Below are 120885 nucleotides of genomic sequence, written 5' to 3' on the forward strand. Positions count from 1 at the left end.
CTTAAATAGGACACTGATGTGCCTTGTGTCCTGTGCCACAGCTGTCAGACCCCAGCACAGGCAATGGATGTGCTGGGGATTTTAACTGGCGCTACAGAAACTATGAGCAACTCAACTGGCTCTTCAAATATTGTAGATTATGGTGAAAACTTAAATACCTAATTCTTATAAAGACATCTACATCTAGCTCTCCCATCCTGTCAGGTGAATTCCTCCCCATTTTCAAAGATGAAATATGCCATCATGTTTAAATGACTTTACAGCAACAAAAATAATCACACAAAGAATACCAAACCTACTTCAGATAAAAATAACAAAAACTAGAAGAGCAGAGTTCCAACTAGTCCTCCTCCTTAATTTTCAACCTTATCTAGATAAAAAGCCCAGTGCAACCTTTTGTCACATCCATTTTTTATACTTGTTTCTATTAGTTTTATTGTGTAAATAAAGCAAAAAAAGATTCTCTCCAGTTCATAAAAGTCACATCATTTATTTTCATCCTTTGTCGCTAATCACTTAAAAAGAAAAACACAAACAAATATAGAAAGTCAGTCTCTGTCTCTTTTAGGCATCTTTTTTTCTTTGATTAGCCACCATGTTTGAGTTTCTCCTCTCAAGAAATCATATCATCATGCGATGATTTTCTTCTCTCAGCTCCTCTTCTCTCTTAGCTCTATTACTTCAAACAGCTTGAGCTTGACAGATCAGATTTAGTGAATGTTAATAAGCTAAAGTCAATAAAACATCTGTCCAAATAATTTCTAACAAATGTAGCACTGGTTTATAGATTTAGATGTCATTGCAAGCCATCTGAAAAGTTAACTTGCAGGCAACTCACAACATTTTAAAATTTTCCAATAGTGCGTGTGACAGTGTTGAATGCTGCAATTTATACAAGATAATCAGATGTGGTGGTTTCATGGTGCTGTGCATATTCTTTCTCATTTCCTTTATAAATATCATTTGTTTTTCCTTCTCTCTAAACTGAGCAAACCCCTCTATGAAAACCTGTAAAAGAGAAGACTTTCCATCTTTTCCCGTCTTCAGCTTCCCCCTGGGAAGTGCATTATACTTTTTGTGAGCTGTGTACTCTTATCAGTATGTATATAGCTGTCTGTATTGGGTCACACTGAAGGTCTGAGAAGCCCAATATTTTGTCTCTACTGCTGGCCAATGTTTGAAATAAAGAAACCCAACAGAGTAAGCAACCTTTATATCCTCTTAGTTTACAGCCATCTCCTGCTCAGAGTTGTACAGAAACAGCCTTCTAGCCCTTTCACTAGTACCAGCTTATTCTAGGGTGGAATTTCAGACACTTGGGAAAGTGAACTATCAAGATTTCCAAACTCCAAGTGAAAACACAGTGTTTCTGCTCTATTTTTCCTTGTAGATTTACCAGTCTGTGTCTTGTAGGACCCAGGAGAAGCCTAAGGTACCTTCCTCAGTCTACTGTGTAAGTAAGGTAGTTAAGATGTGTGAAATTCCTTTTGTACACCACGTTTGCAGTCATTTAGTACTAGCATTGTGGTGAAAAGAGATGTCTTTCCTAAGAGTTCAGCCACATTATTTCACATAGACACACCTTCAAATCATGTGCATCTGATAGCTCATGACATCATTTGGAAAGCAGGTGTACACAGACAGAGAGAGCCGCACATCTCATATATCAGTACTGTTTAATTTTACAGCCAGCCAACAGCATATTCCCCAGAATCTCAGAAGGACTTTTCCCAGACTAGTCATGAGTATCCTTTTTTTGTAGCTGACAACTCAGATTCAGTTGGGAATTTGAAATGGAATCCTCTGAAGTTTCTAGCACTTGAACAACTGGCAACAGACTTCAACAGAGTTGATAATGACATTGAATGTGGTAGATAAAGCAGCTCCTGATATAACTTCAGTGAAGTTTTCTTGACCATGCCACAGGGGAGTTTAACTGCACGTGAATCAAATGGAAAGAGCAAACAATACACACACTGCATTCTTCACATTGAAAGTTGATTTATTGCTATTTGACAGAAGAATGACACTTTCTTTCATTAGGCTGAGAGTTAATGGTGGAGATTCTAGACTCCTTATCAACTTGTCATTTCCTAGTGATATTTCTACTAAGGCAAGCAAACAAGGCACCATCAGCTTTCCTTCATCTTAGCAGGAAAGTGCAACCTGCCATCCTGTTAAAAATCAAGAACAGAAAATAAGGCAAAGCTTTGCAGGGCCTTGGACCAATTTTGAGGGTAAGAAAACTCCAATTAGAGATTCATGGTCCTCTTTAATTTGGCTGTCATCTTTATGTGAACTGTTCAGTTCCCACAGGAGGAGAACAGGGAGTTGCAGAGTGTAAGAATATGTATTACACTGGACAGATCCAGATAATTGCTCTGTCCTAATAACCCCTGTGATTTGTTTCTTGTGATTTTCCAGTTCTTTTAGTTTACTTCAGAAAAGCACTTCTTATGTCAAAGTTTAAACTTTTTTCAGCTGAAATTAATGTTACTTCAACCAAAAGAAACATGTAGTAGGATGATTTCTTATACTTATTTAAACTTTGGTAGGTAACCTGCCTCTGAAGAGCTCTTTCTTGAAGCTTTTTTCTTTTTCCTCAGAGAAGTACTTCTGAAGGACATTCAGATAGTCTAAAAAGACCCAAAATATCTCTAAGCTCAGTTCATTCCACCTCTGTATGGGCTATGGAAAAACATAGATATGTCTAAAAAACTTACTGTACATAGAAGAAATAAAGGAAAACCTTGTTTGATTTTCATGTTGCTTTGCAAGAACCTCATTCATCAGTTTTGAAATAACTTCTCTAAGGCATTTCAGCTAAGCATCTCATTTCCCCTTTCCTGAACTTTGTAACATCCTCCTTTTTGAACATATTGAAAATAGATGGCAAACACAGCATTTGATAAGACCTGTCTCATTGCAAACCAAGAGCTGAAAAATCAATTTTTTGAACTATCAGACATTTTATCTTGATTATTTCTTTTCTGTCTCAAGCCACACTTTTCTGCACTTTACTTAATAGCCAAATTTCCAAACCAAAATCATTGATCTTTCAAATACTGGTATAAAAGTATGTTGACCTTTGTGAAAATACAAAATGCCAACTTGTAACAATTTCTGCAAAGCCACTGAATAGATGTAGCAAAGAAGAAACGTTGGAGTGTTGGGTTTTTTGGGCTAGGAACACCTTTTATGACTAAATATTTTACTGTCTGCTCTGATGACCAGTGGTTAGAGACTGTGAGGGATGTTTCATTTGATATTGCCTCATATTGGAAAGGACTTTCTTCATGGAATGTAAGATTATAACTGTGCTACAGGAAAATAATCCACCACAGCAGCATTAAGGTAAATACTAGGAAATGTCAGAAAAGTTGGGAGCTGTTTGGTAGTAGCAGGGAAGAAGCACATCTCTAAAATCAGGCAAAGTTCAAAGAACTGGGTAAACAGAAGAAGAAGCTGTATTGATCTAGCAAAAATATAATGGGTTGCAAGTAATAAAAATAGCATGCTACAAAGCAGTGGGATAAAATGGGTGTGATTATTGAAGAGAGATTAAGAAGAACTCAGAAATTCTCCAAACCAGAACACCTACAGATTTCCAGATGGGGTTGCAGTAGATTTGGCACTAGAGCAGATTGTTCTTATTGTAATTTTGGAAAACAGTTTAGGAAATCTACTGTAGTTGCAGCAAACTCCAGAGCTAAGAGACTGGCTCCTTTACCAGCTGTGTTCTGGCAACTTATTGTCATGACTAACACTAGAAAAGATCTTACTTGAACCCACAAGTTCCATATCGTGCCACAACACTGAGAAAATCAGTCTAAATCCTAATGAGTTACATCTCATACTTTCCACTGTAGTGGAAGGAAAAATTCTTTGTGATTGAGTGCCTAGAAAATTTACAACCTAAGTAAGACCTTGAAGCTTCAGAGGAAAATGTCTTACAGCAACTGATACCTCTAACTTGTTCAAGATGTTGTCACACTTGAATTACTTTACTTTAGACACTGCCTATTATAGTTGCACAAGGTCAGATATGTGGGTGGCAGAACACATAGTACTTATTAACTCAGTTGCTGAAATATTGTTGCAGATACTAACTAACATCAGAAACTTGACTGGTAGCATCTTCTGCATGATTTATCCTCTTAAGGGAAGTAATTGAAAAGCAGCAAAGAGCACAGAAGGGGACTGGCTGTTATTCAAACTCTTTTGTCCCTTTGTTTTCTTGCAGGCTGGGTGATGCAGCTGGTTTGTGTTAGGCCAGCTCTTCATGTCATTCTGGAGGAGCACACGCTTTAAGGCTGATGAAAGCAGGTGCCTCTTCTTTGACAGTGTTCAGTTTGACAGTAATGTCATGGAAGTGAAAGAAAATGCATCCTCATACAGTCTGATTTCAGGTGTGTCACCTGAATTCCCCAGAATTCTCTTGATACATTACGTTTCCTATGGAGATGTACCATTATGTCCAGTATAAAAAACCTGCCCCTCAGTATTTTCATTTTATTTAAGGAGGAGAGAAACTTCATAGCATTTGTTGAAGAAATTACTAGGTAGTTAATAATCTTGAACGTCTTTGTTTTCAGTTCAAGCATAACAAGACAAAAATCACTACCATTTGTACCTATCCCTTTTTTCCCAACATACATCCCTTTTTCCTCTTCCTGATTAGTATCCTGTATGTAAAGACAGGCTTAATTTTAAACCTTAGAAAATGATAGTGTTTATTTTCTTCCAAAGGATTATTAAGCTATTTTTATTAGCTGTCTCATTAGAAAGAGATCCTAGCTTTTGGTGTACTTCTGATAAAGCAGTAATACTGTTAGTTTGCTTTCCCTGTCTAGAACAATGAAACACATGTGCAAGGACATAATATGTAACTGTTGAAAACTTATAATTTGCAGTATAATTACTATTAGCTCAAGTGAAAATTTGAAAGAACAAGTAGTTTGAAGTGTGTGTCATTTTAAATAAGACACAGTATCCTGCTAGAATACCAAAATAATTCTACTGTCTGCAATGGGTTGTAGACTTAAATTCTGTGGAGTTAGGAAATTAATTATTATAGCAATTGGCTTGCATCAATATTGGCCATAAAGACTTACAAATTAGAATATGGCAGACTTTTAAACTTTAACATCTTACAATACTTTCATCACATTCAATTAAATATCATGTTCTTCTGTGATGTTTCATCAGTATGCATAACTTCATTATCTCCATCTTTTAGACACATCTAGTAATGTGCAATATTTTAAATCATGCTGCTGAGTGGAGTTTTCCTCATATAATGTATGAGTTTTCCCTCAATTCTGAGAACTTGAATTTCTCTGAACTTGGGTGATGACTTCTCTGTTCTAGCTGCATATATGGATTTCCAAGTCAATATGGACATGCTTATTTACCTGAAAAATCTGGCAGGTCTTCAGCGGGTCTTTCCAAACACGTGACTGTTGGTTTAAGTCATTATGGTGTGGCCTGTCTGCTGTGTATGTCTTTGGCTGATAACTTCACAGGTGTGAGTGGTAACATAAATAGATACTGTTTAAACTTGGAGGTTTCTGTAGAATGCACTGTTTAATTAAGTGATATTTTAAATGAAAGGATATTTTTATTTCTTCCAGATATCCCTAAGCAAAGTGGAAATTAAATAAATAAAAATTAAAAAAACCCCAAGCAAACAAACAACAACAACAACAACAAAAAACTCAGAGCAACTGAAAATTATTGCTACCTGCTGAAGAACTGAGGAGAACATAGACCTGGTACTCAGCATCATTAGCTGTAGAGAATTCTCACAAAAGTCAGCAGGAGTTTTGAATAAACACTGACAGCAGGGTAATGTCCTTAGAGGTTATTTCTGTTTCAGAGGAATCTTCCTGTTCTGCATTACCACCTGTGCTGTCCCTTGTTTGACAAATGAAAAAGAAGAATCACAGGTATTTTAATAAAAATTACAGAGTGCTGCCAATGTTTTAAAAGACAAAGCAGTGCCACAGATTTTTAAAGTCACAGTAACAACAACTGGGAAATATTTCAGTCTCTGGGCCTATTTAACAACATGACCCATTCTTCTAAAACCAAATTAATAAATGAAAAATGGAGTAAAATACTTTTTAAAGCCAGTAGCAAAACTAGGACACATTTATTGGAGAAAGGATCAAAGAGCAAATAGAATAGAATAATATATTTGGATGTTCACCCGTCACTTGTTATACTACCGAGAAGTACTCAAGCTGAGCAAGAATTGACAGAAAGTATCACAAACAAAACTCTGTTTAGTAGATATTTTGTTACTGGTTTACTGAAATACACCACTAATCCTGACCTCTGGGGACAATTGTTGACAGCTTTGTCATATTCCCATGAAGCACTGAGTGATGCGACTAAAAGGATTCAGGCATATTTTCACTATGCTTATGTGAGGCATATATTAGTAGTTTAGTGTGATAGCTTATAAAAAACCCACTTAAATATATAGAGAGACTTTTAGACTCATTCCCTTGCCGTACTATTAGAATCTCTTTAATGTGTGCAACTGGGTCTTTTGTTTTGGGAGATAAAAACAGTTTTCAATCATAGAAATCCTTTCTAAATACACCATTGACATCTGCTATCAACTCTCATCTGCTTCATAATTAATACTCCAGATTTTAACATAGTATTATCTGAAGACAATCAGTTTATTTTTTTGATGTTCCTAGTTGAAGCTCATGACTTCTCGACTAGTTTCTTATCTTTGGAAACCAACTTGTCAGCTTCCAGTGTTTGATGTGAATAGCATGGCTGATGTGTGATGGGTGTGTACTGACTTCTTAGCTACTCAAGTTTCACCCTTTCTTCTCACACTTCTTTTCCTTCTCTTACTACATATCCCTGCCCTCTCAGTCTGATTTACCATTAGCTCAGAACACCTGGAGGTGTTAGGTAGTGGGGTCTTCCTCTTCCTACCTGCACAGGTCAAAATATACAAATAATTTCCAAACTCCCTTTTATAATTATCTCTAACACCTGCTGTCCATCTCCCCTGAATTATTGTTGCTATCCCTGTTTGCCCCAGAATTTCAACCTCTGCTTGGCTCACCAGACACTTCCATGTGCTCTGATATGGACCTGGATATTTCTCCCTATGAATGTGATCCTTAAGTGAGTAAATATACATCACAAAGGAGTTTAATTTTTAAGATGTCTGTTTCATAGTGCATAGCACTTTCTGTGTTCCTGATATATAGTTGAAAAGGAGAATTTATAGTGGGAAATGTAATTAGAAGAGGCCTTCAAATCTATCTTGTCTATTGTCTTACTTTCAAAATGTCATTCCTTATATGTTGTTCTCCTTATGTCTTGACTTTTCTTATTACAGGCATATGTTTCAAGCCATATGTCTTTGCCCTTCCTGTAAATCTTATCTAGTAGTTTCCTGAATTGTTGACATTTTTTTTGAACAAATTATTTTGATTTTGTGGTATGATTTCCTGTCTTACCTAAACGTTGTCTATAAATTGTCAAAGTTACTAACTTATGGTGACTTCCACATAAGTTGCAAGCTTCCACTTCTCCAGAACAAGACAGAAAGATGCAAATCCCTGTGTCCTCAGTTGGACCCTATAATCAATATCAGTGACTGCAAACAACCAAACTTTGGTGCAATTCCACTAGTGAAAAACAAAGGACTATCTGATCTGGAATCACACAAACCAGAGGCTGGATTCGTATTTCTTTGAGTGCCTTGGCTCTATTTAAAATGCTTTGTGTGTTTTTTCTTATATACCACCCCACATCTAGACTGTTTGGTTCTTGTGATGTTTGTATTTATTTTGTGTTAATATAGAAGAATTTTAAATTGAAAAAGATTTGAGGATTTATTTATTTTTTTTACTGTAACATTGTTTATTTTCTGGCTATTCTGTGTCTTTTTTTTTCATAGGAAAGTTAGTAATAAAACCAGCTGTACAGCAGTCAACCAACTATCCACAGTGAGTATCATTGTGTACACCACAGAATATTATATTACTTAATAAATATATGCATTATTAAAATAGCTATGATAATTGTAGCTGCTGCAAGTTGCATCATGTAATTTGTCCTCTCAAGCAGAAAAATGACTGATTTGTCATTTTTGTAACTGTTTTCTTGGTAGATTCTTCATTTAAAGAAACTCAAAAAGTAATCCTGTGATTCTTCTCTTCATGGTGTAGACATCTGCCCAACAATAGTGAATTCAAATGAACAACTACTTTTTCATGGATTGCCCAACAGCCAACAGCTTGGCAATGATTAGCAGCTAACACAGTATTTAAATTTCCACTACAGCCAATGAATATTGATATAAAATTCAAAGTGCCCACAAATTTTCCTGGTACTTGGTATTAAATTTTCTGTGCCCTTATGAGCATGTATTTTTGATGTAGGTGCTAGAAGTCTTCTTTGATTATTTTCAAAACAGGAACTGGAAATATTTTCCAATTAAGAAATATGTCACAGTTTGAAATTCTTTGATTAGAATACATCATTTGGCAGTGTACAAGGTGGTGGCTTCTGGCTTGCAGAGGAAAATGATGTTTTGCTGTAAAAAGCTAGCTGTGGAGATGTCAGCAGACGTTGCTCATTGAACATGAATATGCAAATTGAGAGTTCAAAAACAAAAGAAATATTGTGCCTTGGGAATATTTCCTTTGTTGTTTTCTTTCCTCTTGTCTTTTGGGGAGAGAGACTAGGAGACTAGGAATATTAATTAGTATGATAAGTGTATAAAATATTCTGAGCCACATCTATTGTATAAAGTACATTTTCTTTAGATTATGAACTGGTGAACACGCTGCATGTAATGAAAAGGATAATTAAAAGTTGCATGAAATGTATACTTTTAACCATTTTTTTTAATTATTAGGACTGTCATTTCTTCTGATTTTTATAAAGGAATCTGATGTCTCCACTTTATAAAAGCAATTCTGAATAATTTATGTAAAGAACTGATGGAAATGAAAATGGAATTTATAACTCAGTGATATTTCCCAGCTTATTGTGTGAGAGGACGAGCAGAGTTACGTGATAAATTAACTGTAAAAAGAAATGGTAACTTGCTTCATAGTGAGCAATAAGTAAATCACAATGACACTCAATGTAAAATGTGTTCATGGAAAGTAATGATAGGAGCACAACTGGATCACATAGCAAATCCATTTAGCATTCAGTTTACATTCCCAGGTAGAACCTGGTGTATAGCAGAGTCATTTGCTAGTTTATTTGGAGCATCTGCTTCCTGCAACAGGCCTGACGCCCCCTGCCTGTAGCTGGAGTGGAACCCTCAGTTTGAAAATGATTTATTCTTCTAAATGTCTTGTACCTTTTGTCTAAGGTTTGGAGCTTTTTGTTGGCTTGTTGGGGTTTTTTCCCCCTATGTGCTCAAATGCAACCGTTCATTCTCTTTAAAAAAAGCCTGCTTTAAACCCAGCAAACTCTTAAAAGAATTAAGGGTTAAGGCACCAACTATGAGAATGGTGACTGCTCTGAGTCACAGAGTTCTACATCTGTCTAATGCAAGATGGTGAGATTTTCCCTGACATGTACACTAACTAGCAAACATTTCACTTTCAGGTTTATCTCTCTGCCCACTATACACCTCTAACTTTATCCCATTTGTCGCACAACATTTACTGGAGATAAACACAGTGTAAGCAGGCCTTGCATTTGCTTTTGATGATACAGTTCAGAACTGACCTTCAGTTCTCCTGTAATCTCATTGCAGCATGTTTCTTGGGCAGATGTTACTAAATTGTAGGGAATTATACTGAACTGCAGTGGTCTGGAGATAGCAAAAAACTAAATGAGTAAGTGCATCCTACATTCTTGTAATTTTCTAACCAAGACTCCCCCCGGACTATAGGAAACTCAGTTGAGAGTTCTGCAGATGTTCTGCTGCATGGCTGGCATTCATGTAAGACTGTGCATGACTTGTAAGAGGAAAAAACAGTTACCTACCAGGTCTCTCAACTTCTTGTAACTTTCTCTAGATACTAAGTTCTTATTTGTTTGTCCCTGGAGTTGGTTTAACTCCTGAAAGGAGTGCTGAGAGGTGCTAGGCACCATTTCCATCAGGCCTGTAATTTCAAACTAAGTTTTGTTATTGCTAATAGAAGGCAAGCTGGACCCATGTGTACAGCTGACTGTTTGTTGCAGTAAGGTTTGGACCGAAATGCTGGGTTCAGAATTAGTGGAAAATAAGGCTTTTCAGCAGTTCTTGAGATCTTCTCCACTGTGTTCTTATGTTGGCTTGAATTTTATACTAGAAATATGCATTAGCATAATTAATTATTGGCATAATCTAGCATCTACTGTTACAGTTTTATAGTAGATCCCATGGATGCTTGGAAGCCCTATGTCCTTTTTCAAACACATTCTACTGTATCGAGCTGTTGGGCTGTCATAGTTGTCTGGAGAAATAAACATACTCAAAACCATGAAACGTGCCAGAATTACAAATGCAGGAAACATCAGCATTTATCTTGATGTGATACTAAGAAATGTAATGCTAAATTATGATTAGAGGGGTTTGTATGCTCTGCCTAGCATCAGCCCATAGCATCAGAGACATGTAAGAATCATCTTCATTTTTTTTTTTGCTGCTCAGTCAGGTGCATTGAATCACACACAAACAGTACTGAAAGAAAAGGAGGAAAAACAGAAGAGGAAAAGACACACACTAGCAGAGGTTAGAACACCAGAGGTCTACTCCACAAGCACTCAGTCAACCTTGACAGCGACCATTAGGCAGGGCAATGGTCACAACTGGAGCTTAATAGCTTCCTAGTGAGATTTCTACTAAGGAAAAAATGAGAAATGTGCAGGATGGAGGGAAGTTGTTTATTTTGCACTGGTTTTATGTCATTAGAAAGCCCACTTAATACCCCACTTAATGAGTTAACCCATTTGTTTTAAGACAGTATTTCTGATTTCCCAGTACCTTATAATCAGACACTGGAACAGGCTGCCCAGGGAGGTTGTGGAGTCACCATCCCTGCAAGTGTTTAAAAGAAATATAGATACAATGCTTAGCAACATGATTTAAGCACTGAATGGGTAGATGAGGTTACAGTAGGTAGATTTAGGATAATCTTCAATGTCCTTTCCAACCAGGATGATTGTGTGATTCTATAAAGTAATTAATACTCTGTTTCTGATTGTGCTACTTCAGTTACATGGTACAGCACAAGTTCATTTCAGCTGGAAATAGCAAGGAATAAAGACTGAGAAAAAGTTTTATTACTGTGAATTTGCAAGTTGAAGTATATTTGTAGCTAATGTCCCTAACTGTGTCAATTTCACAGATTTTGAGGCAGTTAGGTTCTAAGACATACATGAGGTGCTTTAGTGGAAATTTCACTACCATATGCAGTATCATGAATGAAAATTTCTTGAAGTTCCTGGCACTGTGTCTTCAGATGATGTAAACCACTATATTTGTATTGTTTTAGTGGAGTTCTAGTGGCCACAGACCTACTGCATATCCCCCTAATTCTTTTCAGGAAGTCTGTGTTGAGATTAAGAAAGTATTTTGGTGTTCATGCAGTTATCAAATGGTTCTAGTTGTCACTTCATTAAGAGAATAAATATTTGGGCACAAATTTTATTATATTGGATTGTGCTGCAACTGCAAACACTCAGAAAAAGGCAATGGGTATAATATATCACTTTATTTTACACTTGATCTTGTGGTGCTGATGATTTTGTGTAAAATGAAGTTCTAAAGTTGCATCAGGATAGAAGATTCCAAATCTGAGCACATTCTGCTGGTTCAAAAGTCAAAAGGAGACAGAACTCTGATTTCTGCAGCATTTGCTCAGCCTGTAAAATTTCTGAAGGAGCCTTGAAACTCAGATATCATTGTGGTCTTTAAATGAAAGTCAGACCACTAGTAATTTTGTTCAGGCAAATTGGTGTGTACAGGACATGCACAATCAGGTCTCTTGCCTTGTTCTACTATCTGCATCACCACATGCTTCCATCACTGCATGAAACCATCACTGAACATGTGAGATTGTGGGCTTTTTGAAGTGCATATTACATTTTCCTTAATTCTCATTTCAGAGCCTTTATGGTGCCTGGGTTTTGTTTTTTATTTTCTCTTTTCAGAAACAGAGAATGGAGTTGCTGTAACCACTAATAAAAAGCTGTAAAAACAGCACATGAAGAATCTTTGAAGAAGTTGGCCACAGAATTAGAATCCAGATTCAAGGTGGGCATATTTAATACAAGAGTGTGCTAGTCAGGATTTCTGAGTCTCATTCCAACTGAAGGAAGTTTTCAAAAAAAGGAGGAATTCTCTTAATCTTCCAGTTAATCAGACAGGCTGACTTCCCTTTGTTTTCCTCCGTTAATCCATCTCTCATTTCCTTGCGATTTAGTGGTCATTAGTGCTGGTAAACAAAGTAATGAATGAAACAAATAAAAGAAACCCTAGACTGCTGATCTGGTTTACCTCAACATCCCCTTGGATAAGCCTTCTCATTATTAACAGATCCTTTGATGAATTGCTAGACCTTTTAAATGAAGTGCAGCATGCTCATCTCTGTTCATCTGGAAGGAATCATGCACGATTTAGTTATTTCACTTGGTGATGTATGTCAGCTGATGATTTTCCTTAGCTTTCACAGATTACACATTACCTCGCATTTGCATTTGATTTGCTGGCACATATCAACGTTCAGGAGTTTGTGGATTAAATATAAACAGAGTGTGCCTGCTTGCCAGCCCAATTCCAGTGAATTAATGGCTAAGGGTGAGCTGCAGCAATTGTGCTCTAAGAAAGCTACAAAATGTATGTATGACTGAGAAGCAGAAATTTTCACAGCTTGTGATCTTTTCACCCCCACAGGTCCCCACGCTTTTCAGGCAAGTTGGGACATACCTGAAGTCAAGTTTTCAAAAGCTTGTGAGGAGAAGTGATGATGCCTCCACTGCCATCCAGAAGCAGAGCTTCAAGCCAGCTATATGTAGTTCAACCAGCTCTAAATACAATGTAAGTATGTAGCAGTATGACAGTGACAGTATGTAGCTTTGATGCAGGCTGACTGAAAAACTAGAATGGATGCCAGAAAAATACCTGGGTAAATAGCCCAGAGGGAAAATGTGCATTCTGCCTGCTCTCAGAAGATGAGGTAGTCTAAAGCTAGGTTCTGTCGTTTGGTGTGCTCTCCAGGGAACCACTAAAAAGGTGTTAGACTTGTGCTTAGGTGAATTGAGCTCTAGGCAAGGATCCAGCTGCAGTAAATTGGCAGATGTTCGAAGAGGAGGGAAGGGCTATGGAGAGCTGCAGCCACTGAGGATCAAAGCTTGTGAACTATTCATGCAGCACTTGGACCTTCAGTCATTCCCAGTTAGTGAGCAGCAGTGTAGTTATAGGAGTGACTGATGCCTTGTGGGTAAGGAACCCGTGGCTTTGTTGCTAATGTTTGAAATGGTGGGGAATGGACAAATATTTGCTGAAGCAGGAAAGCTGGTGTGCTACTTGCCATGTACATACTCATCAAAGTCCATGAAAAGACTCTAGCTACTGTGTAAATGCTTATGTTCAGTCTACCAATCAGCAGTAAATTCATCACTGAAGTGTTTGTAGGCCAGTGGAGGACTCTGACCCCACCTTGAGACTGCAAGTACCTGTGGTAGCAAACAAACTGAACAGGAAAGTTACCCTTAATTTGATATTTTCATCTTACCTCCCAGAGCACTTTATGGTTAACAGTTTTTTCTGCCTTTTTTGTTATGAATTTTTTTTAATGAATGTGGTCAAAGCAGTTCTAAATGGACTCTTTAATTACAAGCAACACTATAGCTTTTGCATAAAATACCTTGGAACATTTGAATTCATTATTTGGAAGTATAAGACAAATGGCTGTGCACTTAAAGTGTCACTCACAAAGTCACCAATCACAAAAGCAACAAGTTAGAGCATGAACTGCCTGGGTGCCTGCACTAGCCATGCTCACCTTTGCCCCAAGAAAATGTTCCCCATTGACCTGCAGAGCCCCGTGAAGACAGAAATATTCATTCAGACAATTACTGTATAGTAGTTGATGAACTCTAAGTTCTAGAGATATTATAAAACAGAGTCAGCATCACAGGAAATTTTCTCATTTCCGTGCTGTAAATCTCACCAGGTTGTCTCCTGCCACCAAGTTTCATTTACTGTTGACAGATAATAGTGGATTCAGAGCTTTTAAAACTAAATTGTCTCTCCATCACAAGAATGATGCAAACAGAGGTTTCCTATCTCTGAAACCTCTGGTAAGGTCAGTCCTTTTTGAAGAGAACTCCTAACTGAGGAGGGAAGGAGAGGAGGGAGTGGGTGACAAGTAGACCTTCAGGATATGTCTGTGCTACAGAGCAGGTGGTTAATGCACCCTCTGATGAGTCATATCACCTCTTTCTGTCCCCTTGCTAATGCACAGACACTCTAGGAAAACTAACACAAGGCTCTTTTATTTTAGGAATAAATTTGCTAGGAAGCAGTTTCTTGGTTTCTTTTTCTGGTACTTTCCCTTTGTTACTTTTTGCTATCCTGTCCTGCAAATTTTTAAGGGTATAATGTATTGTTTTGTTGTGTCTCTTATTTTCAGTTTACACAAGGAAAAAAAATGTTCCTATGTTAAAACGAAGGTGTTGCAAATGTACTGAACACAAGCACTTTCAAAACTCTTCTAGGAAGAACTTCTCCCTGCTTGCAGTCCTGTGCACTTATAGTTTAAAGCTGTCAAAGCTGTGGTTTTTCTGAGCTGTTCTAAAGTTATCCTGGACTTTGGAACAGGGATGAGGTATTTTCAGTAGACAGGGGACACATCCTGTCAGAAATCATTAGGAAAAAAAGAGAAACAAACACAAAGTTACAGGAGGCCAGCATTATAACCAAATAAGTTGTTCTTGTAGCTGTTTTATTATTGCCCTTCTGCTTATTTTTCACAGCATCATATGAATCCCTGAGGCCAAGAATCTAAGGTCCTATTTAAATTGTATATATGTTATCATTTCAGGTTAGCTTAGGGTGCATCTTACATAATTCTAAGCCAAATACTTTTATTTTGTTTTTTTTTTTAATCATTATTTAGAAATGCTCCAGGCCACGTAGCATGTCCTTCTGAAAATTTAGCAGCTACCAAAGCAATGACTAAAATGACTGTAGTTTGCATAACGCCAGCAGCCAAAAACCTTAAAAGCTAAATAATAAAAAAGCATTAATGGCTGGACTTTTTCATGCATCTCAGCTACTGTAGCAGATGTAATAAGCTGCTTCTGTTCACAGTAAATTAGATATGCAATCAGGAGGGGAAAGAGATCTACAGAATATGAAAATGGCCTGTAAAAGATTATTCACAACCTCAATTAGCAAGGGCTGAAACTTGGGGCAGGCAAAGAATTTTGTAAACAGCAAGAACCAGGGTTTATTTCTAGAAGTTAATTCAAAGAACTTGATTTCTGAATGCTGATGTTGTTTTCCATTTTGTGGCTGGAATCACATCTTTTGGCAGGTGGTTGGTGGCAGTGGCTGCAACAGCTCAGTAAGAGTAGCCAAAGGAATTTTCCTTGTATTTCAAGTCCTGGGAATCTGTGTGGTGCATAGAATCATAAAATCACAGAATCATAGAATGGTGAAGGTTGGAAGGGACCTTAAAGATCATCAGGATCCAACCTCCCTGCATGAGCAGGGACACCTTCTGCCAGATCAGGCTGCACAAGCCTCATCCAACCTGCCCTTGAGCACCTCCAGGGATGGGGCTTCCACAACGTCCCTGGGCAACCTGTTCCAGTGCCTTCCTACCCTCATGGTGAAGAATTTCTTCCTGATGTCTGACCTAAATCTCCCCTCTTTCAGTTTAAAACCATCACCCCTTGTCCTGTAACTGCCCTCTTTGGTGAAAATAACTGGCAGGTTTTAAGAACAGTTGGGTGCAAACTGGTTCAGCAAGGCATGGCCTTGTTTGAGGCACAGTTCCAGCTGGCTGCAAACCATTATATTGCAGAAACATCACTTCAGGAAAGATACTGAGGTGCTGGAGCAGGTCCAGAGGAAAGCAGCAAGGCTGATGAAGGGACTAGTGGGAAAGTCTTATGAGGAGAGGCTAAGGGAGCTGGGGTTGTTTAGCCTGGAGAAGAGGACACTCAGGGGGGACCTTATCACTCTCTTCAACTACCTGAAGGAAGGTTGTAGTTAGGTGGGGTTGAGCTCTTCTCCCAGGCAACTAGTGACAGGATGAGAGGGCATGGCCTGAAGCTGCACCAGGGGAAGTTTAGGGGGTTTAGGAAGCACTTCCTAAGGGAAAGGGTGATCAGACATTGGAATGGACTGCCCAGGGAAGTGGTGGAATCACCATCCCTGGAGGTGCTTAAGGAAAGACTGGATGTGGAGCTTAGTGCCATGGTCTAGCTGATGTGATAGAGTTAGGTCATAGGTTGGACTTGATCTCAGAGGTCTTTCCAGCATTCATAATTCTGTGATTCTGTGAAATCTGGATTCATCCATTGAGGGGATCCCACAAGAGAACTCACTACCAGGGAAATTCTCATAATCACTTTTATAAATGTGTTTTTTCCTAATGTTTGAGCTACTGAAAGTATTCTGATTCCCAGGTTTATCTCAGCAAAGTGTAAATGTCTGAGTGTCCCTGTGTATGACAGCCTCCAGTTAGGAGAGGCAATTCTTCTGCAGGGGTTTACAAACCCCTTCTGGGTTACTTACCCATTTTGTTTCTTCCCAACTTGTCTTAAAAGGTAACTCTCACTTCATTCTCTCATTGCAGCTCAAGTCAGGCAAAGCTCCTGATAATGCTTATGAAGGGCAGTGCTTTGAATTTTTTCTGTGTAATTGTAGATGATATTCTGGCTTTGGATGAAAAATTGCAAGTATCTGAAAGACAGAAATTTTTGGATTTGCACTTAGCATCATGCCCTGTGACACAGGTTTCTTTCTGCTGGACACTTGTCTTTCAGGTATGGCGATTTTTTTCTGCAGTTAAACTGGGGCAGAGGCACAGACAGATTGTGATATATTCCCATTCTCCTGGTGTCTAACAAAGAGCCATCCAGTCCCTTTAATCAGATAACATGAGAGTAATAGATCAACTGACTTTTAAACCTCAAAAGTTGTCCAGGAGCATTTTTAATGGGAAAAATTATTTTTTTTGCTATCAGGAAGAGATGGGCCAGTGCTTGGGGAGCAGTATATGAAACAGCACATTCTTGGCATATAGAATGAAAGAATTAATAGACCCACCAAATATGTTCAGAGAAACAAATTCTTCTTATTTAATATGATTTTATTCATTTGTCATTACTTCTGCCTTTCCTGTGTGAGCTGTAGAAATCCAGAATCTCTGTGTAACCAATTAAAACAGGACGTTGTGAACAAATCTATCCCTTTGGGTTACTCTCCAGTAAAGGTTGCTTCTTTATTGAATAAGCACTAAAGTACTCCAGGAAAGTCAAGCATATATTTCAGCAAGATGAAAGCATGAAAGTATCAGGAGAGATATTTCTTTAAGATTTTAGTTAGGGCTTTAGAAATTGTGCTCCCCTAGCCACTCGGAGTCATGCTTGGCGCTACGCCTGTCGCTTGCTGTGCTTTTCACTACAGGAAATCCTGACTTGCAGCAGCACGGGGATTATTCTATTAAAAGGGTTCTTTAGCAACAGATTCAGGAATTATGCAGCCTGGGACTTCAGGTCATTCTAATTCTGCAAAGACCTCCTAAATGAAACTTTTTGATATAACTTTGTCATCCATGGTAAGCGATGAGTGGCTTTGGCATTGTTTCCTCCCAGTGTTTTGGTGCGTGCTCTCTGCTCAAGTTTTAACCAGCACATGTTTGGGAAAGAAAGAGACTATAAGGTTGGACTTGCTGTTCCCAGTAATTGGTAGTTTGCCTCTTTTTGATGCTTTTCAACACTTGCAGGCCACACACAGAGGTTACACAGCTGTCTTATTTTTTGCCATGGAGGAACTTGTTAAAGGCATATGTAAAAGAGTGCATTTGAAGTTCACTTTTGTTATGCAACATGGAGTGGGAGATCCACTGATGCAAGTGATTTATCAGCCTTTACTCCTTGAGGCTTAAGATGCAGATCTGAAGGACTGGCCCATTTCAGTGGTGTTTTGGGACTTGTGGTGCTTCCGTACCTGTAGTGCAAGAGGATATAAAAATGGGAGATCTCAGTAGGATAATATTCAGGATTTCTAACTTTCTTCTGAGGAACAAAAAGTTATTTTAGCAATGCTTCCTTGCCAAGGAAGGATCACGTGCATAGAAAATGGAGTGTCCACTTTTGTTGAACACCTCTGAAAAGCTGATGCCTACATGAAGGGAGCAGAGCCTTATAGATAGGGACTCTTTTTTATTCCAGTTTGAGGAAATAATTGTTTCACTTGCTAAGTACTTTGTACACTAGTAGAGAAGTCCAGTGGTACTGAACTGCAGTGAATCACACCAGGAATTTTGTAAACTGTAGCCTCTGTCAAATGAGAAACTTGGTACGTGTTGTAGCACTCGAAGTTTTCTCCAATGGCTGCTGTACTATTTCAGGTGAGTCTTCAGTGAAATAGAGTAACACCCTTTTGTTCAGAAAGTCATCAAAACCAGGGAGTTCAGGATCTTTATCAGCAAATTATCTGCATTTCTTTTTCTACAGTATCAGAGAGGGGGAAAAAGACAGAGAGATTGAAACACCTCCACAAAAAAGAAGTGTAGAGCTGTTTGGCAGAGGTTCTAAAGCAAAACCTGAAGTGTATCTATGGTTATAATTTTGCACAGATCACTTGGTGCTCTAGCAGCATGCTGCTGATCACAACATAAATCACACTTTAATTTTAACCTTTGCAATTCATCAATAGTTTCAATATCAAATATAATTCAGCACTGACACTATTGGTTTACATGTAAGTGGAATAAGAATGGAGGAGACTTAGTAATGGATTGGTTGGCCTGTCAACAATGGCAGAAAGATTCATGTTGTCTTCCCTATCTTTCTATCACATGCACAAAGCTATATATAATGGCAACAGCTAATCAGACACAAGAAAGATATATGCTGCCATTGAAGATCAGTTATTTGTAACCATCTTAGCTTTAAAAATTTAGCCACTAAAAGGGAATCCATTTAATAAGAGAGCATGGTGATGCTTGTTTTGCATAACTGTATACATTGAAAGAATTTTCTTCTAAACATACAAAATTATTTTCTTTGCTTGTGGTATAATAGTTCTGTTCCTGAATAAATGCTTATGCAACTCCAGAGAATTTGCACTGTTTTTAGGAAAACAGCATCTTATGTGGCCAAAGAATCATTATTTATTTCTTTGAACATGGTGAAATGGGAATTTGGCATTTTTTCTGCTACATGTAGAAATAAAAGGTTTGTCTCCGTGAGGTTTCTTAGCCTAAACTTGTTCATTCTAATACTGTAATTGTGAAAAATGTCTAACTTCAAGAGTTTTCTGTTTACAACCGTCCCCTGACTGCTGTCCTTGATTTACAACCCAACATTCAGTGAGTGAACAGGCAATGAAATCTGCATTGTGGCAGTTCTGGTGTTGGCTGTGATGGAGCAGGGGCCTGGCTGATGACTCTCTGTCTTTGCAGGTATTAAAAATGTTACTGGATGTGACCATGAGTAACCTGATTAAACAGTGAAGTCATCCCTGCTTCATGTAAGAGAGTGGATCATATGACCTGCAGAGGTTCCTTCCTACCTAAATTATTCCATGATTCTCCATGGCATCCTGTAGCTCTTGGTAAGATGTTTCCTACTTCTTTTTCCTCTCCTTTTATCCTAAACCTATTATTTTGGATCACATTCAACAGAAACACAAATGTCCTTGAAGATTCTGCTTGGGATGAAAAGCCCTAACTACTCAGAGTTTTATTCTTCCTTGTCTTTTTTAATTCTGTTGAATGAATTATTTCCATCACAGTAAATCTCTATATGGAGCTACAAATTCAGTGCTGATAATAATATTAATATCCTTTGTGCTAAACTTTATACTCAGAGTATTGACACATACATTCTATTAAGTTTATGGTTTGTGGTATCAGGTCAATATGCTGGAATGAAAAACACGGTGACAAATCATAGTGTATGGATGTGTCTGTGAGCAAGCTTTCTTCCCTCTCCTTCCTTGTTCCAGTTGTTACAGGGTTTCCTGGGTGAATGCTGCAACTGTTCAGTAGCATGTTTACGTGTGTCCTTCAGAGCAGTTTAAGATCTTCAAGAGAAATGGTTGGAAATCTGCCAGTGCTGAGCATAGGATACGTGTCTGCACTGGTGAGATTACAGGGCACTAGTGCTGTGAAACACACCAGGAGTTAGAATCTTCCTCTCATCAAAGTTATGCAAACACCACAATGTTTCTGGTTTGTGTGATTCATACAGATTATGTTTTATCTCCCAGGAAATACTGAGAGAACTTTCACTTTATGGGAGCATCATAATCTCTATGAGAAGTTTGTGGGTGTTTTGTTTTGGTTTTGGGGTTGGTTTTTTTTTGGAGGGAGGAGTGGTGGTACTGGGCTTGCTTTTTACAGTACTTCAAAATAGATTTTAGTGATGGACTAGGACTGTTGTATAAAATGTCAACATTGCCTTTTAGAAAAATTTCTTGTGTTACAAATGTTTAAATATGTATGCACTAAAGTTATATATCGACTAAGAAAGTGAAAGGACTCCTTTGATCTTGCAGGAGGACAGCACATGCCATTTAGTATATTCCATGAATTTTTATTTAAGCCAAATATTGCTTCTTCCTTCAACATGGCCTTTGCAGTTCCCAAAATTCATTGGCTTGTGTTAGTGCATGGAAATAAATTTAGATGTTAGCCATTTTTTCTCCTAAAGAACTTTGTCTGAGGAGTGAAGGTTGATATCTCTGGTGAAAAGCAGCATACAGTTTTGAAAGCAAAGTATGTTTTGAAGGCAAAGTAGAATAGTAATGTGGAACAAAAACAAGTAGCAGGACTAAAACTCTTCTTGTAATTTCAGTTGAAATGATGTACTATCAAATATTGCATTCTCATTCAGAGATTTAAATGTAAAAATATAAAGCATGCAGCAAGGATGGAAACAGTGATACTCCAACCACAGGTTTTTTTTTCCATAAAGAGATTCTGCTGACATCTGTAGGAGAGCTGAAATTGCAGGTACAGGACAGAGTCTTTGATGAATAAATGACAACAGTGCTAGGACATGTAGAGACTGCTGCCTCCCTGTGTTTATAGCAGGCCAATAGAATTGAAATGGACTTTCAGAGAGGAGCTAAGCCATGATGTTTGACATTCAGTCCTCTCTGAGTAAATTACTGCTTACTATAGGCTTCATTGCTTTCTCAAAACCTGGTCATAATCAGAAGTAGGTAAGGAAGAAATGCTTTTTATCATGTCTTTGGAGAAACACTGCATGTTCACCTCATAAAACAGTAATTGTACATCACTTTTCTCTGACATGCTATAGAAAAAAGAAAAGACATTAGAGAGTAAAGCCAAAGAGGCTGATCTTGTTGAAACATTAAATTCAAGCTAATGGCTTGTGTTAGAGGGAGACTGTACTTTATGCTCAAGAAAGCAGCTTGGTCAGTGACTTGTGTATGAGAGTTGGACCATGGAAATGTGAGTTCAGTATCTCCTGCAATAGTTTGTGTAGGTGTTTTAGCCTGTAGGTCATCAAGGACAGCCTCAGCCATATCCACTCATTAGGTACCACAGTGCCTATCGTGATAGATCTCGGGTGGGACCTACCAGCACAGTACAACTGACAAGACATCTCTGTTCCAGAACTTTTCATATACAGTAGTCTCTTATGTAAAAAGAGATCAAATATATCCCCAGAACCTATTCTGAATATTCATGGATTGGTACAGATACTGCAGTGTGACAAGGCTGCAGAGCTGGGACAGCTGTCAGTTGTATTGTAAGGTGGTTATTTTATATATTTATATATATATTTTTTAAAATCTTCACTGAGGAAGGGAAAAATGCTGATTCTTCTGGAACAGCTCCAGTGCCAGCCACTTCATACTGTTCAATAGCAAGATTACTAACTCCTACAGCTCTCTCTTTTTAAAAAGTCTCTGAAACCATCTCTGCTTCAAAAGAGCAGACCATAAATACCAATGTGTTAGATAAAGTCGATGCATCATTTCCCCTGTCATGTCCTACAGCACTCACAGGTTTGGTTGGAAGCAGTTTAGATGGCAATTTCAGACTCTCAGCTATAAAGCAGAGGTGCAGATCTTGTCAAGGCACTGCAAAGAAGGAATAAGTTGCTGAATGTACAAGAAAAGGATGGTTTATATTTGTGTTGCCTCTGTTCTGTTGTTTCTCTTCAACTTGCTCTTGTAGCTTTTAATTGATTATTTTTGTTCTTTGAATCTCCATTGTTATCTGGAACTGTAGTGTTTCTGCTCCATCTTGAGATCAGTCCAAAGAGCACAGCATTAATTTTTCCTTTCCTAGCCACGAGCCATGAGTTCACCATTGACTGGTCCTGCCATGGTGTGTGTCTCTCAAGAAACTTCACGCTAAAAAAGTATCATTGCACCTGAGCAATGACAGCAGATATTAACCACCTATAAAAAGGAAAATACTGATAGCTATCATTATTCTTTAGCTTATTTTGTTACTGTTCATTATTCAAAGAATATTTTGTTAAATGCAATAGGAAGGTCTGCTTTCACGTTCCCTAGCAAGTTATCAGCAATCACTAACCTAGCTTGTAAACCATTAAATCACTTGTGAAAAGTGGGAGATTAATAACAGGTATTTTAATCTCTTCTTCATTTATTGCAGCACAAACAGCATGATGTGCAAGTGTGAGGGAAGGGAGGAAACAGAAGCAATTTTGTTTTTCTTGAGGTGCTTGCTGAATCTATCACTCCCTGAAAAGAAACTTCATCAGAGTCAATGATAGTTAAGACCCTGACGGATTCAATAAGTCACAGGCCACATGTGCATCAATGTACCTCTCAGAAATCAGCCTCTCCAACAGCAACAACTTCGAAAGTTTTAATGAGTTCTCACTGAAAAGCACCCCCCAAAGTTCATTGCCTGCAGAAAGCCAAGGTGGTCAAAGAGCAGGGTGCCAGAAGCCTGCACTGCACGGCGGGTGCTGCTGCATCTTCATAGCTCACACAGAAGTGTTAACACCATCTCTTTCACCTTCTGCTCTGTACAGAATGTATTTATGTTGGATCTTGACTCAACATACTTTTGTTTAAAACTTTGCTTGGGCTATGGAAGGACGGATTTATTTTTTTTTAAAATATTTTTTATTTATAAGGCTTCTGGCTGTTAAAAGCCTGTTTGGGACAATCCCACTAGTCATTCTAGACCCTCATATTTTGAATTTTTAATTTCCCATAGAGAAAGAGCAGCTTTGCTGCAGACTTGCTTGAAGGTGGAGGGGCTATTAATACAATTACAATAAGCAGCTCAGAGCCCTGAAGCTGAGTCCTTTAAAGCACTGTCTAAAGCTAAGCTGAAGCCCTCTGGCCCATTTGTTTGCAGGAAGCTTCAGTCAGGCTGCCAGCTTTCCCCTGTTTGGGTACTCATCATCACAGTGGTACCATCCGTGTCTTGGGACTGGTGCTTTTACAAGGCCCTGCAGCAGCAGGAGAACTCATTTGTCTTCCAGAAGGGGATGGTTATTTAACAGCCCTTACATCATCATCTGTCATCATAGCAGGGAGCCTTTGCTACTTTTAAAAGTAGTAAAACTTCCTTCTCTACCTCTCTCCATCTGCCAGCCATCTTCAGTTTTCTGTCCTGCCAGGTCTTTCCATAGCAGACAATCACTGCCATTAAGACAAAGTACTCTCTTTCCCTAGATGGTGGAGTTTGTGAAGAGAAAAAAACCAAGAACAACAACAAAAAAAAGAGAGGAATATTTCTCTGCAAAGGGCACCTGTCTTTTAGAGAGGATAAAATGTTGCCAGATGAGCTTAGCAACATTATTAATCTATCTGTGGAGACATCTTTCTTATTTTTTCCCTTTGTAGGAGAAATCTTTAGAAGAAAACAACCCAAGCAGAGGAAGGCACATAAACCTCTGTAAGCTCAGATGACGGGGTTACTTCTCCTCCTTGTTAAGTTACCCCTGCTGTCTCACCTAGAAATTTTTTAGGGACATTATATACCTTCAGTTCCAGTTCAGACCAAAATGTAGGCTTTGCGTGTTTGTGTGTTTTTATTGTTCATCAGTAGTTCCTTATTTCTTTGAGAGGCTTCATCAGCATTGGAATAATTATCACATTTAATTGTCTGTTTACATCTTTCCACATCTTTGATCGAGGAGCATCCCCTTTATAGCAATTGTTTACAAATGGCAGCAGTTTACATGCAAAAAGACCCCCCCCAAAAAAAAAAAAAGAAAAAACAAAACCCAGGCAAGTCTCTGTTCTAACAATTTATTCTTTGCAGAGATCTACTTAGCAATTGGGAATTGCAGAGAAGTGCATGCTAGTATATCAAAGCATTTTACAAACTCTGTAAAGTAGGGAACTAACACTTTATTGATGCTTATTTTGGGCTGACAGGAAAACTGAGTGATTCACCCAGATTCCCATAGCAAGGTCTGCCCTTCCTCCCCTGCACTGTCACTGTTTGGCTCCTATACATGTGTCCTCAGAAGGCATCTAACTATAAAGCTCCTCAGTATGAATAGAAAATGCTTTCACTGGTGTGGGATTTTTCACTTCCTTTGTGTTGCATTGATGAAAACTCCCTCTGCTGCAGGGTATTAGGATGATTGGAGGCAGGATGCCATGGCAAAGCATACCCTTTATGGTGACAGACATAGGATTTTATATCTAAGAGCCCCTTCCCAAGGTAGTTAGCATACCTGAATAAACAGAGTGAAAAATTCAGAGTGAAAGCTAAAAAAAAAACCCTTTAGAAATGGAATCCGAGGTGGGGAGGAAATGCCTCCTTTTGAAACAAACCAAAACTAAATAGGTTTTTCCAGAGGAAGATTCTCCCATAAGAGGGTAATTTGTCCACACTTCTATATTCTGTGTCACTCAATAGAATAGATGTCACTCAAAAAAACCCAATGCCACTTAACATCAAACGAAACTATAGCACAGGCAGTAAGGAAAAAAAAAAAAAAGGGCAAATTAATTTGAAAATCTTGAGGGAGATGGTGAAGAAAGAAATTTGTGTACTGCAAAGACTGCTGATTTCTATCAGAACTGCTACTGAAATGTCCCACTGATCCTGGTAAAAAATTATATGTTTTGTATTCTTTTTAATTTTTTTTAATTGTTTACTAATTTTACCAATATAATCACGGATTCTATTCCTTTTCTCTAGTTTGTCTGACCATGTCACCTCAGAGTTAAGAGCTGTATGGGAAGGGTCTTGTTGACATTATGATCATGGGGAGCAATGAATAACAAAGTATCTGAATGTGTTAATTTCCTTTGTCTCCCCCCTGTCGTGCTTACTGGTATAAGCAGCTTTTTCATAGTGGTTTCTAAAAGTCTGGCTTCATATAATCTCTAGATGGGCAACGAGGGAGCAATAATTAATTTTCAAACTGTGCAAGAGGGAAGATAGAATCTGATACTTAGAAATTTCTGTCTAAACCTTCTTTTACTTTTTGACTTTTCCTCTTCTTTCGATAGGCTGCTAGAGAATGGTCAGGAAAATCTTGGTGTTTCTTGTGGTCCTGCTGCTCTCAGAAATCCTTGGCCAGTCCCTACTTCTTGCCCTGTTTGTCACTGCCCTTGGCCACCAGAGAGCAAAGACTTCCAGAACATAAAGCAAAATCAATAGGAAGTTTATCTGATTTTTGGGCAGAGGTGTCTGATACTGAGTACACACTCACTGTCTGCCCATCCTCCTTTCTGATCAGGTAAATGAGTCGTTGAGGAGCTGAACTAAAGAAAAACCAAACAAGTTTCATAGTGGAAAAGATATTATGAAGCATATTGCTGGCAAAGGGTAGAAAAAGGGAGGGTGTATAGAAAGATCTGGAGAGTTCAGAACATTGGATTAATTCCAGAGATTTGTGGCTGGAAGTGGATAAATGGCATTTCTCTCAAGGGGCAGAAAAGAAGAATAACAAGCAGAAATAAAATACGGGCGAGCAGGACAGAGAGCAGCAATGCAGAAAAGATTCTGAGAGAGACAGCAGGTAACAAATTAAATATAAGTGAAATGTGAGGCTGTTAGGGGAAAGTGCCACAGCTATTTTGGAGTGCATTCCTCATGAGGAGAGAAAAGTGATCATGCCCATTCCCAGAGCCTGGCTGTGATTATAACTAGACTATTGTGTTCATTGGGGGAGAACCACAATGAATTAATGATGCTGACAAACTGGAGGTGTCCAAGCAAGAGGTACCTGTACACTTTCTCTGTTAACAGAGTCCTTGGAAGTCACTGTGGTTTACCAGTGATCTATGATGGCCAGAAGAGACTTCAAAGGATGCTGTGATGCCAGGGAGAGCTTGAGAGGGAAGATTCATTTAGCATCTGGACAGGTCTATGATAAAGGCCTTTTGCATGGCTGTATTGTGGCAGTAATTGACTCTTAAACTTGAGAGGCTATGGAACAGCTGTCCTCCTTGCTGATGAAGAAGTATGTGACCAAAAGAACCACCAGAAGAGCTGTGCAAATATGTGATAGTTTTTCACTGCCCCAAATTTTCTCTCCTCCTCCACAATTCACAGTTTCGTGGCATCGTCGTCATATCCAGTGAAGGGATGAAAAGAAATTTGTGCTAATCAGGAGTCTACAAGAAATATTTCATTTTCAGTGTGAATTTTGTCCTCATTTGCTAATACACATGGAAGCTTTCAAGTTAAGGAAGTGGAAGATAATTTTATGACTTTCCATAATCCCTTGGTGTGCGGCAGAGATGAGTCAGTCTGTCAGACAGATCTGTGCCATAAAATCTGCACTATTTTCATGGCACTTCAGATTATTTTCTAGTGTGATTAATATTTTCATCTCAAATACTTTGAAAAATTTCATAGATAGTTAATGGATGTCAGCAAAGTGTTAATTGGTGCAGAGACCAGTAGTGGGTTATTCAGGTTAACAAGTAAGATACAGTCTCTGGCTTAAAATAACATGTTCTTTAAAAAGCTGAATCATTTGCTGTTGTAATCTGTAACAAATGTGTTAAAAACATTCTTGTTCTCAGTTAAGCAATTAGAAAGGGTAATCATAGATCCTCTAAAAACCATGAATTTCAAATCCCCCTTGTAAAGGCCAGACTCTTCTTACATCTTCTGTTTTACCTTTCCATACTCTTTGGGACTGGCTTCCCTTCTCTTACTTGATGGTGCTTCATCTCTCATCAATATTATTAAAAAATCTCAAACTGCAAGAGGTAGAAAGGGGGAAAAACTTTGGAAAAAAAATCTTTGTATCAGTAAAAAGTGAAGGGTTCTGATTCTTCCAGTTTTAAACTCATATTCTAGGCAAGCCATGAAAATCTTTTTATTAGGAACTGTAATATTTGAAGATACTTTGCTGATGGAAGCAGTGACTCCAGTTTGCTCGGATATCTCAATATATTTGAGGTTTCAAGTTAATTATTATACTAGAAAATGCAATAACACTCAGTTGTGTGATAGATTATACTGTTCTGTGTTACAAATTCAATATTCTTGAATAGCATTCATTGTTTACAGTCCTTTGAAAAGGCAGAGAAGGATGAAATCTACAATACCCTGCTTTCTTTCAGCCTTCTTAGTCCTGGAGACAATATATTTTTTCAATTACCTTGCAGATACTTTCTAAAATCCTCTCTCGCGTTTGTTTTCCACTGGAATGATACTTAGATTACCATGAAATAAATAAATACATTAAGCTTTTCAGCTCTTTTCTGTTTTTTCTGATCAATGCCTAATTTCACTGTTCACCTACTTGCCTGTGAAGCCTCAGTCCATCAGTCCTGGGAATTATTTGCTAGCAGTTGTCCCTCCTCTGGAAGCCCTAGAAACTATCCCAATGTGAAGTGGGGGCCCTTTCCCCAGAGGTGCACAACAGAGCTCAGCTCTTGTTACCATCACTGCAGTGAGAACAAGACAAGGACAGCAATATCTGAGCAGGGTGCTCAGATCAGACTGCAAAATCTGCAAAAGTAGAATAGTTTCTCCTGAGCTAAACTCGAGATTGCCACCACCACTGCCTGGGTAGTTGAAAGCAGCTTTGAATAACTCTACATTATATTGTAGTAGTCCGTCCACTGGTATTTTCTATCTTTTTCTCCAGGATTTCCACTGGGTTTGATAAGCATTGAATCAGCTTCTTGCTGTTTGGCTTTCTGTGCTGACTCTTTAAAGGTGTTCAGTCAGGATCAGGGGGCTGGTCTTGGTGGAGCCTGACATCCCACTGGCATCATCTTCACCTTTTGCTTCATGTCTTCCCCACAGCTTGTTTCTCAAACGTTTTCTCTCAGACAATCATTTAAAAATAAAAATAAATAATAGAGAGCCCCAAGATGTCCCTGATGGAAGAAATTTCTGATTAATGCTTGTTATTCAGGAGATGTTTGCTTCACGAAGTTGGTTGACACTGAAAAATCAATCCATTATAAGCTCACCTCGAATTTGTGGTGGCAGAATCAAGCACAACCAGTGTGCCAACAGTTAAACCATAAAACAATTAGGGATAATAGCTCCTTTAGGTAATAGTGCTGTTAAAGAAATCAAGCTTTGCATTAATTGTTTCAGGAGTTTCTAACTGACAACTATTTGAAGCCGTATTTCAACACTTTCAGCTCAAATGTTGCATGTGGGGAAGAGGCTGTTTAATGTACAGTGGACAGTTAGTTTCTAATCTCTGGGTGTTTTATCCATGTGGTTCACTTGGCTGTTTGGCATTTTTTTGTGTGGAAGAAATATGATGACTGAAAATGTCAGGAAAGACTAGGCATAATATTAAATACCTAATAAATAAATAATGAAGGAAATTGAGAAGTCAATGCTTAGATGTTAAATTTTGAACCTGAGTGTGCACTTGTGAATAGGCAGGGAACTGTGACAGTCTGGTGTATAAGTGAACTGTGAGACCTCTGTGACAGGAACTTTGCTTGATCAACTTTGGGATTTCTTTCATTTTATTCAGTAGCCAGTGCACACAAAGCAAATTGGGTATTTCATGAAATGCTGCATCTGGAAAAAGTAGTAGTAGTGCATTAAAACCATCTTGAATGTTTCCCCAACCATCTATTGTGAGCAAAGAGCCAAAAAAATACAAGAATATTAAATTGAATGAGTTCTGTAGTTGAAGATTTTGTAAACATCTGTACTTTGTAGGTTGTTAGGTGCTCCATGGAGAGTATTACCATTTGAGTCAAGGCAATACATTTTTTACTGGAAAACACAGATTTCTCTCTCCACAAAAAAAAAATTACTTTACTTCCTCCTTCCCCCCCTCAAAAAAAAGTCAATAAATGTAATTTTTTTTTTCCTATTTAAAAAATATATATATATAAAAATTAAGTGCTATTTTTATAGATTGGGTGTTTTTTTTTTAAATCCTGGCAAATCTCAGTTTAACCAATTTACCAGAGAGAGAGTCTTTTTTTCCCTCCTCTGTTAGTTCTTTACCTTCTGTGTCTCTTTCAGAGATGATGAACTTAAAATTGAGTACAACAAGCTCATTCCGAACTTGAACTCATTACATTTATGACATGATTAAGCAAAAGGAAAAAAAAAGAAAAGTAGCTGAGCAGCCCCATTGCCTTACTCAGTAGGGAGGTTTCAGGAGCATTGAATGTAAACCTGATGAGACTGTAAAGGCCTCCTAGAGCTGCTGGAATCCAATAATACTGGGTAAATGTCTATGACTTGAAAATGGTTTACACCAAATTACATTATAATTTTAAAAGAATCACCTGTCACTCTCACAGTCTATAATGATGCATTTCTGAAGACCCCTGGTAGTCAGCTTTATGATTTGCCACACCACCTTCTAATATGGCATTATTGCTGAAGGAGTCATCACGTTATAAGATAATGAGGTGCCAGCCTCATCAAGTTAAACTCTCATGCATCAACATCTTTGGGAGATGATGAAGGCCTTTAAAAGCTTCTCCATGTGACCTTGGAAGAACTATCTTATGCTTTTTTATATCCAAATTTCTGTGAACACTCTGAAACCTTTCTGAGGACAGCTACAACTGCTTACATATATTACTGCAACAGACTAGGCAGAGCTGTAAAGATGTATTTTCTTCTCAGGTTCTATCACAGCAGGTGTCACCTGTAGGAAAGCTCTTCAAAAATAAAATGGCATAATGAAGGAAAGGGGCAGGGCAGGGGGGGAGAAGATTTGCATAATTGCACAGAACAATCAGCTGATCTTGGTGATAAGTAGAATTTGGATTTAAGCCAAACTGTAGACCAGAAACAGCTTTAGGACACTGGTAGGTCAAGTCTTCTGTCAGTAGAGGAGAAGTAACAATAACATTCTTTTTGTTAATGTTCCTCTGCAGTCCTGCCCTAGGCTGGGAGCTAGAGATGATGTTAAACTGCTCAAGATGCAGGTGAGTGGAGAAACTGCTTCTGATTTCTGAGGCTCCCTTCTCTCTCACCCTAGGTGTGCAATTGTGGAGAAATCTGTCAGAGCAACACTGTGCTTGAATTTGAGATATGGAAGCTGAAGGTTTCTTTTAAAAGGGCAAGATGTATTGGAGACCTGTAAAATGACCATAGGGTTACCATTCTCCAGCTATGTTTCTTCTATGATTTGACAAGCTAGCTGACATTAAGGTAGAAGTGTTATTTATGAGATGAACTAAGTATATTGCTACCCATTTGAAGGAAAGGTAGCCCCAAGATAAGAAGGATGATATTATGCCAAATGCAAACCCTGTGTATTATGATGGCTGTTGAAAAGAAAATCCAGGGAAGGGGGGAAATTGTTCATTGTGTATATTATCAACACACAGATCTAATGCACTTTGAGTACAGCTTTTACCCCTTGTACAAAATAAGTAATAAAGTGAAAAATGAAGAACCATAGACCCATCAGCCTCCTGGCTAAAGCATATCATGTCTCACTTTCACCAAAGTAAATGGTGCAACTCATTAATGGTGTTTAGTGAACCAAAAGAACCAGTAGACTTAGGGTCAGGTTCTCCAGTCACTTTTATGTGGGGAGTGAGATACTCTTTTCAAAAGTTTGAAGACAACTTTTTTGGCAATCCCTGGAAATACCTTCTCTGCTAAGATGTGCTGTGATTTATATGAATTAGTATCAGTCTGGCTGTGAAATTAAATACTACTAGTCCCAAGATATTCTGGTAACTTTTATTCTTAATTTTCTTTTGATAGGTGTAGTGAGTACATTTGAAAGTGGAACAGTCATTCAGATTTTTCACAGAAAGTAGAGTTACTGATTTTTCTTTCCTTTAGTCCTTAGTGCTTTTTTTGCCTCTTCTTGCAATAAAAGATGACAATTTCCTTCCTCCATCAAATATGTTGTGTATCTGCCTTTCAGGTGAATTATGCCATACTCACATAGGCAAATGTGTGGAAAATAACCATCTTCAGTCCTGCTTTTCCAGTCGTGAGTATTTGAAGAATCTTTTAAAAGGAAAACTTGTAATAGATGCATATTTAATAACAATCTATACTGAGATTTATCATGTTTGGATGCATCTGGGTTTTTTGCTGTTGTGGTTGGTTTGTTGTTGGTTTATTTTTTTGGAGGGATATGGATCCAGTGAAGATACAACTGACACTGACACCCTTGAGAGAATGAAATATCTATAAAGATAAAAGAACTGCTTTTTTTGCCTTTTTTTAAAAAAAATAGTCTAATAATGTAAAAATCCACCACTGTATTTCTCAGAGCAGGGAAAAATAACTGAAATTGTAGCTCTGAACCACATTGCAGAAACCCAATGTTGTGTTGCAAGATTTTGTTCAACAGTAGGATTTTAATTAGGAGCTGGAATGCTTTGAAAGTCTGAAAGGTGAATTTTGTGCTAGTGGAAGACAGATCAGGGTGTTTTATCATCAGCTTGACTCTGACCCTCATTGGCATATAGAGTCCTTGTGTGGCTATTTAAGAAAACCATGGTAAAACTGCATGTTTGGCATTGAGATAGTATAGAATTATCAAGGTTGGAAAAGACCTTCAAGATTATCAAGTCCAACCACCTGCCCTACAACCCCCAACCACTAAGCCACCTCCTGAAGCAGCACGTCCACCCATTTCCTGAACACCTCCAGGGATGGTGGCTTCACCACCCCCCTGGGCAGCCTGTTCCAAGGCCTCACCACTCCTTCTGTGAAGAATTTTTTCCTAATATCCAACCTGAAGCTCCCCTGCTGCAACTTGACCCCGTTTCCTCTTGTCCTATCGCTGGTCACTAGGGAGGAGAGGCCAACACCCCTCTAACCCCAACCTCCTTTCAGGTAGTTGTAGCAATGAGGTCTCCCCTCAGCCTCCTCTTCTCCAGCCTGAACAGCCCCAGCTCGCTCAGCCTCTCCTCACAAGGCTCCAGACCCTTAGTAACTTTCTTCTTCACATATTTCCTAGTACTGTTGTTTTATTGTCCATATCGTTAAGCAAATTGCACAATGTTGTATCACACCAAGTGATGAAGTCTGACATTTTAAGATATTCCAGTTTTCCAAACCCATACTTATACGAGCAAGCAGAAGCACTTGCAAAAGTCCTTGCAGTGATGCTTCTTTTACTTGGAAGAACAGCCAACAAGTTCAGGCTGTGTCTTTCATTTCCACTTTAAATAGTGGAAGTTCGAGGGTTTCTCTTGTAGGTTTTCATGTAACATTTTCAAGGTCAGAAATCATTATAAACACTTGGGTTATATTTTTTTTAAATTAAACTTTGTGTATAAATCAAAAAAAGCTGGAGAAACCTTGAGCTAAATCAAGCCAAAAGCTAGATTTTAGTCGTGTTACCAATTCTGATTATAAAATAAGGGGCTCGAAGAATGTGCAAGAAGTCAGTGAGTTTGTCCTTTTGGTCCAAGGCAGGATCAGCTTTTCTGATATGTTTTTGACAAATGTTTGAGCCTCAGTCTCTAAATACTGCCACTGAGATCTCTCTGCATTCCAGTAGAGAGACTGGCTCCTCAAGTACCTCACTTATATGCAATGCAACAAACAGCTGTTATGATTAGCATAGCAATAACCTCACATCTTCCCAAACCTCTTATTAATCCTCCAAGCTGATCTTTTTGAGTTATACAAGATACTCAGAAATGTAGGTTGTATTGCAATATTCCTAAACAGAAACTTCAAAATGTATTTTATGCCAGTCAGCATTATATACCTGAGTAGAGAAGGAAACTGGTGCTGAATGCCTGATTTGACTAGACCGAAGTCTGGTGTGTTTTTGTAGCTGAAGGTAGAAACTCTTTCTACCCCTGTTTGTGAGCTACTCATCAAGGGGAAAGACTATCCCAGCTCAAATGATTAAATAACTTTAGAGTAGTAAGTCTGAGAACCTTACAGCTCATTGCAAAACATTTTGTGAAGAGAAAATATGTTTCTGAAAAACAACAAAATGCTTCCTTTGCTCTTTGTGACCCCACACCAGGAAAAAACCAAAACAACAGCAGGAGAGTAGCATTGATAAGTTGCTGTGGAAATTGAAATTAATAACCTAGGGACGGATTCAAACTCCTCCTGAAGAGAGCTTCAGCTTCTGCTCTCTGCTTGCAGATGCAGCTGGGAAACAAATGTTCTGTTTGAAACCTTTGTGAAAATGGCAGGTTTCAAATAATCTGTAATTACCTAAAATGTCATGATCTAACACATGTTTTCTGCAGTTTTCATAACAAAGGGCAGACATCTCCACCCTAGAAGAGCAAACACATTCAGTCAAGAAAGAAATGCTATTTGGAAGTTATACATCAATTATAGTTCTCTGTTGTGAGAAAGTTTTCCACCAGAAGGGTTTAATTTTTGATACTTTTAGAAATATCCTCTGAATAGTGAGTATGAGGTTTTTATTCAAAGGAGACAGTTTATTACCAGCAAGGAGTTAGCAAATACAAATACTTCTGCCACTGATAGCAAAAACTCATCTGTTGTCACTCATTTTTCTCTAAACACCACAGAAACACAGATTTCTTTACAAAGCAGTTAGCCAAATACAGGTTAATCTTTACTAAAATAAAAGGGGGTGGGGCTTGAGTTTTTGTTTATTTTTGTTTTTATAAACTCCCTGTGTACAAAGGCCTTTCTGAAGCTGCTGCATTACATAGAATGAATTACTATCTCATGGTCTTTCTCTAGAAACAAATTAAAATTACTGTGAATACCACTCCTGAATATTTAAATTCACAAAGCTTTGAACAGTCACCTGCCAAAGCGGGTAGAAAGGACTAGAAGGGAAAAAAAAGGAGGAAAAAATGTCTCTAGTGAAGAGGGGATCCAGCAGCTTGCACAGATAGCTAAGACAATGAAAGTCAAGTTGAATTTGTGGCTTGAATTCAAATAAGATAGTTTTGTGTTACTTGCCAAGTGGTCATCAGTATAGGAGTGTTTGCACTCATTTTGCAGTCCTGCAAGGTTTGTGAAATAGATTACTTAAAAATGACTCAGAGATGATATTTTTCATCTACCTGAAACCCAATAGGAGCTTTTCATATGGCAGAAGGAACTAACATCCATCAGGGCCACAGGTGCATCACTAACTTTTAGGTTATCTAATGAATCATTGCTAATACTTTCTCTAAGGGTTTGGTAGCCTTGGAAGGTTTCAGTGCAGAACTTATTTTTCTTGTGAGATACAGGGAGATAACAGCACTGTTTCACAGAAATAATTGTATATCTAGCCCTCTCATGACTATTTGGACATTTGGAAGTGTGCAATTTAATGGAAATATATAATCTCTGTTTCTGCAAACAAGTGTGTGTTAAGCTCACATTCTGGATTTGCTGCTTTTGCTTCAAACTGGAGTTAGGAACCTGTTATAAAACACCTGTAAGAGCTGTCTGGTATATAACATAATTTGTTACAGAACAGAGAGAGGGAAAAGGGAGGTTTATGGTGGAGAACTGTATCAATAAGTGCTTTGGTTTCAATCACAAGTGCATCACTTTTTTATTTCTTCACATAAGGTGATAATGAAGAGTGATGACCTCATGTCTAGACCTAAGCTTTTAACTTAGTTGCAGCTCTGGGGGCTTTAATGTTTCCCAAAAAGCAATCAATCAAGTGCCAAAAACTGTCTGCCTAATTACCTCTGAGGCTTTCTAAAACTCTCCATTCTTTTCTCATAGAAATGTAGTATTTATAAATTGCTTAGTTTGTGCTCCAACAAGGTTATGGCCTATTCTCCTCTCCACATTTCTTTGCTTCTCCTCTGCTTGTGGAAGTGCTAATGTTGTGAATCTCAGCATTTGACAGTGTTTCTTTCTATCTGAGATTACTGACATTGTTTCCTCCTGAATATTTCTGGAAAAAAAACATATTTATATCATGATATAAGACTAACACGAATATCCAAGTTGTGAGTATCTTGAGGAGGGAGCCTAAGAAAGTGCAACTGATGAACACCCAGTCACCCAAAGACCTGGTATCACTCAGCTCTAGTGAGATGAATAGCTACAATGGTTTATTAGATCAAATTTGAGATTTCTTTGAATTACCTATTAACACAGAGGACAGTGGTAATTCAAACAGAGCAACATATGATAAAGGGACCTCTGGAGGTCTTGAAGTTCAGCCTGCTGCTTCAAGTAGGGCAGACCTAAGTGCTGGATCAGGAAGCTCAGGGCTTTATTTGGGCAACCTATCCCAACACTCAATCATTGTCAGAGTGAGAAGTTTTTTGCCTCATGTCCCTATTTACCTGCTCAGTAACTACCTGCAATTGAGGTAGCAGGGACTTTCTGTGCAAAGATCTCAGTAAGAGGCCAAATACTTGTAGCAGTGTTCTTAAGGATGAGCTACAAACGATGCTGTTTCATATCTTGGGGTTTGTTCCAAACACTTGAATTTACTGGCCTTTTTTCTAGTACCTTCAAGCACTTTTGCGTCCCAGAGAGAGAATATTTGCAAATGTCTCTGTCTTGACCGAAATGAAAATGCATAATAAAACCCCCTGGCTCTAAATATACGAGGCTAAGCTTCACTCAGCTCATTTTGGGAGCTAGTAGCTATTCTGTAAACAACATTATTTTTAGTGGAACAGATAAATGGCAAGCCTAAAATTTCAATCTTGAAGTGGTGCTCACACTTGCAAAGTCTGACCAGCACCTTCAGTTATGAGAAACTGTTTGTCTAGAAAGCAATTACGGACCAAGAGAGAGTACTGCTAAGAAGCTTCCATTGCAGAGAGAGAATCAAAGCAAGGCAGAAATGAAACTAAGATCAAAGCCTCCAAGGGAATCCCATCATTCTGTCGGGCTAGCCAGACAGCATGCAAGGAAACCCCAGAGCTGAGCTAAGTGTACAAGAGAGCATCAGATATCAAAGCAGTTGAAGTATAATTTTCACATTACTGATAAGAAAAACTCTCCAAAATATAGTGAAATAATTCTGAGCTGAAAACCATCATATGGAAAGCAAAAAAATGCCAGAAAAGGAACTCCAGTTTCTCAAAGGGTAGCATCCACTGACACAAATACTTGAGAAGGAGCTAAGTGTCTCCTTCAAAGTGTACCAGCACGAGGTGTGCCAGTCGAAGGTGCAGCAGGTAAAAGGGAAGACAATGTTCCAGAGAGCTGGTTGACACTGCCATCCCTGACTCCTTCCAGACTGCAACTCAGGATCTCCATTAGTAATAAGTTATGTTTTTTCCTCTTCCATACTTAAGGAGAATCTGTGTAAGTGGTGCAAAACCACACTCATATAAAATGACAGAGTAGGAGCATATGTTAATCTCAAACCACTACTATAGCTGTGCTCTATAGCCACATAACAAAAGCATGTGTAAGACAATGAATATGTAAAGAGTTTATAGTGTGCTTATAGGAAGTCTTGATATAAATCTTTAATGTGCTACAAGGTGGAAGAGAGTCTCTATAGGAGATTTAATGTGACATCTGAGAACATTAAGTGTTTCTGATTGCTCAATTGCAAAACCCAGTGTTCCAAACCTGTTGGACTCTTAAGTCCCTTCCAAACAGAAAAATATTTTGAAATGTCAGGGTATTTTATAGAACTACTCTAGGAAGCAATACTTACATTTTTATGCAGGTACTAGCTGCTTCTTCCTGCTTATGAGTTTTAAATATTCAGCTGTTTGTCAAACTACTGGGCTGTACAACTGCATCTACTTTTTTTTTTTTTCTTAACCAAAAGAATATTTACTGGACTGGGGTCTCAGAGCTGAATGTTTGTGTAGTCCTACAAAGATTAAACATTAAACTCTCATAGGATAATTCCGACTGGAAGAGAACCAAGGAGGAGATTTATATATATATATATATATATATATATAAATCCAAACTCTTACTTTGAATACTTAGTGTCTGTATTTTCTTCTCAGCCTAAATATTAGTGGGAAAAATCTCATTTCTGCTTTACATCTTTTTCAAACTCAACATTGTTCTACACAAACCATTCTGAAATAGTAGCAATGAGTGCTAAAAAAAAACCCCTAAGCTTCTTTTTGTGTTAATACTTTTAATATATGGAATATTTTTTTGTGACAGTGAAACTTAAAATGATGAAAAGTTTGAAGCTTATCATTAGTTTAAATACAATGAAGTAAATGCACAGTATGGGATCATATGAGGAATTTTTTTTCTGGGTAAACTGAAATATAACTCCACTGTTCTCAGAACATCAACAAAATCAGGAAATTATTGCAACTGGCATTTATAATAAGCACCAATAATGGTTGATGTATGAGACAATTATGATGCTTTGCAAGAAAATCTAATAAATCCCAGAACAGTTACTCTGTAAAACTTATTTTTATGGAAATTAGGGTATGAATATCACACCCATTAGAGCAAGAGGGCTATACAGGCAACTGTAACAGCCTCAATCAAAAGCAGTGTCCACTCCTGGAAAGTAATTGTTTCTGAAGCTTTGCATGCACAAAATAACAGGTGTTCCCTTTTCTGAAATGAGTTGTTTAATATTAAAATATGAAAATCATCTTGATTTGCACAGCTTGATGAACTCCTACAAGAGACATGCACCTGTTTTGACACAGAGGTTAAAGGACTGAATAAATTGTGGGGGATGTTGTTTAATATTTCCAGAATGAATAATGTACCAAGAGTTTTAGTTTGAGCTAAACTTCTGATAGATGTAGCATCCCAAGGCCAACCACAGCTCTGGATACATATGAGTTATAATAAACAACACCCTCACTTTAATTCCACTGTTCAATTGGAAAATCCTCATTGTTTTTAGAAGAGGTTAGTAAACTGTCATTGTGTCTGAGTTATGCAGCCCAAGGATGCAAAGCTCATTCTCTGTCTTCGACTTAAAATTCTTCTATGGATATGGAAAGCAAAAGACAGAATATCCCCTAGAGACCTGACAGCTGATGATTGTGAGGATAACCTGTCATTGCTAATCTTGGTTTTAAAATGTTTCTGGAATGCTTCAGGTCCTTTTTGCCTGGGAATGAGCTTCAAGTTTTCATCTCTAAAGATGATAGAAAGCTATTAATATGACTTTATGCTCGTCTTAGTTCCCCAAGGACAAGATTTCAGTATTACATATCTAAGACAGGCATCTATAATCCATTTTGCATCAACTAGAACTGCATTTGCACATTTGCAAGAGTTTTATCCAGTAGGTAGCTTAATGCAGATGCCTAATTTTAAGTACTGCAGCAGTTTTAGAAAACAGCCTCACTGTCAAAACTTCACATAAACATGTGCTTAACTTTGGACATAAGGTTCCTCTGAGAGCCAGGAGTACTTTCTGGAGTCAGTCTATTTAGAAACTTTGAAATTACTGTTGAATTCATAGTGGCTACAATGGCAGATTAGTGACAGTTCTCAAACCTGAGATTTATCTAATTCACCTGATCTGCTTCTATCCCCAATATGTTAGGACTTCTGTGAAGTAAAGATGAGTACAAAATACCCTGCAAGAAAGAAAACTGACAGACAGAAGAACAGCAAGCAATCTGCTTGCTGTTGTGTTAGTAGAAATGCCACTAGAAACAAACTCCTCTCACACTTTCAAGATTCTGGTTGATCCCAACTGCAATTTAAGCTCAACTTGCAATGTGTTTTCTTCCTCTTTAATTTTTTTTTTTTCAATTCAACCATCTCTCATTTCTTATCCACACAGTTGCCTCAGGTGTCCTAGCCTCCCTGACATGATAGCAACATTTTTGTCCTATCAAAGAAAGAAGTGGAATCATAAAACATAATGTGGAACTTTAATAAATCTTTGAATATGAGTCTCCCATTTTGATTCAGAGAAGCTGGTAAACTCCCTTCACTCAGGTCTTGAAGGCATTAATTTCCTTTGAGTCAATTCTCTAAGCCTTTTGTTAGAGCTCCTCTTCTGTACCTTCTTCTTGAGGAAAGCCATTTCCCTACAGAATAAGAAATTTCCAAATGAGAAAAGATATGAATCTTTGAGGAGCCAAGTGACTACCACAAGAAAAGAAGATAATGGGATATATTTTATCTGGATTGAGAAGCATCTGCCAAGTACATCTCAGTGGAGCTGTCTGTTAAGAAGAGCTTAGAATAAGTTGTTTACCCCATTTAATATCAGCAGAAACTACTTTTGCATTGATTTCCTCCATCTATATTCTCAGCTGGGAAAGCACAAAAAGATTTTAGAGATAAACACGAAAATATTATGGAGTGATGCAGCAGCTGAAGGAAAAATTAGGCTTGTATTAGGAAGAGTATCAAATTCTTTGCTGGCCTGTTTTTATACTCTCCTGGTATTTTTCCTACACAGTACTTATAATTAAAGAGAAGGATTAGGGTCTGGATACAAAGCCTGTTGCTACTACTGAGAAATCTTTTTCTCCACAAGGTTGAAATCCAGCCCACAAATACAGCTTTATCCATGAAGGGTACTAAAGAACCCAGCTGTTTGGATTCTGAGGGGGGATTATCTCTTTGCTTTGGATTTGTTGTGGCCCTTTTCCCCCCTGCCCCACTGATAGTGTAGATTCCCAGTTCCTCAAAAATGTGAACATCTGTTAAGTTGACAGATCAATCAAGTTAGGCACCTGCTTAACCACCTTGATAAACTGAGTCCCTCGTTCATAGTAGGAACCCCCAAGGGTATGTGAGAAAAAATTGAAGCTGAAGCATTCTGAAGAGCAATATCCTGCTATTAACATAATGTCAGAGCAGAAAATATTGATGAGAGCCTGGCAAAATAAACTGAGTTTCTTACATTTTAATTTCTTCATTAGATTTTTAATTTATTTCAATTCGGAGGGTTTCACTATTTTTTTTTCCTTCAAGAACCTTTTGAAAAGTTCATAAAGCCACTGCAGAATTGGAAGAGTTTGGTGGGTGCTATAGCATACATTAACTCCAAGATATTATTTTAACATGAACAGCCTTTAAAACTTAATCACCTAGCAAGCACGCATTCCTAATTGATCTCTCCCTCTAGGACTGCTACATTTTCTTGACCTTTTAATAACTGATGGCTTTAGAGAAAAGATTGTTCAGATAGCTTCTTAAAAGTCTGACAAAGATCTGAGGTGTATTTGCAAGATCTGAAGCAGACACACCTAAAGCAAGTTGTGGCCTTGTGGAATTCTGATCTCCTTCTTCCCACATGTTGCCGTAACCCTTCCAAGCACAGAAGCTGGAAATTGGCTGAATTGTTCCACATTTGAGGAAGCTCATTTGAAAGACATAGGTCACACTCAATATATGAATGTGGGTTGTTTAGTTTAAATAGTTTTAAAGATAAAATAAAGTCTGTATCTGTTTCAAGTTCAAGTATCTAGAGCTGCTAAACACATGCAGGAACAAATAGATGTTAAAGTCTTCTTCTCCTGTCTGCTTTCAAACTGTTGAGTTTTGGATCTTTTCTTTAAGAGTTTGTAAATTGATGCTATTTTTTCTTTAATGTCTTCTTTTACATTGATTTAATTAGCTTCATCCTTTGATTAGGTTCTTTCTCACACTGTGTATTCTAAAAAATACATAGCCTTAACTCTTTTTTTAATTTATGTAAGTTTTAAAAACAACTTCAACAAAGTTGCAGTTGCTTCTGCCAGCAGTGATGTGGCCCCACGAGTGGTGGTTAGCCAGGTCAGGATTGTCCACTTTATTCTTGCTTATGTACCCAAGGACAGCTGTCTCTTCTAGCAGCCTGTTGTGCAGGTAACCATAGTCCAACTGGCTGAAGCTTCTTGCTTAAGTGGTTGTAGTATTGACAAGTTTGTATCCTGCTGTGTCTCAGACAGATTCTTTTCACCTTTCTTGGAAATACAAAAGCCCATGGACTTACATGATGAAAATGTGGGCTGAGTTTTGAATTAAGAATCATTTTCTGACAAGCTCAGTGGTAACTATGGTGCTTCACTGTGGAAGTTTGATGCCTCTTCCATATGTAGCATCTGCTTTCTATGTTGCAGAAAGAACAATTAGTTTATCATTGCATTTGTTTTTGCCTGGCATAAATTTGAGTAAGTGCACTTGCCAGAAAAAGAAGGTGCATGACCTATTCTTCTTTGTAACAAATGTAGACAAGTTTCATATTCTCTATGACAGCAGTTACCATGTTTCATAGTTTCAAGGCTGTGCATGTGATGCAGAAGCTCAGTACTCCTGAAGTGAAGATCTGTGAGATGTTCCTCAAGTGTGTGCTGTCCCAGAACTACCACTCTTGACCCAACTCTGACAACTGATAAAAGCTGAGGGAATGAACCAGTGCTCGACTGGGTAAGTCACGTTTTGTACTGCACTAGAGATGAGCTTCTGAAGTCTGGTGAGAAAGTGTATGAATGAAACACTGAAGTGACCCCAAAGAGATTGATTGATTGATTGATTGATTGGTCTCCTATTGAAATACATAGCAAGCCTCAAAGGATTTTATAAATAGTTTTAGCCATCAGTTTATAACAGAAAGTTTCTCACTGGTTTCAGATGAACTTAGACATGGGAAAGATTGCATTAAAATATAGAGAATGTTTTAAAAGGAGCCTGGAGTGAACAGTAAAGATCAGTCAGTTCTTGCAGCAAAATTATTCCTTGAACTGCATTGGCATCCTAAGGCTCATGTATTTGGTAAAATTGAAAAAAAAAAACATATTGAGAGGCAGATGGCATCATATTTTGCAAACTGATTTTTTTGATTTTTTTTTAATGCTATTATAATAAGCTAGAATGAGTTTTACCTTTTGCATAGAATAAAATGCTTAAGGATGGAGACATGTCTGTTTTGTCCTGTTGGACAGAAGTTCATACTGCATAGCATCCTATGTTTTAAACTTCAGTCTCAATTCTTCAAGCTTGTTATGACCAGTGCCAGTGCATCCACTCTGAAAAATGAACTTGAAGAAATCCTATTGTAATATTTAAGTTTAATTTTGCAAAATACAACCTAGGGAGTGAATGGAGTAATTATAGTCCAGAAGAGATAATCAATATAAAAAGGCATATAAAACACAGTTCAATGACCTCAAGAAGTCATTGTTTAAAAGATCATGTTGGTCAAGAGCAAAACTAACTTGAGTACAATGTTAATTATGTGATTCCTCTTGGAAGACTGAGATTTTGTTTGTTTCATTGTGATATTCATACAGTTTTGCATAAGCTGGAGGTGAACAGGTATTCAGTTGGGACTAGAAGCCAGGATATTAGAGTAGTTTAATTGGAAGGAATTAAAGATAGGAGAAGTCTTTCAAGAGAACAAAAGTTTAGTAAGAAAATCTTGGAATTACTCTTGATTAATGAATAAAAATAAAATAAATTTTGCAATAGCCTAGAGCTAATGGTAAATGTTAATAATGAGCAGGGCCAATTAATTTCAAGAACAGCTAATGGGGAGGGAGGAAGAGGTTCAAAACCTTCCATATCCACTGCAAGGTTGGAAGAAATATCAGTTATGTGGTTTGTTTCAGTTGGCTTGCCTGACAGCTCAGTCACCGGCTTGGAATTGAAATCCATTATTGGCACTAGTCTGGGGCAGAAGAAGCATTTGGAAGTTCAGCAGCAACAACAAGCCCCAGTTTTACATTTAAGAAAAACAAAGTATCATGAGAAAGGGCAAAAGTTGCCCATGAAGGTACAGAAAGGATGACTGATGCCATTCTGAGCTGTCAAACAGGCAAGTAAAAAGGCACTTAAGCAACAGTAAACTCAGCTGCTGAAAGGAAAACCTAAGTAAAAGTGAAAGCTCAATAAGTAAACATATAGCTGCTCTTTGAAATGACTTGTGAATAGCTGAATACAGCACCATAGGCACAGGGACAAAGTGTCTTCATGGCATATAGAAATGCAGCAGTTAATGTGCTTAGCTACTACTGAGATATTATTTATCTGGAGTTTAATTAACTCTAAGAATGTATTGAAAATGCTAATAAACATTTGATTGTTGGTTTCCCACTCTTTTCCTGCCTGGGCAAGCTTTGCATTTGTGCAGTGAGCAAACCCCTACCTCTGGGTAGATGGTGCAATGGTGCTGGAACAAAATTTAAAACAACTTCTTAAAATGATATCCTGCCTAACCAGGAAACAGCTGCACATGATCTCACAGTTCTTCCATATATTTCCCAGGAAGATTTCAGATTGCTGTGACACAAGCTATACACAATGAATTTATTCTGTGTTTGAATTACATTCACAATGCTGTAGTCATTTATTTTGACAACATAGTCATCACAAAGCAACAGGGCGTGTAAATTCTTTGCTCCAAGGGCAAGGGATTGAATGTCTGACTTCCCTTCTGAAAATGGAGCTGAATAAAACACCCAAAAGGTGACAGTTTTATCAGCTTAAGTGAAGAAGCAGTGCTTGGAGTGCTGAGAACTTCATGAGAAGTTTTAATGTTCTTTTACTTTGCCAAGAGAATGAGCCCTTTGGAAACTGCTGAATACATGAAATCAATAAACAAAATTAATTACTGAGCAGTTTGGTAAACCCTTGCTCATACACCTTCAATCCATAGACGACGTATACTTGTAACCCAACAAGAAATACTATTCCATTTTTGTGTCTCCCCAAGTTATTTTCAGTGAATTACAGAACACTTCTCAGTGATTCAGAGAAAATGGTAGTTGACTAGACTGACCACTTACCAGTTGGTTGTCTAATTACCCAAAAACTTTAAAAGTTCCTGAAGAAGTTTATTAACTGCAAACCATCCTGACTGTGACAAAACTAAGACAAAATAGAGACAGCATTAGCCCTGGTCTGGCCCAATATTTGGCTCCCCAGGCCAGTTAAGCCAGGAATCCAACTCTTCTGTCCCTTGGATGCAGATAACTGGTGTACATAATCCCCTGGGATGCGGCTGGATTAAGAAATGTGATTCGAATTCAGAACCCTGATGTGGAGTAAAATTCTAATCTCTTAGGGATTCACTTGCCTCTTTGGGGGATTTGTGCTATTGAGGAAAAAAATGAGAACCCCATCCAAAAACCTTACCTTCGTTGGTGTCAGGTACAAAATTGTTTGTCCTTGAAACTTCCACACAAATTATTCTTCTACTCGTACATGACTGCTTTGTCCCCATTCAGTCTGCAAAGTTTCTGATAGTTGATATCTTAAGACAGAGGAAGATTCATCAATTATTTTGCTTGTAAAAAAAGCAGAACTTGATCAAGAGCCTTCAAAGATGAAGTTCAAGAACTTCTCACATTTTAAAAGCCAAATTTTCCAAACCCAAGTGTATAAAAGTCCTTAGACATTAAAGAAATGGCAATGGTTACACCAAAGCAGAGTTGTGTTTTCTTGTACATCAAATAGCATTGCTAATTATTTCATCTGAAAAGTAATTTCTTTTGATGAGATTTATCAGAACAAAAGTTTTCTTAAGTATAATAATTTGTATACATAATACATCTTAGGAGGAAAGGCAGATCACAAAGTGATGGAGGCAACTTAAGCTTCATCAACTTATTATGCAGGAACAGAGAGTGGGAGATGCTGAGATATGAAACGGAATGGGAAATTACACCAGAAGAACAGTTGGCCTATTTTCCTCTCTTTACAATACATAATTACTTTCTAGTACATCTGTGCATTGTGTGGTGTCCACTTTGATAATCTTCCCTCTTTAGAGACATGAAATGAAGTCCAGGGCAAAACTTGTGCTAGTTCATTAGGAGCAGAAGAGGGCCCATGCTTTCCTCTTCCTCACGGAAAACGCATTGGGATTATTTGCAATAGCTGTAGTTCAAAAGCCTTGTTCAGAAGACTATTCCCATTTTGTCAAGTCAAAAGTTTTCCAGTGAGTTCAGTCATGAATTATGTAACTGAGGAAACTGCCTATGGAAAGCTGCTTTTGAATCACTAAAGCATTTTAATCCTCTTTTTTTGAGATAGTCAAATGGTTGTGTCTTTACATGGCTTTACTTATAGCTCTGCTTTATCTTTTGACCTGACTGATTACTGGTCTGGTAAAGATTTGTGGCATTTTTCATGTCACAAGAAAAAACATGCTGCATCTTCTCAAATTTAGGTGTGTTAATGAGGAAATAGAATAGAGTTTTAATCTTATTACTAAGTTATTTGTGAAGTTTTGTGGCAATCTGCACTTTGGTTTGCATCTTTTAAACACAGACTTCCTCCTTCTGCTTATATATAAATATTGTTATATATAATATCTTCTAAATTTCTGTACATCACAAACTATCAGATTTGGATTGTGAGGAGAAGAGTTATTTGAGTAGCTGTTACTGATTTAGGTACAAGTTGTGTCATACATCAGCCCCCTGGAAAAGACACATGATGGAATTTCATCTGGAGTTACCAGCTTCATTGCCACTGTATGTATTATTCTTATGTACTTATTATTTCTCTTCACAAATTCATGTTTATGTCTAATCTTTATACTTGATCAAATTTCTAACATCATAAGCCATAACATTTGTTTTAATGTATAAATATGAAATCTCTTCCTTCAGACACCCTGTCTAGGATGTTTCATGATCCACCATAATTTAAAATATATTTTAGAGTTACAGAGTAAGTAATTTGCAAGGATTAAAAAAAAATGAATAATTCTTTCAGCAATCTTGCTTTTAATTACAAAAATCTATTTTAGTAGAAGTAGTGTTGGTTAATTCACTTATAACAAAAGGCCAGATGCTCCAAGGTTCCCAGTACTGTTCTCACAGGAACTACTCAAATATTGCAAGTAATAATTGGATAAAGAAAGTTTATATGTTCTACACTTCTGAAGGGTCATTAAGAGATAGGTGATACAGAGATAATAGGCAGAACCAGTTGACTTATCACATCTTGACTCCTGAGGGGACCCGAGGTGTGGGGCTGTAGAAACAACAAACTATTTACTTTGCGTGACTGTGGGTCATGAATTCACAAAATGAGGAGGACAAATTCCCATCTCTGTGCTACCAAAGTGAAGCTGGACTATCCCAGCTGGCTGCAGTGGAATGGCTCTGATGGGACAGCAGAGGAATGAAGAAGAGATTTTGGTTGGGTGACAGGAATTGTTTTGGCACACTGAAGCACTTAGAGAGGAAATTATTCCAACAGAGAAAGGTGAGGAGGCTTTGGTCCTCACTTCCACCAGCTGGTCCAGCCACTGAGGGGTGAGGATCATCACACCCAAAAGACATTCCAGCAGGACCAACATCCTGTAAAACTGCTTATATATATATATATATATATATATATATATGTTAAAAATAAATAAATAAAATATGCATGTACGTACAGGACGAACTTTTGACTGTGTATAGATTAGTGGAATTTAGCTATTGGCTTCCATGAGAGCAGATGACAAGCACTTGGTTTTCATGGTACCTACACAATTTTTATCCTTCCAGGATAAGGTGAGGAGAGAAAACTGGACATTTGATCTTGTGAGCAGCACTGAAACAACAAGAACAGTAAAGGGACACTGGGGAGCAGATCCCAAACTGCTCTGGGGATCCTCCCTCTCCTCAGATCCACTTGGAAACATAAGGAAACTTCAGTTGAGTTAATGATTTTCATGGAATCATAGAATGGTTTGGGTTGGAAGGGATCTTTAAAGGTCATCCAGTCCAACCCCCCAGCAGTGAGCAGGGACATCTTCAACCAGATCAAGCTGCTAAGAGCCCTGTCCAGCCTGGCCTTGAATGTTTGCAGGGATGGGGCATCTACCACCTCTCTGGGTACCTTATTCCAGTGTTTCACCACTCTCATTGTAAAAAATTCTTCCTTACATCTAGTCTAAATGTAGCCTCTTTTAGTTCAAAAACATCACCCTTTGTTTTCACTACAGGCCCAATGTAGTGGATGTTTTGCTGGAGTGGCCGCCTGAAAGCTGAGCACCTGAAATTGCAGCAGTGTCTGTGACCTTAAGCATGTAAGTATTTTTAGTGTAGGTAGTGAACAAAATTGTCATTGCAAATGGTAATTATATAGTCTGAACTATACCTAGATCTCACCAATACACATCACTAAATACCAACACTAACACTAATTGGGGGAAAAAAACCCAACACCACAGCCTGCCTAAATGGTAAAAATACATATATTCTTTACTTAGACCTCTTAAACCCCAGTGGGAATGATTTGGAGCAAATGAAATCAGAACATCACCCCCAGTCTCTGAGGGAGATTGCTTCCCATGTTGACATGTGTGGTTGGGTATTCAGAAGAAATTATATGCACTGAAAATATAACTCATTGTTTCAAAAGAACCTCTTAAATTTGAATTCAAAGATTAAAATTAAGAGACAAGTTATACCCTAGACCAGGCAGTGTATTTCCTGTTGGCATCATATTCATCCATAGCAGCAGGACTCTTCAGTATTACGTTCCATAGCTGTGTTTTGCTAATTATTTTTATTAAAATGATATTAGCAAGGAACTGCATGTTTCACAACATGTGGTCTTTCTAGGACTTTTAAAAAATTACTGTATTTTACTTGTCTTAAAACTTTAAAAATTATTTTGACATTTTCAAACATTTTTCTTGGCTGTTTTTGGTACGATTTCTCCCACCCCTGCACAACTTTTGGCATGGGGTGACATGCATGTCAAGGATTGGGGACAATTCATGCTGGTTGTGATGAAGAATCTCAGTAGCACTGGTTTTCTTACTTCCCTTTTCCCATTTTTCTATTACACATGGTGCAATTTTTACCTCCTGATCTTTGTTTGGTCCTTGTACACTTCAGTAAAATCAAGACTTTCAACTTCCTGGGGCTTGGGGGATGACTGTGCAAATCATCCTAAATCCCTGCTGAGTTGTTTGGGGCTGGAGAACACACACTGCACACAGTGTTCCTCAGCACTTCAATCTCCTCTTTTTTGACAGGTTGGAAGGAGGAAAAACAATTAAGTGAATGTGACAGTAAAGCATGAAGAGGCACAGGGCTGCAATGACGAAAAGGAGGCTGGGAAGGACTGGGCTTCACTGGTTCAGGCAGCTGGTACCATGCTTTGGACTTCCATCTATGTGAGTAAAAGGAAAATTGAGTAAGGAAAGAAGAAACATAATGTATTTGCAGAAGTGACAAACTACCATGATGTTGTAACAGGCCTAATTCATGCTCCTGTAAGTTATCAGTGATAGGTGAAGTTATTGGTCACAAGTGACATGGTTTTTTTGGCTTTCCTCAACCTGTAAATGAAAGTGGTTTATATAGAGTTGGCATTAGGAGACAGATGTGAGATCAGTTCTTCATATAGGTCTCATCCATGGTGAATATGTGGTTGTTGTCTGCAGTCCTCCATCAAGAGAATAATTTTTGTAAGTGGTATTACTAATTATGCCACCTCTGGATTGCACTGCAGCATCAGAGCCCACTGTTCTGTGGTTTTTGAGCCTTGGCACCACAAAAACAGCTCAAAACATTCTAAGCATTGGTAGGTGGATTCTTATGCAAGAGTGAAAAAAGAAAAAATGTTTCTAACTCCCTCTTTCAAAATTGAACACCTTTCAGTTTTTCATTTACTATCAAAGGCCTAAATTCTTCTATGAAACATTTATATTTTGCCAGATATATCTTAGCTTAACAGGGGTAGAAACAAAAATTGTGCTTCCAGTAAGGTTTGGTTTAAGAGAAGGATTTTTTTTTAAATTTATTTTTAATTGAGATCTGTTGCATTTTTTTTCCTTTTTTTCTTCTGCCTTTGTCTTTCTCCCTGCTAAGATTTATCTCACTAAAGAAATTAAATACTTACCTTTCTTTAGATTATGACAGAGGAACAGACTATCTGACCAATTAGATTATGGAAAAAAACAACTTGGCTGATATGAAGCTGTATGATTCAGAACAGGTTATGATATTATTTTTTTTTTTGACATCCTTTAGGGCAACTATGTAATCAGAAAATTGTATCAAGTTTATTTATAAACAGCAGTCTAAATTCTGAAGTTTAATTTTGAAGGAAAAAATCTACAAAAGCAAAAATTTCAGGAATAATCTGAAAGTGACTCTGGATGCATGGAGAGGCTATGAATAAGAAATGCCAATCTGCTCCAGGGACCTGAGCACTTTGCATAGATCCTTCGCAGTGTTAGAGCTGCCCGTGAACCATTTCCTATGCTCAGAAGATATATGTAGAAGTAGTAGTGGATGAGAAGGGCAGATCTGGGAATCCAAGGCTGTCTTTGCCTCTGGTGGGCACTCTGCAATCTGTAGTGGATGATTTCTCAGGTTCACGGGGTAATCCAAGATTCCCCAGCAACCACAGAGCCAAAAGTCCTTTCTCTGCACTTCTGCAGGCCCCTGGCACTAAATTACTTCCCATTGTGCTTTGCTCACATAAGGTTTTTCTAAGAAAATCTCGAGTTCATAAATGACCTGCCATTTTCCTATTTTTTTTCCCCAGCTATCTTTATATGTGGGGTACATTGACTCTGAAAAACCTATTTCATTTTAAATGAAGACAAATTAAAAAGCAGTAAAGTTTGGCATATTAACAACAGTAGGAAAGTCTGGACCAGATGAAGGAAGAGGACGAGTACCAGTTCAAACCAGTAGGCATGCATGTTCTTGGTCATTAATGAAGAACTTGTTTTTCTGATTGAGCATCTGGCTTCTCCAAGGGAAAATGTCAGATGAAGAAAGTGATGGAAGCGAGTGAGTGTGATCCTTGTCACTTGTCACACAGAACAGGTGCTCAGGCACTCTTGTGTTATTCTTGGTTTTTACTCCTACCAGCAGATTTTGTCAAGTGGGCTGCTGTGTGTGTTTGGGGTATTTCCCACAGTTCTTCATCTTCTCCTCATGACTAGAAATATGTTTCTGGCAGGAACAGGTTGTAAGCAAAAAAGAGCAGTCTAAGAGATCTTTAAAATGTCAATGTGCATTCAAGATAACAGCTGGAGTGTCAGCAGTGCCTGCTCCTGGTGGTGGTTTGAACAGAGGGAAGGGAAAAGGCAGCCCTGCTTTTGTGACAGATGCCAAACGTATCAGTGATGCCTAAAGAGCAAACCTGGTGGCTGATAACAGGGATGAGACAGGGTTTAGCAGATTACCTGCAGTATCTTTATTTCCTATTTAGGGCAGTTTTACTTTCACAATGCAGGGATGGATGTAACTGCAGGAGAGGAAAAAAAAGCTGATTGCCCTTTTGCAGCAGTAAGCTGATCAACAGGCAGGCAGCAACAGCCTCAGTGTTCCTTGATGTGATTGTTGTGTTGGTGTGAATCTGGGCTCCATTTATTGTCATGGAGTTAGGTACATCTTACTGAACAGAATTTATAAAATGCAATTGCATGACAGAAAACAAATTTAAACATGAGCTGCAGAACCTTTTGCAGTTTCAAACAGAGAAGCTAGATGGGGGAGACTGTCAATTTGATCTTTATTATGATAAGGATTCATAATAGAACTGGAACTCCTGACCATTTCCTGGAGTTAGCCAGATTTTCCAAAGCATTTAGTTCCTGGCTGAAATAAAAGTAGATTTTGCAAAGAATTTTAAAATAAAGTGTTGCAGTATCTTTTCAACAGTGAAAAGGAGATGTTTTAGTGCACACTTCCCTTTACCCTCCCTCCAACAAATTTGGTGCCTGTGTTTATGAGACACAGAAATAGATTCAACCCTTCCTTCATTTACAGACAAAGTCAGTCTTGCTTTTTCTTGCTGAGCAACATCACTCTGATTTACATTTTCAGCACTATGTAGACCAGACATCTTTAGTTCCTAATGAAGAACATAAAACTATTTTGCATGGGTGTCATCTATCAGATTTTGAGAGGTGCTGCTGCCATGATTACCTGGTACTGCCTGGCTCCTGTGACCTCAACAGGCAAAACAGCATCTCATTATTTTCCCTTAATTGTTCAATTAAGTCTATGGTCACTTGGTTCCATCAGAGCAGCAGAGAGAAGCCAGATTGCAAAGGCAGCCCTATATCTTAATGCCATAAAGGATGAAGTACTTTTTCTTCTCCAACTGTAAAGTCCTATTTACACAATGCAGTTCAATGTTTAGCTATTTCTGAAAGCAGTAAAAGCAAAGTATTTTTTTCAGTTCCATTCTTCCCAAACATGACAATCTTGTTTCAATAAGCACTGTTTGAATTTACAGACCAATAAACCTTGAAAGAAAATTCATAAGACTCCATGTGTTGCAAGTTCAATGGTGCCAAACTTTAAAATTTGGAACAACGCTAAATGAAGAATGACTGTCAGTATTTTAATGCAAATTTGGAGCTGATTAATATTACTAGTTTTAATAATATTAATAGCAACAATGCTGGATGAAATGATGTTGTTATCTGTGTTCTATGCAAAATTTCCTTGTCTTATTATTTGGTTGTAGTTTTGTGTAAAATCAGAATCTCTTCAGGTTCCTCCATAGCAGAACACTTGGTCAGACCCTTCCTTTCTCTTGCATTATTTTTCAGTGCAATTCCTGAGAGAACAATCTTGAGAAAGGGTAATAGAACTACACAAATACCTTCACAGATGAGATTGTGTTTAGAACTGTATAAAGGTAAGAATTTTATAATTGATTCATTCCTGATTTTTCTTAAGCTTCTTGGTTGAAGCAAAAGTTTCAAAGCACTAAGAAGCAAGATGCACAGTTTGTCTGTGTGACAGATTCAGTATAAGCTTTTAAGAAACATTTTTCACTAGTTAAGCACAACTTAAAAACTTCTGCAATTTTATCACCTTTTATCACCTTTATCAATTCTCTCTTTATGCATCAAACATTATGAGAATGAACTTCAATTCAAATTCTGACATACAAAAACAATCAATGTGTAACATGACTGCCTTTATGCATTCATTGTAAAAGAAACATTCTAAGTTATTTACAATTCTCTTGCATTTAAGAAGAAATTCATCACTGCATGAACCAACAGAAATAGGCTGGGCTTCACCTCTGAGTAGCAAATTGTTTTACCTCAATTGCTTATAATTATGAGTCACGACATCAGCCTAAGATTTTAATGTCACTATTTAATCACGTGTTGATGGTATCTGCTAAACAGCATTATGACTCAGTTTATCACTGTTTCATTATTTATCCTACAAGCATAATAATAATCAAAAAGACCAATGAAACACAGCAGATAAGTTGAGGTCATTTATGCTTTTTTTATATCTTCTAGCTACCAATGAAATAGCACTTTTAAATAGCAGGAGTTCTCTGCTTTCTTTAGAGATAAAACTTGTTTGTATTCAAAATATAGTTGGTCAATATTAGCCTAAATGTATAAAAGTATGCAAGCATAGCTTAGTTAAATATTTTAAATTAAATATATTTGGGAAAGAGGCTGGAAAATGGTGAAGGCAATAACTGGATTTATATTTGTACAAATAAAAAGTGACAAAAAGCATTAAACAGCATATATGTAAAACAAATTACTTTGTAAAACAAAGTAATGAGTCAACCAGGTGAATGAGAGATGATCAGTAGTGGAGAAACTTGTAGGTAACCTCTTGAGACAAAACTTTATTAATTCAAATGTTTAGTATCTAGATTGCCTTGTTAAGCAGAATGGAAAATTAATTTTAAAAATGAAAACAGTCATGACATTTAACTCTATTCAAGCTGAAAATGGGGTGAATGAATCAGACATTCTAGGAAGAAAAGAAGAAGAAAAAGTTCAATACTAATCAGGCAAAAATGAAGTAGAGATTTAATGTTTCCAGTACTCTTGAGTATTTCCAAAGTGATCCACCTCATCAGGGCTCTACCTTTTGTACCTTGTCTCAGTCTCTATTTAATGGCTTAATCACAGGAAAGTAATATTTCTATTTTCTTAATTTTCTGCTTCATTTCCTGATCATCTTCAACATGGCAGGGTTGTGAAAAACATTATCATGGAACTATAACTTCAAACATTGTAGAGAAAATTTTCAGACCCAGAAATGTACATTTTTCCCTTCATCATAGGCCCATATGCATTTTTATCTTAATTTTAACAGGATCTATGATTTGCTTTCTTCTGCTGTCATGAAATACTTAATGTATTTAATGTAGGTTTCCTAAATGCAGTCTTGGATAAAAAGCTGCCAGAGATGCTGAGGAATGTTTGTACGGTAGGCTGTTATTTTAAGTCTATTTTCTATCCATGTTTTCTGTTTGTATTTACTGTTGTTTTAGGGGAAATAACCGAGAGAAAATGGACAATCACTGCCATGTGTGCCTGATGAAGTAGGAGCTGGAGATGAAAATAATTTGGGAAAACCATAGGTAAGATCAGAACTTGGGTTTTGTTCAAAAGTTAAACAAAGAAGAGGAGATACTGAAAGGTTGTTTCACATGTACATATTTTGAGGCCTTTGAGTTTGACCAGTGAGAATGAGTGTGGGTTTTAGGGTTGGTTTGTTTGGGTTATTTGTTTGTTTGTTGTTTGGTTGTTTGGTTGTTTTTTTAACTGAACTAGCTTTAGATCCCAGGTCCTGTCTGTGAGTAGTCAGAGGAAAGTAACTTCCATCATCCAAGTGACTATTTAAGCCTTGGTGGAAATGACTGGGCATGACACTGGTATGTTATGTATCATCAATAAACAGAGAGTAAGCTTCAGTGTGCCCTGTATTTTTGTCATATGAGACACACGGTTAGAAACTCTTCTTTATGTCCTACCTAAAACAGCAGCACTGCACCTGATAGAAATCCTTACCTGGAGAAAATAGTACCAGAAAGGAGGTTTTGCCTCCAAATACCTTGAATACTATTCCCTGAGGTTGTCCACATATTTAGCAACTCCTCCAACCCTCAAGAAATTTTGTTTCCAATGGATTTCTTTTTCTGAACTTGAAATCACAAGGATAGATTCTATTTATTTATTTTTTAAATGAGCCTTGTATTTTTAGAGGTGTAGTTAGGTTCCCTAAAGAAATATCAACTCTTGTTTGGCTTAGTGTTGATAGATAGTTTTCTAGGAATTCAATATCAAGTTGACTGTTCAAAATTTGAGATGAAAAAAAAAGGTAACATAGCACATCCCTTTGGTCACAGGGAAACTTTCTAGTAAAGTCTGAGAAATTAAAACCCATGGACACTATTTCTCTATGATTAATAGGTCAGTGCAGAGCTGCAGTTTCAAGCTGCATTTTCAACCATTCAGACAGTCTTTTTCATTGAAGATGAACATTTAGCCACAGGCTGAAGTTTCACTGCACATTTTTGGATGTTTGCCTGGAGACAAGTAGTTTATTTTTAAGTTGCTGAGATCAATGGCACTTTAATGACAATGACAGCTAATTCTGATCATATTTTTGCAACTGCATTTGAATTTACATTTGCATTTGCAAGGAAATGCAATTGCATTTCTTACAGTGACATGCCAGGAAAAAAAAAAAAAAGACTGTTGTAGCACTTGCAAACAATCCATAATGAATAATTCACTCAGCGAGTTCAGAGTCTGTTCCTCAACATGGAATCATCATGAGTAGATTATGATTTCCTTGAACGTTTTCATCATTAGACTGAACTTTGGTGAGTTGTTTCCCATTGTGGATTAACTGTCAGCAATTAACTACATGCCTGATTCTTGCTGTTTAGCATTCGAGGTGTGTTAATCTGTGGTGATAGGCTTTTGTTGGGTGCTTCTTTTTCTGTGTGTCTCCACAGGGATCATTTGGAAGATGTTGTGGAGAAAACTTTCATAAACGAATATGGGCCTTTGTGACTCACAAAGATGTTTTTTTCAAAAGAAAGTGTTTCCCTCTTTGTTAGAGCAGAGCCAGAGATTTGCTATGTGAAATAGAGAAGATTATTGTTTTCTGTTAAGAACAAGAGAATGTTGACTGAGCGCTGAGGAGCCATCAGGGCAAATAAAGAAATCTGTTAGCAACAGAATCACAAAATCATGGAATGCCAGATTGGAAGGGACCTCAAGGATCATCTGCTCCAACCTTTCTATGTAATCATATAGTTTAAATGAGATGACCCTTCTGCTTGTGCAAAGCATTTTAAACATGATATAAATTAACAGAAATAATGGAAATCTCTGAAAACTAAGGTGGGCTGCACTTCCATACCCATTTTTGTCTTATCAAAGCCAGCACTGGCTTCAAGTTTAATGAGAATTAACTCAATCCTCACACTGGATTTCCATTAGTTTTTAAAGAAGCAAAAGTAAAGTTCTGCTCTGACAATGTTTACTTTATAGTAGTGTGTTTGTATTTAAATCATACATCTTCCTTTGCATCTCCTACTGTGGTCAAGCTTTCTTCAATCCTAACAGAAATAGCTGTTGGAGTCATTACATTATGTTTTAATTATAATGCTAATATTTTCAACTGTATGCCAAAATAATTTGGTTTTATCTTTCACTTGGGATTCAGCTAAATTCTCTTTAATTTACATACAGCTGAATTCTCTCCTGATAAATCAATTAATATTTATCAGATATTATGAAATGAAAGTTGCCATTCAAAAGGCCTCTTGCTGTTTTCTACATTATTTCTTTTCCCTGCTGAAGATCACGTGTGTTTATTGTCCTCCTTCTCCATGGATTTCTTTCTGTGATTCTACTTTGCTATTACTTTCCTCATGTGTGAAAAGCCCTGTAAAATTGCTGAAACTTTTCAGGAAGAGGAGCACTGAGGAGCTTTCTTACCTCATTTACACAACTTCTACTGGTTTATCAAGATCCAATAGCAGCATAACAATGAGACCATGTGAAATGATCCACTACCAGTACAATTGTCTGGTCGAAGAAACTTCAAACTCCCAGAAAATGCAATACAATGAAATAATATTATACAAGAAAACTGTGAAAGCAAATATAATGATGTATAATAATACTTGATTCTGTATAAAAATCGTGTAAGGTGTGTTTTTCTTCCCAAAGTGAACCCTTATAGTGAAGCCTTAAAAGTGAACCCTTATAATATTATCACACATATATACACATCTACAGATAGGAAGAAAAATTCAAGAAAAAATATAGGATGGAGTATTTACAAATTCTTGACAGACTCTGGATAATGGAGTCATTCTGCAGAGAATAAGGGATCAAAGGAGCAAGGTGAAATGAAACAGAAGACAGTTTAATTCAATATACATCTGTCAAAATTCCTCCTCAAACGATGGATGAAAAATGACTCGCTAAACCTTTTAATTAATCAATTATGCAATGAAATATAGTGTGTCAGGCATAATTTCAAGTTTTTATACTATTTGATGGGTTTGCTTTAATTGTAAATTTATTGCCAAAATAAACATGAAAGGTAATTGAAGTGGAAATAATCCATGAGCAGCAAACTAGGTGTTTAGACAGAGGTACCTCCAGTGCACTTCTTGGGTATGTACAATACTTGGTGAAGCAAATACAGTCACAGGAGAGAAAATATAATCCACAAAATACCTTCAGATTGTCTGAGCATTTTGCAGTAGATGAAACATAAGCTTGAAGTAAATTCATTGCCTTTCATGGAGTTACATCATAGACAAGTTCCATTTAGTGAATTCAAATTCCATGCGAAGTATTGAACAGGGGAAGGGTGTTTAAGCTCATTATTGGCACATCAATGTATGGAAGAGAAGTAAATATGCTATTAATTAGAAGCTAAATATTGACATCCAGCAAGATTAAATTATATCAAAACATTAAATGTAACTTGCTTAATGCACTAATAGGTATCCAGATATTGAGTATATGGAATTGTAATTTTATGCTTGGATTCTGAGGTAATTGTATGGCAAGGAAAATAAAAGATTTTTCCAAACACTTGGATCTGACCTGTCTTCACCATGGCAGAAGTCAATGACAGGCTAGAATTAACCAGCATTGTGTTTTGTTCCAGCCATTACAACTGGCCCCAAGGAAACGTGGTGTTGCTGCTTACACCTGCAAACAGGGACTGTCCATGAGGATACGTGATGCTCTGCAAAGCTGCCACCTTAGGAAAACCAGCAAGTCATTTGTAAGTGTTGTACTTCATTACAGGAGACACTGTCACTGAACCTCTTCTACTATGGATTTAGCATTTGTCTTTTGCTTGCTTTGTGTCAGGTACACAATACTAAATTCTTGGCAAGAACAAAACATATATGCTAAGAGTAACTTTTCGTAGCACATACAGGTGTTCCTCAAAATGCTGATATAGGAAAAGAAACCTGAGAAAGACAGAAAGGCAGATGGGAATTTTTCATGCAAGATTCAGACCTTCACAAGAAGTGATGTTAGAATTTGCAGTCCAGAAGGACTTTAGAAATGCTCAAAAGCATTTTAGCAATGGAAGCAGAAGGGAGTATGAGTTATTAGTGCATATCATTGGTTATCCGGTTTCACATCCTGCTCCAGAATTCTTCCTACTTCAGAGACATCAACTGTAGCAGAACACACTGATTTCATTTCCTATCTCAGGTTGGTAATATTCATTAAAAGCTGAAAAATTAGCAGGTTTGTTGCCTTAGAACCAAGAGATGGAAGTAAGTTAATACCTGTGGATGTAAGTGGGAGGGAGAACAATTTTAAAGTGAAAATGCTTTAATATAGAAAAATAATGATACAATTTTTGACATATGGCTTTATATGTGTGTGTGTGGTTTTGTGAGGGTTTTTGTGGTGGTGCTTTTTCCCCTGGGAAACACTATTGAGATGTTTTAGAGAATTTTTTTACAGGAGATAAAGGATCTCATGTACTTTGACTCTTGTTCAGAGTCTATTCTATTCACACTGGCTGAAAAGTTATGCCATTAAGGCATAAATATGCATAGGTTGGTAGTATAATCACATAAATAGGTAAAGTTCTGCCCATGTAGCTGAAGCAATAAAAAACCCCCATAGTTTAAATATGTTTTTATAGTGATAACTGTTATACTGGATATCAAAGTAATACTAGGTTAGAACCTATATATGTGCTATTTTCACAGTCACAGGTCTATGTAAATATCTGTCTTGAAATGGCTTTTAAAACTACTTTAAGTACTTCTACTTAGAGATGGTTATTATTATGCATGCAAAATAAATAGGCATGCATGTATGTGAAGATGAAAATAATGAACATAAATGAAATAACTCACACAACAAGGACAGACATGAGATTATGGCTGTTCCATTAAAGTCTATGAATATCTGCCCATTGACTTCAATTAGCTTTGAATTAGGCACTTAACCAGCAGGAAGCAAATGGAATATTCTATTTGATTATCCTGGTCAATGAGCAATGAATGCATAAAAATAACCATCCACAGACCCCGATGGAATCGGCCTCTCTAAATGAAGCTTAAGAACAGCAACTTTTAAAAATGTTATTCTTACTTATTTGTTTTGTGCCCAAAGCATTCTGGGTATTTCAAAGGTAAGGAAGAACCAACTTCTATGTCTGCAATTAATTTACATTCATTTTCAAAGCTGCAGAAGAACAGAGGTCCACTAGAATGCCTTAATATTACTGAAAGTGTATTTTAAGGAGCTATTTTTTGTTGGTTTCAAATAATTTTTCACTAGAAAACACAGAAGATGTGTCATGTGCTCATGAAGTGACTTTGTGCACATAGTGGCTTTAAGCAAACCCTGCAGAGAGCCACCACCACCTTCTGTGGTGGTGAACAGAAGTGGGAGGTGAGTGACCACAGGGCTGCAGGGGAGAGAAGATCCAAACAGAACCTGGCACAAATAACATTTAATGGGCTGAGACAGACAGTGTTTGAGTAATAAATGTATCGATTTACCAAATTTACTAAAAGTAGGTCAGTGGTTAATTGAGGAATTCAGCAGCCTGCCAAGTCTTGCAGTCCTGCTACGAATCTGCTCCCCTCTCTCCAGTGCCAACCACAGCCAAGGTGGTGTCTCATACCATTTCCTGGATGGGCCACTTTGCTGTGTTCAGGGCCAGGGGTTGGTGCCAAGAGATTAATTCACTCAGAGACCTTCCTGCTGCTTCCTCCAGCATCAGTGGTCCCTGCCCCAGAAGAGCCAGCCACAATAAAGCAGGACTTTTCAGGCTGATGCGTAGGATCTTCCTCTGCCCTTTGGGTTTCTTATGCTGTTTTTCTTTACAGTCTAGTTCTTTTCTTATTTCTCTTCCTCTTGCCCTCTTCTGAAGGGGTTTTGTATTTAGCCCTAACTTTACAGTTTGGACAGGTCTGGATCTGAAAAATATGACCAATTACTTTGTGCCAGTTGCAGTAGGTCTCTAGCAGGACAAAAATTAATTACTGCAAGCAAACCATATTTTTTGGCCTTTCTTAATCCAAGTTGATCCAAGCCATACAATTTGGTCATGGTTTAGAGATATATGGTTTTGATGGCAGCAGGAAGGAGCAATATTTGAGGACCTCTCTGTTTTATACTGCTGAATATATCAGAAATGGCAAGCACTCCCAAAGAACATCTAAAAGTAAAAAGAAAAGAACCTTGGTTGTCATTCATTAAACCCCCCCCCAGTGTTATGTCTAAGTTGACCAAAGGGAAATTGTACATAACAGTGGTTGAAATGCAAAAGGAACACACTTACTAAAACTGAAGACATTGTGCAGTATTTTGACACAATTACAAGAACATATGGGACTTGGCATCTTGCTACATCTAAAATACTAATTGTAAAGCATCTAGAACTGGAAGCTTTTAGATTAGATTATCCCTTAAGGACTGTAGACTAGAAAAATTGCAAGATAATAAGTCTGGATTATTATTATTGTTATTGTTAATATTCATTTATTTGTTTGTTCTTGAGGTAATAAGTGAGTTGAAAGTAAGTGAATACAAAGTCAGGTGGCTGCTGGGGTAAAGGAGCAGAAAGACTCTCCAAAAGCATAGAGCCATAAAACTAGCATTCCACCCCTGGGAGACAATGCCAAGAGAAAACTAATTTGATTAGGTGCTTTTGACCATCAGTCTTACAAATTATCGAGGTAAGCACTCCCTGCCCCTACTGATGCCCACAGTCAGGAGTTCTTGAGCAAGAGGAGGCAGCAGGAGTTGTTATGGGCTATGATCAACCTGAGTGTCACCAGTTGGGATTCTCTAGCTACAGAAGTTGGAGGGTTGTTGAATCATGCCAGTTTCAGCTCTAATGGCCTGAGCACCTGTGCAGAGCAAGAGACCCTCTAAGCAGAGGGCACATAGTAGAAAACCTGTAACATCAATTTAGAAACACAGGGCATCAGTATGAAGAATAGTGACTAACAGCCTGAACCAACACCTGCAGTGTGTGAGGAACAGTGTGGGCCAGCTGGAGTAAAACATCATTGATGTACTTTACAATAACAATTTGCATATTGATTAAACCCCATAATTTAGATTGCCTCAGGTTTGCTCTCAGCTGATATACTGATACCTGGCAGCCTCTTAACTGTGGATGGGGGAAAATTACTTGTGCTGTCAATAGCTGTTTACCTATATTTATATAATTAGTAGAGTGTACTCCACTGCCCTGCACACAGGGAGTCTAATTAGCTTTCTCCTTTGGATTTATACATCTACTAACAAATAAATGGAAAGCCATCCCATGCCCTCCATCATGGGAATGTGTCTGTCTGTATTTTGGGAAGGCAAATGCCAGTTCAAACAAGGACACCCATTATATCAGAGATTTGTCACTGTATCTTTCCAGCTCCTCATACCATTGCTCTGCCTTATCCAACACGGAGCATTATTCAACATGTTACACTGAGTGATGCACTACAATGACAAGGTGTTAATCTCCATTAAAAATTTAAAAGACATACAGCTATTTTCATCTGGGGAAGCTGCTGCTGATTCATCTACAGCCCAGCCCAGCCGAGGCGAAGTGGCAGCTGCTTCTCCCAAGCTATTACAAATTACCAAAGAACCATCCTTCAGGTCAGCTTCCAGCACAGAAGCTGGAAAGTAAAATTGCTTCCTAAGAAGATGAGGTTCAGTGCTCTTTTTTTTTTTTTTTTTCTATTTAATATATTTACTGAAATGAAATAGCATGACTTGCCTATTATTTGCAGATGGCTGTCAGAGATTTAAGTGCATTTGGTATCATAATGATTATTTTTCTATGAAAATATATCAACATACTTATGTCTTTCTGCAGTGGGAGGTTTCCAACTAATTCTTTTGCAGTTTCTGCTCATCTGTCTGGGGGTTTGGGGAAGCTAGTGTTCTCCTGCAGGGAGCAGAGACAGGGTTACAAATGGGCATTGAAGGCTGAGAATAAGAAAATGTCATCCATGGTGATAATCACTGACATGAAAGAGGTGCCCATAGTGATATGGTTTCAACCAAGCTTTATTTTGAATGGCTGTGGAGACAGGACGTAGCCTGGTAACAAAGCCACATAGTGCTGCAAAGGCATTACAGGCTGGGAGGCTTGGGTGAGAATTGTTGGTTTCCTCTTCCCCCCTTTATGTTGCTTGTGTTGCCTGGCACTTTTTTCCTCACAAGGTTCCTGAGACTTTTCTGAGGGTGTTGAATTCGTACTCATATAGCCTTTAATAACTGTGCTTTTCACTGAGAAATTGAATCCACTCTTTATACATTAACCTTAATAGTGGCAACATGAATGAAAGGAATAGAGGGAAGAGGATGGTGTAGGTGCTCATGACTAGGCTGATGGTGTCACATCCTGTATTTGTTCTTAATGTGCAATTTAACCTTAGAAATGCTGCCTCTTCTCATATTCTTATGTTAGGTACAGCACATAAAACCTGATGACCACGGAGAGACCATGAGATCCATGCAAAGTTGGGAACTGTAAGGTAAGGCAAAACAAGTAGTGGCTAAACCCCAAGGAAATGGGAAACTCGAAGGGACCTTGTTGACAAGTTATTGTTCTCTAACACAAAAAAAAACCCCAAGACCATGAACAAATATAGAAAAAGGGAAGGTAAAAATAAAGTTCAGGGGAAAAAAGCCCATAGAATATAAAAATGGCAAAGCTTTTTTTCTTAATTGGGAATGCTTATGAGAAATGATGAAAAATGCTACCATGAATCGTGTCTGAAAACGAGATAAATTGGTAAAAATGTTTGATGGGTGACACCAATTATAGTGAAGAGATACCATTTTCTTAATCAGAAAGAAAAGAAACAAAGCAAAACAGTGAATTCAGTTACAGATCTGAGCACTCAGACATTCTCAAGCAGTTATAAATAGGCTGTTCAAAGAGGGTAGTTTGTGGGACACATAATTCCAGCTGACATGAGGAGTTGTTGGAAAGCAAGAGGAAACCTGTCTGTGAGCAGCTTGTTGGAGTAACAGCGTGTGACTGCACTCAAAACAAGTCTCCTAAAGAGCCCTCTCCTTCTGTTCCAGCAATGGATTTTTGGCAGTGACAGGGAGTGCCAAGGTGAGTACACATAATGGTGAGCAAATATTACCCCACTGTCAGAACAAATGTAGGTGTAAAGAATCTGAGTATAAAACAATGCACGGGAAATACTTTTTTAAACAATATTTTTTAAAGTGTGCAAAAAATACATTGGAAAAACAACCAGTGCAGAGCATTTAAATTTGTTTTATGAATCTTGCTCTTTAAAATCACAGAAACCCTGTGTTTTAACTTGCTGTAGTGGGAAGGTAAAGATTCTATTCTGGGCTGTGCCAGCACTGAACTGAACAAATACTCCATGACTTGATTAGCACATAGACAAGCCAAACTAATAATTAACTTTGGTGTAATATTAACATGGCTTCATGGCTTCTGGTTGTCCTGATGGATGGGCCCCGTCCTGTGAGAATACACAGTACATCTACATACAAAATATAAACATTCCCATAGACATGGAATACTTTGGACCATTCTTTAATGGATTGGGGAAGGCCTAACACTCCTCAGCATCTACAGCTTATATTTGTGGGTGAATATTTGGTTTTTACATCCATTTATAGCAATAAAACGTTTGTCATTATGGATTTATAGCCCTCTTTCCTAAAATTTGTCTGTGTTTACACACTGCCTGGCAAGGCAGCTTGCAGGTGCTGCTGGAATATGCAAATGGAATAAACAGGAGAATAACAGAATTAAGACTCAAGGCCTTTTACTTTTGATTCACACCACATTTTAATCGTAGTTGTTTTCTTATGCAAATGCTGTTGCTGGGAAGAGAGTTATGGGAAAGCCCAGAAAAATCTGTGCTATTAATTTTAGCTCTATTTGCATTCCCAGCCCTGAAAATAATAAGGAAACATATTTTATTTGTAAACTAATAACTCTATGTGTATTTATACATAAATATTTAAAAATTTCAAGAAAATGCAAATGTTCCTATTATTTAGAAACGTGGAAGAGAAAACCCAGGAGTTTGGCCTGAGAGGCAAGAAGAGCTGAGACAATGAAGTAAAACTGCTGCCTTGGTACTCAGAAAGCTGGCTGGTCCATCTTCCCTGGGATCAGCTGTGGGACCAGGTGTGCTGGTCACTGGGAGGTTGTCAAAGTGGGCAGTGGGACACTGGTCAAGAGATGCTGTTGAGCTGATCAAGCAGCACCCTGGAGTGAAGCCAGAGGATGAAGGTAAGGAAATGGTGCTAAGGGGAGCTGCTGGGGGCTGGAGGACAGCATGGTGGGGCAGTTAGAGCATCTCCTGCTCTGAGAGGTCATCCCAGAGGGTTAAAGGAAAGGAAGTTTTATGCTGAGAGATAGGGCTGCAGGGGAAGGCACAGATTCTTCTCATGTCCCTGAACAGCTGCTGAGGAATGAAAACAGCTTCACTTTTCTTCAAAGTCTCTGACTTGTGTTTTTTCATGTCTTACAAAGCTTGCTTTAAACTTCTGTTTCCTTCCCCTGTAGCAGTTATTTGCCATCTGCATGGCTAAGCTGATCCTTCTACTTTACTTCACCACACCAGTAATTTTCAGGGAACAAAACCCCAAAATAATGTCTTAATAATAAAGAGCTTGGCCTTAAGAGGAGTAGAGTTTTTAAGATAAATTCAGCTCTATTATTTGGCTGAGTAATGAGGGGTCAGAGCTACAAACAGGAATAACTTGTCAGAGTTTAAGCAGCACATGATAGATGCCATGAAAATTGACTGGATTTACCCAAATTAGCACAGGGCTAATCTGTCTCCTGAAAACAAAGGAATGCAAGCAGCAGGGAACACTGGACCCTGTTGTGCTGCAAGATGTCCCACGAGGTGTGGCAGGTTTGAATTTAAACTTGTGCATTTGATGACTCTTCTAGGAGTGGGAGTAAATGTCAGCTTGTTGAATTTCCAGCCTGATATTAAACTAGAGAACTTCTTAATATTAGAGAGCCAGGGAGACCAGCCATATGGAAAGACAAGACAAAATGACACCTTTCTGATAGAAACAATTTACAGCACATTCTGAATGGGTTCTAGAAACCTAAGGAAGAGTTGTGCAGAGAGCGCAGCTCAGATAACTAATCTGCAGTGCTAAGTGGTTCAAAAAAATAATCCAAATACTGCCTCTAAAGCCCTTGGTTACAAAGGACATCAGAGCAGAGAAAAAATCATCTTCTCTCTAGAACATCAGCTTCAGCTGCACCTCAATCAAGTGGTATTTTGTAAGCATAGCAAAGTAAAAAAGGAGTTATTCTGAGGGTGTTCAGAGAAGGCAGAGCTCAGAAAAAAAGGGAACTTGAACCACCTCTCAGAAAAGAGAAAAGGAGATAAGTTGCTCCCTCTGCATTTCTTCTTGATATCCAAGTCCATAGGTAAGGTTGGAATCCAGATATTTGGTACTGGCCCTACATAATCCCCTGGCCACTGAGCTGAAGAAATAAAAGAAGTCACATTCGTGCATCTTTTTAACTACATTAAATGCCAAGGACTTGTATGATCACGTGTAGGAAGTGTTTGATTCTGTGGGGCTTTACCAACTATATATTCTTCTTTTTCCAACTGCTGAAATCAGCTTTTCCTTATCAAAGAGGCTCCTCCTGACTGTAGTAGAGAATAGAAGAATGTTATAAAAACACTTGGAAACTTGCTTGCTGATTCATGTAACAACAATTGGTGTCTGAAATAGAGCTATTTAATATTCTCATTATGATAATCACCTTCAACATTTCCCTTTATTTTCCCAGGCTCTTTTCTTAGCTATCTTTCTCTGAGATAAGAGAATTATTATCCACGTATCAGCCCAGATACATTTCAGGGGAAGAATGGCAAGAATTAATTCTGGTCTATCTGAGGAGAGTACAATTAGGAAGCCTTCACGATGAGACTAAATCTCCAGATTATTGAATCAGATGTGCTCAATTCAGGCTCTGAAAGCCTAATATTCCATTCACTTTCCAAAATGCTATTAGAAATAATCACTACTGTAATGAGGGGAGTGGGAGAGAGGAGGGGAAAGCTGCCTGTAAGTGGTCTGAGACAAGGTGATCATTTTGTAATCACAAAAAATTGTTTGCAAAGATAAAGGTAAAATAGATAATTTTTGTCCTTTTGGAAATAACTTTATTGGCCCAGTGCAATCCTTCTGACATCTAATTTAAAAATTGGTATCATTCACATTTGATTAATGCTTTCCACAAATATAAATGAATGTTACTCTGATTTCCAATTTGTCTTTGATTCACCAGAACTTAGTGAATTTTTTGTTCCTTGTCCTCTGGAGATCATGACTGTTAAAAATACAAAACACTTAAACATCCCATTAATCAAAAATTTGGGAAAAGGGGGGAAAGAAAGCAGAAAAAAACAAAATACCCCCAGACAGACTTTTCGTGTGTCAAAGAACTGAGTACATCTTAAAAAGAGATAGTTAGGTCTTAGTGTCCTTTTCCTTCCTTGTCACTTTTTAACTTACCTTTGGAAAAAAATGGTCATTGAGCAGGTCCTTCTATGGTGCTTGGAGTGGTCTTAATTTCTGGAGCCACCCTTAATAGATAGGAAATAAAACAAGTGGGAAAAATCTGCCTCCATTCTTCATATCTCAGCACATGTACTTGTGTGACCATGGAAAAAAGAAATTTAAATTCAAATTCTGTAACCAGCCAATAAATCTTACATTAGCTTGGTGGGAACTGGGACTCTGTTGAGACCTTAGTAAACCAGAACGAAAAAGCTTTAGTATTTTCCATCTTTTCCTAACCCACTTATCTTCCAGTGCTCTCGGAGTGTTTCAGGGCCCTTGAGACAACACGAAGAACTTCTCCTGTTTCAGAGAATCAGAGTAATCCAGTTACATGAATACAACTCTGTGCTTAATCACAGCTGACCAGCAAAGATCCTGGGCAGATCCAGAGAGCTGATGATCAATAAGCAAAACACACTGGAGGGGGCAAATATCAAGTAAGTCCAAATAACAAATGTAAAGGACTCAAGATCTGCTCATGAATATTTCATGAACTGAAGATGAAGCTGAGTTTGTCAAATTATTATTTTTCCATTTCTGATAATAAGCATTTTCTTTTTAGGTTTCATGAGATTTTTATCCCTGAACTGTAATAAAGCATTTCCATATTAAGATTTTTTTGGGGAATGAATTCATTCATAATACATGAAGAAGGGAAATAATTACTTCTCTTTGAGTTTGAAAAATAATTTTTTATTTCTTTTAGCAGTTAATTCCTTAAAATCACCTCTCTATGTCACTGTATCCCTGTGTGGAAATGAAATCTAATTATTACATTGTTATAAATATGCAATTATAATGTTAGTGAAAAGAAGAACCTTAGACTTTTGTACATTTAAAAATTCCTTCTAAATATACCTAATTTCAGTGTTGTCTTCTGCACTGCTTGGAGCTCACAGGACAGGGCTAAGATCTCTCTTCATTCCTACTGAAATGTTTTACATGGTTCAGTATTGCTGCCCTGCTTGACCTTAATCATTTCCAATAGTTGAATTCTGTCAGGATTGATTTCTGCTGAAAACATGTTTTCTGAGAAACTGATGGCAGGTTAATAATGTAACAGGCCTTATATATAAATTAGTTTCCAGAAATTCCTGTTTCCTGAGCCTGATGGTCATGGTGGTGACCGACTGCCCTGTCACCCAAGGTTGCATCAGAATTCTTTCTACTTCCCATAACCTCCTCCTGACATCCTAACCCCCAAGAGGGGACACCCTTTCTATGTGTCCTTGTTCTACACTGTCCTCCCCAAGCCAAGGTTCTTCCTGGCAGACACAGAAGAACGTGCCCACTGCACTCACTGGCTGAGTCCATGGCAGCAAACTCTGCTTCTGCTGCATAAAAGCAATGACATTTTTTCCTGCTCCTTTTTTCTTCTGCAGACTCTACCAACGGAATGTTTTAAGTTTGATATCCCAAGGTGTGATTTCTTTCTGTTGCTTTTATTGTGGAGTCTTCCTTCCTCTCTCTTTTACTTTTCCCCTCACTCTTAAAAACCAAAAGAGAATTTCAGCTCCACCTGGCTATCTGTAACTTGCAAAGGAAGTTAGAGAAAACCGGCCCATGAGGTGTGTGCTTCCAACAATGAACTTGTTCACACTCTCACAGAAAAGATGACAGAGCAGTGATTTGTGTAAAGAGAGAAATACCTTCCAAGGTGATGGTTATGAGTGTCTTAAAACAAAAGCTATACACGTGAGAGCAATGAATAGTTGTTTTCATCTCAATTTTGTTTTATGCTGTTCTTTGATCTAACATGAAAATCATTACAATTTATGAGATAAGGCAGCAGACAAGACCCCGGGGAGTTCTTCGTTATGTAATGCTACATCCAATTCATTATTTTGTGACTCTCTTCCTCAAATAGCTTTCTGAAAGATCAAGTTAGTCAAAGCTGCTGTGGGTTTTTCACTTTGCTAAAATCTACTGTATTACATGCTCAGTGAATTTCCACCGCTCTTGTTCGAGCCACTGACAGCACCTGTCATTTGCTTTTTTATGTCTTGAAAGCTGCTGGTGGCAGCATAATCAAAGATGCTGAGTAAAAATATATATCCCAGAGCAGTAGCCTGTAAAAAAATACTGCTTATGTTATAGCACAAAATGTATGTGTCATAACCTGTAGTTTTGTGGGGTATTTTTCTTGTATGGATCAACACTTCATTGCACAATTGTGTCTCTGGGTGAGTTAGTAAAAACAAAGTGCTGTTCAGGTACAAAATGGAACTGAAAACTTTATCCTTTTTGTTTTTTATAGAAAGGAGGGGAAAATATTTGTTTTACTTAGTATTATAATATTGAGTGCTATAGCCAGTGCAAGTGTCAACCATCTCCTTCAAGAGGATAGAAAATGCTGAAGTTCAAGGGCTTATTACTTAGGTAATAAGTAAATGCTGCATGTGTTAGAGCCAAAAAAGCTTGGTGTTTTCAGTCACCTGCCCTACATGGATTGTGTCATGGACTACTTTAGATTTCTTTTAGCTGAAAGTGAGTAACACACTTTTTGGAAACGAATCTTTGATAATATAATAGATTTGTGCGCTGCCAAAGATCTTGCAGTTTTCTGTACATCTTCTGAGAACAACGGCCTTTATTAATTAAATGTCATGTTCTCTGAGGCTGTGGATGGTTTTTTTTTCCATTCTCAGTTGCCACTAGATCTTTGGACAGGAATATTCTTATCAGTCCATTTTATGACCAGATTTTGCAAGCAGATTTATTCCTTCACTCAAAGGATTATTTTTATTCTTCTAACTGGCCAGATGCAATTATGAGATGCACATACTGAACCTCTGCAGGATGCAGTGGGACTAATTTCCTCTTCTATGGCTTTTGCAACTCACCCAAACAAATTCCACAATGGGGATATAATTTTGTTGTGTTCTCCTTCAAGATTTAGAATGGATTAAAGTGTATTTTTTAATTACATATTTCAAGGAGATGTTTTTGTTGTTGTTGTTTCAGCTACATTGGAAGGTGTGAATGGAAGAGTGTCCTGATCCTCAGGACAATAGAAGAGGAAGCTTCTACCTTCTAGTAGCAGTGACCTCCTAGGCTTTGAGTCAAGAAATTGCTTTGCCTGTTTCAAACCCAGTCTGAATTTCCATCCACCAAGGTACTGCATGTTTTTGGTTTGTTTTTTTTTTAAGGGGTTTATTTGCTTGGTTGTTTCAGGGACAGGGGAAAATCAAATTAAAAATAAGTTTTCAGGGAATTCCTACGCTTTGCAGTCTGGGGAATATAGTATTTCAGAGATACAGAGCATAATAACCTTAGTAGGGTATGAAGCTGTATTTCCCAGTTTATTCCAACATGTTTTGATCCATGGGAGAAAAGGTAACTTTGCAGGAAATCAACATTTTGCATTATTTTTTTCCTATAGGTTTTGAGAGGCTTTAAAATTCCTTTTAAAGCTTGTTCCATCAAAGTCTATCCCTCTGGGGAGGTGTGGGGGGAGGAAATGTCTGCAGATCTCAATGACATTCTCAGAGATGTTAATTCTGGCTGCTTTCTGCAGCAGTTAGGATTTGTGAATCTTTTGCAACACTCGTAAGGGACCAGAGAATATTTCTAGGAAAAAAAAAAAAAAAAGAAGAAGGAAAAGTAGGTTAGACTTGAAAGTTGTACAATATTCACAAAGGCTCTGAAAGATGCAAGCACCTGCACATTTCTAAACTGGCAAGAGATAGAAGGTTTTGTCCCATTTAATGGAACTAGATGGAGAATAGCTTAGGTCTCTAAATCTGAGTAAAAATATGAGTAAGAATAAAAACACTTTAAAAAAATTGTCTCATTAAAAACAAAACCCTCTAAGTTTTATTCACAACCTCCTTAGAGCTTGACTTTTTCTTGGTCAGTGTTAGCTTTTAATTATTATACTTTCTGTAAAATGGTGCAAAAATCTCCTCAATAGGATAAGCTGTGCTTATAAGGACCATTTCCTGGGTTTTGTTTTTGTTGGGTTTGTTTTCTTTTTTTTTCCCCAGGATAGAGAGAGAAGCAAAGAGAAAAATCCTAATTTTAAAAAATTAAGATACATAGTTCTACTCAACTTTTTCTGAGCCTTACTGTTCTTATTTCATGGCAAATGCTTTCAAAGATAAACAGTGAGATCCCAGCCTTGGTTAGGATTATCAGAAAGGCTTAAAGTCAGCCTAATTCTTCTTGTAACATAATGAAAGGTTTATCAGTGTTGATGCTAGAAAAAACTATCGTAGGAGGGTTGAAAGATTTTGAAAAAGGCAACTCATGACATGTTAATGAATACATTATTTTCTGTGCCAAGTTCAAGCAAATTACCTCATCCTCTATAGGACTATTTAATTTCAAAACAAAAACATATGACAACTTTTTAAATGTCATTGTTTTAGCACTTCCAATCAAGATGAAGTTGGGAGAAAACCAAAGACAAAAGAAAAATGCAAAGTGTGCATTTTAAAAGTACTGAGTTAATTGTTATCCCTACATTTCTGTCTTCTTCATTTTGGAGGTAGGAACCCTCTATGGAGAAGGGTTAAATAGAAATTAATTCTGATAGTTCCACTTGAAAAATGTCAGTGTCTTTACACATCACTATTCATAAATCTGGAACAATGTTGCACTGGAGGTCCTTGTTCAAATATGCAAAGGGAAGGTGCTGGAGGTGGTTTTTGCCTTCCCCTAAAAGTGAACGTGGCTCCCATGTGCTCTCTGCTGAGGTGCACGTTTCCCAATACCTACTTCTGAGAAGTGAGAAGAAACACAAATTTGCCCTGAGATAGTTCTTGTGTCTGCAGAGCAGTGAATAATTGATGACAGACCTGTTCTCAACTCACAACGGGAGTACAACTGGTTTGAAGGGAAGAAAATCTTAGGTTTAAAATGCTGGTCATATAAATGCAGAAAGACAGAGAAATAAGTTAATACAAGGTCACAGGGCAGGAGAGGCTGCAGGAGGCAGGAGCTGCCAGCCCATGCTGAGGAACAGTCCTGGTGCACAGCATGAGCCAGATGTGAAGACCCAGATGAGGAAGGGGAACGTGCTGCAGGGACATCTTTTGCATGAGGAGGAATTCTCTGATCATCCTTTGCAACTCTGTTGCAAGTCTGTCTTTGAATACCTAAGCACTCCTTAGATTGCAGACTCCTTCTTTAATCAAGTAATGCTCCAGTGGAAATGAACCTTAGAATAGAGCTGAGGACCCTGCAACTCTCTTCTTGCTGCTGTTTAATTTAGAAATAGCAGCACTCTATTCCAGGTTCATTTGTTCAATCCAGTCTGTTACAGAGCTGAAGATAAATCACTCCTACTGAAGTACGTGTGGTTTCTATACAACGGATTGCAAACCAAGTCTGAGAGGGGGGAAGTAAAACTTCTTCCCTCCAGCTTCCAGTATGAGGACCATGGCTGCAGGACCAGGGCACTCAGATTGCTGAGGGGCTGAGCCCATGGCAGTAGCTTCTTTTGAAGCAGAATGAAAAGGGCAAATTATATCCCATCACCATGAGAGACCACAGTTATTTCCACTGTTTGGTGGAAGCTTCTACCTATTGATCACTAACGCCAGGTGGCTACACCAAGTAGCAAGTAGCCTTCTGGACAGAGTAACCCTTTCTTGTGTCCCAGCCATCAGAAAGACCATTTTAAATGTGCCACCTTCCACCATATGCTCTCCCAGTGAAAACAAAAAGCAAAACCAAAACAAACAAACAAAACAAACAAAGAAAAAAACCCAAAAACCTCTTTAAAACATAATGCTTAAAACCCAAGCTCTTCACTTCTTTAATTTGGCAGTTTGCAAAACATGGCATTTGTGAGAATCTGGCACAGACTGTCAACAATTGTCAGAGCATCTCTATCAATGCAAGAATGGAAAACAAACTCCCTGGCAGCAGCATGTGCAGCTGTGTGTGCCCACTCCCTCCCGCTTCTTCCTACCATGTAGGGTTTTTAGTCTAAACTGTGTGATTAGAGGGGGGGTGTGAGATTAGAACTGTCTTACAAAAAAAGAAAGGACCTTTAAATGTAGTTAATGCTTCTGCAAAATTATTCTTTACAAACTTGGCATTTGATTTAAAAGAAATCAGCAACGTGCCTTCTGGAAATAACACAAACCAGTGTGGTACATGGGGAGAAGGGCTAATACCAGTTAAAGCCTCTTTTCTGCTCTTCTCCTTGGTTGCAGCTGGGATAATATGCAGGACATAAGTTATTGTGGACAGCCTGCCATGGCACATAACGTAGGTAACAGGGAGTCTCTGCCTATTAAGGTAGACAGAGATATACATTGTATTTTATTTTAAATAGCATGTTTAGGGATCTTGGATCCACCTGCTGGGAGCGGGAATGAATTAAGGAAAACATCAATAGATGCAGAAGATAGTTTGTACCAGAACTGAATCCTGCTTGTAAAAATTATTTCTCTTCTTGCTCAACTTCCTTTTCCCCTGCTCTACTTCACTGGAGACTTCTGCTTGTGTCTTCGATTATCTTGTTTTTTAAAAGGCATCAAGAACTTTTTAAATGTCCAGCAGGACCTGCAGCTGCCTGGCTTTGGGCTTTAGCTGGGTTGGCTCTTTTCCTGGGCTTGGCCCAGGCTTTCTGTTCATCTGCTGCCATGGTGTCACCACCAAGTTTTCACATCCTGCCTATTTTTTAAAATCCACTTTCTAGAAGTGAGGTGAGCTGCAGGGGGGCTGCCCATCACAGCCCTTGGGAGGCAGAAGGACCAGAGCTTTTCCTCATTCCTTGGATGGCCATCAGATGACAGAGCAAGAGTGGCATCTAGGTCTGCATTTGAGCCACAGGTGGGAGGCTCAGGTTGAAGAATCATGTAGAAAACCAGGAACTGCCCTCCAGGGACCAGGCATTAAGGGTCAGGAGAGCAGCCCAGCCAGAGGGATCTGCAAATGGCCCCAGGGGGTTCCTCAAGCAGCAGCTGAGTTTTGCTTTGACCATTTCCACATCTCCCAGGGGCTGCTCACAGCCTGGGACCCCTCCCAGGGGATTTCAATGCCAACTGGTTTTGTATTTTGTTTCCAAATGCAGTGTCTGGAGAAGGGCAATAAATGTGGTGAATGCGCCACTTGCACCTTAATCTCATTTTGTTATTCTTGCAAATTGTGGTCAGCTTGCTTTAGAGGGTCTCAGCTGCTGAATGAAAAGGCTTTATTCAGCTTAAGGATTTATCCCTTTGCAAAGTGGGTTCAACCTGGGCTTCTAAGAATATCATCGCCGAGTTGCAGGTCTTTAAAAGAGAGAATAAATTAAAAGAAACAGAGCTGAAATCAGCTTAGGTTGCTTATGGCTGCACAAGCAGTTTATATGCATTCCAATGCTAATTATAATGTTTCTTTTAGTGTCATTTATTTGCATATCTTTTGGTGTATTATACAGCTTGGAAATTCTTAGCAGGCATTTGGAAACTATTATACCTTATTACTTCCTTAAAATCATAACACTTAAATCAGGTCACCCAGCTGTTTAGCATCTGATAACAAGATTAGAGGGATTGATTGTACTCTGTAAGACTGCAAATGCCTATTAATCTGGGAGGCTTTGGAAGTTAATCAAAATGATATTTTTCTTCTGAGAATGATATAAACAGTTGAAAATGCATTCATAATTTGCAACGGGTATTCTAGGCTCCAAGGTACATTTTTCTTTTTGAATACTAATCTTTTTAGCTCTTACTGTAATTATTGTAACTTTTGCATAGTCAATAGTTAATACCCCAAGTTTCTGCTCTTTAGTATGTTTGAACTGTCCACATTTTCATTAATTCCATCAATCAAACTTAACTCTCCTCCACATCTAAGAAGTAATTATAATTATTTTTATGACCATATATATGCTAATGAAAGAACTATTTTATGACATTTTAATTAATTTTCAAAATACTTGTGGCCTCAAAGCTGACATTGTGTCAGAATGACTAATGCAAAGAAAAAAGTCAAGTTACAAAGTAGTGGCTAAGTAGAGATACTGGCAAACACAATCAGAGCAGTCTTGTTTTTTACATTAATTTATCTTCAGATTCTCCTTTGTGTAATTACAGACTTGAATGTTTTTGCTTTCAAGGTAGTCTGAATCTACATTTTCTACGTCTTTTTTTTCTCCTTGTTCATTTGTTTGTGTCTTAAAAAAACCTCTGAAAATAGTAAAACACTCTAATATCAATAGAAACCATATGTATTCAGCATTAAAACTGTGATTTTCAAAGGTGTTTTACAGCCATTTCAATGCCCAGAGCAAAAATGGCCCCAGTAATTTAGAAACACATTGGAAGTCAATAAAACATGTGTTTGAAAATCAATTAAGATATTTTTGAAAACACAAATGAGTGGGAGAAAAGCTTCCAAATTTTTGATTCGGCTTTTAAAATTCTGCCTTGTTTCATTCCTGAAAATCTCAGCCACTGGCATACATTGAAAGAAATGTTTTTGATATTTTAGAATCAAAACTGACCATCTGGTGATACGGGAGTCATTCATGGTGGTGTTATGCAAGGTAAGTTATTGAGGAACTGAGCTTTTGCTGAACTGCGGAGAGGTGCGAGGGGAAGACACACGGTGGCATTTGCAGATCTGTGGCCAGATAGAAATGCCTAAGCAGAAAATAATGACTAGGTAGCACCTTCTGCCATTTTTTTGTAGACTTCCCAAAGGGACTGACTTTGAACCAACCTGGGAAGTGTCTTGAAACTTCCACGTCCCTCCCTTTGATGACACCACATGATGGTGATGGACCTGTTGACCTGAGCTGGTCCTTTGACTTAGGTTAGATTCAAACTCTTTAGATCTTTTTCCTTTTCCACCCAGGGGTGACTTCTCACTTTCTTCTCTGAACTCCTGCGTTCTCCCCTTGGCACGTCAGTGTCTGAGGCAGCAGAGAAATTTCTGCTGTAAGCCCAGGGAAGCTTCAGAGAGCACAGGGACTCGACAAATATTTGCTTTATAATGGCAAACAAGTTTGGACATTAAAGATATGAAATATGTGCCAATATTGGCAGAAGCAGTTTTAAAGTGAAGAATCTTGCAGAACTAACATTGTCATTGCTTCTTCTGCTCATTATTAGCAATTCCTTTGTCAGCATATGTGCTGTTCATTGGCCTTCTCCTGTCAAAACAACATTAAGGGTAAATGTGTGGAGTTCAGACATTTCTGGCACACGGCAGCTCTTCTCATGCATGAAAATCATCTTTAAAATGTTGCAAGTTGTTATGGTTTGGGGAGGCTGGGAGACACTCACATTCACAGGGCTTTGCATGGGAGAGTCATCAGGGGTCAGATTCTGGCCTTGCAGTGGTGGCACACGTGGTGGACCCCACTGGGGACATGGATGTTGTGACTGTGTTGGGGCTGGGTCCCAAATGTGCAAGTCTCGTTCCTTCCTACGTAGGTGTTTGCATCTTCAAGCAGCTCTGTCTCACCACCCCTTTCAGCACTGATGACCCTTCTGCAACTGCTTGGACAGAAATAAAATCGTGTTCCAGCTGTCCCTGAGCTGGGGACTGCCAGGCCAAGGGAAATACAGTAGCTGCTTGGTAGGATGGAACATTTTTATGTGTCTAGGAGAGTTAAATTGGGTGTGCTTGTTTGCTTTGCTCAGGTCTGGGATACGGGGTTTGCATGAGCTATTTTGGTGTCACCTCAGTACAAGAAATGGTTTTCACCTCAGGATGACAGGCAGAAGTGCTGCAGGTAGAAGCACATCTTGGTTGCTTGTGTCTCTTTCTCCTACCACTTCATACCTACATCACCCACTACACACACTTTGTAACTGAAAGCAGCTCTTGAGCTTTTTCTCTGTGCAGCCTCTGGGATCAAGGGGACCAGCAAATGCTGCCCACTTGCCTGAACACTGAACTGAGCTTCATCTACTGGCTCTCATAATTATTTCTAACCTAAGGAAATTCCTGCAGGGATCATTGTTTTAGAAGACCCAAAGTCTGTGCCCAGATACATACCATGACACCATCCCTTAGATCTTTCTCCAAGGTGTTCAGGAGCTGCTGCTTCAGCCAAATTCTGAAAGAAAAGTAAAATAAATAAATAAATGGGTGGAAGTTTACAGACTCTGCATCAGAACTTCAGTTTTTTGAAGTCAGCCACTTCAAAGTATTCAGGCAATCATGAGATACATTTAAATGTTGTGCTTTTTATGTGCTTGCTAAGTTTGTTCATGTTCTCTCCAAAAATGGTGAAAAACTCAATTGGAAAGCAATTGGTTTTGAAGCAGATTTGTGAAAGTAGGAGTTGCAGGGATGGGATTTTTAGGTACAGTGCTTTGGGAAGTGTTGTGGACTTTCAGTTTAGGCTGTAGAAGAGTGTCCGGGGCTGTTGTGTGTCAGCTTCACCATAGGACCTGGATGAAGAACTCTTGCACAAATGTCTCTGTTCTCATTCCTGCTGAGGTTGGGAACACAGAACACATTTCCTTCGATCCTGGTGGTTTCAGCCAATCAAAGCACCAGGTGAAGGGGCTGGAGGTGTTTGTGATGTGTGAGTCCTCCCGGAATTTGCCCTGGTGGCACCACGAAGAGAAGCAGTGTCAGTAGGATAGCTCAGCCATGCTGCCCCCAAGCAAACTATCTTAAATGGTAATATCAATAATAATCTCATTCCAGTTTGTGCAGTGGCTGCTTTTTTTACTTTCTAGCAGCAAAACTCTTACCTTTTTCTTTTCCAAGGACAATTAATGCTGTGAAACTGAATATTTTTCTTTTTGAATCACAGTGGGTATAAACACTGTATTTTCTCTAGTTCTAAACAGTTGCTGCTTTTATTTAAAAAAAAGAAAATCAAACAAAAAAGAAAGAAAAACAGCAACAAAAAACAGGGGGAAAGAAAAATGCTTTTTTATTGATTGTTACTTGAGTATTTTATGATGGCAGTAGAGAAAAAATCAACAGCAGTTTTTCAGGTGAAATTTTGCATGTACCTAGCTCTCATCACACAGTTTGTGTTGAGCAGAAGACAAGTTTCTCCTGCTTTGATCCAGAGCTGTGGCCAAAGTGCTCAGCACCATCAGCGCCCACATCAGACGGGTGGGTCAGACCAGTGTTGTGCAATTATAGGAAGGGGAAGCTGCTGGAAAAGCAGCATCTTGAGAAGTAGGTTTGGCTGAACCTCTGCTATGGAGATAGTAGTAGATCCATGACTGTTGCACCTCCTCCTAAAAACCTGTGTCTTTTCTGTCTTCACATCCCACCTGCCCTCTCTGGGGTAGCAGGGCTGAGATTCCAGCAAGGCAGACCTGATGTGGGACAACTTTGCGATCAGTAAAGAAATGATTAGTCATATACAACAGTTGTGTATCTAATAGCTGTGTATAAATAGCCTCAGAACCAGCCTGTGTTCCTTTTTTAACAATGCAATACCAATCTAAAATATGTTACATTAAAAATGCATTCGTTTCTGGAAAATCTGGTATTAAAAATGTAAATGAATGTTTTAATGGGTGGAAACAAATTACTCAGGTACTATAGGAACTTCTGCTTCCTGAAAGGGGAATTGCATATAGATGTGATTGAGACTTTGAAAAGAGATGGTGATATACAGACAGATGATATTTAATGGCTTGGAATGGAAGATAAGTTTACACCTTGGAGAATTATGTAAATTTCTGTCTAAATTTCACACTGCTGTGTAGTACACAGAGCAGTCTATGTAAAACCACTTTGAAGACCTATTAGAAAATCGAAAGGTTAAGCAGGTACAATAAATAATATTAATGTGATCGCAGAGTAACTGATGCTGAAACTGCAGAGAAATGTGCACAGTATTATAATTAAATGTCTGAGAATTGCAATGCAGGTGGCAAATGCTGTCACTGGACTCAGCATGCTAGAGATTCATAAACACACGAAACTGTTTATAATTAGAAAAATCTGCCCATCAGAAACTGATTGTGTGTTCAACACCTTGGGCAGTGCAATAAATTGGTGATTTTCTGTCAGTTTTGTTTCCTTGTGCTGTTAAATGGTACAACTGAAGTGTTGTTCTAGATGGTGTCTCAGAGCTTAATTTCCTTTGACCAACCCTCTCTGTACTGTGTTATATTGAGATGGGGTTTTCCATTTGAGGTCAGAGTTAGGTGTTCTGGAGGAAGCTCTTACAGGTTCACATACCTACACATCCCTTCACCTTTCTTCACCCACCCCATCCCATGGTTTTACAACAGCAATCCTATGCAAGAGATGAAGTCAAATTAATAATGATTTCCAAAGCTGGATTTTAGAGTGGAATGAAGTTACACTTGATTTCACTCCTGTGACCTGATCCTGCACTCCCAATGCATGAAGCAACATTTATGTTTGAGCTTGTGCCAAACCTCATTACTGAAATGTTTTTCTGCTTGCCTTCTTTTCCCTCTAAAATTACTGGGGAAAAAAAGAACACTTTACCATATTTTCTAGGTAGCTTCCTCTGGGTTGTTTTCATCTTTTTAGTAGAGGAAAAACTTTGTCACTGACATTATTTAAAGAGGGAGGGGCTGTTCATATTCAGGAGGCAAGCTTTTTAAAAATAAGCTTTTCATGGCTGCTTATAAATCTTTATCATCACTGAACTCCAACAATCAAATAAGAACAGTTAAAACAGCTCAAAAATTGGCTCTCCAGCAACCTCTGTACCTTTAACAGTCTGGTGAAAGACCAAACAAATAGATATAATTATCATAAAAAAGCTATTACATAACTCATCCCATCTGAATTGTTTATGGGATAAAAATTACAGTACTTGAAACCATCAGAGGTTTCCTTTGCTCTCAGATACTCTCCTTTCCCACTGAGCTCACTGCAGGCATTAAGACTCTTACCCTGAGAAGGCCTTGGATAATGAAATCCCTACTTCTCTCTCACTAGAGCAAAGAGTTGTAGTTCACTGATTTGCTGTGTCTGCTTCAGTACCTGATGCCACCGAGGCATGAGCACAGGGATCTGGGATGTAGGGCTACATCTCTCCATCTCCAGTTGTTTCTCATCATGGTGCCCGAGTATCTTAAATTGTGTGTTAATAAAGGAGTTGGGACTTTATATGGGAATAATGTAGTCTCTGGCACTTTCCAATGTGAAAAATAGTTGTTGGTGAAGAAACCAGTTTAGTGGGTTTTAGAATCTGGTAACATCTTTTCTGTTTTATTTTAGGTTCATGTTTCAGAGGACCAAATGAATCTGGATTTTTCAGCTGGACACAGCAATCTGGGTTAAAGGAGTCATTGCAGTTCTGAGGCTCACTGGTGCTCGAAGCCCCCTTCAAACAAGAGCCAGGTCCTAGGGCTGCAGGTGAGTACCAGCCTCTGGATCCCACTCCAGGGCTCAGGGGGAAAGCAGCTGCCTGTGCACCCCCTGCAAAGGGCTTGGCTTGTCCCTGCCCACTGTCACTGGGACACGTTTGTTCTGTTCCCTGAAGTAAGGCTTTGCTGTTGGAACCTGTGTCTCAATGTGGAGCCCAGCTAAGGCTTCTCCCCTGACTGTGCCCTGTGAGTATTTCTGTGCCACCAGTAAGGAGCAAAATACCTTTGAAAATACCTACTGGTACACTCCTACATGCTTCCACACAACTTGCCTTTCCCCAGCACTCACATGTGAAGTATGCAGCAAACTGTGCTTACATTGACTAGATTGTTTTGGCAAGTGTTTTCAGGTTTGTTTCTTTGATTTGGGTTTACATGTATATATATGTGTCTACCTTTGTGAAGCCTCTCAAGCAAAGAATTTTGTGCTCAATCCTTATTCATGCTGCATGCATGCTGTCACAGACAGATGCTGTCACACAGTTTTAAGGACAGATTTCCTTCTGCTAGAGTGATTGATTTGCCCTATAAATCAGTTCCCACATAAAATTCACAAGGAACAAGTGATAGGTCATGAAGCAATGAGCTGAGGTGGAGAATTTGCTTCCTTGCTTGTATTTCTCCCTCTCTAATTCCAGTTTTAACCCTTCTCATGCCCCCCTCTAAGGACTGCATTTCATTTTCATCTCCAGGTGTACTTGGACTGGGGGTGAATTATTAAAAAAAAGAAAAAGGGAACTAAAGGTCAGGCAATCCTTGTATGCTTGAAGAGCCTGGTGCTTTTTGCTGCCCCTGGGTGGAACCCTAATATAAATAAAAATAGTGTATTTTGTGCATCCCAGCTGCAGCCTTTCTGCAGAAAGTCTAGGTGGATACAGTAATGAAGTAACATTTGCTGCTACCAATTTTAGGAAAAAATCAACAACTGCTGCATTGCATCAGTGGATTAAAGGCAGAGTACTCAGGAAAAATAGGAACTGCTGCTGGAAATAAGAATATATGACATGGATGTTGGTTTGATGTCTATAAAAAATATAAGTAAATATAATGCTAACAAATATATTAAATAACATAACAAATATATAACAGGTAGATATAATATTAACACAAATATATGGACTTGGTTACCTGGGATCATACACAACTACCCAAGTACACTCACACCTACCTGTTCAAAGACTTTGTAGAAGATTACAGAGAGTAATCTTCTGGATTAGCAAATTACAGGAGTTCCTGCTCTTTTGTGTCTCTCTGTCCTGAGAAGCATTACATCCTCTTTCTCCTATTTAAGTCTAAGAAGTGCAGCAGAATGAGGGAAGGGTGTCTGGAGGAGGAGGCAAAACTCTGCAGAGGACTGAGGGTGCTGGATTATTATTAGCAAAAGACCTGCAGAGGATGACGGGTGAGATTATGAACAGACATTGTATGACAAATCAGTTGAGGGTTGAGAGCAATGAATCAAAATATCTTTTCTGTCTCACAAGGATGTCACCAGCTCTCAGGCACACACACAAGTGAATTTTTCTCCTTTCAATCTTGCCAGAAGGCAGGGAACAGGTTTCCATTTGCACCAGGCACTATACAAATGGATAAACTCTCAACTGAAGAACATGCAGGATAAATAGGCAGGTAATATCTGCTGGCTTCCAGATCCCAGGTGGCAGAAGATATTTCAGAAAGGGCTTAAGCAAGGGCACAAACAGTGTGACAGGGTGAGAGGAGAGGGAGAGGAGGCATTAGATAAGGTGGGAATACACTTTTCTTGCTTCTGGTGGAATAGCTTTTAGAGTAAGTATGAGCAGAAGTAGGGAACAGACAGAATTATCCGTGTCATCTGTTACCATCACAGTCACGTGAAACAGGTTCAGTGGCAGCAGCCAAAGCTGCCTGGAAGAAGAGGAGACACATTTTACTGAGGTTTAGTGAAAACAGAAGAGAAACAAACAGTAACATGGGAAAATTAACAGTTTATTTTCTTTTGTTTTATCTCTCCTGGTGTGGAACTGAAAAGAGCTGAGAGGACAAAGTGCTGCAGGTCAAGGTGGAAAGCATCTACCACAGCAGATTTTCAGCCTCTCTGAAGTGACTAAAAATGGTATGTTTATGGTGTTAAATTAAGTATGGGAAGGAGATATTAACTTTAATTTTTCTTCTGTGATTCACTCAAATAATAATACCATGTGTTGAATTATGTAGGAGACACTTGTATACATATCCTGTAAATATGTAGAGCATATTTACACTGTTGAACAAGTAGAATGATGGGAATGGTGGAATGAAGAAACAGACACACAAAAGTTTGGAACTAATTTGGGCCATCAGGTTTGGTTCTAGGAGGAGTTTCATGGCAGAGCCATGAAGACCTCTCTTAAATGCAGGCTGGCTAAGCAAATCTAAACCAGGTCATTCTCTTTCTCTCTTTCCTCTTAAAAAGAAGAAAACAGAAGAAGACAATTTGGTAAAAATGTTTCATCTTTTATGCTGAAATGGTTTGCTCTGTTAGTCTTCAAGGTTTTTTACAATGCAAAATAACTTCTTTGGGCTCCAGCTGGAATTTAGCGGTGCACTTGATCTATATGAGAGGAGAATTTTATGTTACCTGAGATTTATGTGCAATTATGTTTTTCTTTGGGTTTCTTTTAAATGGTGTCAGGTACACCTAGAGTGCCAGGTCAGTAAACCTCTAATTTGCTCACAGAACCAAAGAATGAAGTTCTAATCATCATCATCATTTGCAGGTCAGTGAAGGAACTGGACAAAAAGAAAGAATGGACTTGAGAGACTTGAACTGGTGTAACTATCAAATCAAAACAACATCAAGGATTCTCCTAAAGCTCCTGGAGTTTGAGCAAATGTCCAAGAGGCTGAGAGCACCAGAACTCATTTGTAGGTGAGTTATGCTCATGTGCCTAGCTGAGCACCTGGCTGATAACATTTCTTATCAGCAAAACATTATTTTCTTGAAGTTAAGGGATTTTTGCAATCTTTTTAACGGGGTTGGTGTTCCATCTTTTCACCTCAGCATTCTGCATAGTTGACATAATGCCTGACAGCAACTTTCCTTCCTTCAAGATGTACAGAAAAGAGGGTTAGTGATTATGGAAGTTAAATATAGGCAGTAATGATTAGTGAAAAAGATTGATAAATGGGGTGGGGAATAGGAACAAATTTGAGACACAAAAAGGCAGAAACAAATGCTTAAATTTAGAGTTCTGTCCTCAAAAAGTCCCTGCCTGTCAAATAGGTGGAAATAAATTATTAAAATCTTGGCATTTGATATTTCCCAACGACAGCTATGACATTCATGAGATGTATGCTGCTAAGTCATTGCCCTGGGCAGGTTTCTACAGCATGTCCAGCTTCTCTGGGAATCAGGCAACGCTCTGGAATAGGTTTAAGAGGCTGCAGAAAATCCCAACAGCACCATCTGATTTCCAGGGCAGCCTGAAACTGTGGCTGGTCACACCCCGTAGCTCAGAGGTAGCTTTTGTAACACACAGGGTCTGAGGGCCAGTTGTGTCACTCAGGTACACCTGGGCAAAATTGTAGAGTGTTGGACATTTATTTCAGAAGGCGAAGAGTTTAAATTGACATGGGACACTCTCAAAAACTGATCTGCCTCTGCTGACATCAGTGACAAAAGACACTGATTTCAGTGGATCTGTTTTTTATTGCCATGCTCCTGGTACTTTAACATTTCCTTCTGTGCTTGTGCTCAGTTTGAAGAATAGGCTTAAAATACTGTATTTTTCTCCTCAAAGCTTTCCTTTTCATAATCACTATAAAACCAGTAGAAAAAACAAGCCAGCCCATAAGGACTCACACCCCAACTCATCACACTAATAGTTTTAATTCCTTATTTCCTGTGTTTCTTTGTCTGTCTACACCTGGCTGTTATTCTCTGTGTAGACTGAAAGCTTCGTTTGTTTGGTTTGCACAGCACCTGGCACAATTGATTCCTCTCCCTAGAGAAGAGCTTCTAGGTGCTGAGATGGTTAAAAAAAAAACCAACAAAACAAGCCAAAACCCCCCAGCCTTGTCACCTTTTGCAGGAAGAATCAAGGAACACTACACTAAAAAAAATTGCTTTGACAAGATGAACATTTATATATATGTGTGTGGTTTTTCATTAAGACCTTTGAATTTGGAAATATCTAATGAGCTAAAATAGTATAATACTTTATTATAGGGATTCTTTTTATCTCATTGTTTTATAGAAGAAAATAACTAAAAGGTCAGAAACATTTCAAATGTCCTAAGATGATATTAGATGGATCCTGTATTTAACTTCTGAGTTACAATATTTAAATGTCAAGAGTCCCCAGGAAAAATAAATTATTCATTATAATTAGAAAATGTAATTTTAAAAACATCATTTATTGGTGACTGAGCAGCATATTCAGTGAGAATGTTTCTTCCTTAGTACAATAGCTGTGTACTTTGAGATAATGTTCTAATTAACCTAATTGTAGCTACTGTGTTGAACTGTAGGTTGAGATCCAAAGTGTCATGGCAACTAGTAGAAAAGCTCTGCAAGGCTCTGCTTTCTCAGTAGAGTCTCAAGAACAGATCTTTAGTATAGGAAATAAGGAGGTAAATCTTCTTAACAAGATAAAGCTTGAACCAGGAAAGAATTTTCCCCTTTGCACTTGATGGGGAAGCATAAAATTAGGAATTTCTGCTTCATTTTAATTAGCATAAACCATCATAATAACACTACCCGTAAGTGTTTGCTCTTCCTGTCTGGAGGAAACCTCCCATGCTCAGGAGATTTCCTGTAAATCACTGAATATTAATTTTATTTATTTTATTGAAGACCATTTTGCACAGTCAGCTTAGGAGAGGGAATAATTATTTTCTTTCCCTTGCAGGAAAGATCTTATTTAATACTGTGATATTAACTAAAAGGAACTCCATGACATGCTGCTCCAGTTTCATGATCTTGCTAAACTCTAGAGACTGCAGGAAGTGAGAATTGCAGGAAATCAGAAGTGTATATTTTAAATATGTCTGGCTTGAATACCTGATAGTGTTACATCTCTCTGTTCACTGCAACTTGTGTAAACTCTCATTTCATTAGCAGTTGTAATGCTAATTAGAAAATTGCTTCTCTGTTTAATTCATAGAAATATATGATTCTGTGCAGGCTGAGTAATGATTGCAAAACTACCATCAATTCAGAAGAGAGCTTTGCATGACTAAAGATCACAGTTCAAGTCTCATCAATTATATGAGTGTAAAATGTAATGGATTGGGGTCTAGTCACACCCTGGTGCTCTGGTAGTATCATCAAACAGAGTAATGCTTTTTACTGGATTTCCCTTAAATTAGCAGCCTTGACTAATATACAAAGCTTTCCCTCCACATCTCTTTGGGTTGTTTTGTTGTTTTTTTTGGTTGGTTGGTTGGTTTGGTTTTGTTTTGCTTTTTGCTTGGTTGGTTTTGGTGTTTTGTCTTTTTTTGCTTGGTTGTTTTGTTTTTCCTGAGAGGTAGAGTTCATGAGTCTTGGACTTCATTTCAACCGACTCCTTATGTCTGTGCTTTCTGGACTTCTCAAAATAGTGTTCCGTGAGATTGTAATTTCATTAACTTGTTATACTCTCTGTCATTAACCAACTGATTTTAGAAACAAATATTTATGCTTTCCATTTGGTTTTCATATGCTTGCTTGGGAAGTGGGGCAGCTGGGAGCAGCTGACCCCACCAAGGCCCTGACAGACATGGAGCTTGACCTCAGTTGATTACTGGAATTTTCTGCTTCCAAACACACTTTCTCATGTATTTCACTTCCTGATCTATCTATCATTCTTCTTTTCACAGAGAAAAGCTTTCATCAGAAAATGTCCTTAATGCATGAGTTTGTGTTATGTAGCTGGAAAACACAGACCCGAAAGAGAAATGCCAAAATCTAGAATGTTTTCCTCTCTCCCCTAGAATCTAGCCCAAAGGGCAATTTATGAGAAAAGAAAAACAATACTCTCTAGTTAAGATTCATAGCTTCATGGGAAACACAAGATGGGATAAACCAAAAGTAATTGTCCCTTGAATTCAAACAGAAGAACGTAATGTCCTTTGCTGTGGCACATTTTGGTAAAGGCCAAATAGGTGTCCTGGTGTTCCAATAGTTAATCACAAAGCACATCTTTGCCAGGCTTTTGGCAATGGAAGTTGCCCACCCCACCCTTTGACATGCAGAAACAAGTACTTGCATAAATGAAGCCATGAATCTCCAGCTCTGCCATCACTAGACACAAATGTAACTTGTAGTCATAAACATTCATATTTGTAAATTAGAGCTGGTCAGGAGGTAAATCCAACTAAGATACAAATGCAGAAGTGGTGACTGATGCAACACACTGCCTGGTCAACTGCATCTCATTTCCTCTGTGAGACTTTGGGCAGTTAAAGCAAATCTCACACTGAAAAGTCCCGACTGCTCCCCAAACTACTGTGCCAGCTTTTATGAGGCCTGATATAAACCTTGACAAATCCTCCATGAATGAAATTATTTGCAGTCTCCAAAGTTCACTTATTTTGCTTTAAATTAAACCTGTACATATTTCTACACTTTTTTTTCTTTTATACCAAAGCATAAATATTTCCTCTAAACAGTTTTAAGCACTCAAAAGAATATGTAATTTTATACTTCCTAAACCTTTTCTGTAAGGAAAATAACATAAGAGCTCTACAGAGATTAAGGACTCAATTTAAAAGCAATCAAATCCTCATTTTTCCATGAATATTTAGACTAGTGACTTGCCAGAAGTCAAACCTGAATCCGACAAATTCCAGACTTATTTGGCCTCAGTCAAGGACCATCATTTCCTCCTGTCTCTGCTTCTACATGGGATTTTTTTTCATGCTCTGCCCACCCAGTATAACCTGCAAACACATCTGCTGCCCCAGCTCTGAGCAAGAGCAGAAACAAAAAACCTCAGGTCCAAGAGCAGCAGAATAACTGATCACACCACTGAGCTGCTTGTTCTCCATCCCTCTGCAACCCCCAGAAGCAAACGTGAACTCAGAGAGAGGGATTCACAGAAACAGCATTTTATATCTAGCAAAAGGCTGTGGAGTTTGGAAACTAAGTCTCATGGCAAAGCTGATTTTGCAGTTTGTCAAATACAATGTCCTGAAGCTCCATTCAGCTTGTTCTAATTTACAACTAGAGGTTTTACTTCTTTTTAGCCTAAGACACAGTTTAACAACAAATCAAAAACTTAACTGGTGAAATTTGAAATTATTTATTAATGCAATTGCAACTTAAAAATTTTATTTTTATTTTTAAATTCCCACCTTCTTTCCCAATGGGGGTTATTAGATCTTCAGTTTCTGCTGTGTTCCTACATGTGTTGGAGTATTGCATTGTCTCCAGCTGCTGGGAGCTCTTTTCCTCCTAAAAAATGTCAAAAGCTGTTTAGCTAATTCTTCTCCTACATGTCATCCTTCCTCATTTATTCTCCCAGTGACAATGACATCTTTTCCCTGGACACTTACCCTCAGGCTCTCACCTTATTTATTTCTTTCTCTGTCTTGCCTTGAGGAACATAATAAACATGAGGACCATGCAGAGGGTTCCTCACATTGGTTTAGATTTGTTTAATCTGCTTGGAGTAGTTGTGTAGGTCTGGCCAAAGCAGGTTTACATGTCTCAATTTTTATTTTTCTTAAACATATGTGTAACTTTGTGATGACTGAATGAAATTATTTTGTGACTATAAGGTCCTTTATGACTTCTGAGTCTGTCCTCTAAATAGCACAGCCATAAGTTTTCATCCATTCCACCACCATGTCCATCCCACTGCTGAACTGCACCTGATCTTTCATGAAGGTGCTTGAAGTTGACTTAGGGGATTCAAGGACATCCAGAAGCTGACTTCATATGTTTAAAAGGTTTGACTTAGTTTCCCAGCTGATTCAGAATCACTGAAATTCAAAGACAGTCATTCCATGAAGGTTCAGCAAGAAAAGCTTTCCTTCTCTAGGGCTCATAAATGTTTTGTTCTGGTCCATTCCAAGAGAGACTTTTTCTTAAAGAAGAAGCCAGAGCTTTTTCGTAAAGAAAAAATGCAACTGCAAACCCATGCATACACACACAAAACCAGAACACCCTTCTTTGGTAGTTTATAAAAAAAAGAATTAATTTTTCTTTGATAGTTATGTTGAAAACAGTTACCTTTATTGGGCAAGAGAATTCAAACAGATCTTAGATTCTGCATCTGTTTCACTTATCCATCCGTTTACCAGTGTTAATGGACATTTATTTGAAAAGAAAAAGAAAAAGAAAAAGGAAAAGAAAAAGAAAAAGAAAAAGAAAAAGAAAAAAAAGAAAAAGAAAAAGAAAAAGAAAAAGGAAAAGAAAAAGAAAAAGAAAAAGAAAAAGAAAAAGAAAAAAAAAAAGCAGTCTGGAAATTGGGATGGTCTGTAAGTCCTCCAGGGGAGCAGTCAAGGGCATCATTATAACAACGTTTGACATGAGCTTTTATCCATACAGGAATTTCCACAAATCAATGTTTTGTGGGGCAACTTCAAGGCACTCCTGCAGTTTTTCCAGCAATGGGTGGTGACCCTCAGGTTCCTGATGGAGGTTTGTGCTGGGAGTGCAATTCTGATGTCACGTTTACAGAAATAAGTCAACACACTCTGCACGTTTTGAGGTAAGGAGCAAGATTGTGGTGCCATTTAAACAGCCAGGGAAGGTGAGAAACAGCAGCAATCACAGGAATCTGAAGTGCTGAAATACACAATTAGAAGAGGTGTCTAAAAACTTAATGGAACGATGACATGTTGTCACCAGCACCTTAAATGCAATCCCATAATGACATTTGCTATAAACCATGTCAAAATGAAAAATAGGTGAAAGCTGACATGCAGAGGGTCTGAGGGTTCTGTGCTGCTGGTGGATATTCCTACAGAAGCAAAATGAGTGACAGGAACATAAGCTGCAGTGGTGATTGCCCTGTAATTAAATGGAAGCATTAAGAGATCCAGGTAACAAAACGTGGAACAGGACTTGTGAAATATGAGCAAATGTTGACTCAGTAATTCTGCTGAAAGGTCCAAGATTTAGGTGTACCAATGCAGCTGGTTGTCTCTGCTGCCAAATTTGTGCCTCCTGTAAAACAAAACTGTCAATTCTTATTTCCCCCATGTTTTTTTCCCCTTAATGAGTCACATCACATAATGGTTTATAGCTCTTTGGTAATTGTGAAGGACCTTGGTAGTGCTTTTTCTAACATAACAATCTCACAGTCCCACTTTCCTGGACTATCTCTGGTTTTCACTGGGAATAAATATTTGCTTTTTCCCTGGCTGTCAGATTTCAGCTGAATTTTCAGTGTAATAGACCTCACATTATTTTAGGAGATCTGTTTTCTTACAAAATTTATAAACTGATATTTTAGCTAGATAAATATATATATATATAATAGAAATATAAGTAGATTAATAGATAATAGATAAACATAAATAGATAAATAATGAAAAACTGGTTTATTTTAGCACAATCAGCATAATCAAACAGGTGCTGAGTTCTCAGCTCAGGAGCCCAGGACAGAAAGTACTTCTTGTCTCCCACATCCTTTGTTTTACTTAGATTTTATTTTGAACTAATCTGACTAGAGATATAAAAATGTAATGATGAAACCCTAAAATACTATCCATGTGCTCCAAATACTTCAAGGTTTCAACAGGAGCTACTGAGTGTTTCCTACTGTTTAACAGTAAATAGGAAGTGGAATTTATTAAATAACTTCAAGTAAGGTTCTTAGAAAAAAAAGCTTTTTTTTTTCATCAAACACATTTTCTATTATTTACAAGTTAGTAGAGTTAATTTTAATAAGCTGAATGCAAGTAATACTAAGAGTAAATATTTCACCCCACATTCTGTATTGAGTGCAGCAGACCCTTACTAATCCACATTTTGCTAATCCTCACACTTTATAACTCACACAAAAGAGTCTCTCCCTTCACCTCCTGTCTCTTTGCAAAGATTTAATATCATAATGTTTCAGTGGCTTCCCAGACTGTTGGAATCTCATTATTTATACAGCATAAATAATTAAAATAAACCCTCTTTTTAAAATTAAATGAGCCATGCATTTCTGAACTAGTTACCTTGGTTATAAATCAAGCCAAAAGATGATCACCTCTTATATGCAATTAAACTATTCTCTGACCTCTTGCACCAAGGCTTCAAAATTAGGAAAGTCACCCAGGCAAGGGCAGACTGGATGGGATGCAGTATGGACAACTTATCTGTCAGCAGGATGATGCCTTTTTTCTCCCTCCTGTTTTCTTGGAAGCCAAAAGTCACAGGTTTGGGTGAGAATGTGTCCAGGTGTTTCTGGTGCTTAATCAGTTGTTCACTGTCACACACACTGGGACTGTTGTCACATCCTTGCTCCCAGTGACTGGTGCTTGTGGAAACCTCAGATTTATTAGTAAGCAAATACTTTTCCCCAAGCTCATACTTCCCAGTTTCTATTCCACCAGGGAATAGAAGGTGTAGCCAAGGCTGAAGAGGAGCTCAGGTCCAAGTAGCTATAGAGTGCTTGCCTGGCCCAGAAGACACAAAAACCTTTTCAAAAGGCTGACTGCTATGAAGGTATCTTGGAAAGAGGGTTCTCCCTGTGATTGCTGCTGGTTTAGGTAATTTACTAAAATAATACTTCTAATTTATGACAGAAGCATTGAATGGTTTGTGTTGGAAGGGCCTTGTAAAGGTCATCTCGTCCAACCACCCCTGCAATCAGCACAGACATCTTCAACTAGATCAGTTTGCTCAGAGCCCTGTCCAACCTGACCTGGAATGTTTCCAGGGATGTGGAAATTTATCATCATTTTCATGTATCTTTTTAAAAGATGAAAACAATGAGGGTACAAGACAACAAAGTCAAGGCCCAGAGTGCAGTCCATCTGGCAGTATGCAAGAGGGGTGTTTTGTTATGCAGGGAAAGTTCAATAATTTGGATTCATGGCTTGTTTTAAACCTCATAGAGTAATATTTGTTCTGAGTTACCTGAATAAATCTCTGTTTAATCCCTTGGTGATGACAGTCAGAATTTCTCAGCTCCAAGCTGTATGCATTAACACTTAGCATTTGGAAATCCTGATTAGCAGCACAGACAGTTGGAGGGGCAGAACCAAACCATTGCTTGGTTGTAGCAACAACAGCTGCATAAATAAAACATGCTTCCTTCACCAGTCAGTGCAGCCACTTGGGCTGGGTATTTGGTGGCAAAAAATGTTTATACAACAAAAATACCTCTCCTAAAGGTGTTTAATGCCTCACAGCCAGCAGGGTGTACAGGGTTAGGCATGAGCTGTGGATATGGAAGGAAGGAATATGCTGGACTCGTGCAAACAAAATTCAGATGAATTCAGTTTGGGTTATGTGGATGTAATTCTAATAGCTTGGGCTTTTTTTAATGTATGTGTTAGCTGAAAATAAATGAGATTTGTTTGATGTTTGGCATTGCAGCATGGATAAAAGATCTGTAGCAAATAGCTAGCCTATTGTTTTGATCCTGTGTTCCAACAGGAACAGACTAAGGTCTCAACCCAATCCTCAGACACACAAAAAAATTCTGATCATAGCACTGGCTTAAGGAAGGGTATATACCTCATTTTTTTAATTTTAAAAAAAAGAAATAATAATTCATTTTTTCTTGTATAAAGTAATTACTTTCTTTTGCATCATTCTGCTGTCAAAAAAGGAGCTATAAAAACTAGCACACAAAACTTAAACTGAGAATAGCATGACACAGTGGATGCTTCATGTAGAACCGAGGGGAAAAAAACAGATGATGTACTGTCATTAATCAGATAAAACCTGAAACATTTCAAATTCAACAGAACTTAAATATAGATTGAGGTTTTATTAGCTATTTGGCTGGAATTCCTGGTCTTCGCAGTAGCAGCTGCACACCTTAGAAAGCACAAACTGGAACAAAAACCAGTTTATAAAAAGTGTAGAAACTTCAGCAAAGGAGAAAAGTATGGATAGGAAAAACTCCGAATGCGAAAAACCGGATACATCTTTTTTGTTGTTGTTTTATTTTCAATGAAAAGAGGATTAAACTTGAGAGTGCTTAAGTTGTCACTTTCTGAGAACAGGGGAAAACGTGCTAAAGAGCAAAAAGGGTATAAGAAAAATATTGCCAGATTATCTCACACGTTTAGAAATAATACCTGAGTTAAATGTATAAATTAATTAGAGAATTAATGTTTTCACTACCTTCAATTTATTCCAGTACTCAGATACCAAAATACAGGCAGGATAAAATCATGTTATTATTCTGGCAGATCAATGGACAGTTTCTCCACCAGAAAGCTCATTGGTTTAGCCACCTTTGCCTCCTGGATAGGCAAATTAAGCCCATAAAATAGATCACCAAAATAGAGAGTTTTGATTTTAAATTTCTCTAGTGAAAGGGAGAAAGTTTTAAAGAAATCAACAACAGACTTTGTATCAATCTTGAAGTTCAAAGGAGACTGTTAGTGAGAAGGGCAGGAAATCTGACTCCTACGGAGGTGGGTCATGATTAACTTGTACCAAGAGTTCAATTTATCCTATTTTAGCCTCTCTTTTTCTTCCTCCATTACTAAGAAAGGATCCTTCATATTACCTGAAGAAGCAAGAAGTATAAATATAGTGAAACAATATTTTTTTCTTGGCTGGATGACTTATGTATGTGAAAAGATGACACTATAACTCTTAGAACCATTATCATATTCAGGACAATGTGATACAAAAGAAAATTACACTTCTCCAAAAGTTTCTTTCAAGATTAATGACAAAGTGTTTATATATGAGCATCAAGTAATACTGAACTAAATGCTGATTTATTTATTTTTTTTCAGGAAGGTCTGGAACTGGTTGCAGATTCATACTGAAATTAGCCAAACCTTCATTTTACTCAGATGGGACTTTGGGAGCTCCTCAACTTCCCTTCTCGGTTTGTACTTTTGTGCACCTTCAGTTTTCTGGAAAGTTCTTTGTACTGCCATTCTTCCCCTCAACATATGGCCAATGAATAGGAAGCAAACAGAGTGTGAGACTGTTAGGGTCTGATTGCCCTTTAAAATGAACATAATTATTTTTATATCAATATTGTTTTCAGACTATCATACTTAACTGTCCCGTAAACTAAGAAATAAATTCACATGAGCAAGCACTTCCTGATCTCTTAGGAGTGAGAGTCAGAGAGCACAGAATGATGGAAAACAGTATGGATAATACAGATTAAAAAAAAATAATAATCTGTGAGCATTTCATGAGCACAGTGCTGCACTTTTGGGTCTTCAGTGCACTATATCTTGCCTTTCCTAGATAACTTCTCTGCGCAGGGTTTCAGCAGGCCCGTGCTCCAAAGGAATGGGCCAAGTCATCAGGTGGTGGGAATGAGTAGGAATTCCAGGCTTGCTGAAATGAAAATGCAACACACACCATGTGCAGAGGCTGCTTTAGGACTGAGTACATAAAGAGCAGAAACATTTGTTCAGGCTTCTCCAGGAACGCTTTATAACAGTGAAGGATCAACTTATTCTTTATGGTAGAAGCTACTCAGCTGTTCCAGAAGTCATTTGTAGCCATTTTTTTCCAATCATTTGGTCACTCAAAACACAGAAATGTTTTCCTTTCGCAGTGCTGTGCCAGTTCCTGTTTATTCCTTCTGACATTTTGTTTTTTAAAAAACCTGCAAGTCTCTAATTAAAAAAGGGAAAATGCACAATTAATTACAAATCAGGAGTATTTTGAAAGCAGGAAAGAAAATAAACAACTCTGGTGAAGTGAACAGATGGGTTTACAAGCAAAATTGCCATCATTAGTATTATGAGTCCTATAATTAGTTATTAAAATGACAATACACATCTAACATTAATATGAGATAATGGAGTGTTATTACAGGGACACACAAAGAAAACTTGAAAGGTGGTAGGTAAGGATAACTGAAGCCTGACTTCCTGCTAATATCTAAGTTTGATTTGCAAGACTCTTGTGGAGATATATTCTGATTTTGTGGCCATAATTCTGATTTCCCAGGTTTTAAATAGAACCTGGCCTCACTGGTATCTCCATATCGCAGTGCTCTGTAATATGAAGAGCATCTGCTATATCCATGGCTACCCTTCCCACAGTCCCCAGAGCTCTGCCAAGGCTAAAGTATTCTGTGCTAGGTCTAGCTCCCCTTGAAACCAGTAGAAGGTTGTTTGCTCATTTGGCTTTAAGTGAAATGAATGAGGATGAATCATGTGTATCTTGTCACCTGTGGCAATTGCTCCCTGTGCCAGCAGCGCTGTGGACATCCAGGAATGTCAGAGCTCTGAAAAGGATCCTGCCACCAAAGAATGGCTCCAACCCACCCTGCATCTACTGCTACCAGAAAACAGGTGTTCAGCAATCCCTGAGGGAAAGTTTGGGTGATTTGAAGCCTTCAAATGCAGCTGCCCCTGTGCAGGTTCAGGTACCTTGTGCTTTCTGAGTAAGAAATCTCCGCTGTCTAACAACACATGATGTTCTGGTTTATTTGATTAGTCTAAATCTGGCTTTGTGGTGGGATTTGGGCTCTAAAATCTTACCTAGAGAAGATTTTTAGAATGATGTGTGGATTGAAGACTGGCATAACTGTTTCTGAATAAGACTATGAGCAGGTGGAATGGCCTTTTATTATTGATAAAGGTATTGATCTCCTTTAGTCCCAATGAGTACGATGCAGGCAAGGGTGTTTAAATTGTAAGGAAAAACTATAAACAAGGTAAAAAAGTGCCTTTCCACAGCTCTTCTAATAGGTTGAGGTTTATACAGGCTTGAGATTCGAAGCCCAACATGTGCAATATAGGACTAAGCAAGTGTAAGTCAAATCAGGGAATTACAAGGAGTTGACAGGTTACATGAAGCAAAAAAACTAAGCCTGATCAAGAAACACTGATATTACTAATAGAAAACTAAAGTCAGTAATAAGCTGCAGTCATTTTTTTTCTCTTAACTTTGAGCAATTTTGCTTGGATTACAGAACTAGAAAATCTAATTGAAACAAGTGTATGGTTAGTTCCATGTAATGGCTCTTATGCAGTCCAAGATACATTAAGAAGAAAAATGTTAATTGCCAATGTGCTGAATATACTGGATTGGTAACATTTAATTGTAAAAAGAGATCATTTTGAATGGCTGCTATTTTCCTGTCTTCCTAAAATGAATCTACCAACAAAATAACACACAGTGTAAGTGAAGTTTGAGTTCAAAGATGTAATTTCTAATTCAAGGAGGCATTAAGTATATGCTTAACTTTGACCAAATGTGTAAAGCTATTAACTTCTAGGACCATAAAGAAAAGCTTAAAGTTAAATGGGTGCTTATTCACACAGGGCTGCCTTCTTGAATCTTACTCCCCCTGCCAGTATTAGGACTCTCTTTAGCAGCCAGTCCCATGGTGATCAGTGAAACTGATTGCCAAAAAACCTCCAAAGCAACAAAAAAAGCCCACCCTGTTATTGACTATGAAAAGTAGGCATAACCCAGTTGTAGTGTTTACATATGGGTTTGTTATCACAGTGAACAACATCTCTTTTAGCCAATATTAGACATGAGTGGTGAAAAATTGGGGTTAGCTCTTGATTTATGGTGGCTCATAGCTAAAAGCAGGCAGGTAGCTAGGTGAATGTTTATGAAGGCAAATGAGAAGTTGCTTTTAAAAATCAAGACTCATGTTTTTGAGGATCCCTGGGTAGCCTGGGCAGTAAGCTGGTCTAACACAGTCCAGAGTAAAATGGTTTTAGTTTTTTTCACAAGAGTTAGCTAAAGGGAAATCCAGACTTTTAATTTTGAGCCCTAAAATCTTCTCTACCAACATGAACTGGGGAGAACACCAGCAAATCTCAGTTTCATACAGGTGTGTCACAGCTACTCATGATGGTTAATAAATGGGCCTGCTGTTCTCACTTATTGTTCACTAATTGAAGATAATGAACTATTTGTGCTAATGATGTACTCTCTGTGTCTCAAAATCAGACCGTGAACTTTGTTTTGTCGAGCTTTGATTTGCCCTGCACCACAGACCAAAATCTTCCCACTGACTTTCGCTTGTTCTGTACAAGCCCAGAGTCAATTCCAGCTTATCAGTGACAGACAAACCCTTTCTGTCAGAGGAATGGTAAAATTGTTACATTGCATCTTGATTTTTCTGTTTTGAGACATGTAGTTATTTTAATCGCATACACTCTATTGGCACTAAATTTCTTTATTATTCTTTATTATTCTTTAGCACTTAGGAATATCAGTTAAAATTCCCCATGGAGGTAGAAGTTATGTAGTGTTGCCCTTCTTTGTTTTCAAAATAATCACACTTCAAACATACAACCTCCAGAAACTAAAGCCTCCTCTAAAAATTCATTTCCTCCTTTCCCTTCAAAATAAGGATATTGCCAGAATTTCATGGATTTCATGTTCTCTGTAATTCTTTCAGTGATTGCTTCAGTCTGTGCTCAGAGAATAAGTACAAACAGCTCAAAAGAATTTTAAAATGGAGTAGAAATGTAAAATGCTATCTTGAATTTTGCATTACATATACCACCCTACTTGGATTTCTTGCTAACTACCCAAGTACATAACCACGGGATCCCCAACCCCTTATTAAAGGTCAGTAGAGATGTGATTGCCCTGATTCTTTCCTCTCTCTCTCTCGAGCTCAGTCCCACTTGCCAGCTGGCCAGCCCTCCCTTCCTTCTTGTTTTTCCAATGAACGAAGTGCTTAAAAACCTGAAAGCAAACAAACCAAAGAGGCCTTGACATGGAGATGACAACCACTGGGGATCAGAGCAAGAGCCACGGGGAATCACAGCTGCGTGGCTCCATCTGCAGCCTCCACCATCTGCAGAGGGGAAAGCAACTGCAGCAGACAAACTGCAGCAGCAAGAGCTGTGTTTGCAAAGGAGAAACACTCTTCTTGCCCAGCACCAAAAAAGGAGGGTTTGCATCATCACCCATGAAGAGGAGGAGGATTTCCTGCTCAGACCACTCTCCTGCCATAAGGTATTTTCTATATGTTGTCAAATTCCAAGCGAGGGTTGAGCCACCCCATCCTGGGTCACACACCATGCACTCATCTAGCCTGAGGATTATCCAAATCAATTAAAAGAGTTTATAGGGTGCAAGTTCTTGAAAACTAGTTTTCTTGAAGAGAAAAATAACTTTCCATGTGAAACCTGCAGCAAATTGGACAAGTTGTGAAATCGAACCATTAAATGATGACATGCAAATAATGTTCCCCTGTCATTTGGGTTTCCAAACTCATATGAAATCTGTAGCCAAGGCTGAAACCAGATATAATATACAACTTTGTTACAAGAATAAATGTTTTCTTGGAGTCCAGGAAAATATGCATAATCAAGCTCAGGATAATTTGCTTGGATGCCTGGCAAGCCAGTCTGAATTCAAGTCTCTCATCCATTTTGGAAAAGGCTTCTGGAAAGGAAAAAAAAAACCAACAACAACCCACCACATTTTGCCTCAAACAAATGTTGGTGTGGATTGTTGAGTTATCTGAAAATATACCTGGCACTTGAACCCTCCTGTGAAGTATTTGGTAGTCTTCATTTTTGCTGAGGTCTTTATTATAGCAGACATTCAAGGTTTTAACAGAATTGACTTTAACTGGAATTTATTGGCCAATTTCCCCCTACACAAACACTTTTTAATTTAAAAGGACATGTTTCTTGAAGTTTGGTTTCAGCCCAACTGCTTCTGCTTCGTGAAAACCCCTTGAAATGCAGTTGTACTACTCACTTAAGGAGGAGTTTTTTGAGTCACGGCAGTGGGTCTAAGTCCATAATCCTAAATAACAGCTTAACCCTTGCAACAAAATATATTGTGGCTCTTTGGTTGGTTTTGCTTTTCTAAAGCAATTTCCAGAGATATATTTACTTTGAATATGCATTATTCCCTAAAATGCAACTTTTCTTTTCTTGGAGGTTTTATTTCTTTAAGGGTCAGAGGTGAATATTTAGAAGAAGGCACGTTTTTCTGAGTTGTTTCTCTTGCAGGTTGCAGATGATGCACAGGAAGCAAATCTTCTGATGTCTTGTGAGCATAAAAATGCTAGATCCTTACATGGTGCAAAGGAAAGGAGCTCCATTGTCTTCAGGTTACTTTCATGGCTGTGGTATGGCTTCTGATTGCCTTTGTAGATATCTTCCACCCAGCTGTCTTTGTTTTGACCAGTCTTTGCTCAGGGAACAAAAATAGCAGCTGTAATACCTGGCACTGGACAGAAAAAAAACTTGGAATGACAGAACTGTGGGTAGGGAAAAAAATGTGATGTTTGAGCTAAGTACATGGGTGAGGTCTATAGGTAAATGATCCATAATGTAATACTTTAGAAATGGCTTTAGCTTGTAAACTCTTTTTCTTCAGTGAAGTTTACTTTTAAACACTGTTTTTTGGACAATAGACTATTTTGCTGTCTTGCATTGCAACACTTCTGCAAGACACGTTTTATGTGATCCAGGTGCTCCCATCATGATTTAAACATTATGACATTTATTATTAAAATATACTGTCATTTGTTACCTGACAAAGTAATGCTAACTCATGAATAAAGTATCCTGGCTAGCTATGGAAATCAGATGCCACCAAAATGATAACTAATTCCCATGCCATATGAGCTTCAATAGTAGCACTAAATAGTAACAAGTTATTCAGCATTTTATTCCTTACAGATGGCATTAAATGTTTATTTCCCAGCATAAGGCAAATAAGTATTCCAATTACAGATAAAAGGGAAGGCATGCATCTTTTTAAAGCTTTACAGCAACGGGTTTGGCAATGCTTATAATAAACAAAAGGTTTTTACTTCAAGGAATTGAAGATTAAATCTGATATATAGCTGAAATAAATAATACAAGCATCTTATGACTGCTTGCAGGATAAGATCTTAACTGTTGTCTGGATAGGATTAATAGCAAGGAGTTATTTGGACAGTGAATAGGAACAGGAGATTATATATTCAAACTGTGAATCTGTAATTTAGCATTCTATTTTTTTTCAGTCTCACATTTGTCACAAAGCTTCAGCAAGTACAATGGAATGTATCCATCTTCTCACTTTAATCTTAGAAGAGGAGTTCAAATGTCTCTGGGTGTGTATGTATCTTCCATACATCTTTTTAATGTAGTCTCTCCTGGGGTAAGAAGTATATGGAGCCTTAACAACATGTCTTTTTTCCAGAAAGAATTCTGTTGAGATTAAGTTCCTCTGTCTGCATGTTTATCAACATATTTTCTCATTGAGTGTTTTCTTACTTTTCCCTTTGTGACTTTTTATCTAAAAGTAATTACTGAATTTTCTCATCAGAACAGGGCATGCCCCTCTAAAAGGAAACAAGTACCTTTTGACAGTACAGCCAGGCCATTACCAGTCTTACTTTCACCTGAAATTCTTTGATTTACTTCTTTATCACAGGATATCTTGTTTTACAGCCTGAATGTCTCTTTTTGGATGAATTGTCAGATACAGAAGGAAGTCAAGAACCTCCTGTTGTACATGGCAACAATTTCCATAAAATGTTTCCATTGTAGGAACAAATAATCAAATTAAAATTTGGGATACTGATTCAATCAAGGAAGCATGATACATCATCCTGCTGAAAAAAAAGGTATGTATTTATGGTAGTTTGTTAAATTTTCATTCAGACTTGCAGGTTAACACTCAAAGAACAGAAAAACGCCTATTGCTCTAGCTTTGATTTTTAAAATTAGTGCTGTGAGTGATGTGAGATGAGAACTCAATTGTCAGGAGTGCACAAGAGATGAATTTGTAGTCATTCCCAGTTATTTTTATGCCTCTTGATTTCCTTATATTAAGTGTAAAAAATAGACACTTCATGCATAGAGGTTTCTATGTTTAGTGCTGGAAAGGGTAAAAGAGGGGAAAAAAAAATCATGGTAGTGAGCAGAGTGGTCTGTTTCACTCCCAACTAATTGGCCTTTTTTTTGTAAAAAGATGACTTTAGAAGATATTTCATAATTTCTGCCAAGTGTGCTCTTGGCATTGGCTTGTCTGAGGCTGAGCAACTCACCTTCCAAGTTCCTCAGCAAGAATCAAAGAACTTAGTGTTTTCTGGTTTGAAACAAAACCAAAACCGAAGACAAGCCTCCTTAGACCTGCTGAGCTGTTTCCTGCCTATATCCCAACACCAGAATTAGCATGATGAGGCTATTTATGCTTATAGCCATATAAGCTTAGATAATATGTACCTGGAGATAAATTTGGCAGTGCCTTGCATAATGCTGTAAGAACTGCAATATGGAGGCTGAGGAATAATTGAAGCTAAAAGCCTCAGTGGTGAAACACCTTCTTATTCTGCAGGTGCACAGAGTGTAATAATGTGATCTGGAGATGAATTTACTGTATGGGAAATTAGATGGCACCTGAATTTGGACTGCATACCTGTTTGTGGTAAATAATCATGAACATAGAAATGTTGGGTGTGATTTCTGAAAGCATAAATATGTATGAGCATTGGTATGCAGGGGGGAGGTGTCAATGGAAGGAGCCTTGCTCAGAGGTGGGCTGTGAATATGCAGCAGCTGATCTTTACTCTTTCCCTGAAGTCTGTAATTCAGCGTTTTTTATTTTTATTTTTACATCTTCTGCTGTGCACAGAGCAGCTGGCTACAGCACCAGCAGTTACCTTCAAAGCCTCTTGCCCTAGATTCCCCAGCATGGCAGGGATGAGGCTGGATCTTTTCCCTGCTGAACAGACCAAGGCTGAGATTTTGCTGTATCACAGTACTGCATGTGTGCCATGCTGTGCTCTCTGCTCCTTCCGTGGCAGCCTGCTGCTCCTCTGGATGCCAGAAGTTCCTGTGTGGGAAGCATTTGATAGTCCCTGCTTTTGCCACTCCTGCTGGCACAGCCTCCTGTGCTCCTCTACCCTGGATGATGCAGCAGGGGGCATAAATATTTCATTCTGCATAAAATAAGCACTTGTTACTAGCATCTGTATAAAAAGGATGGTTATATTACATGGTCATGCAAAGGTAAGCAGAAGTAAAACAAATGAGGACATGAGACAAGCTGTGGGACATCTGTAATTGTTTTTTCAGGGGCTGGGACCATGGTCAAGAGGAGGCTGCCAGCACCCAGACAGCTCTGCTGCAGGGATGGGGCTCCTGCCTTCCACGGCAATGGGAACAAATGGGGACTCTGCTTTGCACTTACTCCCAGGTAAGTCTTAGAGTTCAGAGAAGAGTCCTGGTATTTTCTCTTCGTTTCCCAGCTGTGAATGAGTAAGACAACTGGAATTTGAATGACAGAAATTGGCGGCAGAGAAAGATCCTGATTTATGGAGTGTTAATTGTTTGAGGTTCACTGAAGCCCAGCTCTGACATGACCTCAGGAGTGTGTTTCTGCTCACAGAGAGACAAATCACACAGTCTGCACAGCCCTTTCCTATCAGCAGGGGCAAAAGAACTTCATGTTCATTGTCTTTGGCATGACACCACCACTTAATCTCTTTCCTGCTAGCCAAGAAAAGACCTGCATTTTTAATGTTCAAAAGAAATCTGCGTTTACTTTTTAAAAACTCCACTTGAATACAGTTTTTAAATGCTAAGTAGACACCTAATGACAGATAAACAGCATTATTTTATGGTTAGGCATAACTTTTACTAAGTATGCACATCATTAGAGTGGTTTTTACAATATAAAAAGTTTTACAATGTAAGTAGTGCAACTATTGGGCAAGTGGTTGAGAGAAACAAAAGTATGAGTTAAGTTGCACCAAAAGCTCTCTGTGTACTGTGAATAACACAAGTGTGTAAAATACTTTTCCTTTCAAGTTGTCTTCAAGATGACTTTTAACTCACTGTTATTCATAACCATAAGGTTTAAACTGGTAAAGTTTTTGTCATGGTTTTCTTGTGGGTTATACAAAGAAACACTTCACAATCAAAAAACCATAAAAGGCCATATATTGAAATAAATATTTCTTTGCCAGGCAACAATCCTATCTGGAGTAGATGTCCCCTTTTGCCTCAGTGTCACACATGTAAGTGTTTTATAAGAGCCAATTAAAATGAAATGCAAAATGGATGTTCAGCCTGTGTGCTCTATTTTCTGAGAATAGAACTAAGTTCAACCATTCAAACCTTTCAAAGGTATTTATCAACTATTGTCATGCTACAAACATCCTCCTGGTATGGTATGCTTCAATCACTTTATTTTTATAATAATTATAAATGATACTGAACATGATCTGAAATAATTTGTGATATACCAAGGAACATATGAAATTTTGTTCTCCCCTTCTACATAACAAATTGAAATTTATGTTTTGAGGTTTTGAATAGTTATAAAAGAAAAAGCCTATAAAGTATAGCCATATAACTTAATGAAGTTCAGTCTTGCTCCTTTCCACATGAAAAATGAGAGAATATAAACCACTCATTTTTACAATTAGGTATTTATTTTAATATAAACATATTAACAGCAACAGGAAGAATTGCAAACCTGGAATTACCAAGTCAGCGCAGTATTTCCGTTTCTCACATACTTGTGGTCTTCTCATATCTGGGATGCTGATGTTTAGCAAACCTCTAGAAAAAGCATAGATCTGCATTTAAGAGTCATTCCAATGTCATTCTCTATAAACTTTTCCTAGGAAAAACTCCTACAAGGAGGAGAGCCTTGGAGCTGGCTGTGGGCAGCTGGTCGTGCAGCGCTGGGAGATGGGAGGTGACTCTGAGGCCAAAGGGTTTAAATGAGTAAAAAAGGACCTGAAAGAACTGATGGGTTGGGTGAGGTCATTAAACTGAGACAGCTGGAGAAGTCACTCCATCTAAAACTTTTAACTATAAGTCTGTGACTCTTTGTTTAGAAGCCAAATGTTCTCATTTCCAAATCTGTTTTAAGGGAAATTAAGCATTCAGCATTTTTAACAATTTTGTCGATCTGTAGACAGATATGGATTACCTAGTACCCTTACAATTTAATAGCCTTTGAAAATAGCCTTTCATTTAGAGATAAACCTAACTCAGATTTCATTCTGAGAAATAATTAAATGAGCATGAACATTAAAAAAACCAACAAGCAACAAAACCCCAAAAACCATAAATTATTATATTTAATAAATAGCAACTGCTAGAGAAATAAGGTATAAAATAAGTAAACCTTTGCTTTATACATGTTTACTTTATGTGAAATTGTGGGTTAAATTTAGCTAAAATAACCAGGATTAAGAAAATGTGAATGTTATTTTGAATTATCTTTTGTACTTGCTTCTGTTTTAGCAATATTGCATCATTTTTAACAAGTGCCTCAATAGGGAAAAAGTCCAGTAGTCATCACATAGAAAAAATACTGGGAACCTTATCTCCTGGAATAAACTGTGGCTATGCCTGACATTTAAATATTTTTTTATTATTGGAATTACCTCCAAAAATACCTATTGCAGATACCAACAATTAGTGGTAACAATTATGCAGTTTACATTTCAGCACTTCTTTCTCTCGCTTTCTTTTTTTCCCAGGGAATACTCAATAGCCAGATAAGGAGCTCATTGCTGCTGCCAGGAATTTTTATGTAAGGAATTACAGCTGAGAACTCAATTACCTGTCAGATATAATTCTATTAGGAATGTATTCACTGCTTTGTTCTAACGTAGTCATTTACCCCACTACAGTACCATATATTGATCATTCTCCAAGTAGGGACAAAACCCTTTCTGAGACGTACTTGTGCGTGTTCCAACAGGCCGATTTCTACTTCCTGCACATTCTGGGGCTCAGCAAAGAAGATGCTGTGGCTGATGGAGGAAGGCAGACACCAAAGCCTGAGGAAGCTTGCTGTATAATTGACAACCGTGCTTTCGCAGCATTTTACAAGGCAGTAACACAGTCCCCAAGTGACCCAGTGGTGCAGCCAGAGGCTGCGTGCGTGGTTCCAGTGAGGGAACAGGAGCAGTGCCAAGAGCATTGTTGCAACAGCCCCATTAAATTAGGGTGCTATAAATGCTTAATTAAATCAAATTTACTGTGGATCCTTGCACGTGGTAGGGAAAATACTGGCATCGTTTTTAGGAGAATGAGGAGATAGTGCCAGCAGAGACACTGGTGGGGTCACCGCCCTGTGAGACTGCCCATGACGTGGTCTCCTGTGCAATACACCAGCCTGTGACACCAGAGGGGGCTTTCAAGGTGTAAAAGGGACTGAACTGAGAAAACCCATCTCTAGTGTCCACGTAGTGGGATGTTGATGTTATCCTCAGTGCTACCATCTCTTCTGAATTTTAGAGCTAGAGATTAAGGCTCAGAAAAACTAAATTAGAGGTTGATGTTTCGGTCCCTGGTCAGGCTTGAGGGCTGTGATTGCTCTCCTACTTTTCTCTATAAAAAACAGATGGAAAGATTTTCAGAAGATGTGCATTCCTCATCTTACAAATACTTGGGAAAGTTACCTGTGAAGCCCAGCAAGAACTGGGAAACACTGGCAGGACACTGGTGTGGTTCCTGAGACAAACCTCCATGACATTCAAACACGACTGCTCTCCTGAGACTTCCAGATAAAGGTACTAACTTAATCTAACTATTTGGATGCACTTGCCTGCTTGCACAAGCAACTGGATGGAGGCCACCAATTCAGTTTGTATCAATGACCAAACAGCTGTCAGATTGCCTGGGGTTTGATCACAAGCCAGCTTTCAAGCAAGGATCTAGAGATGAAAGTCTGTGGGTGTGCAGTTATTGATCCCCTTAGACCTCTTACCGTATATCTCACCTCTGCTGAAGTGCACGCAGGGAATGAGGGTGGCAGAATGGCAGCAACCAGAGTGCCCCTACTTCCTTGGCAGATGAAAGAAACTACTAAAAATGTTGCTCCTGCTGCAGAAACCAGTTTGGACTTTCAGTTCTGATGCCAGTGCCAAGAAATATTTGCCAGCTTGAGGCGTCAAGCGTCTTGCATCACGTCAGCCAGAAATGCTGCAGAAATGAAAGATCGTGGTGTAAACCAAAATCAATAATATACAATGAGAAAGTGTGGGAAATCAAATTTAAATAACAATAGAGACACAGATGCTTGAACCACAGAATCACCGTGGTTGGACAAGACCTCCAAGAGCACTGAGTCCAAACATCCCCCCAGGGGAAAAAAACAAAACACAAATTAGGAAAAAAAATATTAAAAAAACAACTAACAAAACAAACCTCCAAGAGTAAACTTCCACTCCTGTGTTCCTTTAGCTGTGTGCTTCAGAAGACACTGTTCTGCTTTGAAGCTCCAAGGCTGTGAAACATTTGCAAAGGGAAAACAATATTAACAATCAACACAACTGATTAAGACAACTGGTTGGAAAGAATTCAGTGTAAACCCCAGCATTTTTAACTGAGAAGTTAACATCAGGCTGCTGATTTGAGATGTTGACAGAAACAGGATGAGCTATTTTCTAACTAGTTCTATTAAAAACTTTTCTCACTGGATTCTGGTAAACTTAATAAAGAAATACCCTTCACAACACTAGAATTTATATAAGCAGCAGACACTTGTCAGTAAAGCTGGTCTGAGTCTGGTACTTGGGGCAGTGCAATTTACAAAAGCACAAGATTAAGATCAATATTTGGCCAAGGCCTTACAGTAAAACGGAAAATAATTACAGGCTTCTCCAAAAAGAACACTTTGTTCAGTGGGTTCACACTGCCAGAAAGGAGCTATATATTGTTATGATAGTATTTGCATCTGCTCATAACTCTTATTTTATGCCTGTATTTCCCTCATGGCACACACAGTGACACAACCTACTGTGGCTGAAAGAGAACCCATATTCCCAAAATGTCAACAGGGACAGAGAAGATCAATACAAAAACACAAGGCAAAAAAGCAGGTGCAGAGAAGGATCAGCATGCTCAGTGGTAGTTGGCTTTTAGTTCCTTACACTTATTTTCAAGCAGCAAATTTGTATGAAGTATACTTTCCATAGCAGATAAAAGGAATGTTAATATTAAAGCCATACGGATGCAGATCATCTTGAAAGACCACTAGTTAATTCCTAACAAAACACGTTGGTTTTGTTTGGTTTGGTTTTTTTAAAGATTGATTGATAGATCCAGCTAGATGCGACTTCATTTTTCTTGCCCTCCTTCCTTTGAAAGGACTATTGAGGCTAAAGAAGAGGTGAGACCACATCTTGAGTCACATCATCTCTTCTGGAGTCCTCATGCCAGGTTCTGTTGCGTGATAACTGCATTGATGAAGTGAAGAGCAAACAGAGAAGACATTCAGTACTGAAGAGGATTAGACTGTTCTAACATGACAGAATATCTTGGGTGGCTATTGCCAGGCTGCTTCAGCAGGATACTCAAAGGGATCTGTAATACAAACCAATTTCCTAGTTTACACTGAATTTCAACTTGTGGTTGCATTGCTCTCTTGGCACAGAGCATCAGCAGCAATAATGAAGGGATAAAAGAACAGTTGTTCCATTTTATAAAATGATTATATAGTTTCTCAATAGAGAAAATGAGAGATCAAAGAACAGGAATTTTTGGTGTTTTTTTGGGGGGGTGAGATCTAAGTAATTTACAAGGAAAATGGAACCTCTGGCTGGTAATCTTTCCTGCTCTTTTCAATCAAAATATTTTAGGTTAAGACAGAACAATCAAAAGGAAAATAATAATAACCACCTCTTATTTTATTCTATAGTTCCTGTCATTTCCAAATATAGGTTCTATTCTGCCCTTGTGTAGTTGAGCCTTTTCATCCTTGCCATTTTAGTTGAGCTAATCAGTATTTTTGGTCAATGTTGCTGCAGTTTTTTTCATCCAGTTTTCTACATCATCTCTTTTGCTTAATTGGAACCAAAATAGGTTGGATTGCTGGACTGAATGGAAGTCATTTTTGCCAGTTCAGCCTTACACTGTTGCCGTGCTGCCACACTGCCTGAGAGAGATTTTGGAGTTCAAGTATTTCATCCTTCCACTTCTCTCTCCACCAAGAAAACCTGTATCATTTTGTAACTTCCCAAAAGATTTTTGCCTAGTTGTCTCAAGATGATGTGTGCAATTCAGAAGCTGATAGAAAAAGCAAAGATGTAAAGATTTTCCCTTCAGCAACCGCTGATTCACTGAAATGGAAACAGTTTATACAAGAGCTTTGCTTTTTGACCATTTTTTGTAACAGGAATGAGGAGCAAAAGTAATTTGAAAGCAGGGGGTGTGTGTTTGTTTGCTTTACAATCTCTTTGTATCGTTAGACTTATAGAATATTTCTAATGAACAGTACATGAAAGTGCAATGCAACAGACAACCCATTCCTACGCAACTTGAAACGTATCAGCTTCACAGAGCTGAAATAACCCCCTCCTTGAAAGAGGACGGGATTTGAAAGTCACTCTTTTAAGCCTGTTTAGAGCAAATAAAAAGCCCTTTTGATATTTCAGGCCTGAAACTTTAAATATCTCATAAGCTCTAAAGGTAGTACCTCAAACCTGGGTGCCTCCCACGCTGAGCTCTCAGGGCCGCCCGCTGCAAACTGTTCCGGAAGGAGGGCTGCAGGATGCAGGCATCTCACCCCAGCTGCACCAGAGCAATCCCACCGTGCTGCTGCCTTTTGCTTTGCCAAGAGCCTGAATTTCTCCTGCAGCTTCAGGTGGAACACCTTGATCCTGGCCAGAGAGGCACTCAGCTCAACTTCTCACAAACCCCCGGAGTCGCTTTTCCAGCACCCACTCCAGGGATGCAGCAGGGAGAGCAAGGACTCCACGAGTAACACGGGGCTGTAAACAAAACCCTCACTTCAGGCAGAAGCAGAGCCCAGGGAGTTTTCTGCTGGAGTTCCCTGTGTTTCAGCTGCTGGATGGTGTCAAGTGGAATGTGGAGCAAAACAATAACATCTGAAGAGATGCTGGTAGAAGATTGTGAAGAGGACTTGAAGCTTTTGTTGCAGAACTGTCATTTGCTGGAGAACTTCATGCTGGAACAAGCATTTTCAGCTCAAGTGGGTCAAGTATTAACTCAGCCCCTTTTTTTTTGGCAACAAGAACACAATTTTTCATAATAGTAACGTTATTTCAATGTATTGCAAGAAAGTACACTGTTTATTACAATTTAGGAGTTTCAGTACCATTACACTGCAAATATCAAAACCAGTCACGTTATTCCTATTATTTTAGAGCAAATATATCTTAAAAGTGCAGTTATTCATCCAGGCTTCTGGTTTTAAATAAGAAAAATATATGTACCCTTAACTTAGAGTGATAAAATAAATTGAAGGTACTTCTTGCCTTGCAGACTTCAAAGTGAAGTTGTGAAGTAATAGGAGTTATGCTCCTTCCCAGAAATATTCATAGACTCTACATTCTTTATTCCCAGCACATATCTCTGGATGTTGCTGTAGCAATATAAAGATGTATGTACAGGAATCTCTAACTAGAAGTTATGTTTGAGTGGGATTGAGAGAGAGGTGGATGGTGGAGATTAAAAGCCCAAATGTCTCTTTGGCCTTCCCATCTGAGATGCTTAAAATTATGTGTGGGGCAGATGCCAGTTCAGAAATGGCAGATGGTAGTTTTTGGGCATTAGACAGCAGAAGAGATTCAAAGGGAAAAAATTCAGGGCTGAGAGGTGCCCTGCAAAAAATCAGCTCTCCAAAATAACTGTGCTAGGAACACTTCTGCAACTGGGGAAGCCACATGACAGAAAAGATGTAAGAAAATACAGTTGTTACCTTCTGCAGATGCTACTTTGCCAGACTCCTTTTGTAACTCCTCTGACAGGTCACCTTGGCCTCAGTATCTGCTGAGACTAATTGGTATGGAGCTGGAGCTACCAGGCTTTAGCCAAAGGTCTGTCAATACACTGCTGCAGAGCAAGGAGCCAGCTCTGCCTTCTCTGTGCTTCTTCCTAAGTAACACCAACAGAGACAGAAATGTTTAGTTACTTGAAGAATAAATGCAAAGTGCTTTGAAAATTAATAATAATATTATTATTGTAGCAGCAGAAGCACATACTTCAGCAAACCCAGAGAAACCTGTGAAGAGGCAGAAGGGCCCATCTCCTTTCTTATTCTTTTTCTGTAAGTGGTGTCTGGGAAAAGCTGTGCTCCAGGTACTTATTTGGTCTCAGGCTCTCAGGTCTCTGTTGTAAATGTGATCTCTTTAGAGCATGGAGGATAAGATTCAGCTGGAGATGAAAACACATGTACCTGCAGGCTGCAGCTTGCCCTTTGGCTGTTTTGCTCCTTTGCCCTTCACCCCAGATAACAAAGTAAAGAGAGATCTTAAAAAAAAAAAAAAGATGGAAAAAAAGCTGATTTTGTTTCCATTAAAATTCATGAACACATGGTTTGGCCTTTAATCACATAAAGTCACAGTGCTTGCTTGAAAGAACAACTCCTCACACTCTGCCCAGCTTAAAAATTCAGCAGCTACAAGGGCAACAATGCCATTTTTTGGAGCACATGGCACCAGGGAGGTTTGTCTGTACAGTTCTGAGTCTCTCCTCCCATCCCTTTGGCCTCTTTTTATTTTCCTCCCTAGTTCTATAAGCCAGTTTTCTGAAAAAAAAACCCAAAACCAGAAATCCAACTTAACAAGAACATACCTGGCAATGATGCTGACGACCTTTTCGTGTTCATTTTGGTACATTATTAACATCCCGTATCTTCTCAGATTTTTCCGCAAGCTCATTTATTTCCTCTCATTCATCTTTGAGAACAGAATACCTACAAATATGAAAGTTAAATTAAAAAAATAAATAAATGAAAACTGAACTCAACGATGTTATATTTGACTTGATGGTGCTGATAGATAGACAGAATAAAGTGTCAAGTGAATAATTCCAGGCTTCAAAAGACAGCAAATTCTTTGCCAGGGTTAGGAACCAACACCCGGTTCTTTCTCACACTTTGTAGGAAAAACACCAGCTTTATGTGGAGCACATGAAGTGTTTTTCCATGTTGCCTGGGGAAGGCAGAGGGGGAAGAATAGGCTGAGATGGAGGCCATCACTCCCATGGCCCTGGAGATCTGGTTTTACAGGGGGTAACACCACCCTGTGGGTGTTGGGAAACAAATGGCTCAGCTGCATCCAGGAGCAAGTGGTCAACACCCCTCAGAATAGCCCCACTGCAGGGTTGAATTTCACTTCCAAACCAACGGGCTTACTGTGCTAATAAATGGATAAACTGGTGTGATTACACAGGCAGCATCCTGGGGACACACTTAATTCAAGGCTGAGGCCTTTTACTTTCACTGCAGCAGCGTGGCATTTTACACACTCGACCTAATGGGGAACGACTGGCAGCATTAATGATAAAACAATATTCCAAGCTGAGCTCATGACTTGCAATAACTGAATACCATTCGTGGGGTAGCTCTGGGAATCTTCAGTGTGAACAAAAAAAACGTCCTGCAGTTTTCTCATTTAATTAAATTTAAATCTATGGGGACTGACAGTGCGTGTCTTGAGCTTATGCTCTTTTTCACTTGTTCTTTGCAGCTTAATGTCATTGTAAAGTAGTTTTTAATCAACAGACAGTCTTAACTGGAAATGAAGCTGACACCTAGTTACCTTTATATATGGATTTTTATTAATTGCAGCACTAAGTGCAGGAAAAATATCAAAGATGACATGTAGTAATAAAACACAAGAGGGTATCATGGAGCTCAAATGTGCTTTATCATATTCTCTTACAGGTCACTTGCAGCTGTGGCTGCCTGGAATTTTTTATTGGAAAGGCTCATTTTCACTTGGTTTTAGTGCTGCAAACCAAATCATTAAAGGTATTTTCTAAGTCAAGCTGAAATTTGAGGGTCTGGAGTGGGGGAGCATCGGGTTTCTAAAATACCTGAAACATTAGGGAGTTAAAGGGGAAGCAGTTTTCAGGGCTGTTTTATGAAGAAACACCACCTCTAAGCATTGGAATGAGCTGTAAATATAGGTATGGATACAGATATAAGCATATATACTAAAAAATAACTGTACCACATGATTCAGTAGTTGTTAGAGGCAGTTTCAGCTGGACTGTGCTCCTGTCCAGAAGCCACATAGCACAACAGGACAGGGAACAAAACGCGTCATGTTGCATCACTGCTCCAGCACTCAGGAATGGTGCTAAGTGCTAAATCTAGGACTGTTTAAGTCGGCATTTCCAGGCATGGGAAGCTAACATGGGATTGTTTAATGAAATACAGGGGTTTTTTAATGTAGAGAAACCCTCAAACATAAATAAATAAATAATTAAATTCTCCAAAATCTAGATTTGGCTCCATAACAAGCCTCTAAAATCCCAGTGTGCACATAGACACTTGCTAGCAATCCAGGCAAGACACTGAAGCATCTGACAGTTCATTTCCACTCTCCATGCTGTCCCCTCTCTCACCTCCTCTTTACGGATTACACTGATCATGATCAAAATGAGCACTCTACTACAGCACTTGATCAGGAATTTTCCTGCAATAATAATTTCTTGTTTGCAGACCCACTGTGGGAAGAGGCACATAACAGACCAAGGGGCTCTCCCTGCTCCTCCTCACCCCAAAAGCTCCTGCTGGAAGCCAAAGGGAGATATAGGAACAGTGAACCTGGGAGGGAGCAATAACAAAGATGATGAACAGGAGCAAAGAGTGACAAAAGCTGAGGGAGCAGGAGTAAATGGAGAGGAGAAGTGGAAATGTGCAGGTGATAGAAGGAGGGAGGAGTGATGGAGGTAAAGACAGAATGGAGAGAAGAAGAAGGGAGGCAGCAACACTGCTCTGCAGAGGTATCATTACCAAAACTTCAAAGATTTAAAAAAAAAAACCCAAACCAAACACAACATCAGGAATATATCTGTAGAGATACAAGGTCAAACAATTTTGCAGTGTTTCAGAAAAGGCGGCTTAGAGGCAACTGCAGAAGTAAAAGGTCTTGAGCCACTGCAACAGGCACCTGTACAAGAACCAGTCAACTTATTCCTGAGCTGTAGTGCCCTTATTTGTTTAGCAAATAGCTGTGATTTGTCTGCCAATTCACGTCACCCTTCATGGCAGGTTCACAGACAAGATAACAGCTTTCCACTTAGGTTTCCTAATGTTAACTTGTCAGCAGAGCACACATCCTTCCCTCCTTCCAGCCTCCTGTCAAGTCATGCCTTACTTTGTTCTTTCTTCCCCACTCCTGCAAGTTACAGGCTGAGAGCTTGACTATTAAATGGGGAAGCAGGGATATGGTTATCAAGGAGATAAAGGGAAGGATTAAACTTTTATCCATACCCCTGTGCTGCTTTAACTTGTAAAGAGATTTGAGCCCTCTTGCCATGTCTGTGCTGCGCACAGAACCTTACCCAGTAAGGACCCTGCAACTGCTTGTCAGGGTATATTGCTTGAAGGTTGAGAGACTGAAACATTCCCTTTGTAATTCCTCATATATCCAGACACCTCTGCATATATCACTAAGGAGATATGCAAGAGCCCCAGGTTAGGAATACATTCTCTGTGTGTGTGCATGTGTGTGAAAGAGCATCTATCTTGTGTTGACAAAAAAAAAAAGCACCCTCTCAAAATATGTTCCTCTTCTGCTGGAGGGACAAACTTAAATTTGCATTGTGAATGCTCGAACAGGCATGTAACAGAGATCTGTTTTGGACAAAGGATGGGGGCTCAAGGGCAGCACCCAGAATTAGTTCATGTAACGACTTCCCCCCTCAGCCTTGGAAAAACAACCTCATTTTGAAGAATGTGCAATAAAAAAGATGGCAATTCATACTATACAAAGCAAGGATTGGATGCAATATTAATGACTATTTGTTAGAGAGCAGTGAGAATCATATCAATTGCAGGTGGCAAGAAATGGTGGAAAAAAATGTAAACTATACTGTAATGAAAGTTAATATCAAAGAGCAAAAAAACATGGGAGGCAATTTAGAACCCCGTGGGTAACCTCACAAGCTGAGGAATGTCTGATCTGACTGCTTTTGTGTGCAATGTTGCTGTTCTTTCAACACAAGTTTTCTCTTTTTGGCACAATATATAAATCAGTGTCACAACAGAAAGATAAAATGATGCATACTTAAAGTAAAGCATAAAATTATCTCTTTCTCTATGGGCTCACTGCTTTTTAGATGATATTTAGAGAGCATTAAATAAAACAACATAGGAATTTTATAGCTGCCTACCACATCTGAAGGATGAAGAACTTCAGAGATTCCCCACCTCTCTGCACTCACAGCTTATACTATTTATACCCAGGTATAGTCTGAGCATCACCTCTTTGTCTTCTGCTATCACAAAAATTCATCTCCTGTGGTCTATGGAGGCCAGATGAGTTTCAGCATTTAGTTCCCAGTCTGCAGAGAGATGAGAAAATTCTTTGCCTCCAGTTGAGAGAGAGAGAGAGATTGAAAGCATAACGTACCAATGTTTGCAGTTCTACGCTGACTCTTGTGAAAGATGAAGGGGCTGATGGTGCTGCCCATAATTCTTATATTTTTGATAGTATTAGAAAGTAATGGACTCTGTAAGGAGTTTTAGGACCTAGAATAATACAGCTTTATCAGCCTTCTTTGGAGGACTAGGAAAGTTACTTTATAAAGAACACCATAAGATGTTCAAAGATAAATAACTTGAGACCTATTTCTTTCTTTAGCTTAAGAAATAGGATTTTTAAAAATTTTTTTTTAGGGCAGTATAACTAAGGCCTGATTTGTAGCTGTCTCACCTCCTCACCCTTTCTCTCCTGCATGCCTTGTCTCCTGTGAGGATGATGAAAGCTGCGCTTGACACAACAACCTCCTCTACAGACCCAGCCTTGAGGCAGATCTAGTTCAGAAAGGATCCCTTCTCTGTTGCTTCTAAGAGTCCAAGAGACAATCCAATTATAAACTGTATCATGACTCTATGCTTGTAGTCTTGTTGGAAATAATTCTTTGGACAGTGTTAATATCAGGGACAAACAAGTTTTCTACTATTTTTAAAGCGTGACTTAAAAAGAAGTCATGTCCTGCTTAGAAGAGAGTTGATTGCATGGAGCATCAACCTTGACTGCCTGGTCATTTCCATCTTACAGGCCAGGTAGGAAAATGGCAAAGGTAGGAGCTGACAAAAACAAAGCTTAATACCCAAGAAGAATGGCTGGAGATGGTTTGGAAAGCAAGCAAAATTATAAAAACCACAATGAATAATGTACATAACCCATTCCACCCACTGAGCTGAAATTGCTGTCGACTTCAAAAGACTCAACCAGTGCCTTTGCTTAAAATCCAGACAGTATTCTGAAGATTTTGCTGTAAATTTAACATTAACAGATACGGAAACTGTTTCCTACCTCAAAAATATAATGAGTTTCTACTTCATCCAGATTTTTACTGTGTGTTCAGAACTGAACAGGATGATAGACAAGTTTGTCGGTTTTTTTCTAAGGCAAGAAAACAGCAATAAAGAAAACTGACATTTTTCTTATTATAACAAATTCAAGGTTTCATAACATCACTTTGAAATAAAAAAAAAGAGAAATTTAGTATCAAAGCAGTGAAGCCAAACAAGAACATGCTGTATTACTTTCAAAATTATTCTCCTTATAAACCGTTGCAAATTAAACCTCAATATATTTGTTAATTTCGGAAAGAAGAAAAAATAGTTTTCCATTGCTTATTTGTGCATGCACACATTTCTTCTCTTCAATGTTAGTTTGTAATTATTGTCAGTTCTATAGCAATTTGCAGGTAAGATGCAGAGGCAGTTTTGTACATCCTTGTAAATACCTTTTTTCAGAGGCAGCACCTGCTGCCACAGCCAAGCTCTAAACACATTTTCAAGTGACGTTTTCTCATCCATAGCAAGGCTTAATCTGCTTTCCTGTTTCAGATCTCTCATATTATTTAAAAGATCAGATGATTGCATTGCTAATCTTGCAGTTAACAACTGGCCTTCCTACCTTTGTGAACACAAATGCTACATCTCTACTCTGGCAAACAGCCTCCTGCTAATCTCACCCAAGCTTCTCAGAGGTGCTGCCCTAGAACTGGTGCTGCTCATTTTGCTCTCATGCAATGAATATCTTTAACTAAATAAAAAAAAGAAAAAAAAAAAAAGTAATAGGTCCTTGCAATCTGATCATTAACACTTAATAGCCTTAAAATGTATTTTCCTTCCCACAGAGAATGTAAAAGTCTATTCTGTAATGACCAGCAAAGGGAGTGCAATGAAGGTACCAGCAAGGAAGGAGCTACCAGAGACAGTTGGTATCTACATCTACTTGATTCAATATCTAATTGCTAATTCAATGTCTAATTGCTCAGTATCACATTATGTACTTGTCTGCAAAATACAGCAGTCAGTTCCAATGGCTTTTGCAACAGCTTCTTAATGGCACAGCTCCCTTCCGAGCCCTCCCCCTAAATGTAATTATTCCAGATGCCATCTGGAATATTGAATAGATATGGGCAGCCTCCTACCACCTGCAAAGTGATCAGCTGCTTTCTGAGCAGTCCCAGGACCTTTTTTCCAGACACTGACTCTGCTCCTCCTGGGTGACTCTGAGGCCACCACACCACCATGCCAAATATACCAACCCCTTACTGCTTTTCCAAGACCAGAGGAGGCAAGGTCCCCCTTTAGTCCCTCCTTTGTGAGGTCTGGAGAGCTCATCACCTCTGTGACATGGCCCAGGACCCTCTGCTGCTGTCAGATGAAACTTTAATAAGTACTATTTTCTCTCCATTATTGTGGGTAGAACATTACGTCCTCATAAGAAATTGCAGTGTAAGATCCAGGTTCACACTGGTCAGCCAATTTATGTTATAAATTAGTTATGTTAAGGCACTTCAAAACTTTTAGGAGAGTTTTGGGTCTCTTTCAGGGAGAATTATGCAACATCCTAAAAGCAGGAAAAATTGTCGAGGTCTGCCTTACACCTTCCAAACATTAGAAAGCATTTAAAAGGAGCACTAACTCTGAGCATTGCAGGTATGGCAAGGCAAAAATGAATGATCACAATTCACTCAGCATCAGCATGTCTAGATATATCTGCTAGTCTCTGCGTAGCAATTTATGCTACAGCAGCCACAGCATAGAAACTCCTTTTGTATCCAATTTAAAAACATGAATGTTCCATCCTTACCCTAGAGCTTAAAGACAATGCACAAAAGTAGGGCAATATGAAGTATTGCTACAATAAACCCTTGGTTTACTTCCCTTTTATAGCAAAAATTAGGGGAACACTGCGACTGTTGTCACGTCTTAAAATATGTTTGCAATAAAATACAAACCATTGGGTTTCTTTAGTTTCAATTGTTTCCTTCATTATTCAAAGGCATCTTTAAATCTTTCATAGATTCAGACGTGACTTTTAAAAATCCCTTATCCTTCAGCAATTAATCTAAGTCTCTGGCCACCACCCCAGTGGGCATTGATGGTCTGGATTTTTCCCATGGAATGAGAAGGCATTTTTACCTTTCAAGAACTTGCTTGTTGGCTCCCCTACATTGGCAGAAGTTTGAATAGATTATAAAAAGTTTCTGTTAATATTCTTCTAGGATCAAGAAAGAAACACTTTATAATTAGTCACTGTGAATTAATTTGAAATCCATCCTAGTGGCTGGAGATTTACTGTTGGCTTAGGCATGAATGCTGTGTTCTGGTTCACAGGAAGTTACCAACTCTTTCATCATGTCACACTTCCTTTGTAACAAGAGAGGATGCAGGAGCCAGTGAGTTCAATTAGCCAAGAACAATTACTTTCATTACCGTTTTCAGTGACTGAAAGGATTAACCAAATGCTAAATAATATGTAAGTACATTGGGCTGTCATCTTTTCCTTGCCTCCCCTCAACGAGAGAAACACAGAGTAGGTCTAAAATGTCCAGTCTAGACCTTTTTTAATTAATCATGAGAAGCTCTTCACTGAGAGCAACAGAAACACCAGAGGATTAATGTACAGGAATTAGATTGTCAAAATTCAGATCCTTTGGAGAACAGCACCCAGGATTTAAGAAACCTGGCTTGGGCACACCATGGCCACCAGATGGTGGCTGGAGGTGGAAAGAAGTTTCCCTCATTGGTATAAAAAAAAAAAATCAATGAATGCAATGACAAAGTCATCTGCTGCTGTTTGTATGAAGAGAAGTAGCAGACAGAAGATATTTGCAAGCTGTGTAAACTAAAATAATGGAGGGACCTATGAGTCTGAGAGTGGATTTAGTTGGAACAGCCCTGTAACTCCATCAGCTTATACCAGTCACTCTGCAGAGTCAAGGAGAGAGAGGTCTCCTCCAGGGTCTGCAAGCCAAATGGTCCTTAGACAAACAGGCAATTCAAGTCTACCTGTTGGGAAGCACAATTTTAAAGCACTTCACACATGGAACAGTTGTTGCTGTCTCTGTGTGAAACCTTGGAATGAACTTTAAACAGAGGGAATGGAAAAAACTGTAAAGAAAAAAAAATAAAGTATAGGATTTGACAGATATTTGGATTGTAGCAAAGCATTTGACACTGTCTCATGAAATCTTAATTGAAAAATTAATTCAAGTCAGCTTGGCTGGAGACAATCGTGTGTGGATTGAATATTGGCTAAAAGACAAATGAAAAACATTTCAATAAACAGCTGTGTAACAAGATGGCTGGAAATGTCCAGTGGGGTAACACATACTGACTGTTAGTCTGGGTTTACTTTACATCTTCATTAATGATTTAGAAAAATGTCACAAATAAGATCTTAATGACATGCACAGATTGTGCCCGTTCTAGAAGATTTGGAATGTCAATAAGGAGAGTGAAATGAAAAGGGACCCATAAGAAACTTGGAGGAATCATGGCCAAGAGAGATTTATCAAGGGAGGAAAAACATGTTACTGCAAACAAAGCAGCAATACAAAACATGCAGCCATTTGGAAAATGAACCATCAGAATAAGCACTCTAGGAAATGGGTAAGAGAGTTAGAGGATGTTAAAAGACTTATTTTAAATAAAAAGCATGTTTAGAATCCAGTGCCCTTTGCATCTCATGGAAGTTCAGCCATGGACTTCAAAGGCTTTTGGAGATGGATGGCAGTTCCAAAGCAAGGATTTTCTGCAACCTTATTGTGGCTATTGCATACAACTATGGGAAATGCTCTCCCAGAAAGATGTGACACTGGAAGGAAATCAGAGAAGAGTCAGAATAAAAAACGAGGGGATTTTTTTGTGTGTGTGTGACAAATGAAACGGGAAGAAAAATGAAGAGATTTAAGTGGTTATAATTTGGCAAAATAAGGAATAAGCAGGAACGCAATAACAGCATTCAAGTGTCTGAGGACCTAAGCTTATAGGAAGGGTAATAATTATTCATGCCACTATACAGAAGTACAATTTTAACAGCTAAGGAGAAGATACTGTAAGGGATGAAAGATGTGATGTACATATGAGGAAACACAGCATATTAAACTGTTGAATAATAGAGGAGATGGAAGTCATATGGTTTGGGACTTTAAAAATCAAATTGAGTGCCAGCTATTGAAATACAGAGAGTAATCTTTTTCTATTCCCCACAAGGCTATGAAATATATCTGTCTTAAAAACACTAGCATCTTCTTTCAGCTTCTTTCTGTGCAAGTTCCATATGTTTTAAATGTTTTAAAGCCTGCATGGGGAGATGCAGAAATAGAAAAGGATAAATTGTTCTTAAAACGAATAAACCCTCTCTGTATCTTTTGATCATGGAATCTTCTCTCTACTTTCACCCCTCTCTGGTTAAGGTTATGGTCTTCTCAAATCTAGTATTCATGTCAATATCTTTAAACTGTTCTCTACTTACAGGCAAACAAGGTTTTACAGCGATGGAAATGGGAATATTTGTAGCAGTAACCCAAAGATTTGATATCAGAGCCATTTTTTTACCATGATTTTCTTTGGTTACTCTGTTAGAAATACTGTCTAGAGGGGATGTAAGACTCGTTTTCAGAGGTTTTTCTTCTCTGGCTACATTGTTTGTTTTTTTTCTGGTCTTTAGTTTCTGAACTAAAGATAACACTAAAGACCATTTGTAAATTTGTTTCTTTTGTATGTGCCCACTCATTCTCATAGCAAAAAGTTCAGCTCAAAAATACTTAAGAGAAAATGTAAAAATATCATCTTTATTCCACAGCACAGATCATTATAGGGGAGGTAGCTGCTTCTATTCAGCAGTTCCTGCCCTTTTCCACCCTCTAAATTTTGTTTCCCAGTTCTCTACCAAACGCTGTGAGAAGCAAAGATAAATTTCAGATGACAAATAAAGAAGATGTTTCTTCCACTGTGAAAGAGATGATTTAAAATATAGATAAATATTTGTAAATTTAGGAAATACCAATTCTTACTTAATATAAATAATCTCAAGTTGTGGAGGATCTATACCACAGAGTATGTGTTGAATTATAGGACTTCACTCAGACTGGTACCATGTTTCATGATCAGCAGTAGACTTAAGCAACCTTAAACCACTGTTTTTACACTGTACTCACTACTACTGCCTAAGGTAAAACACTGAAAAATAGTTTCTGGCTATTTCTGACAGAAATCTGTCTTGATTTGATAATAATGTAAAATGAATTGTGGATTAAAGGGACACACAGGAAGCCTTGTCAAGTCTGAGTGTAAATCACATATATTTTAATATAGATAAACATGTTTTGTAGAGCCACAGTATCATATATATGCTTAGAAAATTGACTTATCCTGTCTTTGAAAAACAAGGATCATAGATAACAAGCCGAATGTAAAATATTAGTGCAATGCTGCAAGAAAGAGCAAGGACTCAACACCTGAAGGCATAAAGAGCAGGAGGAAAAGCAGGGGAGCAGTGGTGTTATGTCCATGCAGCATGGGAGAGACAATCATTGGAACATTCTGTTTAATTTTGCAGCCTCATTTCCAAACTGATAATGAAAATTGGAAATGTTCAGAAAAAGGATGACAGGATGTCTGGAAAACCTTTCTTCTAGAGAGAAAGGTACAAAATTGAATGCATTTGGTTTGTCCAAGTATGGTTTAAGAGATTACTTTCTTGACTTAAGACAAGGAAGCACTGATGTGAAAAATCACATAATACAAAATTAAAAACAATAAATCTGATCCCAACACAAACTATGATAGTATCATTGACATCAGTGGAGTCTTGCTATTGTGTGAGTCAGATTAAATTATTAGTGGGAGGTTTCTGTGCTTGTAGCTTATTCTCAGTAAATTCAATCAGTGACCTCTCTGATTTGCACTTGTCTATAAAGATACTCAGAGTTCAGTCTCAAATAAAATGCAAGCTTGGATATATCCCCAAATTCTAAATACCTGCAATTGAACAGATTAAGGTTTAAAGCTGGTTAAAGATGAAGAATTAACTAAAAATGAAAGGGAAAAAATACATAAATCATAGACTTTCTTCAAAACTGAAATTCTGTACTTCTGCACACTTTTATTATGTGCTTAAAGGCATGAATATGTTTCATTCCTTACTACGTTGTTTCTTCTACTTGCAAAACATTTATTCTGTTTCTTGTTTACACTGAATTTAGAATTAATGTGGCTGCTTTGGTCAAGCAAAAACAACCTTGACTTGTAGTAGGCATTGTTTTATCATGCCAAAATATCTTGTGCAAAAAACAGAACGTGAACACAGTTCTCAGAATAACACTAGTTAATAATTACTATATAAACAGAGCAAGGATCAAAAGTGCCAGTAAAGTCTTGTGAAGGGTGTGTAGATTGTATTTCCAAATTACAATACTGAAAGACAGACTTATCTTAATGCATGTAGTGTAAGTCTAATATCCAAAGGTGAAACACCATGGTCTCAGTGAGCATTTTTCACCAGGTAGTAACTGGAATAAGTAACCCCAGCAGTCTGCTGCTATATAATAATACTCTGTTGGCATTAGTGAGCCTGTTTCTTAGGTGCAATAATTTTTGTTTACAAATTCCATAAACCTAGCCATGTATCCTTAAATACTGTAGAAATAAACAGACACCCTAACCCAGAAACTCCCTTCTGGTTTCCTAATGGGTTTCTCAACCTAAAAGCCATTTGCCTGGCCCAGCTTTGCCCTGGGACCATCCTCACCTCTTTGCTTAGCCCTCACATACCAGCTGCACCTACCAGCTTCACCCAAGACTCTGCTCACAGGAGATGCTTTTCATGACCCTGAGCTCTGGTCAGCACAATACCAATCAAAGCTAAACACACATCATTATTTTTATAACTTAAATATGCATACCTTTAAATGAAAAGTCCTGATGGGATGTGCAACACACCAGCTTTCAAAGAAGAAAGTTCTGTCTCTGCTAATGGGGCTGCATGAAGGGTCCCAGAACATCAGGTGTCAACAAAGACCTGGCATCACAAATCTAAAACCTGAAAACCAGTTGGTGGCAGCTTCCAAAGGCTCTCAGTCTGTCCCCCAGTGC

At 38.3% G+C, this 120885-nt stretch overlaps 2 long non-coding RNA genes across 13 annotated transcripts; one reads left to right on the plus strand and one right to left on the minus strand.

Annotated features, from left to right (window-relative positions):
* Nucleotides 1-12888: 12888 nt before the first annotated feature.
* LOC127387949 (uncharacterized) lies at nucleotides 12889-99159 on the plus strand. Of its 11 annotated transcripts, none has more exons than XR_007890250.1 (25): nucleotides 12889-13027; nucleotides 19635-19786; nucleotides 31501-31569; nucleotides 41680-41831; nucleotides 45800-45880; nucleotides 47347-47430; nucleotides 48388-48528; nucleotides 51934-52022; nucleotides 53643-53732; nucleotides 57296-57415; nucleotides 62105-62755; nucleotides 63685-63919; nucleotides 66484-66668; nucleotides 69196-69346; nucleotides 74665-74719; nucleotides 79360-79497; nucleotides 81520-81603; nucleotides 82247-82398; nucleotides 88003-88165; nucleotides 92373-92467; nucleotides 93807-93976; nucleotides 96196-96540; nucleotides 97551-97669; nucleotides 98555-98644; nucleotides 99084-99159. It is a non-coding gene; the product is annotated as an uncharacterized LOC127387949 (long non-coding RNA). The 11 variants fall into 11 exon arrangements; XR_007890251.1 differs by having other exon boundaries at nucleotides 98555-98648; nucleotides 99084-99153; XR_007890245.1 differs by having other exon boundaries at nucleotides 98985-99153.
* Nucleotides 99160-102003: 2844 nt separating this feature from the next.
* On the minus strand, nucleotides 102004-107712 carry LOC127387850 (uncharacterized). Of its 2 annotated transcripts, XR_007890225.1 has the most exons (4): nucleotides 106981-107712; nucleotides 104703-104790; nucleotides 104284-104486; nucleotides 102004-102104 (listed from the first exon to the last, which is right to left on the minus strand). It is a non-coding gene; the product is annotated as an uncharacterized LOC127387850 (long non-coding RNA). The 2 variants fall into 2 exon arrangements; XR_007890224.1 differs by lacking the exon at nucleotides 102004-102104 and having other exon boundaries at nucleotides 103261-104486.
* Between the last annotated feature and the right edge of the window lie 13173 nt (nucleotides 107713-120885).

Source organism: Apus apus, chromosome 8, assembly GCF_020740795.1.
Source record: "Apus apus isolate bApuApu2 chromosome 8, bApuApu2.pri.cur, whole genome shotgun sequence".
Classification (NCBI taxonomy): Eukaryota; Metazoa; Chordata; class Aves; order Apodiformes; family Apodidae; genus Apus; species Apus apus.